General features: G+C 61.7%; 12 protein-coding genes across 29 annotated transcripts in view; 9 read left to right on the top strand and 3 right to left on the bottom strand.

Moving 5' to 3' along the window:
* The first annotated feature begins 449 nt into the window (after window positions 1-449).
* SPATC1 (spermatogenesis and centriole associated 1) lies at window positions 450-21,098 on the top strand. The gene is made up of 5 exons (XM_082720515.1): window positions 450-1,495; window positions 12,317-12,901; window positions 13,007-13,546; window positions 13,677-13,816; window positions 19,729-21,098. The coding sequence occupies exons 1-5, from the start codon at window positions 1,285-1,287 to the stop codon at window positions 20,056-20,058; spliced, it is 1,806 nt and encodes a 601-aa protein (XP_082576641.1). The 5' UTR covers window positions 450-1,284; the 3' UTR covers window positions 20,059-21,098.
* Window positions 21,099-21,258: 160 nt separating this feature from the next.
* LOC309859618 (sphingomyelin phosphodiesterase 5-like) lies at window positions 21,259-24,768 on the top strand. Of its 3 annotated transcripts, XM_082720539.1 has the most exons (7): window positions 21,270-23,108; window positions 23,190-23,262; window positions 23,493-23,633; window positions 23,706-23,795; window positions 23,889-23,952; window positions 24,036-24,171; window positions 24,243-24,768. In XM_082720539.1, exons 1-7 carry the CDS (start codon window positions 22,281-22,283, stop codon window positions 24,333-24,335), a joined length of 1,425 nt encoding a protein of 474 aa, XP_082576665.1. In that variant the 5' UTR covers window positions 21,270-22,280; the 3' UTR covers window positions 24,336-24,768. The 3 variants fall into 3 exon arrangements, with proteins under 3 accessions (XP_082576664.1, XP_082576666.1, XP_082576665.1); XM_082720538.1 differs by having other exon boundaries at window positions 21,259-23,108; window positions 23,493-23,795; XM_082720540.1 differs by lacking the exon at window positions 23,706-23,795 and having other exon boundaries at window positions 21,260-23,108.
* Window positions 24,389-37,214, bottom strand: OPLAH (5-oxoprolinase, ATP-hydrolysing). Of its 7 annotated transcripts, none has more exons than XM_082720444.1 (27): window positions 36,930-37,210; window positions 33,224-33,447; window positions 32,958-33,149; window positions 32,307-32,406; window positions 32,106-32,229; window positions 31,836-32,031; window positions 31,582-31,747; window positions 31,360-31,498; window positions 31,215-31,282; window positions 30,813-31,078; window positions 30,577-30,689; window positions 30,321-30,491; window positions 30,012-30,149; window positions 29,780-29,918; window positions 29,546-29,658; window positions 29,155-29,306; window positions 28,456-28,616; window positions 28,275-28,376; window positions 28,025-28,199; window positions 26,300-26,484; window positions 26,050-26,196; window positions 25,826-25,960; window positions 25,547-25,696; window positions 25,306-25,463; window positions 25,074-25,234; window positions 24,851-24,948; window positions 24,389-24,599 (listed from the first exon to the last, which is right to left on the bottom strand). In XM_082720444.1, exons 1-27 carry the CDS (start codon window positions 37,171-37,173, stop codon window positions 24,453-24,455), a joined length of 4,164 nt encoding a protein of 1,387 aa, XP_082576570.1. In that variant the 5' UTR covers window positions 37,174-37,210; the 3' UTR covers window positions 24,389-24,452. The 7 variants fall into 7 exon arrangements, with proteins under 7 accessions (XP_082576570.1, XP_082576575.1, XP_082576576.1 ...); XM_082720449.1 differs by lacking the exon at window positions 36,930-37,210 and adding an exon at window positions 33,941-34,025; XM_082720450.1 differs by lacking the exon at window positions 36,930-37,210 and adding an exon at window positions 33,645-33,843.
* Window positions 37,215-49,164: 11,950 nt separating this feature from the next.
* On the top strand, window positions 49,165-51,391 carry EXOSC4 (exosome component 4). Of its 2 annotated transcripts, none has more exons than XM_082720577.1 (3): window positions 49,165-49,765; window positions 50,658-50,864; window positions 50,977-51,391. In XM_082720577.1, exons 1-3 carry the CDS (start codon window positions 49,595-49,597, stop codon window positions 51,334-51,336), a joined length of 738 nt encoding a protein of 245 aa, XP_082576703.1. In that variant the 5' UTR covers window positions 49,165-49,594; the 3' UTR covers window positions 51,337-51,391. The 2 variants fall into 2 exon arrangements, with proteins under 2 accessions (XP_082576703.1, XP_082576704.1); XM_082720578.1 differs by lacking the exon at window positions 49,165-49,765 and adding an exon at window positions 49,838-50,549.
* Window positions 51,392-52,255: 864 nt separating this feature from the next.
* GPAA1 (glycosylphosphatidylinositol anchor attachment 1) lies at window positions 52,256-55,708 on the top strand. The gene is made up of 12 exons (XM_082720498.1): window positions 52,256-52,423; window positions 52,709-52,888; window positions 52,973-53,084; window positions 53,266-53,413; window positions 53,494-53,595; window positions 53,680-53,876; window positions 53,966-54,162; window positions 54,257-54,410; window positions 54,567-54,662; window positions 54,801-54,991; window positions 55,070-55,240; window positions 55,375-55,708. The coding sequence occupies exons 1-12, from the start codon at window positions 52,350-52,352 to the stop codon at window positions 55,616-55,618; spliced, it is 1,866 nt and encodes a 621-aa protein (XP_082576624.1). The 5' UTR covers window positions 52,256-52,349; the 3' UTR covers window positions 55,619-55,708.
* A 5,077-nt stretch (window positions 55,709-60,785) lies between these two features.
* CYC1 (cytochrome c1) lies at window positions 60,786-63,575 on the top strand. The gene is made up of 7 exons (XM_082720551.1): window positions 60,786-61,259; window positions 61,882-62,078; window positions 62,164-62,290; window positions 62,373-62,530; window positions 62,617-62,777; window positions 63,091-63,191; window positions 63,277-63,575. Exons 1-7 carry the CDS (start codon window positions 60,801-60,803, stop codon window positions 63,379-63,381), a joined length of 1,308 nt encoding a protein of 435 aa, XP_082576677.1. The 5' UTR covers window positions 60,786-60,800; the 3' UTR covers window positions 63,382-63,575.
* An 864-nt stretch (window positions 63,576-64,439) lies between these two features.
* On the bottom strand, window positions 64,440-69,348 carry SHARPIN (SHANK associated RH domain interactor). Its single transcript, XM_082720537.1, is given in 10 exon segments — window positions 64,440-64,603; window positions 64,681-64,809; window positions 64,900-65,018; window positions 65,098-65,251; window positions 65,321-65,411; window positions 65,488-65,629; window positions 65,702-65,833; window positions 68,341-68,515; window positions 68,777-68,964; window positions 68,967-69,348. Coding segments are annotated over 10 exon segments (1,587 nt in total). The 5' UTR covers window positions 69,334-69,348; the 3' UTR covers window positions 64,440-64,513.
* Window positions 69,349-69,389: 41 nt separating this feature from the next.
* On the top strand, window positions 69,390-72,616 carry MAF1 (MAF1 homolog, negative regulator of RNA polymerase III). Its single transcript, XM_082720576.1, has 8 exons — window positions 69,390-69,845; window positions 70,580-70,705; window positions 70,806-70,934; window positions 71,012-71,177; window positions 71,324-71,445; window positions 71,526-71,645; window positions 71,812-71,952; window positions 72,063-72,616. Exons 2-8 carry the CDS (start codon window positions 70,623-70,625, stop codon window positions 72,082-72,084), a joined length of 783 nt encoding a protein of 260 aa, XP_082576702.1. The 5' UTR covers window positions 69,390-69,845; window positions 70,580-70,622; the 3' UTR covers window positions 72,085-72,616.
* Window positions 72,617-72,651: 35 nt separating this feature from the next.
* Window positions 72,652-83,015, top strand: WDR97 (WD repeat domain 97). Its single transcript, XM_082720612.1, has 24 exons — window positions 72,652-72,869; window positions 73,067-73,194; window positions 73,371-73,999; window positions 74,130-74,251; window positions 74,421-75,111; window positions 75,195-75,337; window positions 75,437-75,673; window positions 75,749-75,839; window positions 76,026-76,158; window positions 76,256-76,377; window positions 76,656-76,716; window positions 76,879-77,028; window positions 77,125-77,382; window positions 77,464-77,589; window positions 77,674-77,757; window positions 79,537-79,665; window positions 79,763-79,945; window positions 80,049-80,249; window positions 80,324-80,521; window positions 80,604-80,725; window positions 80,801-80,963; window positions 81,261-81,799; window positions 81,891-81,952; window positions 82,063-83,015. The coding sequence occupies exons 1-24, from the start codon at window positions 72,740-72,742 to the stop codon at window positions 82,263-82,265; spliced, it is 4,905 nt and encodes a 1,634-aa protein (XP_082576738.1). The 5' UTR covers window positions 72,652-72,739; the 3' UTR covers window positions 82,266-83,015.
* A 7,318-nt stretch (window positions 83,016-90,333) lies between these two features.
* Window positions 90,334-93,390, top strand: HGH1 (HGH1 homolog). The gene is given in 7 exon segments (XM_082713846.1): window positions 90,334-91,149; window positions 91,222-91,322; window positions 91,433-91,531; window positions 91,721-91,812; window positions 91,892-92,014; window positions 92,098-92,256; window positions 92,258-93,390. Coding segments are annotated over 7 exon segments (1,524 nt in total). The 5' UTR covers window positions 90,334-90,367; the 3' UTR covers window positions 92,426-93,390.
* LOC309854567 (testis-specific serine/threonine-protein kinase 5-like) lies at window positions 92,992-99,502 on the bottom strand (the record flags this gene model as incomplete). Of its 6 annotated transcripts, none has more annotated exons than XM_082713857.1 (10): window positions 92,992-93,827; window positions 93,905-94,039; window positions 94,638-94,753; window positions 94,829-95,027; window positions 95,493-95,548; window positions 95,644-95,846; window positions 96,012-96,119; window positions 96,453-96,560; window positions 98,618-98,653; window positions 99,053-99,502. In XM_082713857.1, 10 exons carry the CDS (start codon window positions 99,089-99,091, stop codon window positions 93,586-93,588), a joined length of 1,242 nt encoding a protein of 413 aa, XP_082569983.1. In that variant the 3' UTR covers window positions 92,992-93,585. The 6 variants fall into 6 exon arrangements, with proteins under 6 accessions (XP_082569983.1, XP_082569986.1, XP_082569987.1 ...); XM_082713860.1 differs by having other exon boundaries at window positions 96,453-96,564; window positions 99,053-99,102; XM_082713861.1 differs by lacking the exon at window positions 93,905-94,039.
* A 243-nt stretch (window positions 99,503-99,745) lies between these two features.
* Window positions 99,746-121,896, top strand: part of MROH1 (maestro heat like repeat family member 1) — a 60,747-nt gene continuing 38,596 nt past the window's right edge. For 3 of the 4 annotated variants that reach the window (XM_082720440.1, XM_082720443.1, XM_082720442.1), the window contains exons 1-6: window positions 99,753-99,920; window positions 115,235-115,304; window positions 115,734-115,879; window positions 120,022-120,153; window positions 120,477-120,639; window positions 120,800-120,898. In XM_082720440.1, coding sequence (XP_082576566.1) covers window positions 115,283-115,304; window positions 115,734-115,879; window positions 120,022-120,153; window positions 120,477-120,639; window positions 120,800-120,898 — 562 coding nt within the window. In that variant the 5' untranslated portion in view covers window positions 99,753-99,920; window positions 115,235-115,282. Of the gene's footprint in view, window positions 99,921-115,234; window positions 115,305-115,733; window positions 115,880-120,021; window positions 120,154-120,476; window positions 120,640-120,799; window positions 120,899-121,896 lie in introns of all 4 variants that reach the window. The other variant, XM_082720441.1, reaches the window with a different exon arrangement.

The raw sequence follows: 121,896 nt of genomic DNA, 5'->3' as shown, positions 1-121,896 counted from the left end.
TGCGCACCCGCCCACACTGCTCAGTTCGACCGGCCCGGACGCACGAACCCCAGGGAGCCCAACTGGGAGGCCACGCTGGGTGTTCCAGGCGACCAGAAGGCCATGGGAGGCGTGTTTTCCCACGCGGGACGAGGGCCTGTAAACAGCAGAGAGGGGTGAAGGGCTGCGGGCCGGCCCCCAGGGCCCAGGTGACTCTGCCAGGATTAGGGTCTAGGGCCTCGGTGGAGGGTGGGGGCGGCCCCATTGTGAGGTCCCAGCGGAATGCTGCAGACCCGTCCGCACCGCACCTGTCAGGAGCGCACCCTTGACCTCGACCTGGGTCTCACTGTCCTCTCTGAGCCCAGGGGTGACGCCTGGGACTCTGCCTCACTGGACTGCCAAGGTCAGGCTTGCCGAGATCTGCACGTAGACCGCTCTTCACGAGGGGCGTGGCGCAGACACACAGGTCCGAGTTCTCAGACCCTGACAGTCTGACGAGGGGCACGTCGTGGGTGCTCTAAGGCCCACAGTCTGGAAAATTCAGGAAGTCAGAGAACAGGGGTGGGGGTGCAGAGGGCTGCCACGGGGTACTTGGACTAGGGGAGCCTGAGTCACCAGAACTGGCAAATCTAAGCTATAGGGAGCCATGCTGGGACAAGGGAGCCCCTGGACCAGCAGTTAAAGGCTTTGAGCACTAGGGTTGGAAGAAAGTCTGGCCACTGTCCAGGTATCCAAGGTAGAATGTCCCCAGGAGAAGGCTGACAGGCTTAACCCAGGCATGCCCGACCTCCCAAGAAAGGGCCTCTTGGCCAGGAAGGTGGGCGATGAGCTTTCTTTCTAGATTTCTGCACTGGTCACCTATCCTGCCATGCACTTGGGCCTGCTGCTGGCTGCTGGGGCGGTGCCCAACCCCCAGGCTCACAGCAGCCCTGGCAGCTCCGGGCACAGTGGGCAGGGGGAGTGCCGTGGGGATGGCATGGCCGCAGGGGAGGCTGGAGACAGAGGTGAGCTTGCTGGGCTGCAGGAAGCTGGACAGAGCAGGCGCCGGCAGGGCGAAGGTGGCCCGACAGAGAAAGGGTCCGTGCATTCCAGCTAGGGAGGGCCAGGGCACAGCCCGGAGGCATGGAGAGCAGGGGCTAGGAGGAGGCACAGCCTCTGACCTCACAATACCCAGAGCCCACTGGGCCCGCCTTGTAACTTGCAAAGTCCGGCGGCCTCCTCCAACCCGGGCACGGCCCGGGGCCCTGGGCAGCCTCCAGGCGCGGCGCCCTCCCTCGGGCGCCACCTGTCCCGCCGCCCCGGGGCATGTCTCTACTCACCAATTATGAGGGGCTTCGGCACCAGATCGAGAGGCTGGTGAGGGAGAACCAGGAGCTCAAGAAGCTGGTGCAGCTCATTCGGGAGAACCACGAGCTCAAGACGGCCATCAAGACCCAAGCAGGCGGCCTGGCCATCAGCGGGTTCAGCTCGGGGCTCGGCGAGGCAGCGACCAGCCCCCCTCAACGCCGGGGAAACTGTAAGACGGCGAGGGGGCGGGCGGGGTCTCGGGAAGCCCCGGAGAGAGGGCACAGACAGTGGCACGGGGCTGGGACAGCGGGCCCTAGAAGGGGAGGGAGGGCACGCACGCAGGGCCACGGGATGGAAGTGCCACCCACCCCAGTGGTCCGTGGTCAGAGCCCCGCCACTCCTCGCCCCTCCGCCGGACTTCCAAGCAGCCCCAAAGACTGTGAGTGTCCCAGCTCTGGAATCCAAATGTGCTACCCGAGCGGGCCCACTACGCCACCCCGGTCGACCTCCCTCGACCTCCACCCTCCCCCGCAGCACCCCCATTCCTCTGTGCCCGGGGGTGGCCCGGAGGCAAATGACAGCCCAAGTCCAGGGGCCAGGGTCAGAGTCCAGGACAGGAGCTGAGGTCTGGGAGCCATGAGTATGTGACTGAGCCCTGGGACCGCAGAACCTCTCCCGGCAGGGGGCGAGGGTGACAGGGAAGAGGCAGAGGAGCCACGGGGTGTGGGTGGGGACCGAGCCAGGACGGCTCCCAGGGAACGCGGAGCGGCTGGGGGCTGTGATAGGAACAGGGGCTGCAGGAAGGGCGGAAGCCGGGGCTGAAGATAACAGAGGGACACTCTGGCAGTGGCCACCGCCCAGGGTGCGGCCGTAGGGGTCGGCGGCTGACAGCGCATCAGCGAAGGGGACACAGGATGCTGAACCGGTGACAGAGCCCTGCAGCTGTGACACCACATGCTCCCCTCCCTGCAGCAACCCCCCTGTGCCCTCTGTTCCTGTCCCTGGCCCCTGTGGCCCCCGGCACGCCTGGAACCACCCTTGTTCCCTGAGAGGAGGCCTCGGCTTTTCTCTGCCCACGAGGCCTCTGGAGCCCAGTGGTGGACCCCGACACTCAGTGGTAGTGGTTCTAGCAAGGTCACGGGCGGCTTTCCAAGTGCCGCATCCTCTACACCTCTGCACGGACTTCGGGACTGACAATCCCCCTCCTTCTGCGTCCTGAGAGCGCCAGCGTTGACCCCGCATCCCCTCAAGGCCCAGCGCTCCCAGGCTGGCCCAGGCCTGCCCTCCCCCCCGCTGCCCGCCCGCCACTCTCGCCCGCCACACCAGAGGTGCAGCTCCCTTCACGCCCCGGCCACCCTGCACTCAGCTCAGTCCCAACCACAGTGTTTCTGACCAAGACCTGGCCTCTCCAATGGGATGCTAGACCCCGTCGGGTATGCGCTCCTGCCCCGACAGTCCAGCTTCTGGCTCGGAGCCCCTTCCCCTTCCCCTCGAAGCCTCGGACCCCTTCCCGTCGGCTTCCCTGCAATGATAGCACCGCAGGCAAAGTAAAGACCAGGGGAGGAGCAAAATATAAGAAACCCCAAAGTTTAAGAAAAAAGTAAGCCTAGAGCTTGATTCTTTTTTTTTTTTAAGATTTTATTTATTTATTTGACAGACAGAGATCACAAGCAGGCAGAGAGGCAGGCAGAGAGAGAGGAGGAAGCAGGCTCCCCACTGCGCAGAGAGCCCGACGCGGAGCTCGATCCCAGGACCCCGGGATCACAGCCCCAGCAGAAAGCAGAGGCCTTTACCCACGGAGCCCCCCAGGCACCCCTAGAGCTTGATTCTTAAAAGAACCCTTGGACCACCTCCTGAAGGTCCTGGCTTAGGGGGTTAGGAGGGCGAGCCCCATGCGACAGGAGGGCCCTCCAGGACTAGTGGCAGCTCACGCAAAGGGCAGGGCCAGGGGCCTGCGCAAATGTGAAACCAGAGCATGGTTAAAGCCCAGGCTGCGCGAGTGTGCGTGTGTGCCCGTGAGTGTGCGTGTGTGCTTGTGAGTGTGTCTACCTGCAAGTGAGTGTGTGTGCCCATGAGAGTGTGTGTGTCTGTACCACGAGTGGGCGTGAGCGTGCGTGCCCGCGTGTGAGTGTGAGTGTGTGTGCCCCGTATGAGGGTCTGTGTGGTCGCGCCTGTGCGCGCGGGGCTGGCAGGGCCGTGAAGGTGATCGCGTAGCAGGGTCAGCAGAGGTCAGATGAGTAAGGACAGTGGGGACCAGGCTCCTGGACGCAGCAGTGCCCTGCAGCTCCTGGCAGAGTGGCTGCGTCTGTGCTTCGGCCACGGTGGGAAAGGGACCCGAAGAGCTCTTGCCGGAGGGTGAGGCAGGGAGCCGGGGAGCTCTTGCCGTCATCCGGGTGTGAGGCGGGGGGGACAAGGAGCGGCAAGAAATCAACTTGAGTCATTCAAGAAAACAAAGAGCTTGGACATGAAGGATGAAGAGGGGGTTCCAGCAGAGGTGGTCACGTCACGGGGGCTGGGACCCCCTGAGATGCAGGTCTCCATCCGCTTGCCTGGCCAGGGAGCGCCCCGCCGTGGCCTCATGGGAATTTCATTCTGCCTGCTCCCCTGCCCACTCCTTGTGACTTGCCTTCCTCCTGGAATGGGGTTCTTTTTTTTTTTTAATATTTTTAAAATTTATTTATTTGACAGAGATCACAAGTAGGCAGAGAGGCAGGCAGAGAGAGAGGAGAAAGCAGTCTCCCTGCCGAGCAGAGAGCCCGATGCAGGGCTCGATCCCAGGACCCTGAGACCACAACCTGAGCCAAAGGCAGAGGCTTTAATCCACTGAGCCACCCAGGTGCCCCATGGAATGGGGTTCTTGATCTGCGCTTGTGAACGCAACCCCCAGTTCCTCTTCCTGGGATCCCCTGTGCTCTGTGTCCTCCAAAACCCAGGGGTTCCTAGCTCTGCCCTCCCCCACCCCCCGCAGAAGGTCCGCAGAAGCAAACACAGCCTGGGCTGGTGGGTACCCCTGAGCAGCACGGGACCGCCCGGCTGGGAACGCGTGAGACACCTTCAGGAGCAACCACAAATCTGACTCTCTGGGAGATGGCAGGGCCAGAGGGAGACGGTTCAAGAGAACTGATCGCTGAAGCCCCAGCAGGGGTGAGGCCAGCTGGAAGGGGCAGCAGAGCCGGCCCAGGAGAGATGCATGGAGCGGAAACCTCAACGTGCAACGTCTCGGAGGCACAGCTTCGAGGGGACAGAGCATCAGCAGAGTAACAGGTGGGGGGAGGTCAGGCAAGACACGTGCTAAAGACATGGGGGGCCTCTGAGGACCCGGTGGGAATGAGCCTGCTTAGACTTGAACCCCAGTACAGACACAAGAGGCCCACACCGTGCGGGCAAGAGCGAGGCGGCCGGAGGGAATGGGAGCAGAGGGGCCTGGCCGCGGGCAGGCAGTGGCTGGACAAGTTTCGCAGCCAAGCTGAGAGAGAGAGAGAGAGAGAGAGACAAGGCAGAGACGCAGAGACGGGAGTTTGTTACCCGGAGGCGGGAAGAAGCCAGAACAGCACAGGAAGGTGCCGAAGAGAATGGGGCACTTCCCAGAGGGGAGGAGGACAGCTCATCCCCTGCCCTGGACGGGACGAGGGCAGGAGGCCGAGAAAGCTCCAGAACCATGGCTTCGATTTTCCTTGTAAAAATGGCATTGTCTGCAAGCCAAGATGAGGAAGGTCTGAAATAGAGTGAGCACGACGGAAGAACTGAGGGGGAGCCTGGTCCCTCTGTCTGGCTGCGTAGGGAGCTCCGGGGCTGGGGGCATCTGTGGATCCTAAAGGCAGCGGCCCCAACCTGCCCCAGGAGCACTTGCTGGGGACAGGGGCGGGGGAAACCGAGCTGCTGATGGGGAGAGAAGCAGCATTCCGGCATGCCGGTGTGCACAGCTTGGCATGTCGTTCTGAGCAGGGCAGCGTGGGTCATCGGAGCAGGGGGTCAGACACTGCAGCTGTGGGCTCGGGATCGCAGGCAACAGACAGAGGCTGAGCGGTTCAGGCCTTGGCCCCAGTGAAGAGCCAGGACGGGTTGAGGATGGCCTCCTGCTCCCACCCTCCCCCCTGGGGTGAGCCGGCCTGGATGGGAAGTCGGGGCAGAGGGAATGAGGCCCCGCCACTGCTAAGGAGACTAGAACAGGGGCGGCTCCTGCCCCACTGGTCGGGCGCGGATCCACACAGACGTTTTAAGGCCCAGACAGGCCATAGGGCCGGGAAAGGCTGTGGGGCGGGGCTGGGGGCCGGGGAAGGGCTCTCTTGCTCTTCCTACCTGGACCCTCCCCCCACTCCCCGTCCACCTATGGCCGCCCCCGCCCCCACGGCCTGCTGCCCCGCCGTCCTCTCTCGGGGATGCAGGCTGCTGGAAGCTTCCGGAGGCAGGGAGCGGCCTAGTTCGGGTGTCCAGAAGGGCCCCGCCAAACCAGGGGCTGCCTTCCCTCTCAGGGCCTTCTCCCACCGCCCGCCACCCCTCACCCCAGGACCCCTCCGTCCTCCCTAAGAGCCCAGCCAGCCCCCCGAAACCCTGCTCACACTCCCTCAGGACCAGGGTCCCCAGGAGCGGACGCTCAGCATCCCAGACCGTCCTCCCAGGACCTCTCGCCCCTCGGGACCCGCCAGCCTGTCATCAGGGCCTGTCATCAGCCCCCTCGCTCTTTCCCCCTTCCCGCCGCCTCAGCCCCCTTGGAACCGTCCGAGCACCGTGTTAGGGCCCCTGCGCTCGCCGGCCGCCCGTCTGCGGGCCCAGCCGCCCTCTCCGTTCTCCCGCGTCGAAAGTCTCAGCCCCGGCTCCGGCCCCGCCCCCTCGCCAGCCCCGCCCCCGCCGCGGACTCCGGCACGCTGGGGGCGGGGTCCGAGGCTGGAGGGCCGGGGGCGGTGGGCGGGGCGGGGCGGGGCCCGTGGAGGAGGGCTGCGGCGGCGGGCGGGGCCGGAGGCAGAGGGCGGGGTCGGAGGCGGGGTCGGCGGGCCGGGGGCGGGGCCGAGGGGGAGGACAGCGGCGGTGGGCGGGGTCGGAGGCCCGAGGGTTGACAGTGGGCGGGAGGCAGGTGTGCCGCGACCTTCCGCCCCTCCCCCGCCGCCACCCAGTCCGCCCGCCCCGAACCCGCGACCCCAGTGGGGCGGCGGCGCGGAGCTCGGGCTTCCGCTGGGAGGAGCGGGTGGGGGGCGTCAGACGGCGTCTAACTTGGATCGTCCCAGGTAACACACTTCCTGGACCCTACATAAGTCTTACGTGTGAAACAGATGAAACGCGGTGAATCTAAACCTCTCCTTAGGGTTCTAACAGCGCACCCAAACCTGGGACGGGTTCGCCCCACAAATCTAAATCTATTAAATACAATTTGCGAAGGGGTGCAGGGGGCTGGTGGGTGGCCCAGGGGTGGAGCACGTGACTGGTCTGGAGGTTGTGAGCTTACGCTGCCTGTTGGATGTAGAGATTAAAAACAAAATCTTAAAAAAAAAAAAAATCCCTCAGGACCTGGGTGGCTCAGTTGGTTGGACGTCTGCCTCCGGCTCGGGTCATGATCCCCCAGTCCCCCAGTCCTGGGACGGAGCCGCATCGAGCTCTCTGCTCCAGGAAGCCTGCCCCTCCCGCTCCTGCTCTCCCGCTCTCTCAAATAAATAAAATCTTTAAAAAAAAAAAAAATCCATCAGGAGCCTCTGAGTGGCTCAGTCAGTCACCCTCAGACTCTTGGTTTCTGCTAAGGTGTGGTCTCTGGTGGTGGGATCTGCGTGGCGCTCTGCTCAGGGACCAGTGCCCTGGAGAGTCTTTCCCTAGGCCCCTCCCTGCATGGGTGCGTGGTCCGCTCTCTGTGGATTTTTAAAAATCAACCAATTAAATAGAAATTATAAGAAGAGTAAACATCACAGGTACATTTTGCCTTAGAGTACAAAGATGTGGGACGGAAACATCTAGTGGTTTTTTTTTTTTTTTTTAAGATTCTATTTATTTATTTGACAGACAGAGATCACAAGTAGGCAGAGAGGCAGACGGGGGGAGCGGGGGGCTGAGCAGAGAGCCCGATGTGGGGTTCGCTCCCAGGACTCTGGGATCATGACCAGAGCTGAAGGTAGAGCCTTTAACCCACTGAGCCACCCAGGCACCCCAAATGTCTAGTTTTTATTTAGAGGCCAGTACTTGGCATACGGTGTCCTGTTAGGCTCAGGTGCACAGCGCACGTATTCCACACTTCCACACAACCCCTGTGCTCCTCACAACAGGTGCACCCCTTAACCCCCATCCCCTCCTGAGCCCATTCCCCACCCACCTGCCCTGTGTCACCAGCAGGGGGTTCTCTACCCTTAATAGTCTGCTTGTTGGTTTGCCTTTCTCTTTCTTTTTGCCTTTGCTCATTTGTTTTGTTTCTTAATTTCACCCATGAGTGAAATCAGATGGTGTTTGAGATGGAAATCTCTCAAACAGCAGCCAGTTGCGGACCCCTGGCTCACATCATGGCTTCAGTGTTACTGGTGCTCCCCAAACTCATCAGATATTTCTGCCAGGTGGCTCCTGGGATTCTCATTGGTGACCCCGATGGGTTGCAAACCCTATGAAGCCCGTGTCTGTGGCTGCAGCCACAACAGTCGTGGCCCTGAGCAGCGGACATCCGCTCCTCCGTGATCTGTGGATGCATTTAATCGGCCTCTGAACCATGAATGTTTTTCTTGCAAATCTAAATGCCTGTGACCCCAATGAATCATTTTTAAAATAACAACTTTATTGGGATGTAATTCACATACCATGCAATTCACCCATTTAAAGTGTGCGATTCAATAGTTGTTCATATACCCATGGGTTTGTACAAAGATCACCAAGATCTTAGAACATTTCCATTGTCCCAGAAGGAAACCCTTCAGCTATGATACTCCTACCACCTAACCCTCCACAACTCTCAGCAGCCATTCGTCTACTTTCTGTCTTTACAGATTTGCCTATTTCTTACACAGGAAATCATATATATGTGGCTTTTGGGTCTGGTTTCCTCCACCCTGCACAGTTCAAGGTTGCCCATGCTATAGAGTGAGTCAGGATTTCCAGTTCGTATTCGTTGTTTGCTGTTGTTTCATGGATGAATAATATTTCATTAATGGATAGGCCACATTTTGTTTATTCATTCAGCAGCCGAAGGACTCTAGGGTGGTTTCCTCTTTTGGGTCATTATGAGTAACACTGCTATAAACATCCATATAGGAGTTTTGGGGTGGATTTATGTTTCCATTTCTCATGGGGGTGTATCTAAGAGTAGAATTGCTGTGTCATATGGTGACTATATGTGTAACTGTTTGAGGAACTGTCAGGTTGTTTCTCAAGGTCGTTCTCTCTTGTTCATTCCCACCAGCAATGTGCAAGTGTTCCAATTTCTCCATATCCTTACCCATACTTGTTATCTGATTTTTTTGTAGCTATCCCAGTGAGTGTGAAGTGGTTCTGATTTGCCTTTCCCTGATGCATAATAAGGCTGAGCATCTTTTCTCTGTTAATTGGCCATTTGTATATCATCTTTGAGAATGCCTGTTCATGTCCTTTGCCCATTTTTAAGTTGGGAAACTAATTTTTTTATTATTGAGTTGTAAGAGTTCTTGAAGGATTCTGTTTAGATGTCTCGTACCTACTGTGTGACTCGTGAACGCCTTCTCCCATTCCATGGGTTGCCTTTTTACTTCCTTGATGGTGTCCTTTGAGACACAGAAGCTTTTACATTTGATGTAAAATGTATTTCATTTGTTGCTCACAGTTTTGGGGCCACATCTAAGAATACATGGCCAAATCCAGGGTCATGAAAATTTTCCCCAATGTTTTCTTCTAAGAATTTTACAGTTTTAGTTCTTACATGTAGGCCTTTGATCCATTCAACTTTTGTGTATGTTGTGAGGCAAGTGTCCAACTTCATTCTTTTACACATGGATTCCAGTAGTCCCCTCACCATTTTTTGAAAAGATTATTCTTTCCTTCATTGAATTCTCTTGGCCCCCTTGTTGAAAATCAGACCACAGATACATGGGTTTATTTCTGGGCTCCCTATATTATTCCATAGACCTATATGTTGCTCACTATGCCAGGGCCACATAATCTCGATTGCTGTAGCTTTGCAGTAAATTCTGAAATCTGAAACTGAGTCCTTGAACTTCCTCCTTCCTTCCTTCCTTCCTTCCTTGCTCTCTTCTCTCTCTGTCTCTTTTTTTTCTTAGGTAGTATAAGGGGAGAAGTGCAGGGTGACTAAGTGGCACCTGTAACAATGACTTCTTGCTTTTAAAATGTGCCTTTGGCCATTCTGGGTCCCTTGCAATTTGTTGTGAATTTGGGGATCGACTTGTCAGTCCCTACAAAGAAGTCAGTCTGGATTCTGACAGATTGCACTGACTCTGCCGGTGAACTTGGGGAGTATTATTGTCCATGGGATTCTCTCCCATTTACTTAGATCTTTAATTCCTTTCAAAAATGTTTGCAGTTTTCTTGGGGAACCTGGTTGGATCAGTTGATTAAGCATCTGCCTTCTGCTCGGGTCATGGTCTCTGGGTACTGGGATGGAGCGCTATGTCCAGGTCCCTGCTCCGCTGGGTGGCCGCCTCTCCCCATGCCCTCCACTCATCTTGTGCTGTCTCTCTCTCAAATAAAAAAAATCTTAAAAAAAAATTAAGTTTCAAGACATCTTGCCACACATTCTATAGGGTGTCTCACGGACATAGATTTAAGCAAGAAGCTTGGAGACTTCCGAAGGAATGTAAGGATGTTTCTGGGAGTCTTAAGGAGGGTAGATTTAGCCATGTGTGCTAAGGACCACTGGAATGTCTGTTTTGGGAGGGGGAAATCAATAATAAAGATTTATGTAGTCAACATCACTCATCTTCAGGGAAATACAAATCAGAACCACACTGAGATACCGCCTCACACCAGTCAGAAGGGCTAAAGTCAACAACACAGTAAACAACAGGTGTTGGCGAGGATGCAGGGAAAGGGGAGCCCCCTACACTGTTGGTGGGAACGCGAGCTGGTGCGGCCGCTCTGGAAAACAGCATGGAGGGTCCTCAGAAAGTTTAAAATAGAGCTACCCCACAACCCAGCAATCGCACTACTGGGTATTTATCCAAAGAATACAAAAACACACATTCGAAGAAATGCATGTCCCCCAGGCTTGTAACAGCATTATCTACGATGGCAAAGATATGGAAGCAGCCCACGTGTCCGTGGACAGGTAAACGGATGAAGATGTCTCTCTCTCTCTCTCTCTCTCTCACACACACACACACAGTGGAATATTACTCAGGCATAAAAAAACGACATCTTGCCATTTGCAACAATGTGATGGAACTGTAGAGAGTATTATGCTGAGCAAAATAAGTCAGAGAAAGACAAATACCATATGATTTCACTCATTTGTGGAATTTAAGAAACAAACAAGCAAATGGAAAAAGAAGGAAAGAAAGAAAGAGAAAGGCAAACCGAAAGGAAACACAATCCGAACTTGAGAACACACTGGGGGTCGCCGGGGCGGGGGACAGTTGGTGGGGATTAGGGCATGCACCTGTCCTGACGAGCTCCAGGTGATGCCTACAAGTGTCGAATCACTACAGCGAGCCCTGAAACTCATCATGCGGTCCGTGTTAAGGACGCTGGAATTAACATTTAAAACTTAATAAAAAAGATTTGTGTAGTAGAATTATTTGTCATGGGGAAAATTGGAATCAATTTGATTGCTCAAGGGTTGGAAGAGACTCAAGAAAGAGAGGCGCCTGCGGGACCCCGGGCCACCACCCTGAGCGAGGGTCTCAGAGAGAAGGGTTGTGCTGGAGGCAGTCCAGGAGGAAGACAGGGAGGACAGGAGGACAGGGAGGTACGAGGTTCTGCAGCTAAGAAGGGAGTTTACTTTTTTTTTTTTTTTTTTACGATTTTACTCATTTATTCGACAGAGAGAGACAGCACAAGCAGGCAGAGAGACAGGCAGAGAGAGGGGGAAGCAGGCTCCGCACTGAGCAGAGAGCCTGATGTGGGGCTCGATCCCAGGACCCAGAGATCCTGACCCGAGCCGAAGGCAGATGCTTACTCACTGAGCCACCCAGACGCCCCGGATTTTACATTTTTAATGGTTAAAACAAAATCAAAAGAATGCTATTGCCGGACATGCCAAAAGTCCACGAAATTCAGACATCAGTATCTTTGAATCGAGTTTTGTTGCCACAGATCCACGTTTGTCTCCGCATTGTCTGCAGCCTCTTTGCCAGTCCCTGGCCCAGCCGAGTGTCAGCACAGAGACCGAGGGGCCGGCAAAACCCGGAATATTTACCACCAGCCCTTGATAGGAAAGGTTCTCGACCCCTGATCTAGAAAGTCTTCAAGGCAACACGGAGCTCTGTACTGCGACCACCCGCTGGGGAGGGGAAGACCGCGTTTCTAATCGTGGCTCCGTTCCCTGTTCTCTACCCTGAGCTAATGGCTCTTGGTAGCAGTTTTCAGTTAAAACCTTCCCTGTGCCCTCCCCCGAGCTTCTGCGCCCCCAGGGGCCTTCTCCCCCACAACAGAGGTCATTCAAGGGCACTGACCTCAGGACCCCAAGGAAACGGCCTCTCTGGGCTCTCCGCCTACACAGGGACTGAAGCGTAAGGGCCCCAAAGGCCCAGCACCCGGGAGGTGAGGCCGTCCCCACAGCAGCAGTGGACAGGAGGCCGGGACCCACTGCTCCCTGCCGGGGATGGACGGGGCAGCAGGGCAGCCCCGGGGGACCAGCCACCAGGAGACCGCGGGCAGCTGGGGAAGGGCCCTCTGGCTTGGTGGCAGGTGGGTGTTCAGAGAAGTGGGCCCGGAGGAGCAAGACTCCTTCATAAGATGTGGACAAAGGGCCGGACCCACATGGGGGATCTGCCGAGGCGCCCCACAGACCGCCCCCAAAGGGAAAGGACCATCCTCTGGGCCGCCTGGGAGAAGAGGCTCAGTTGGTCTGCTCCGCAGAGGGAGACAGCACCTGGGCCCAGGCCCCTTCCTCGAAGAGCCCGCCTGGGGTGGGTCTCAGTGTTTTCTCTGTGTCCCCCAGGTGTGTTCCTGCCCCCGTCCCCGGCAGCAGCAAACGAGCCTCTCCTGGATGAAGTGGGGATCATGACTCTGGCACCCCTGGCCGACATGCTAAACAGCCCGCAGCCCGGCGCCACGGCTCGCCCAGCCGCCAACCCCCTGACCGGCCCCCTCAGCCCCCTGCTGCCTGGCCCGGGCTCTCTGCCACAGAGCAGCACGCTCACCAGCCTCCTAACCGGCCCCATGGCGGTGTCCCCGGGGGGCACGCTGACCAGCTCCCTGGGCCTGCCCTCAACTGGCCCCCTGACTCCGAGCAGCCACCTGACCGGCCCCATGGCGGTGTCCCCGGGGGGCCCGCTGACCAGCTCCCTGGGCCTGCCCTCAACTGGCCCCCTGACTCCGAGCAGTGCCCTGATGGCCCCAATGACAGGCGCAGTGGCCGTCTCTCTGAGCAGCCCCCTCCTCACCTCCGCAGCCGCCCCTCTAGGTGTCTCTCAGAACCTTCTGGCCAACCCCATGGGCAATCTGGTGCTGTCAGATCCGCTCCGGGGGTACCCTTCCGGACCCCATCCCTCGGCTGGAGCAGGGCCTGTCACCACCCCGAAAGGTAACTGGCTCGGGGAGGGACCACAGCTCCCCTCCCCACGGCCAGGCCAGTCCTTGGTCCTGCTCTGATCCTCCTTCTCTCCTTTCTGCCCCACCACGTCACTAGTCCCAATCTCCACTGAGCATCCCCAGCCGACCCAGGACCTGGAGCCCTTCAGCATGACGTTTGTGGGTTCACCCATCCAGGCCTCCACCCCTATCGGGACCAGGGGCACACCTGACCCCATGACCACCTTCTCGTACAGCAGCTCAGAAGCCCAGCCCCAGCCCAGTGCCCCTCAGGGACAAGCGGCTCCTGCATCTGTCCCCACTACCCCAACCGCCTCTCCGACTGCCGCAGTCCTTGTCCCTACCCCTACTCCCGCCCCCCAACCCACCACCAACTACACTCCCTCGAGCACCACCCACATTGTCCAGTGCCCCCCTCAGTCTCCCACCCGGGGACACCACCCTCCCGCCCAGCCCTTGCCCACACCCCACTCCCCTCCACGAAATCCCCACTCCCCGCCCCGAACCTCGTCCTCCCCGGCCACAGTCAGCGACGCCCGGGGTCCACGTGGCATGGAGACATCTCGGAAAAGCATCCTAGAGCTGGAACGGAAGATGGCCCATCGAAAGGCCAGCAAGTTCCCGGACAGCCCCCGAGGTCAGTGACACAAGTTCAGCATGAGGGGGGTGGTCTCCCCTGATGCCTGATGCCCTTATAGACCTCCCTGGCACTAGCCTGGGCTGCTGACCATGGCCACTGACCAGTCCTTCTCCCCTTGCTGTCCCAGAGTCAAAGCAGCTAGCCTGGGAGAGGCTGGTGGGGGAGATCGCCTTCCAGCTGGACCGCAGAATCCTGTCCAGCATCTTCCCGGAGCGCGTGCGGCTCTACGGCTTCACTGTCTCCAACATTCCAGAGAAGATCATCCAGGTGTGTGGCTCCCACCTCCCACTCAGAGGACCTGCCCCCTCACCTGTCAGGGATGGGGTGCATGCTGGCCTTGGAGGAGCTGCTGGGGGGCCCTAGACTCTAACCTGGGCAAGACATCAGAATCCCAGGCCCCCCTGGAATGGAGGAAGCCTGGCATTCAGTCCGAGTGGCCTGAGGCTGTCCAGGGCATCTGGTGTCAGGAACCTGTGGCCTTGGCCTCGTGGCCTCCCCAGAGGATAGGGCAGAGGACGGTCCTGACCACGGTTGGGACAGCCCTCTCCTCCTTCGCCCCTGCGATGGCCTCCAGATGGCCAGCCCTCACACCCAGGGGCTCTCCCCAGACTAGCCGAACTGACGCTTTCCCCGCCCCACTGGTAGCCTCAAGGGTCGCTATGGTGGCAGAGGGGAGGCAGGTCCCGCAACCTGTGGGCAGCTGGGGGCCTCAGGCCATGCTCATTCCAGTATATTCTTAGCGTGCCGTCACTGAGGCCGTTCCTTCCATGGAGGGACACGAACCACAACGCTTTCCAAAGGTGCTTGGGCACGTCTGCCTTGCCACCCCGCGCGGGCGCTTGCCAAGGCAGTGGGACAGGAAGTAGTCATGGGATGCTGTGCTTGGCTGGATGCCCAGAAGTGCGTCCCAGAAGGAGGGACAGTGCGCCCCTCCCCTGCTAGCGCGCCAGCTCTGGGTGGGACCCCGGGCCAGGATGGGAAGGAGGGCCATTCCGGCTTTCTTTGGAGCCGCCTTCTCTCCGGCGTCTTTATCTCTAGACTACAGACCTGGCGTGTAGCCCGTGGGAACAGTGGCCCCCCGGCTGCTGGTGCGCGGTCCCCGCTGGCTGTGAGGGAGCCTGTTTGTATTCAGGTTTGAGCTTCCCTCTTCCTTGACTCAGCGTGTCCTGGGGTTGGCTTTTTCGTTTTCACGTGGTCAGAACTATCTCCTTCCCTCGGCAATGACCGGGGCTGCGGGGGGCCACACACTTGGCACCCAGGCTCCTGAGAGCGGCCCCACCGGAGCCCACCTGCAAAGAGGCTGTGGGCGCTGGGCAGATGCCGCCTGGCTCGGGGCCGGGCAGACGCCGCCTGGCTCGCCCTCCGAAGAGCCCACAGCAGGCTGAACGCGTCTGGTTCCACCTGAGGAGCCTAGAGATCTGCCTGATCTCACGGCCACCCATCCCGCCTGCTAGGCTGGCCCACTGCGGGCTCCTACCAGCACCCAGTTCCACTTTGCCCGGATTTCTGTTTCCCTTCCTCCGAACATCTTGTGTTTCTGCACGTTGGACCCGGCGTTGGTTGTTGCTAGAATCCCTCGATTCTATCCAGACCCACGAAACCTGCTGTCCTGGAAACCTGCTGTCCCACTAAACCCGAGCTCCAGTCCTGGCTCGCTGGCTTTGTGGACACTGTGTAGTTGGCCGCCGACAAGCTCTAACAGAGCCTCATCACTGAACGGGGACTTGTGGACTATTTCCTCTGACCCTGGCCATCTGCTTTAAGGTTCAGTGGCCTATGCCATCTTTTAAGCTCAACTAAAAGTTGTCCCAATGCCCAGACCTGTCACCTCTTCTGCCCAGCTGCAAAGGCCTTCTGCTGGGGGCGTGGCTCTCAGCCTTCCTTTCGGGTCCCAGTCCTAGCAGACCAGGAGCCCAGCCGCACCCGTGGGAGGGTACCTCGTGGCGTACCCCCCCACCCAGGGCCCGGGGCCCCTGGTGCTCTCTGGGGCCCCATTCGCTGGCCTGCACACATGGTTTTGGTTTTTGCGCAATGGTTTGTTTCCAGGTGCCAAACCGTTGGTCTGGTTCTCACGGCCTGTGTATCATGTTGGCCCTTCTGTGCACAGTCATATCGTGCACTACTTAAAGGAAGCTGCCGATGGGACAACCTCATCATACTTCCCACTAGGTAGGAACACACGCTTCCTGTCTGCGTGATGCGTGCTGTGCGGCCAGACTTCTCACCTTCTCAAGTCCCAGGTCTTGGTTGCAGGGAACAGAAGCCACACGAGCTGATGTAACCAGGGGCTTTGCTGTCAGTGTTTAGGTGAGAACCCGAAACTGGGCACAGATGTTGGTACCGGGTCCCAGCTGCCGCCTCTCCCCAAACCCGAGCGCACCTCGCCCCTGGGCCTCCGCTTCACCACTGCCCCACCCCCCGGGGGCAGAAGCACAAGCGCTTTGGAAAGAGGCACCGCGAAGCCCGACGACGCCCTCAGCACCTGCCACGTCATGTGGGCAAGTTCTCCCTCGTCCTCATTTACGGAGAGCTCCGGGCGGGCCCTCCGAGCCTTGAAGAAATTGGTTTCTTTCTAAGAATGTATTTTCTCTTTCATTGAAAAGATCGCATGAGTTTTCCCTCCCGGTTCCCGCATCTCGAGGTGCGGGGAAGGCATCCCGGTGGTGAACGCACGTCCCGGGACGGCGTTCGCGGCGGCTCAGGACACGCCCGGGCGCCGGGACGCAAACGCAGCGAATTCCCCGCCGGACCCTGCGGTCCAAGTCCCGGCAGGTCGGGGTCGGGGCCTCCCGGACTCGGCCGGGGGCGGGGCCCGCAGCCGCAGCCTCACCCGGTTGGCTCGAGGGTAATGACGTCAGGCCTGGCGGCGCGAGCGCGGTCCCCCAGCCACCCGGCGCTTCCCCCTTCCAGGGAAAGGCACAGTCCCGCCCCTTTGCCCCGTCTGGTCTTGCTGACCGTCCCTCCTGAGCCTTAGGAGTCCGTCGGTCCGTCCGTGCGTCCGCGTGGCCTGCGTCTCTCTCGGGCTGAGCGCTCACGCGGTCCCACTTCACGGCTCTCGCTGGTAAATACCCTCGGGGCGGAGAAGCGCCCTCCAGTCCGGCAGATACGCCAGTTTGCCACCAGCGGAGCGTCGGGAGCCAAAGCCGGGCGGACCCTGGCGGAGGGAGAGGGCGCGGAGGTTTGCGCGCGGCCGCGGAGAGGCGGGCCCCCCCCCCCGCAGCGTCGCCCCCCCCCGCCCGCCTCCCGCGGCCTCGCCCCAGGTGGGCGGCTGTGCAGGTAGGTGCGCGTAGTCGCCAGCTGCGGCGCTGCCCTCCCGAACGGCGTCCGTCGGTGCGCGCCTCCCGTCTCCATCATCCGACGGCCCTTCCGCCGCCTCGGTAGTGCGGCTGTCTGAGCGCTTGCCCTCTGCTCCGAGGACGACGGCTGAACCACACGACTCCGTTACACTTGCTGCCACCTCCCTGTCCCTGAGCACGTGGCCAGTGTCGGAATGGAGGACTGGGTGGTGCGCCCCGGGGCTCCGTCCCTCCGAGGTGCGTGCGTGTTTGGTCACACCTGTTCCCTCCTCCACCGCTGATCCAACACCAGGTCCCCCGCTGATCCTCCTCTAAGGATGATCCCCATGGACACATCTGCACCTACACTTCACTACCCCGGGCCAACCTGCGGCACCTTCCTGCCCCACAGCTGCCCTTCCCCTCCATCTAGTCACTCCCACTATGGGGCCTTCAGCGCCTACCAAGTTCATGCCAAGCAGACCGTCTCTGCCCTCGGGGAGCTCACCGGCGCCTGGGAGGCCTTCGATAAGTAACAAAAGACATTTATGCTAGAGGTTGGGGGGGGGGGTGATTCACGCTGTGAGGGTGTGAGAGCGCCGGGCTGGGTTGGCTTGGCTGTGTGCCCCCCTCCCCCGCACTCCCCCGTACTCTGGCTCCTACATCCTGGGAGAGCCTCTCTCTCCTCTATTCCTTTGAAACACAATTCTGCTCAACGCGAGAGCCCACTGATGTGTCCTGCGGAACTGGGGGCCCCTTGCGGTGGGGCAGAGCAGCCCAGATGCTGTGCTCATCACCCCTAGAGACATTTCCTTTCATCTTCAAAATAGCTGCCAGGCAGTCTGGTTTCCCTCATGTCATAGCAGGGAAACGGAGGCTCAGCCCCAGTACGGTGACAGAAGCAGCCACTGAAACTGGCTCTCCCGCGTGGGCCCCTTGCTCCGTGCCCCGCCTCCCGGCACCGTCCATGCTGTGCTCACTGTTCCTTGTCCCGGAGGTTCCTTTGCCCCGGTTGTCCTCATCCTTCAGTCACCAGCCCTGCCGTCCCCTCCTCGCAGCGCATCCCTCCCCAGGCTCCCCAAGGCAGCCTCTTCCTGCTCGGTCTTTTCATCACTATAAACCCAGAGGGCTTTGCTTGCACGGGAATCCCATCACCAGCGGCAGTGCCCCACGCAGGGGACGGCTGAGAATATCTGTGAGATGGATGGACAGAACCCTCACCCTCTCTTGTGCTTCTGTCCATCTCCTTATACGGTCAGCATGATCTTTTAGAACCACAATGCCAATGGACCAGAAATCTCTGACCCATTAGGACAGAGCCTTCAGCCACACTCTGCTCAGCCCTGCCTGCTTCTCAGTGCCCGGAAGGTGTGGCAGGGACCCATGCCCACGGCTCCCTGGCTTCCGTGGGGTGCCTTCCTGCTCTTCTCACTCACTCCTCTCCCCTGTCCCCCCGCCGTCAAGGGGCCACCTCTTTGGGGCAGCTCTGGCCTTGTCTGTGTGAATGCACCCGCACTCCTCCCCTCTGTCCCGTGCTCTGGCGGGGTGGGTGCGGTGGGCCCCCTGCCAACTTCAGCTCCGGTCTGGAGCTCCAAGCCCCCAGTGCAGCACCCAGGGAGCGCTCAGCCACAGCCCCAGGGTGAGTAGAAGATGGGTCCTGACATCCCCAGGGGGCCGAGGCTTAAAGCTGTGCGCCCCCCCACCCCGCTCTGGGGCATTCAGCATGAAGAGTCACGTGCTCGCTCAGTTTGGCCGAGCTCTTGCCGTCACCGACACGGGGCACGGGAACAGGCAAAGGGAGGAGAAGGCTTAGCAGCCTAGAGGAGCCTCGAGTCCAGGAGCCAGGCTGGTTCTGCTGCTAAGTGTGCACCCAAAGTCCAAGCACGGGGCTCTGGGTGCGTCTGCTAGAGGTCAGGGGTTGCTTTAGCTGAGCCCAGCCGCCGTCCGAGTGCTCTGTTCACATGACCAGAGGGGAGGGCAGAGGATTTTCCTGGAGGGGGTGAGGACCCAGCTGGCACTCAGGACCCAGCCTGGTGTGCATCCAGGGAAAGGCTGGAAGGTGGGGCAGCGGCCAGTGCGGGGGGGCTCAGGCAGGGAGAGACCCCCTCCAGCTACTTCAGACCTGTCATTCCCGGGGTCTGGGCACGGCCACGCCTGTGATAGCTACATCATTTGCAAGACTCGGTGCAAATGAAAACAGGGCTCCTTGTTCAAAAATTATAAAGAACTTCAAGATGGCCACAGCAGAGCACTGGCTGGGTGTGGGTCCTCCTGAGCAGGGGCCCCGAGTCAGTGTGCACGTCACGTGCCCAAGAGGCCATGGCGGGAGTGGAGAGGAGGCGCTGACTTCCCGCTTCCTGGTGAGCTGCTGCGGGACAGGACGCAGTCACGGCCTGGTTGGGGGGCACAGGGGCCCCTCCTTGCTGCCAGTGCCCAGGAGGGGTCGCAGAGGGGCAGCAGGCCCCCTGGTGCCGACAAGGAGGGTGCTTGGCTCGGGGCCTGGGCGGTCAGTTCCGCATGAGGGCAGGACAGGGCCTCACTGAAGGAGGGGTACAGGTGCTGGGTGCTGGGGAGGCAGCGCGGGGCGACAGAGAAGCGACCTGGAGAGGCTGGGGAGGTCTCAGGGCAGGGAGCCAGCGGGGTGCCTGGGAAAGGCCCCCAGGGGTGTGGGCCAGCCGGGACCCCTTCTCTTTCCTACACCTCCAGGCTCCCAGCTGAGCTCTCGGTGGGCTGCTCATAGCCTCAGCTCCAGAGTCCCTGCTGGTGGGGGGAGCAGGCCACGGGGAGGGAGTCTGGGGAACTCTCCCCTGCAGCTCAAGACCCTCCAGAGCCTCTCCCCGGACCTCCAGGCCCCCTTCCCCCAGCAGCCCCCGCACCCACACCTGATGGCCGCTGTCCCCTCAGGCCTCCTTGAACCCCAGCGACCACAAGCTGGACGAGGAGCTGTGCCAGACCCTCACACAGCGGTACGTGGGCATCATGAACCGGCTCCAGAGCCTGGGCTACAACGGGCGGGTGCACCCGGCGCTGACGGAGCAGCTGGTGAACGCGTACGGCATCCTGCGCGAGAGGCCGGAGCTGGCGGCCTCGGAGGGCGGCTCCTACAGCATGGACTTCCTGCAGCGCGTGCTGGTGGAGACCGTGCACCCCAGCATGCTCAGCGACGCGCTGCTGCTGCTCTCCTGCCTCAGCCAGCTGGCGCACGACGACGGCAAGCCCATGTTCATCTGGTGACACGGGCCCGCACCCACCCGGGTTCACTACGCCCCGCACCCTCGTGCAAAGCCATTAAAGCTTCCCACGGACGCTAGAACTCGGGGGCTGCCGCTCCTCGGGGGTGGCTGGTCAGCACCTCACTCCCCGGCACCCCTTCGATCCTGCCTGCTCTGGGGCTCCATGCCCAGCCCGGGGGCTCTTGCGTGGCAGCTGTTAGACTAAGGGGGGGCGTGTTCAAAGGTCCCAAGGCTTCCCTCACCTGGCAGGGGAGGGGGAGGATGGGGGGGGGACTTGGAGGGGAAGAGCAGGAAGCGCTGGGCCAGGAGCACTGTGCTGCGCGGGGTACTGAAGCCTGGTGCAGAGTCAAAGGCAGAAGCGGGGAGGAGACAGGACGTGGGTGTGGGAATCCTGCCCTCTGCACTAGCTGGAGGAGGGGAGTGGGAGAGGCGGCAGGGAGAGCTTTGGACCTTCCTTGAGGGCAAGAGGGTGTTAGATGGCGGGGAGGGAACCAGGAGAAAGTAGCCCAACCCCGAGCCCCGGGTCAGCCCAGGGAGATGTGGCCAGTTCCGCAGGCCCAGGGAGAGGAGGCTGGCTCCACAGGGCTCGTGGGGGGGTGGTGCTGAGCAGGAGAGGGCGGCGTGGAGCATGGGCAGAATGGGAAAGGGGGCGGGGGGGCTGCAAGACAGGACAGCTGTGGACAGATGGGGAAGGGCCTGTGGGCAGTGCTGGAGACCAAGCAGTGCAGACAGGCTGCTGGTCCTTGCCAGGGTGTGTGTGAGAGATGCGGAAAGGGCGGTGGGGTGGGGAGAGGGGGGCAGCCTGCAGAGCAGCCTCTGGCCCAGAAGAGGAACTTGAGAGGACGGGCCTGAGGAAGGGGAGGGCCTGGGCTGTGAAGGGAGGACGAGGGTGGGCTGAAGCGGTGGGAACGCGGACCCCGGCAGAGGTGGCTCCTGCGGCATCCATGTGTGCCCGCCAGAGGACTCCAAGGGGCCAAGGGACTCAGCGAGGAATGCAGGAAGAAGAGAGTCATGGAGTGCACCCAGGAGCCCCCTGCCTCTCTGCCCTCCTCTCTGAATCCAGCCAGACCCCCAGGACAGGCAGGGAAGGACTGTGCATATAGGGATGTGGAGATCTATAGATAGAAATCTCGCTCTGTCTGCCGAGAAGGCCCAGCATCGCGACACACCAGTAACAGGGAACACAGCCAGCACCAGATTTTGGTTTCTAAAGGCAATCAGGTTTTCCTGGAGAACTGGGAGTGGGGGAGGCAGGAAGCCCTGCACCTCGCCGCCTGTAGGCTTAATGGCAGCCCCGACTCAAACTACAGGGCAATTTAGGAGCAAACCGGGGAGATGAGGGGGGTGGGTCACAGCTCAGATCAGAAAGTGGGTCCCAGGCACCCGCTCTAGGAGCGCGAGGCAGCAGGTCCCGGGAGCCAACCGAGCAGGTGCGAGAGGCTCTCCGGATGGGAGCTGTTTTCCCTGTGGCTCACGTGCCCCGGGGGGAAGCGGCCGCACAAAGCCCAACCAACGGTCCCTTACCCCGAGATTGGAAGCTCCTTGGGGTGGGGTCACAGAGCCGTCACCACGGGGTCAGGCCTCTGGGGGAAGCTCTTGGGACGCTCAGCGGGAGCCTCGGAGTCCGTCCCCACTCTGGGGTGGGTCTTTGAACTCAGCGGCTGGACGTTGCAACAGAGGCAGACGGGTGGGGGTGGGGCGGACCCTGCAGTCTGGGCGGCCCGAGGGCCCTCGCAATTCCGCGCGGACTTGCCGGGAGAAGGGAGGGAGCTGAACGCAGCACGCCCCGCGCTCCCTTCGCCAGCCCGCCTGCGCCGGCGAGGACGGCGCTCCGCTGGGTGCAGGCTGCTCCCCAGCCCCCGTTCCGGAGCCGCAGCGCTGGGGGTTCTCCCGGCGGCCTTCAGGGGAGGGCGGGGCCGGACGGGCAGGATCGGAGGCGTGGCTGCGAAACCGGGGTCTCTTTCGCTTTCCCTTTTGTTCCCTCCAACCGCCGCCGACACTCCGCGCCGGCGAGGAGCGCGCGGCTTCCCGGGCGCTCCGGTTTCCGCCCGCGCCCGCACCGCCCGGGAGCACAGCACCTTCCCGGCTCCGCGCAGAGGCTGCGCCACGTAGCCTTGACCCGCGACTCCCCTGCAGCTCCCGCGGACGCACCAACGAATCGATTCGCACGCTGGAGGCGACGGAGTCGCGGGGTCGTCCCGAGGCCAAGAAGTCCCGCGCGCCATGCAGTCCCCTCCCGACTGGCCCCCGACGCCCGGCACCCTGCGGCCCTCTCCCTTCCCGCACCCTGCCCTGCACGCCCTGCACCGCCTGGCCCGAGCCCTGCTCTTTCCGGCTTACTGGGCGCTGGACCAGCTGCTGGGCTGCGGGGCGCCGCTGGCGCGCGCGAACCGCCGTCGCGCGCTGAGAGCGGCCGCGGGCGCCGTGGGGGCGCTGCTGCTGCTGCTCCTGGCCGGCCTGCCCCTCGCCCTGCCCGGCCTGCTGCTCTGGCTGCCCCTGCAAGCTTGGCGCCGCCCCTTCTGCTACCGGCCCCCTCCGGAGTGCTGGACGCCCCCGGCGCCCTGGCGCCCCTCCTCTGAGCCCGCGCGCTGCTTCGGCTTCCTCAGCGCGAACCTGTGCCTGCTGCCCGACGGCCTAGCGCGCTTCAACAACTTGCGGCACAGCCAGCGGCGCGCCGAGGCCATGGGCGCCGTGCTGCTCGCCGGCCTGCGGCCCTCGCGCTATGGGACTACGGGCTGCAGTCCGCCAGGGCCGGGGACGCCCGGTGGGTCGCTGATAGCCGCGGTGCCGGCGGGGCTGGACTTCGTGTGCCTGCAGGAGGTGTTCGACCTGCGCGCGGCGCAGCGCCTCGTCCGCCGCCTAGCGCCCTATCTGGGCCCGGTGTTGTACGACGTGGGCTCCTTCGGCCTGCAGCCCGGACCGCACCTCAAGCTGCTCGGCAGCGGGCTGCTGCTGGCCTCGCGTTATCCGCTGCTGCGCGCCGCCTTCCGATGCTTCCCCCACGCACGGCGCGAGGACGCGCTGGCCTCCAAAGGACTGCTTTCCGCACAGGTATAAGCCCACCGGCCGCGGGGAGAGGGCTGGGCGTGGGGTCGAACAGGCGACGTTGTTGGGCGGTCCACGGTGTTGCAGGCGCAGGTGGGCATCCTGGACGGGCGCCGCATCGTGGGCTTCCTGCACTGCACGCACTTGCATGCGCCGAGTGGTGAGCCCCGCGGACGGGTCAGCACGTGGGCCGGCGGTCTCCCCTCTCTCATCCTGGCGGCGGCGGGTCCCAGCCCTCGTCTTTGTCTCCGCTCCCCCCACCGTTTGTCCACGGCCCGAAGCACCGCGAGCCGGGTGGTGGAGTGCCCTGCTGGGCTCGCAGGTCGGGGCCGGGCGGAGGCCAGGGTGGGGTGCGCATCCAGACTCAGCCTTCCTCCCCTACCCCCGCAGGGGACGCGCCCTTGCGCTGCAAACAGCTGACGCTTCTGCTGGACTGGATCCAACAGTTTGAAGCCCAGAGCCGCCAGGGGGGCGATGCCGTGGCCTTCAGCGTGCTTCTGGGTGACCTAAACTTCGACAACTGTTCTTTAGGTGAGGGGGAAGCCGCAGGGGGCGGGATCAGCGCCTGGCCCCACCCACCGAGCGCTGGCCTCGCCCCCGCAGACCACGCAAAGGAGCAGGAGCACGAGCTCTTCAGCCACTTCCGGGACCCTTGCCGGCTGGGCACTCGCCGGGAGCAGCCCTGGGCCCTGGGTACGGCGCCCGGGGGGGGGGGGGGAGCGGTCCTAGGGAGGGCTCTGGGGCCTCGCCCCCCCCCCCATGACCACCCTCTCCGCCCCGCCCCAGGCACGATGCTGAACACCTCCACCCTGCGCCACTCGGTGGCCTGCTCTTCCGAGATGCTGCGGAGGTGAGTGCACACCTGGGGTCCGGCACCGCCCAGCACGGAGGGGAGCCCTGGCCTCTGGCCGTGGTGACACCGCCCGTCCTCAGGGCCCTGGAGCAGGAGGAGGGGCGCCACCGCTACCTGGCAGGCCCTCCAGGCGAGGGCCCCCGGACTAAGCCTTGGCGGGGCCGGCGCGTGGACTATGTCATGTACCGGGGAGTGGCCGGAGGCCCGCTGAGCCCAGTAAGTGGCAGAATTCAGGGCGCTGGGCCGCCGGAGCTGGGGCGACCCCTCAACCCGACTCCTGCCCCCAGGAGGTGGAGCACGTGACCTTCAGCACCGCCCTGGCGGGGCTCACTGACCACCTGGCCGTGGGACTTCGGCTCCGAGTGTCTGTGCCCTCCTGACGCACGCACGCAGGCGCTGGCCCGGGTGGAAAGACGGACACGGAGGCAGAGCGTGAGCCTGGCCAGTTGCCGCGGGGACGGGGCGCCTTAAGAGCTGTTTATTGTGGGGGCCGTGCCTCACACTGCCTCCTGGGCCCTGCGGTACTCGTAGACGCTGCCGCGCTCGGGGAAGGCTGGGGGCTGCTGGGGCGACCCTGGCGGCGGGGCGGGGTCATCCGGGTCCCCGTAGCCCCCACCGCCCGGTGTGTGCAGGCAGAACACGTCCTGTGGAACAGGGGGACAGGCTCAGTGCGGGCATGCCCTCCCCGCCAGACTGCCTCCCGCTGCGGCCCCAGCCAGCCACCCCTCCCTCCACGGCGGCCCGCCTGGACCACGGAGGCCCAGCACGCGCCCTCTGCCCTTCAGAAACCAAATTAAATTCAGTTTCCGGTCATCTTTGCAACTCTGCTCACTCTGCGGAAGGCGGATCAATGGGGGGCTAGCGGGAGAAAGAAAGGATGGGGCGCAGTCCTTACCCCGGGGTACACGGGCACCGACGTCTTCCCCCCCAGATTCACGGTCCGGCCGTCCTTGCGGATAAGCAGGTTTAGGCCACGCGCGCCAGGCTCGCCGCCTGCCAGAAGAGGCGAGGTGAGGGCAACCCACGGGGCCAGGAGGGGAGGGACAGGGGAGGTTGGTGGGGAGACAGGAGGACACCCGGCGGCAGGGGCCCGGGGGGCAGGGGCTCGGGCCGCTCACCGTGCAGGCCGTAGGGCCGGAAGGCTCGGCGCTCGGTCAGCACGGACAGCAGCGCCTCCTCGCGGAAGAGCAGCTCGCGGATGACGCCATCGCCGCCCCGGAAGCGGCCGCGACCCCCAGACCCCAGCCTCAGCTCGAAGCGGCGCAGGATGACTGGGTACCTGCCGGGGGCGGGGACTTAGTGCGGCCGGCCCCGCCCCCGCCCCGCCCCGCCCCCTCCGCCGCAGCGCACCTGCTCTCCAGGATCTCCGGGTCGGTGATGCGCGTGTTGGTCATGTGGCTGTGCACGCCGCTGCGCCCGTGCCAGCCGGGGCCCGCGCCCGCGCCGCCGGCCACTGTCTCGTAGTAGCCCATGTGGGCATTCCCCAGGGTCACATTGTTCATGCAGCCCTGGCAGGGGCAGGTGGCATTTGCACTGGGCTAGAGGGGCACCGCCCGCAACATGCCCGAGCGCGCCCACCCACCCGCCGCACCTGCGAGGCGGCACAGGCCCCGAAGGCCCGCAGGATGACGTCCACCACGCGCTGGGACGTGAGCACGTTGCCGCCCACCACGGCCGCTTCGGGGGACGGGTCCAGGATGGAGCCTCTAGGAATCACCACGCGCACCGGCGCCAGGCAGCCCTGAGGGGAGGGGCCAGCTCTCAGGGCGCTCGGGGAATATCCCCGCGCCTACCCCCAGCACTCCGAGATCAGCCCTCTGTGGGGTCGCCTACGCCCCCAGGACGGTTCAGGGCGACAGCACACGCGCACCTGGTTAAGCGGGATGTCGCGGCCCACCAAACAGCGCAGACAGTAGATGAGCGCCGACAGCGTGATGGCCCGCGGGGCGTTGAGGTTGCCGAACACCTCCGGCCCGGTGCCGCTGAAGTCGAACACGGCGCTGCCCTGCCCGCGGGGGTAGTGGAGGGGTCAGCCGCAGCCTGGCGGCCAAGCCTCCCAAACCCTCCTCCGACGGCCCGCCGCCGCCGCCTGACCTGACTCAGGTTGATCTGCACGCGCAGGCGGATGGGGGAGCCGTCGTCCATGTGGTCCTCTGCAGACACCTCCAGGGGCAGGCCCCGGGCCTGCCGGGAGGTTCCGAAGGCTCGCAGCATGTCCCGCACGGCCAGCTCTGCGTTTGCCTGGCAGACAGAATGTTCTGTGGGCAGTCATACATCTTCTAGGTGGTGCCGGCGCCCCCACCTCCCCACCCAGCTGCCCCCTGCCCAGGCGCGCTGGGCCCACCTGAATATGGCCCATGTAGGCCTGCACCACGTCCAGCCCGTACTGCCCAATGAGCTCCCCCACCAGCTGGATGCCTTTCTGGTTGGCTGCCACCTGCGCTCGCAGGTCGGACAGGTTGTCGTGCAGGTTCCGAGTTCCGCTGCAGCCGGGAATCTTGCCTGGAGCCCGCAGGGCCTCAGTCACCGCTAGACAGAGGAGGTCACCACTGAGACCCCCGAGCCCCCGGGGCTCCCTGGTGCCCCGCTCCACACCAGCCTCACCTCCACTGGGCACTGTGCGGGGCACCCCATGTTGGCCCTTCACGGGCTCTCCCCCAGCCCCCTCCCATCTGCTCAACCTTCTCCTTCCCACACTCCAACCCCCCAAGGTACCCCAGACGGGGACAGGCAGCTTTGCCTGTGACCTCATAGGAGCTGGAGGCTCGGGGGCTGGCAGGGGCTCTTCCCTCAGCAAACCCTGCCTCCGTCTTTAATTCTCCCTGCCCCAGGTCCCCGCCACCTGCCACCCCCCACCACCTGCCACACACCCCCTTCCCTTTCTGGCCTTCCCTCCCCTCTTCCAGGACCCTCCCCCAACCACACTGCCCCACGGGGTGTGGCTCTCTCCACCACTGTGAAGGGGTCTCTCTGTGCCTCGTGTCCCCCCAAACAAATCTGGGAGCCCCAGAGACCTCTCCCTAGTCTGAGGTACAGTACTCCCTTGGGCCCTGGCCACTGCGTCCTCTGTCATGCACCTGCTCATGTCCCCCCCATGATTCTTGCCCCTTGCCCTCTGCTCCCCACACCCCAACCAAGAGGGTGGCCAGGCCTGGGTCACTCTGTGTGTGTGACAGCGGCCTGCAGCTCTGTTGCTCTACCCTCCACCCTGCCCACAGCACGTGCCCTCACTCTGGGATGCCCCCCTAGGCTCCCAGGCCCCTGCTGCCTTCACCAGCTGTGTTTGCCACTGCCCCTGTGTCCTGGGCCACACTGCAAACCCTGCCCTGATTTCCATGTAGCTGCCCTGTGCCCGCCTGTTGTCGAAGCCTCCCTCCAACCCCTAGTTGTCCAAACTTGACTCCTCGCCCCGTCCACCAATCCCCCCCAATGCCAACCTTGATCTCGGAGACAGTTGTCCCTACCGTGATGCCTGCTGCCCACGTCAAGGGTCAGCACCACCCAGGGCAACCGTGGCTGCCCCTCACTAACTTCAGCTTGGCCTCTGGGCCACCCTCTAACACCCACCCATTCGGCACGCAGGCTGGGGGCTCTCGTGGTGTGCAGGCAGACCAGTGCAGGCCCGCTGAAGCCCTTCACAGCCACCCCTCCACCCAGTGTCTCAGACCCAAGCCCAGGAAAGTTCTCTAAGAGCCCGCAGTCCTTGGGCCCTGTCCTCACCGCTCTCTGCAGCCCCCAGACCCGGTGCAAACGCAGCACAGACTAACCACCGTGGGCCACGGCCTACTTTGTAACAGGTTTCTCTCCCTCCTTTGGCCAGCTCCCCACCCCCAACATCACTGAGGCCTTCCTGGGCCCAGGCAGAATGTGCCTCAGAGCCTCTGGTCATCTCTGAGAGATGGTCTGCAACCACTGTGGGGTCGTGACCCACCCCCCAGGCTCAAGGCAGGCCTGGGCCACTAGGCAGTGTCGCAGTATCCCCCCTGGCCTGGCTGTAAGGAGCAGCCCCGTGTCCGGCTCACCAACTCCTGCCCTGTCCTCGCCATCACCCCACCCCTACCCCACTCACCCTCCTCCTGGAAGACACCCCCCTGGACGAGCTTGAACGACAGAAAGACAGCGCCCTCCTGCTGCAGTGTGGTGGAGTGGGGTGGCATGGAGCCCGGCGTGATGCCCCCGATGTCGGCGTGATGCCCGCGGCTAGCCACGTAGAACACGGGCCGAGTCTGACCTGGCCAAAACACCTGGCGGCACAGAGCGAGCGTCAGCTGCTCGGCCAGCCTCACCCCCGGGGCCGCCCCAGCGGAGGAGGTCCTCACCGGCGTGATGACGGTCAGGTCCGGCAGGTGGCTGCCCCCGGCGCTGGGGTGGTTGCTCAACAGCACGTCGCCAGGGTGAAGGTCAGCCCCCAGCTGCTGGATCTGAGGCCAGGAGACAGCCCAGGGTTGGAAGGGGTAGGGGTTGGGGGGGCCAGGGAAAGCAGGGGGGGACCCGCCAAACCTGGAACTGCACAGTCTCCTGCATGGCACCCAGGTGCACGGGGATGTGGGGGGCGTTGGACACCAGCCCCCCATCCGGCCCGAAGAGGGCGCAGGAGAAGTCCAGGCGCTCCTTGATGTTGGTGGAGATGGCTGTTCGCTGCAGGATGCGGCCCATCTGCTCTGGGGGCACAGAGTGACGGGCAGCCGCTGGCCCCACCCCCAGTGCAGCCGGCCGACGCGCACAACAGCAAGACGTCGACCTGCCGCCTTCCAGGGGCGCCCAGGGTGGCAGTGGCTCATGTGCACCCAGAGAGGCCACAGCCGGGCCACCATGCCCATGTGAGGGCCATCCCCTTCCTCTCCATCCTGCCTGGAGCCTCACCGAGAACCTGAGACCCCACCCGTCCCCCTCCCGCGTGCCCAGCACAGTAGGAAACCGGTGCCCAGGCACAGGACTCAGGGCCTCGAGCAGCCCCAGCCCGATCCCGCAAGGACAGGTTCACTAGGCTGAGCCCACCTCCTGTCCACGGACCCCATGGCTGCCGGTGGGACCTAGGTACTCACCCGTGCCGGGGGGGCTGGCCATCCCAGCGCTGGGCCACACCGCCCACCTTCCCCTGGGTCACACCCCACCTCTCTCCACACACCCCCGAGGGCCATACCACCTGCTCCCCTCTGCCCTGGACACACTCTCCCACAGACGGGGGCAGCCACTGACCAGCAATGCTCATGAAGCGGTGTGAGAAGATGGACAGGTGGATGGGGTCAAGCTGGGCCCCCACTGTGCTTGGGGCCTCAGCCCCCACAGAGATGCGGATGTCCCCCGTCTCGGTCACCTCTGCCTGACAGCCCGGTTCCACCAGGATCGTGCTGAGGGTAGGGGCACAAGAGGCTGGAGGTGCCACGCCAGCGCAGAGCCCCCTTCCCAAGTTGACACCACACATCCCCAGGCTGGGCCCACGCCCACCCTAATGGGACCCTAGAGTCCCCCATAGTCTGTAGTCTCGGGCCCGAGAACCCTCCACCAGGACCCCGAGCTCCCTCGGGCTCTGGCAGCTGTGCCCCAGCCCTCGCGGCCATGGCCCCACCCTCACCAGGCATCAGCCCACCTGTTGCTGTCGATGATGAGGCAGGGCCCCTGAAGCTTGTGCCCGAAGCCCAGCTCTCCCAGCAGGTACACGGGGGTTTCCTGGTACCCCCCCTCAAAGTAGCACTGGGTCATCTGAGGAGGGGGTGCTGAGTGCGCTTCTGGGGTCCGGCTCCCTGCTGGGCCTCCCCGCCCGCCCACGCCCGGCCCCACGTCCCTGTGGGTGTGGGAGGTGAGCAGATGCAGAGCCACCCACCTTGTCCACCCGGGGCGGCCCAGTCTGAGCTTTGGCCACATCCTCAAGGCGAAGGCCACTTCGGCCTGTGCCCCTCACGCGCACGTCGTCCACCACCACGGGCCGCTCAGGGATGACGAATCCAAACTCCCTCATGTACCTGCATGTCCCCAGCCCCGAGGGAACTCTCAGAGCAGGGCGGCCAGGCTGGTGGGCCTCCCACCAGCACCCCCAGGGACGCGCGGTTGCCAACCTCTCCACAAAGGCGGCCCCAAAGTCGCCAGCCCTGGGCGAGCGGGCTGTGGCCGGGTGCTGGTGTGCAGACACCATCAGGGCGCAGTCGGTGCCCTGGTAGCGCAGGTGCAGGAAGCTCTCCGTGCTGATCTGGGACCTGGGGCAGGGGCCAGAGGGGCGCTCACACACGGCCGCCTAACGGGACTCCTGTCCTGCCTTCCCCAGCCCTCCTTGACCACTGCCTCCATGGGCCCAGCACCATCTGGGAAATCGGGTGGTCAATCCACCTGGGGGGGCGGTGCCCCCCAGCCCGCCCCTCGCTCCCCACCTGGGAAAGCCCTGGGCCCGCAGAGCGTCCACGCACTGCTCCTCCAGGCAGCTCAGCCTCTGGTCCAGCTGCATAAAGGTCTCAGGCGCATAAGGCAAGGAGCAAGGCTCCTGGGCCTCGTGCACCACGTCCGCCAGGGCCAGTCCCAGCGCCGACAGCAGCCCGCTGTGCCTGTGGGACAGGGACCTCGGCAGTGTGAGACACCTCCTGATGCCAGCGCCCCAGCCTAGGACACGGGTGCCACTCCCACACGTACCTGTGAATGTGCACAGTGTCCATGCCCAGGGCCCGGGCAATGGCACAAGCGTGCTGCCCACCAGCTCCCCCAAAGCAGGCCAGAACATGGGCTGAGGGGTCATGGCCTCGTGCCTGGGAAACCAGAAGGGGGTTGGTGGCAGACCCTAACCCTGTCTGGCCGCCCAGCCCTCCCCCCCGCTTGCATTGCCTGAGTGGGAGGCACGGGAGGGGGGCGCGGGCATGGAGGGAGCATACCTGCGTGAGTGCGCGGATCGGCCGACACATGGCCTCATTGGCCACACGCACGAACCCCATGGCCACCTCTTCCAGGCTCAGGGGAGAGGCTGGGCAAGGCCCGTTGGTCAGGAAGCTGTTGACCTCGGTAGCCACAGCCTCCAAGGCCTTTCTGGAGGCCTCAGGGGACAGCGGCTGGTCCTCTCCAGGCCCAAAAATGCAGGGGAAGGAGGCAGGCAGTAGGCGACCCAGAACCAGATTGGCATCCGTCACTGTCACGGGCCCCCCTGGGAGGTGTGCAAGGGGTGGGGGTTGGGGGGTGGAGACGGGGCCCAGGACTGGGCAGCGGGGGCTGGGATGAAGGGTTGGGGCGGGCCTGGGCAGCAGGGGCAGGGCCCTGGCCGGGCAGACAGCAGCTCCTACCTTTGCGGTAGCAGGCGGGGCCGGGATGGGCTCCTGCAGACTCAGGCCCCACCACAAAGAGGCCGGACCTGGGACAGGGTGGGCTGCACTCAGAGGTGCCCTGGGAGGAAGGGCTGGGGGGCCCAGCCCAGGGGCAGGGGCTGACCTGAAAAAGAGGCGGGAGCCCCCTCCCGCCGCCACTGTGTTGATGTCCAGCTGGGGGGCCTGGACGGTGACACCCGCTGTGCTGGCCTCAAAGACATGCTCGAACTCTCCAGCGTAACGGCTCACATCAGTGGACGTGCCTGTTCGGGGGAGGGACACGAGGAGTGACTCACAGACGCAGACACCCCCGCACTGCCTGCCCCCACCCCCGCAGCCTTCCTACCTCCCATGTCAAAGCCAATGACAGGCTGGCCGCCTTCCACCCGGTAGGTGGTGGCCGAGTAGCCAACCACGCCCCCCGCGGGTCCAGACAGCACAGCGCGGGAGCCGCTGAAGGAATCCGTGGGTGCCAGACCGCCGTCCGAGCGCATGAACAGAACCCGCACGTCCTGGGGTGAGCGGGTGGCCAGTGAGGGGGACGGGGCCGGCTCAGGCTGGGGGTGGCTGGGAGGAGGTGGGGCGGGGTGAGGGGCTCACCTTGAGCTGGCCCTGGAAGCCGCGGCGGAAACCCTGTACGTAGCGCTGGATGGTGGGTGTCAGGTAGGCATCGGCACAGGCCGTGTGCCCCCGCGGCACGATGCGCACCATGGGCATGGCCTCCGAGGACAGGGACACGTGCGTGAAACCCAGCTCCTGGGCCAGTGCGCCCACCTGCTGCTCGTGCTGAGCCCACCTGCAACAGGAGCCAGCAGTCCTTGCCTCCGCCCGCACCTCCCGCCCGCCCCAGCCCCCGCAGCCCGCACTCACGTGTAGGAGTGCATGAGCACCACCGCCAGGCTGCGGATGCCTCGAGCCAGGAGCCCCTCCAGCTTCCCGCGCAGACCCCCGAGGTCCACGGGCTGTTGCACCTCCAGCAGGTCCCCTGTGCGGCCTGCCGGGAAGCCTGTTACCACCCTGTTGGAGGCCCCGGAGGCAACCCCGCACCCTAAGCAGGGAGGCCCCCCGCACCTTTGACAGGTGTCCCGGCGCCGGGCTCCCCGCGGTACAGCACCACGCGCTCCTCCACCTCCAGCACCTCCTCGTACAGCACCTCAGGCATGGGCACGGCCTGGGGACAGGCAGAGACTCAGAGGATGCCCAGGCCTGAGGGTCCTCGCTGGGGCCCTGCGTGGGTGGGGCCCTGCGTGGGTGGGACAGTGCAGGCCAGGGGATGTGTCCCAACAGACCTGTCAACAGGCCCAGGAGACACGGTCAGACAGGGCGGCCCCAGCAAGGCCCACCCAGGGGCCGGCTCCCCACTCCCAGGCACCTGAGTATAGCCAAGGGCCCACCCCCACAGGGGCAGCTCCCTCCACCAACCGCGAAGGGGAGGGTCGGGAGGGTGGGCTCCTACCCCTCACCCTGTAAGGTCTGTCTTGTGTCGCTCCACACCCGAGTCCAGGACAGGGCATGGTGGCAGACAAGAACAGCACTACCTGTGAGCACTCCGAGGGCTTGGGGGACACAGTGCCTGCCACGAGTGCTGGAACCTCCCCTCTGCCTATCAGTTGATGGCCTTGGGCCAGCACTGACCAAGGACATCCCTCCCCAAGGGACCATGGCATCCCCGAGAAACATGAGCTGCTGGGCCCAGCCACCAGCTGGAGCGGGTGAGCTCACCAGATCAAAGAGGTCCTCTCGGGCCTGGGTGCCCACGTGCAGCAGGTCTCGGAAGCCACGTGTGACCAGCAGGGCCACCCGCTCCCCGCGCCGCTCCAGCAAGGCGTTGGTGGCCACTGTGGTGCCCATGCGGATGCTGGCAATGCGACTGGTGTCCAGCGGCCGGTCCCGGGGCAGCGACATGCCCCCCTCCTGGGAACCCCATGGTCGGTGTCAGGCCTCTGGGCCCCAGGTCCCACCACACCCCGCCTTCCTGCCCTGGCCACCTGCTCCAGGATGCGGCGGATGCCTTCAGTCGGTGCGTCTGCATAGTTGGCGGGATCTTCTGAGAGCAGCTTCAAGACCCTCACGTGCCCCCCGGGGCACTGGGCAAAGACATCTGTGAAGGTGCCTCCCCGGTCGATGGCGAAGTGGAAACGCCCCTCGGGGCTGCCCATGGCGATGGGGCTGGAGTCCAGCAGCGACTCTTCAGCCGGTAGTCCGGGAAGAACTGGACGGAGACCGCCGATCAGGCCACAGGCCCGCGGGGCATCGGCGGGCTGGCAGCCTTGGGTAGAGATGGGATGGGGAGGGGCAGGCGGGGCGGAGGGGGGGGTTCCAGGTCCCGAAGGAGCCCTGGGCAGAGCGGGAGCTGCAGACCCAGCTCAGAGGGCAGGGTGGGTCCGGCGGCCTAGTGGCCTGCATTACCCGGCTCCCAGCGCGCCCGGAGCAGGTCTTTCGGAGGGGGACGCGCCACGGAAGCCCACGGGCCGGGGGGCCTGGGCTCTTTTGGCACGAAGAGGCACGGGGGCCGGGGGCGGGCGGGGGAAGCCCCACTCGCAGCTGCGCGACCTTCGGGCCCGGGCCCTGGGGGACGCGGGGCGGGGCCCGCGCAGACGGCGGGGCGGGCCGGGGCGGGGCCGAGAGGCGCGGAGCGGCGGGGGTCGCGCGGCCGGGGCAGGGCTGCGAGGAGAGGGGCCCGGGCGCGCGGGTGCGGAGCCCACCTGGCGGGTCGGCTCCGAGCGGTCGGCGGTCTGCGGGCCCCGCGCTCCCGCCCCGCCCCGTCCCGTCCCCTGCCCGGAAGCGGAGCCCGCCCCCCGCACGACCGGTCCGGGCGCGCACGGCCCTCCGGGTTGCGTAAGGCTCGGCTCGCCGGGAACCGCCTCCCTCCTCCGCCGGGAGCCACCCGGGGACACGGCGGGGCGCGGGGCGGAGCGGGGCCAGGCGCGGCGCGGTGCTGGCGCGTCCCCGGCCTCCGGGCACCTCCGTCCCGCCGGCCGTCAGGCCCCAAGCCGGCCCAGAGGTCGCCGAGCCTAGGAGCCCCGGGGCCCACTCCGGGAGCCCCGGGGCAGGGAGAGCAGAACGCGCGGCGAAGAAATGCCAGCCTGAGCTGCGCTGGCACGAGGCGGCTCCGCCGCGGGAATGGGGCCAGGGCGCCGGCGGGAAGGAGCGCGGGTGGGGGGGCGCGCCCTGCAGAACCCCTTGCTCCCCGCGTGCTTGCGGATGCTGCGGGCAAGGGCCCCCCTATCAACACCCCTGCTGCCCGTCCAAGGCTAACCCCGCCGCAGCCGAGGCTGGAGCAGCAGGACCCCCACAACATACGGGCTGATGTCCCAGAAGCTGCGGGGAGTGTCCTGAGGAGGCAGACGGCTCTCCCACGCTGGCTGTTCCCCAATGGCAGAGAGGTGCCCAGCTTGGAGTGGGCTCAAACTGGGCAGGGACTGGAGCAGGCCTTTCCCACTCCCTAGAGGGAGCAATGTGTGTGTGCGGTGGAGGGGGTGGGGGGGTGTCCCAGGCAGAGGGGACAGCAGGTGGAGAGGGCTTCACCTCATGTGCCAGGCCGGGTAGCCAGGCCAGCAGGTCCCCCCCAACACGCTCCCCTGTCCCCTAGGAAACTTGCCAGCCCTGCTTGGTCCCTGCAGGTGGGCGGGAGGTGGGCCGGGTGGGGACCACAGGCTTTGGGGTGCACCCCAGGCTGCAGCAGAGAGCTCCCATCTGCCTGCAGGCCTTTGGCAGCCTCAGCGTCCCCTTCCATGTGGTGGGGGAGGGAGGAGACATGGTTTTGAAAGAACTGGACCCTAGATTCAGTGACTCAGAGCAGTGCCCAGGTCTGCTCACACCTTCTGCTGGTGGCCCATGGCCTCCTCCACCAGCCCAGGCTCCAGAGGGTGTCTCCCCACATCCAGCCCTGCCTGGGCCAAGCGTGGAGGACTTGAGCTCCCACACCTCCCCCGTCCCTCTCGCCCAGCTGGGGCCCCCCATAATCAGTACAGCCACCACGCAGGAGCTCTACCTCTGCTTGCTCTGAGCAAACCACAAGGTGGTGGTCAGCAGCTCCCTTTCAGTCAGAACCCCCGCCTGCGGCCCCACCATATCTCCTTCGTCCCCGTACAGCAGCTGCCCGGCGGACAGCCCATGCACTCGTCCACATGACTGGGTGATCATCCCACCAAATCCCCCACACGGCCTCTCCGACTGGGCCCTCAGCTGAGAATCTATCCGGAGACTTCCACCACCTGGGGATCCACACTCGCCAAGCCTTCTCAGTGCCGCCCAGCCACGCCCCCTCCCCTCACACACACCGCACCATCTTCCCCTTGTGGCTGGTGATCGTCCTCGTCAGCGCACACCTGCTGAAGTCCCCACCCACGCCCTTCCAGCAGCGCCCAGCGGCTCCGTCCCTGGGCTGCGCCTCCCCGGCGGGGTCTATCCTCCGCCCCACTCGTGTCCTGGCTCTCTTGACCTCACCTCCACTGAGATCATAGCTGGTAAGACCAAAGAAGGTCCCAGCCGTCCCAGGGCCCGGTCCCGCTCTGACCACCCCGTGCGTCCCCCCGTCCCCCAGCTGTGTGTGTGGGAAGCACCTACCGTGATGGGCTCCTGACTTGCTCCCCGACTTCCTCCTGCCAGCCTCCTTCAGCACACTTCTTGATGCGAGTGTTCCGAGGAGGGCCCCTCTGCTATGCCCTGAATGGCGTCCCCTCAAAATGCGTATGTTGGAGCCTACCTACCCCACACCATGATGGGGTTTGGAGGTGGGATCTATGCGAGGTGATGAAGTCATGAGAGTGGGGCCCCAGGGTGGGATTAGCGCCCCTGTAAGAAGAAACGGCTTGCTCTCTCCAGAAGCTGCAGACGCGCTAGACAGCGGCCAGCTCTAAGCCAACCGCAGAGCCCCACCGAGAGCCCCGCCAGCACCCTGAGTTCGGACTCCCAGGCTGCAGGACTGTGGGAAGCAAGCTGCTGCAGTGACCCTGCCTGCAGCGTTTGGACAGAGCAGCCCCGAGTGTAAGTCCCAGCTCCGGTCACACTGTCTCCCCTGTTGTCGCCTCAGGTCCCTCAGCAGCAGGGATGGAAGCCGGTGCCAGGACTGGCATGCCCCCTCCCCGTATCTCCCTGTGGATCTGCACAGCCAGAGGCTTCCCTGCAGCATGGTGCCTGTCCCCATGAGACTGGGGTCCCCTGAGCCTGCCCGCACCAGGGACAGTGCCCTACTTGCAGAGCTGAGGCTAAAGCCTGGGAGCTGCCCTCACCCACCTCCTCACCTCAGCCTTCAGGCCCCTGCCCTAGCCAAGCCTGTCCCTTCTCAGCAGGAGAACGACCCTCACCCACCCCATCCCATCAGGCCGGGAGCCCCAGAGGCCCAGATCCTGTCGTCAGCTTCCTTCCGACCTGCAGGGCCTTCCTGGTCCTCGCCTGCCCTCCCCTTCACCAGCGCTGGCTCAGCACGACGCCTCAACACACCCAGCTTGCTGCCACCTCAGGGCCTTTGCACAGACTAACTCTCAGCTCAACCCCAGCCTTGTGGCTCCTTCACTTGGGTCCAGCCCTGCTCCAACGCCACTTTCTCGCGGCTGCACTTCCTTCGTATTGGCCCCCCAGCACCTTCCATTCCCGACAGGCTGCTGCCCTTGGAAGCAGGGCTTACCCCACTTTCCAGGCTCTTGGCACAAGTTGACGGAGTGAAGCTCCACAGGCCCTGGCGCTTCTCACCTCTTTCGGCATCCTTGAACTTGATGGTTCTCCTCCGGGACGGCCGGGGGCTAGCAGCCACCTCAGCTAGGATCCCTGAGCTGCAGAAGCCCAGGCTGCTGCCCCGGTTCCGAAGCACCAGCTTCAGCTCCTGGTTTTCCTGGATGAGCTGCACCAGCCGCCGCAGCTCCTCGTTCTCCTGCGCCAGCCGCTGGATCTCCTGCCGCAGGCCCTCGTAGCTGCTCAGGAGGGACATGCCCGGCATCAGGGGCGGCAGCTGCCAGCAGCTGGCGGGCTGGCCGGGGACAGTGGACCGGACCCCGTCATTGTGAGGTCAGTGGCCTCCCTGCCCCCGTGCCTCGGCCGCATTCCGGGGCCTGGCAGTTCCGATCGCCTTGAGTGGGGCACACCTGACCGCTGACCTCTGACCTCTGGCCCCTGACAGCCCAATGACTCGGGCCTAGAGTCCCTCTAGGAAGCCCCTTCTGCAGGGGAAAAGCTGCTTTTTTTCTTTAATTTAATTTAGCTTCAGTTAACATATAGCGTATTCTCCATTTCAGACGTGGAGCTCAGTGAGCCATCAGTGTCCTACAACACCCGCCGCCCACCCGCCCACGCCCCCTTCATGCCCATCCCCAGCCACCCCGTGCCCAGCCCTCCCCTCCAGCAGCTCTGTTTGTTTCCTGTGGTTAAGAGTCTCTCATGGCTTGTGTCCCTCTCTGGCTTCATCTTACTTTATTTTTCCTTCCCTTCCTTGTTTCTCGAATTCCTCCTATCAGAGAGCTCATGTGAACCTGCCTTTCTCCGACCGACTGACTTCGCTCGGCGCGATCCTCTCCAGTTCCATCCACGTCGTCGCCAATGGCAGGATTTCATTTCTTTTTTCTTTCTTTTTTTTTTTTTAAGATTTTATTTATGTGAGAGAGACAGCGAGAGAAAGCATGAGGGGAGAAGGTCAGAGGGAGAAGCAGACCCCCCGTGGAGCCGGGAGCCCGAGGGGGGACTCGATCCCGGGACTGCGGAATCATGACCTGAGCCGAAAGCAGTGGCCCAACCAACTGAGCCACCCAGGCGCCCAAGATTTCCTTTTTTTTTTTTTTTAATTTTATTTATTTATTTGACAGAGACCACAAGCAGGCAGAGAGGCAGGCAGAGAGAGGGAGAAGCAGGCTCCCTGCTGAGCAGAGAGCCCGATGTGGGGCTCGATCCCAGGACCCTGAGATCATGACCTGAGCCGAAGGCAGAGGCTTTAACCCACTGAGCCACCCAGGCGTCCCCCAAGATTTCCTTTTTGATGGCTGCATAGTATTTATATATATATGAATATGTATTGTTAATATTATATAATTATATATATTATTAATCTTAAATATTATTAAATTAAATCAGATACTATTAAATATATAATACTAAAATATTACATATATTAGAGAGAGAGAGAGTGAGACACCACATCTTCTTTATCCATTCATCTGTTGATGGACATCCCGGTTCTTTCCAGTTGGGCTATTGTGGACGTTGCTGCTGTAAACATTCGGGTGCACGTGCCCCTTCGGATCACTGCATTCGTATCTTTACGGTAAATATCCAGTAGTAGGACTGCTGGGCTGTAGAGTAGCTCAATTTTCAACTTTCTGAGGACCCTCCATGCTGTTTTGCAGAGCGGCCGCACCAGCTCGCGTTCCCCCCAGCCGTGCAGGAGGCTCCCCTTCCTCCGCATCCTCGCCAGCATCTGTCGTTTCCTGAGTGGTTGATTTTAGCCGTTCTGGCTGCTGTGAGGTGGGATCTCACTGTGGCTTGGATCTGTATGTCCCTGATATCGAGTGATGTGGAGCACGTTTTCATGCGTCTCTTGGCCATCTGGAGAAGTGTCTTCGTTGGAGAAGTGTCTGTTCACCGGAAGCTCCTTTACCCCAGCCTGGCGCGGACGTGGTGCAGGAAGAGGGAGTCGAGGATCCGGGCAACCCCACTGCCGCCAGCGGCAGCATCTCCACCTGCCGGTGCCTGTCGCGGGGCTGGGTGGCCAGGCATGGTCCACAAGGCGGTGGCAGCCAGCACGACCTCGGGAGGGGCTGGGAGAGTGAGCGTTCCCGCTGCCTAAAGGAGGGGGCTCTTTGGCCTAGCGGCAGCAGGAGCCACACAATGAAGACCGGGGAGGTCAGAATCCAGGGACGGGGGTGAGTCAGCAAGTGCATCAGGCCGGGGCTGAGCCTGGGGCAGGGGGTGGGGGGCAGCGCACATGGAGGCCAGGGGCCCCTGGGGAGACAGTGGAGACAATGTCGTGGGAGAGGGCGGGGCGCGCAGCAGGGAGCCCCCGGGAAAGGGCTGAAGACAGCAGATTCCGGGTGGCATGGGAGCCCGCGTAAGGGGAGCAGTGAGGTTCACAGGTTCGAGGCCATGAAGGACTCCCTTCCCTCACCCGGGAGCTTCTAATGGGGTGGCTCTGCGCTTTGCCTGTCCTTCCCTTAGTTACAAGGAGTATTTATCTCACATCGTCATTTCCTTTCTGCGGGTCTGCTCGGGGCGGTTTCCACTTGTTAACAGGCAGGTTCTGGGAACAGCGAACTCCGGGGAGGGGGGTGGGGGCTTCACAGTGCCGGCCGTGGAGGGGCCGCCTCTGACAGCCGTGTTCCAGGAGATAGGGCGGCGACTGCCCTAAAGCTCGATGGACATGATGATGGTTCTAAGAGTCGGACTAGGAGCTCCCCGGGCCTCAGGGTTATGGAGTAGGGCGTTTCTGCCAAGACTAGAGACCTTAGCTCAAAGGAATGACAGGCTCAGGGCAGTGAACCTCCAGCCCAGCCCCTCTCAGAGCGGCAATGTGGCAGGCAGAATTCAAAGGCCCCCAAGGATGCCTGCACTCCTGGACATACCCTGTGTCATCCAAGAAGAGAAGGGGCTTTACAGCCACAATAAAGTTATTTATACGTAATTACAGGAGGCATAAAGGGAGATTATGTGGGGTGAGACCTACTGAATCAGGTGGGCCCTTGGAAGAAGAGGTTCCTTCCTAGAGGAAGAGATCACAGCGTGAAAGACGTTCCGTGCAAGGGAGACTGTTTGCCGCAGAAGGGCCACGAGTCAAGGGATGTGGCTGCTCTGTGGGAGCATATCATAAAAAACAGAGAAAACCTCCAAAGTCACAAGATAAAAATGACTTCTTGCACGTGAGGAAACCCAGTAAGATCAACACCTAACTTCTTGACAGAAACAATGGAGGCAGCAAACAATGACATGACACTTCCAGTCCTTCTTTCAATGACTTGAGCAAGAATCCTAAATTCTGGAAAGTGACCTCTGGGAAATTAAGGTAAAATAAAGGCAGTCCATGACAAAGATGGAGAATTTCCTGCTAGAAGACCTGCCTTACAAAAAAATATTTTAAAAAGTTCTTCACAAGACGGAGGCATGGAAGGTCCAGAACTCGCCTCCTTCCAAGGACGCAACAAATTCACATCTACATGTGGAGGGGCCTCCTCGGAAACAGCCCTCAGAAGTGGACGAACAGAGCCTCCGCAACGCAGGACAAAAAGAGACCTGGGTACCACCTGGGTGGCTCAGTCGGTTGAGCATCTACCTTCGGCTCAGGTCATGATCCCGGGGTCCTGGGATCGAGCCCCACGTGGGGCTCTCTGCTCCGCGAGGGGTCTGTTTCTCCCTCTCTCTGCCTCTCCCCCTGCTTGTGTGCAAAGGAAACCATCACAGAAAGGAAAAGGCAATGTCCTGAACAGGAGAGGATATTTACAAGTCCCCCATCTGATATGGGGTCGATATTCGGAATACACAAAAACTCATGCAACTCAACAACAACAACAAACCCACCAAGCAACCTGATGAAAAAACGGGCAGAGGATCTAAGCAGACACTTTTCCCAAGACATGCGGACGACCAACAGACACATGAAAGGACATTTGACATCAGCCGATTGTCAGGGAAACGCAAAGCAAAGCCACAGGGAGACATCACCTCCCGCCTGTTAGATCAGCACGTGTGGGAAACACGGGGAAAGAGCCGGCGTGGGCGGCCGCGTGGGCGAAGGGAACCCTCGTGCGCTGCTGGCGGGGTGCTAACCGGTGCGGCTGCTGCGGAAAACAGCACGGAGTTTCTCAGAAAAGGAAGAACAGAAATGCCCTATGACTCAGGCAGTCCACTCCTGCGTATTTCGGAGAAAACAGAATCCCGGATTCCACCCGCTGTCTGCACCCGGGGTGGGGTGGGGGGTCCGAGCAGCATCATCGACACCGTGAGACACGGCCCGCGCCCGTCACGGAGGAGCGGACAGAGGGGGCGGCTCACACCCACACACTGTCTCGCTCACTCGCACACCCACACACTCACTGGCTCACTGACACTCTCGCACACTCGCTCGCACACACCCCGTAGAGCATCACTCAGCCAGAAACTAGAATGAGAGGCCGCTGTCTGTCACCACACGGATGGCCCTTGAGGGAGTGGCCGCGCGGAGCCAGAGGAGGAGGAAGGAACGTGGGATCTCGGCACATGCGGGAACAAGCTCAGGGAGACGAACCCGCCGGAGCCAGCCGCGGCCCGCGTGGGGCGGGGTTGGGGGGCGCAGCGAGTGGCTGCGGCGGTGGCCTCCCGGTGGGGACCCCGCTGCGGCGAGGGCGAGTGTGAGACTGGGGTCGCAGGCTCACTCAGGAGGTTGTCGACCAATTTTACCTCCATTTCAGCCAAAGGAAAAGTCCTTAGGTGAGCAGCGGTCCCCTCTGACCGTCGCTGAGGTCCAGGTCCCCGGTGCGGCCGGCAGGGCCCTGGGCGACGCCCCGCTGCGGCTTAGGGAAGCCACTCACCGGGCAGCACCGCGGACGCCACCCGGAGCCCAGCACGTGCTGTCCTCTTGATGGACCGGCGCCTCGAGGCCAAGCCGGGGACCCCGCGTGGACACACGGGCGCTGAGCCTCCCAGCCCCCGCGGCAGCAGGCGCGCCCGCCTTGCCAGAGGACGCGTGGCCGCTGACCCGGCAGCCACACGGAGACTCGCCCGGGGCCTCCCGCAGGAAAGGAGGCATCACCCCTCGGCGTGGGAACTGGCGCTGTCCCTTATTGTGACCAGAAGAATGTGGCTGAAGTGACAGCACGCCTCCATCCAGCCTTGACCTTGAGGGCCAGGACTTCCGGGACAGCTCGGTGACCCTGACTCTGGACTTGGACCAAAGGGCGCGCAGCGTGTGTGGGAGGCGGTCTGCTGTCTGGGCCGGGCCTGCGGCAGGACCTGGCACTGGTACCAGAACCTCCCCGCTCCCAGCCCGGTTCCCAGTCCTGGAGGCTGCACCCCGAGGGCCCGTGGCCAGCCGCTGGGCGGAGGGGCCTGCCGGGCAGGACGAGCCAGGCCCGCCAGGCCCCGGCACCCGCCGGCAGAGCCGGGGCCGCTGCTCCCCGAGGAGCCGCCTCCCCCGCACGCTGGCCCCGGGAGGAGGCGGCCTGGACGTTGGCGCTGATGGTGGTATGTCGGGGACGTGGAGATCATCTCGGCGACAGAGGACAGAAAGGGTCTCAGCGCAGGCTGAAGGCTTGAACCGCAAGCACCGCGCTATGGGGGCCGAAGCTTGGGCGAGTCTCAGGGATTAAAATCGAGGTGTTCACAGGCGCGTTCCTTCCAGAGGTTCCGGGGAAGAATTCTCGGGGCGCCGCACTCCTCTGCTTGTCGGCCTCTGTCCCCACCGTCACTCGCCTTCTCTTCTCTAACCGAACCCCCGTCCGCTTCCATCTCGCAAAGACGATCGCGATGACGTCGAGGGCCAAGACAGTCTACCCGTCTCCACTGAACCATATCCACAAGCTTCCTTTTGCCCTAGAAAGTACCGTTCACAGCTTTCAGGCCTGGGCTCTGGGTCTCTGGAGGGGATTCCTGTTGTGCCCCAATAATGGGTCCGTGATCAAAGGAGCGAGACTGATACAAAGCGAAGGTCAAGCAAAGCTTTATTTCACGCCAAGCGTCAGGAATCTAACCGAACGTTCGGGGCCACACCTCTTCCAAGAGAGGGCGACCCCTCTCTGTTTCACAGACTGGCTTCGAAGGGCAAAGGCCATGCGGTCGGGCCTGGCCACGCACAGGTGACCAATGAGATTGTAACACACACAGGAAAGTCCACAGTGATGCAGGTGACCAGTGGAGTTACAATTTACCCTAGTAGACATTTGACCCAGCCTATCACACCTTGGCTGGGATTGGCGCCAAAAGGGCTCCCAAAGGGCGGGGCCCATACTCCTTGGTAACCAGGGAGACAGTACGCATCCCCCACTGATCCGCTGTCTCCACCGGGCCTGACCCACCCTTGTATCTGGGCTTTGTTACCTGGAGCTGGTTTCTGGGACTTGTTTTTAAGTGAATCCCCTGTGGGAAGGGGAGCAGGGACAGTTTAACTTTAATGAAATCCTTTTGCTAAATAGGTCCTTACAATTCCTCAGCCCACCACACCGCGGGACACGAGGCCTTCTCCAGCCACACAAGAACGGTCAGCAGCGATGCTGCCTCCCTGGCCGGGGGAGCCTAAGCCCCAGCTGTGCTGACCCAGACTGGGCTCCTAGGAAGCCAGGCTTCCATCAAAGATGGGGTGGGGTGGGGGTCAGTAAAGCTCACAAAGCAGCTCTACAGGGTTCCCCCGTGAGCAGCGCTGGCCACTGGGCAGCACAGTACTGGCTGAGCCTCATCTGGAGGGCCCAGCAGAGGAGTCCCAGGGGCCTGCACCGCTGAGCTCGTGATGTGGGACTCACCGTCGTCCCAAGTCCCCCATCAGCCTAATGGAAAAGTGACCGTCTGCGGAGGGCCCTGCACATTCCCAGCTGGTTACTGGCCCCCTGGTGGGGGGGCCACCATTGGGATATGTCTGTGCTATCTTCAGGGGTCAGGTCTCTGGGGACAGGCTCACTGGGACGTCAAGAGGCTCACCCCTCATTCACACAGCCCCTTCCCGGGGGCAGGGGGGCTTGGTAGAGCGTTGATAAGGCCGCATTTTGTAAAACCTGCAATAGTAAAATAATCACCATCAGTTCAAGCTCCCTTCCCATGGCGACGGCCCCTGTGCTGCATGAGCGAGAGGGGCTGCTTGGAAAGGGGCCTGGGCTGCGTTTGCGGGGGGGTTAGTGGGAAGAGCCACTTCCTGGAGTCCCTGAGCTGTTGCCTCCAGGGACACACCTACGCTGTGCGCCGGGGCACCTTGGGCAGCTGAGTTGGCCAATGGGTGTCATCAGTTCAAACCATGTCTAAGGTTGTTTAGTCACAAACAAGAAAACCACGAAGGCCCTGAAACCTCAGGGCTCACATGTACACGAAACTTGACAGAGGGCTCCTCAAATTTAATGATCCTAAAAACTGACACCCTATTACCCACAGGAGCTGTTCCCTGAAAATAACTTTTCTAAGCTATAGTAAAAAGAAGCTTTAATCAAACATGTTAGAAAAGAGACTTCTCTCTGTATGTACACATCACACACTGTTGTCATTTTACTTGTAGTCATCCACACCCACTGTGGGGATCAAACTCACAGGCCTGAGATCAAGAGTCACGTTCTCCACCAGCGGAGCCCGCTGGTGGTCACCCTAACAGGCCATCAGAGCGTGCATCCAAAGAGCATAGGAAAGCGTGTTAGAGAAATATTTCAGAAGGGAAATTCATGACATTATGTGGGTTCCCTGTGTTTTGTGATGTTTGTGATGCTGCTCAACTCTGAACAATTTATGCTACGTGTTACGGTTTCTTTTCTCACTCTGTTCGCTTGATTTCGGACACATGACTTCACCTTCTGTTTTGGGAAACAGCACTCTGCAGGAAGGAGGCACACAGCAGGGCTAAGAGCGCTCTCCTTTGTGAGATGCGCTCGCTCCCGTTAGCAGGTGCGCTCGCTCCCATTAGCCGGTCCCTGGGGGCTTCCGTCTGGGGACGGTTCCGCCATTCCTGAGGAGTGGCTCACTGAGCCTGCTCTGTGCAAACCAGTACGAGGGCTTGTCCCGCGCTCCGGCCTTCCTCCCAGCCCTCTGGCGTCGGGGTACGTGCTAGATGGAGGGCGCCTCCCTGCCCAGCCTCAGTATGGAGTCTCCCACGCACTGTCACCCCTGGATCCTGGGGGGTTTAATGTGTTGTGTGGAGAAGGTTCTGGAAGCTGTGCTTGGTTCCCTAACTTTGCCACATGAACCTTACTCCTTTGCTGATTTGGATCACTGTCCTTTCTCTGTAATAAATCTCAGGCTCGGGGCGCCTGGGTGGCTCAGTGGGTTAAGCCGCTGCCTTCGGCTCAGGTCATGATCTCAGGGTCCTGGGATCGAGTCCCGCATCGGGCTCTCTGCTCAGCGGGGAGCTTGCTTCCCTTCCTCTCTCTCTGCCTGCCTCTCTGCCTACTTGTGATCTCTCTCTGTCAAATAAATCAATAAAATCTTAAAAAAAAAAAAAATCTCAGGCTCGAGTTCAACACCTCTGAGCAAGTTGCCGAGTCCGGAGCGGTCCTAGGGTCCCAAACGTAGTCCCCAGATCTGCGTACATGTGAGCCGCAGCCCTGGATCTACCCAGGGGTACAGCACAGGGTCAGAGAATCGACGGGGCAGGAGTGGCCCACTGAAGTGCTCGTGCTGCCGGGTTGGAGGTCTTAGTTCCCGGGGGGCAGAGGGACACTCCCACCAAGGGACACAAGAAAGGTTCCACTGGCCTGGGGGGAGCAGCCACCACCCGGCCACTTTGGGCCCTGGGCTCCTTAGGCCCCGGACCAGTATCACGGATTGTCCTGGGCAACTAGTGTCACTGCTATGCAGGAGAGTGTGGGACACCTGCGGGACTCCCACCCGCACCAGTGGACAGCCACCGCGGCACTGACCCGATTAGAAGGGGGACAACACAGGCTCAGCCTGCTGAGGGGAAAAGCCCCAGCCCCCCCCCCCCGCCCCCAATAACCAGCCAGAGATCCGAGGGTGGGTGGATGGCAGGGGGTGAGTCCCGAGGACACCGGCCATCCCGGCCTCAGACGGGGGCAGGTGCAGGGGCGTGGCTGGCTCCCCGCCCTCACGCTGCATTCAGCTCGGAGACCCCCTCGAAGGGGACACTGTGCTGGCAGGACTGGGCTCTTGCCTGCTACAGTGTGTCGGTCCTACCTGCTCTTATGTCCTGATGTTGGTTTTGCCTCTCTTGAGGGTCAAGGTCGGTGTTCCCCTCCCTGGAGCCCGAGCAGAACTTTGTGACCACCTCCTCCCACAGAGGCTGCTGGGAATAACACTATACGATTTCCGAGGCTTGGTCTTAAAACACCGAATGTGCCTACCTTGTTGTCTTCTGAGGTCAGCTGGAGGTCACCTTCCAGGAAGCACTGGCTGCGCGGACAGGCCATGCCCCGGCGCCGTCTCCGGTCCGGATCAATAGCCGGCATCAGTCACCGACGACATGGAAGAGGAAGCCCTCAGGACCAGAGCTGTCGCCATCTGCCGTGCGCACCAGCAGGAAAGATGCTGAGCGCAAACCACCTCGATGGGCCTAGACAAGCCCCAGCACTGCAAGACTTAATGACATGATTATGCTTTGTTACTCGATGTGGCTGAGGTTACCCAGCATGAGACACACAAGCCCCGCTAGACCCGTCCTAGAAGCAGCAAGCACGTCTTCATTTCGAAGGGGAACAAGGCCCATTTTATTTCTTTATTTCTTTTACTTATTTTAAAGATTTTATTTATTTATTTGTCAGAGGGAGAGAGAGAGAGCACACAAGCAGGGGGAGCAGCAGGCACAGCAGGCAAGGGAGAAGCAGACTCCTCACTGAGCAGGGAGCCCGATGCAGGACTTGATCCCAGGACCCCGGTGATCATGATCCGAGCCGAAGGCAGGTACCCCCCCAGAATAGAAATTATTAAATTTCTACTATCTAGAACCCATTGACAAGTCCTTGGAACAGGCAGAGCGACTTTCCTCTAGGGGCTCGGATGCCTCGATGCTGACACTTTGCTAAAGGCAAGAGGCAATCCTAGCCCAACCCCCAGGATCCCGTAAGTCTACTTCAACATATACAAATTTGGGGTGCCTGGGTGGCTCAGTGGGTAAGAATCTATCTTCGGCTCAGGTCATGGTCTCAGGGTCCTGGGATCGAGACCCACAGGGAGCCCCACATTGGGCTCCCTGCTCAGTGGGGAGCCTGCTTCCCCCTCTCTCTCTGCCTGCCTCTCTGCCTGCTTGTGATCTCTCTCTGTGTCAAATAAATACATAAATAAATAAAATCTTCTTTAAAAATACTGATGCATAGTTTGTATTGTACACGTGCAAGCTCATATTCTTTTTATTTTTTTAAGGATTTTATTTATTCATTTGGCGGAGAGAGAGTGCACAAACAGAGAGGAGAAGCAGAGGAAGAAGCAGACTACGTGCTGAGATCCCTTGGCAGGACTCACTCCCAGAACCCCAAGATCATGACTTGAGCCAAAGGCAGAAGCTTCACCATCTAAGCTGCTCAGGCGCCCCTCATATTCTCTTTAGATAGTAGGAAAGACGTTAGGGTTGGAAGGACCTGGCCAAGAAAGAATTCTTTTTTTTTTTTTTTAATTTATTTATTTGACAGAGAGAAAAAGTAGGCAGAGACGCAGGCAGAGAGAGGAGGAAGCAGGCCTCCTGCTGAGCAGAGAGCCCGATGCCAGGACTCTGGGATTATGACCTGAGTGGAAGGCAGAGGCTTTAATCCACTGAGCCACCCAGGCGCCCCAAGAAAGAATTCTTGAAATGTCTTTGGTGCAAAAAGGTGGTTTTATTAAAGCACCAGGGTGGGACTGGGGGCAGGTACAGCTGCACTGGGTCCTGGGGAGGGGCCCACTATATATTTCCAAGTTGGGAGGGGTTAGGGAGAGTGCGGGCCTCCCAGGTATTTTGGGAACAAGGTTTCCAGGACCCTGAGGGGACAGCTCCTGTTAGAAGGTCATGCACTACTGTTCCATGAAAACTCAGTCCTGAGACCTTTCGGATGTATCTCAGTGCATGTATGCTTGCGGCGATGATGTCCACCACGTATCTTGGGGTTTAGAGATAAAGGAAGTTTCCAGAGGAATTTTTATGTTTTTTTTTTTAAAGACTTTTTATTTATTTGACAGACAGATCACAGGTAGGCAAGAGAGGCAGGCAGAGAGAGAGGAGGAAGCAGGCTCCTGCTGAGCAGAGAGCCCGATGCCGGGCTCCATCCTGATGAAGTTCTAGAACCTAGGAGAGGTTCGGTGGGCTGAGTTCAGAGCCGATGACCAAGAAAGAATTCTTGAGACATCTTTGGTGCAAAGTGGTGTTTATTAAAGCATAGGGATAGGACCCGTGGGCAGGAAGAGCTGCTGCTGCCCCGGGTTGTTGAGGGTAGGCAGGTTACACACCTTGTGGTTGGGGGAAGGTGAGGGGAAGGGAGGTTTCAGCAGAGTTTTCATATGTTAAAGAGGGCCTACAAGGTGCAGGGGTGGGGGGCTTGCCCTTGTGGCTTGATCAATGTCGTCTTTAGGTCAGCCATTAACATCAAGATAGTTGGGAGATCCTTGGTGGGTGTTATGATCCTGCTGTCACTTACATTCCCTTCTACCTCAGCCTCCTCCAGTTTCGTTTATGGTGGGGAGGGAGACATTAGGGCTTCAGGAACCCAGAGTTATTTGCCTCTGGAACTTTGTGCTATTGATAAGGGAACCTCCCTGTTTGTAGATCTCAGGACATCTGCAGAGCAACCGAGATTCCTGTCCTGCAGGATTGTGATCCCTGCAAGTCAACTATTTATCGTTTTATGGCAGTCAGGGGCGCCTGAGGAAGGCCACACAGATTACGGAGGGGAGCGGGTGGAGAGGGGGTGCGAGGCGCCAGCTTCTGCTCTGTCCTCAGCCAGCCTCCTGCTCCCTCATCAATCCCAGGACCCCAAGATCATGACCCCAGTGGAAGGCAGAGGCTTAACCCACTGAGCCCCCCAGGCGCCCCATCGTCAGTACTTTTAACGGAGCAACGTAAACACTGAAGTGTAAGGACAAAACACACGCAGCCTCAGCTTGGGAGAATGAATGCACTGATGGCTGCAGAAGAACGAGAAACCATCAGAGACGGGACGCGGCTTCCTCCGAGCTGCGACCGCCCACCGGACCCACCAGGAGCCTCCAGGCAGGCCCAGCCGCAGAGAGAAGGCGGCAGCCCGAGTCCGCCGGTCGCAGGTGCAGGCGCGGGGCGGGGCGGAGCGGGCGCAGGCGCAGGCGTGGGGGGGGGGGGGCGGGGCGGGCACGACCGGCGCAGGCGCAGGCGCAGGGGCTCGGTGGGGGCGGGGCCAGCGGGGCGCAGGCGCGTGGGGTAGAAGCCGGGGAGGGCCCGGGCAGTACGAGAGCTGCCCCCACGACGAACCCGAGGGGGCGCGACGGGGGCAGTTCTTTCCCGAGCCAATCTCCACCTCTGGCCGCCGTGGGCCAGCTCCCCAAAACGGCCGCAGGCACCGTCTTCCTCCCCTGGCTCAGCACCGCCGAAGATTCTCGGGGCCGGAAGGGAGGGAAGCGGCGCCGCGGGGGAGCGTCCTTTCCCAGGACCAGAGGTGGGCGGCGTGGGGCCGCCGGGCGCCCTGGGGGAACCCTAGTTCTCCGGGGCCGAAAGTGGGCGCCGGACCGCCGGAAACCGCGGGCGCCGGGTGGCCGGAAGTGCGGGTCAGAGCCGCCGGGAACTGCAGTCCGGCGGGAGACGGAAGCGCGGCCCGCGGCCCGGCGCCATGGCGGGCCTAGAGCTGCTGTCGGACCAGGGCTACCGCGTGGACGGACGCCGCGCCGGCGAGCTGCGCAAGATCCAGGCGCGGATGGGCGTGTTCGCGCAGGCCGACGGCTCGGCCTACATCGAGCAAGGCAACACCAAGGCGCTTGCGGTGGTCTACGGGCCGCACGAGGCGAGTGGGGCGCGCGAGCCGGGCGGTGCCGGGGCCTCGGGGGGCCGGGCCGAGCCTCGGGGGGCCCGGCCGCGCGCTTCTGTTCGCCCAGCCCCTGCTCGGGGCCGCCGCGGCGCACTCGGAGTCGAAGCCGGAGCCCCCGCAGCGTGCGGCGGCGCGTCCCCCCCGGCGCACGACCCTGGCCGTTCCGCTGGCGCCGGGCGCGCCCTCCGCTCCCCTCCGCTCCCCTCCGGGCCGGCGCCGTCCTCGGGCTGCACCTGACTTGCGTGGCGAGCGGCTCCGCGGCCACCCCGCGCTTCCCTGCCTCTCCCTGCCCAGTCACCTCGGGCGTCCGTTCCGGGAGCTCCTCGCTGGACGCCTCCGTGGGCCGTCAGCGCCCTGAGGACGGGGCCGGGATGAACCTCCCGGCTCTACCGCCGCGTCTGCATTGCCGGAGAAGGGAGGAGCGAGGCGGGTTTGCGGGGCGGAGGGCTGCTCGCGGGGAGGCGCGGAAGGACTCCCGGTGGGACCCGGTCGTCTCAGGGAAGCAGCAGCTCGCCGCTCGGTCGGTCAGGGACACTGTTGAGGGTTTTATGTCGCCCGTGGGGGGAAGCTTGGGAGGCAGCGGAGCAGACGGCGTCGGACCTGGGATTTGCGAACCTAGCAGCTGTCGCTACCAGTGGAGAACGGCTGGGAGGGCGTGAGGCAGGGAAGAAACGGGGAGGCCTGGCTAAGAGAAATGCTGTCCAGGCGCGGTGGTGGCTTAGAGACTGGCCACGCAGCCCTCCCGCAGGCTGCTTTGCAGGTAAAGTAGGAGGGTGGGAGGGAAGCTGAGGCCTGGGTCTGAGCCGGAGGAAGGTGTAGTGGGAGCTGGGGAGCAATGAGCCCGGCTTACGTGCCCTTCCTCCCCCAGATCCGGGGCTCCCGAGCACGAGCCCTGCCAGACAGGGCCCTGGTGAACTGTCAGTATAGTTCCGCGACCTTCAGCACAGGTGAACGCAAGCGGCGACCCCATGGGGACCGTAAGTCCTGTGAGATGGGCCTGCAGCTGCGTCAGACCTTCGAGGCGGCCATCCTCACACAGCTGCACCCACGCTCCCAGATTGATATTTACGTGCAGGTGAGCAAGCAGCAGCCGTCAGCCCCGGGAGGGAGAGGGGGGCCCGGGCGGGGAGGGTTTGGGAGCCAGGGGTCAGGAGCCTAATGGACGGATGCCACGGGGGCTACTGCAGGTGCTGCAAGCAGATGGCGGGACCTACGCAGCTTGTGTGAACGCAGCCACGCTGGCAGTGCTGGACGCTGGAGTACCCATGCGGGACTTTGTGTGCGCCTGCTCCGCTGGCTTTGTGGACAGCACGGCCCTGGCGGACCTCAGCCACGTGGAAGAGGCCGCTGGCGGTCCCCAGCTGGCCCTGGCCTTGCTGCCGGCCTCAGGCCAGATTGCGCTGCTTGAAATGGATGCCAGGCTCCACGAGGACCACCTAGAGTCGGTGCTGGAGGCCGCTGCCCGGGCTGCCCGGGACGTGCACACACTGCTGGACCGCGTGGTTCGACAGCATGTCCGTGAGGCCTCTGTTTTGTTAGGGGACTGAACATCTGCACCCCCGCCCCCCGTTCCAGAATAAAACCCACACACAGTGTGCTGAACTTTGATCTCCCACGGGCTTCCACACCCTCAGAGCCTGGCCTGGTGCTTGCAACCGGCGGGTGACTCGGGACCGTCCCTGTCCCCCACACATGAAGGACCTACTGCTTGCAGTGTCAAGAGTCACAGCCCAAAGAAGGGGGGGGGGCGTGTCCCAGGTCGGACAGAGCAGTTGTGCCAGGAAGGGCTCAAGGCCGCTGAGCAGTGAGGTGCAGCCTGGCATAATGAGCCCAGCCATCAGACAGGATCGGGTGTCTGTCCCGCCAGCACATCTGGGGCCCGCCATGGCGATGTGGGGGCCATGTCTCACATCTTCCAGACTGTGGCTTGGACCGAATGGCCCCTTCCACCCTAAGAGCCCTTTGGGCCTACATAGCCCCAGACTCCAACAAAAGTACAACAGATCCAAGTTCTCACCTGGGGGAAGGAGGCGGGTCTTCTCTCCACACCTGGGCCAGCCCCTGCAGCCCTCCCCGCACACCTCCCGACCTGCTCCCAGCTTTTGCTCCACATACCCCAGCTCCTTTGAAACCCGTTTTGACCAAGAGTACCATCTGCACTTTGCTGCCTGTGGTCATCTGATCCTGATGACCTCGGTGCTGCGTCCGCACGGGGATGTCCCTTGTGCACTCGCTGCCGTTAATGACCAACATCCAGAGGAAAGAGTCTGCCGACGCCCCGGTCTCAGCCCCCTCGCCCCGGGGCGCTCGACCTGGCTCTGCCCCGCCAGCCCGGGCGGCCGCCGGTCGCCGCGCGCGTCCTGAAGGCGCGCCCTCCCGGGGACCCTGCGGCGGGGGCGGGCGGGGAAGCGCACCGCCTCTGCTCGGAGCATGCGCGGCGGCGCGAGGGCCGTCGGGACCGGAAGGGCGGGCGCGGAGCGGCGGCCGGACGGGAGCGCGGCCCCGGGCCCGCGGCTGGAGCTGGCGGCCGAGCGCGGCCCCGGAGCCGCCCCTCCCCGCCATGGGCCTCCTGTCGGACCCGGTGCGCCGCCGCGCCCTCGCCCGCCTCGTGCTGCGTCTCAACGCGCCGCTCTGGTGAGCGCGGGGCCCGGGGCGGGATCCGCGGGGCCCGGGGCTCGGGGGGCCGGCGCCCCCGTACCCCCGCGGGCTGCTGGCGCCCGCGTCTCGGAGCCCACGGGGCTCGCTCCGGGCGTCGGGCCCGCGGCTCAGCTCCCCCGTCCGACGTCCGGAGCGCCTGGACCCCGGGGCCGGGTCCCTCCGACACGCCCCCTCCGTCCGCGGTGCAGCGCGGGGAGGCCCGGGGCCGGAGCGCGCGGACCCGCTAACGCTCCGGGGCGCCGTCGCCCCCTCTCCCCGCAGCGTGCTGAGCTACGTGGCGGGCGTCGCCTGGTTCCTGGCGCTGGCTTTCCCGCCGCTGACCCAGCGCACGTACATGTCGGAGAACGCCATGGGCTCCACCATGGTGGAGGAGCAGTTCGCGGGCGGGGACCGTGCCCGGGGCTTGGCCCGAGACTTCGCGGCGCACCGCAGGAAGTCGGGGTGAGCCGCACAGCCGCGGGCGTGGGGAGGTGGTGGTGGCCAAGGCCAGGGAGCTCTGCCTAGCGGCTCTCCTTGTGTCCCTAGGGCTCTGCCAGTGGCGTGGCTGGAGCGGACGATGCGGTCAGTGGGGCTGGAAGTGTACACGCAGAGCTTCTCGCGGAGGCTGCCCTTTCCTGATGAGACCCATGAGCGCTACGTATTGTGGGGGAGAGGAGTGCCTGGGACCAAAACGCGCCTGGGGAGGGTGGCTTGGGGCCGGGAAGCCCGGCGGTGGCATGTCCCGGGCCCGGGAAATCCCTGGTGGGCAGTCTAGGGCGACGAGGGAGGGCAGCCCTCCGGGGTAGGGTGATGCTAAGTCTTTCCCATGCCGTGTCCAGATGGTGTCTGGTACCAACGTGTACGGCATCCTGCGGGCCCCGCGCGCTGCCAGCACCGAGTCCCTGGTGCTCACCGTCCCCTGTGGCCCGGACTCTACCAACAGCCAGGCAGTGGGGCTGCTGCTGGCACTTGCTGCCCACTTTCGGGGTGAGGCTTGGGGGCTGCTGCGGGCAGGGGACGGTTTGGCCCCTGTCTCAGGCCCTGCTGACCTAGTTTCTGGTGTCCAGGGCAGATTTACTGGGCCAAAGACATCATCTTCCTGGTGACAGAACAAGACCTTCTGGGTACAGAGGCTTGGCTGGAGGCCTACCACGACGTCAACGTCACCGGTGGGTCGCCTTGCCCCGGTCCCTCTCTCCGAACCGCTGTCCTCGGCGGCCCCCCATAGGCAGCTCCTTGCCCTGCTCCCACAGGCATGCAGTCATCCCCTCTGCAGGGCCGGGCGGGGGCCATCCAGGCAGCCGTGGCTCTGGAGCTGAGCAGTGATGTGGTCACTAGCCTCGATGTGGCTGTGGAGGGGCTCAACGGGCAGCTGCCCAACCTCGATCTACTCAACCTCTTCCAGACTTTCTGTCAGAAAGGGGGGCTGCTGTGTACGCTGCAGGGCAAGGTAAGGGGGGCTGCCTTCCAGGGAGGCCTGGGCTTCCCACGGGCTTCTCTCTGGGGGGCTTTTCTCACCCTGCCCCCAAATCCTCTAAGCTGCAGCCCCAGGACTGGACATCCGTCGACGGGCCGCTGCAGGGTCTGCAGACCTTGCTGCTTATGGTTCTGCAGCAGGCCTCCGGCCGCCCCCACGGCCCTCATGGCCTCTTCCTGCGCTACCGTGTGGAGGCCCTGACCATCCGTGGCATTAACAGCTTCCGACAATATAAGTATGACTTGGTGGCCGTGGGCAAGTAAGTAGCTATTGGCCCCGCTTCCATGCTTGGGGTCGGGGAGGGGGTGGTCTGGGGGGGCCTGACTGACCATGACGCTGCCCCATCCTGGCAGGGCCCTGGAGGGCGTGTTCCGCAAGCTCAACCACCTCCTGGAGCGCCTGCACCAGTCATTCTTCTTCTACCTGCTCCCGGCGCTGTCCCGCTTCGTGTCCATCGGCCTCTACATGCCTGCTGCCGGCTTTCTGCTCTTGGTCCTTGGTCTCAAAATATCCTCTGAACCCCCGTCTGCGTGTGGCCAGCCCAGGTCCTCTCCACTCTAGGCTGGGGAGAATCCTCCGTCCTTGGGGGAGTGGGAGTGAGCCCTGGGTCTGCTGCTGGGTATGTTCCATCACACCTGTCGTCAGGATCCTTGACTAGACCACGCTCTGGAGCTGTGGATGCAATTGCATGAGGCCGGAGTGGGCCCCGAGGAGCCTAGGGGGGCCTCTGGACCTAGCCCTCCCGTCCTGCCAGCACAGGTGATGGTCCCCCCACTCTTGCTCTTGGGGCGGGATTCCAGGCGAACGTCACTTCGGCAGCTCAGTCTCGATGGTGGGGAGGACCCCTGGGGCTCCCTTGGCCCCACAGCCCACCTCCCGTTGTCTGTGCCGTTGTAGAGCGTCGGGCTGGCCTCGCTGGTGGCGCCCTTGCTGATCTCACAGGCCATGGGTCTGGCCCTCTACATCCTGCCGGTGCTGAGCCAACACGTGGCTACCCAGCACTTCCCCGTAGCCGAGGCCGAGGCCGTGGTGCTGACTCTGCTGGCCATCTACGCGGCAGGCCTAGCCCTTCCGCATAGCACCCAGCGGTGAGGAGCTGGGCTGGGGGAGGGGGGCGGGGGCACCCTGGCCACACAGGCCAGGCATCTGAGCCCCTTGTCCTGCAGGGTGGTGAGTGCACAGGCCCCAGACAGAGGCTGGATGGCACTGAAGCTGGTGGCCCTCATCTACCTGGCACTGCAGTTGGCCTGCATCACCCTCACCAACTTCTCGCTGGGCTTCCTGCTGGCCGCCACCATGGTGCCTGCTGCCGCGCTCACCACGCCCTGCGGGCCCCGGTACGTGCCTGCCTGCCCCTCCCCAAGCCCAGGGCCTGCGCTGCTTCCCACCACCGTGCCCTCAACGGGATGCCCATGCCCCCCCTACCACCCGCCCCGCCCTGAGCCCCACCTGGTGCTGCTTCTCCCCCCAGGCCCCTCTACGCTGCCCTGCTGGTGCTCACGAGCCCAGCAGCCACGCTCCTGGGCAGCTTGTTCCTGTGGCGGGAGCTGCAGGAGGCCCCACTGTCCCTGGCCGAGGGCTGGCAGCTCTTCCTGGCGGCGCTGGCCCAGGGCGTGCTGGAGCACCACACCTACGGTGCCCTGCTCTTCCCCCTGTTGGCTCTGGGCCTCTACCCCTGCTGGCTGCTCTTCTGGAACGTGCTCTTCTGGAAGTGACATGCGGCTCACAGCCCTGCAGCGTCAGGACTGGGGTGGCGAACCCCTGTGTTGTCTCCTTGGGAAATAAACAGTTCTGTTTCAGCTGCCCTTTGGTGCTGCTGGCCAAGTGTCTACTGTCCGTGTGGGGCCCCCCAGCCCCTGGGCGAGAAGCTCTTCAGGAAGGCTTGGCCTTCCCAGATACTTCTCGGAGGGCCCTGCTGCCGGCAGGAGTGAGGGCGCGAGCCCCATAAGCCTCAGAGGAGAGCCTTGGGTGGACACTGGGCTCGGGACCTGGAAACGGCCTGTGCTGACCCTGCCTGGCCCCCGCCCCACGAGTGCCACGGTAGGAGGAAATGATGGGGGCAGGGCTTGGGGCCTGAGGCGCTCTGGGTGCCCAGAGTCCACACTGCTCCGTCTGCAGTGCTGGAGTGGAAGGGGCAAAGGGGCTGGAGCTGGAGCCCTGCAGAGGCCTGTGGTGTGGGCGGGGCACCTCCCGGGGCCAGAACCTCTGTGTGGGTCTGGAAGGGGCACCTGCTTCCTTGGAGCTGAACCAGACCAGGCCAGACGCCCCTAAGAACCAGGGCCCTGGAGCAGTGGGCAGGCCACGGGACCCCGGAAAGGAGTTGGAAGGTTGGTGTCTGTCCTGGAGGGAAGAAAAAAGCAAAACAGATTCATTAGCCATGCCAGGGCCGCATCCGCTCCCGGCCTCTGCCGGCACCTGATGGGGTGGGCAGAAGGCAGAGGGGCCCCACCTGCAGAGCGGGCTCGGGATCAGTGTCCTTCAGTGCCACACCCGGAACAGTGGGGCCTGGGAAGGCCTGTGGGGAAGGTCTAGCCCCCAGGGCGTGCTGGTTGTCTGCTGATGGGCGCCTCTGTGTCCAGCATGGTGAGGGGAGGCGCTGGAGAACCCACGGGCGCGAGCAGCTGGTCGCTGTCCCATAATCCCGCGGGGCCTGTCGGTCCTTTACTGTTGAACGGGCTGTTCTGCTCCTGAGGCTTGAGAGAGCAGTTGCGCCCGCACCCCCTGGCCACCTCCCCGGCTGGCTTCTGTTGAGTGCCCTCTCGCAGGTCAGGCACCGCTACTCCGTGGCCTCGCGTTCTTCTGGTCGCACAGACCTCTCCGCTCTGTCTTGGTCTCTGCCGTCTCTTCCTCTGTCTCTACGGGCCGGTGCCCAAAACAAAATCCTTTCTGGGCCTTTCAGCCAGGCTTTGGCCTCAATCGGCCATTTTTTTTACTGCACTTAGTCACTTAAAGTACAAATCTTGAAAACACATTAAATCATGGAACATACAAGTGGGGTCATCTCCGTTGTGCTCTGAACCTACCTGTGCACACAGAAGATTTGAAACCATGGGAACAACAAAGTTGATTTGTCAGGGCAGCTTAATTGTTTTTTTAAGATTTCGTTTATTTGACAGAGATCACAAGTAAACAGAGCAGCAGGCAGAGAGGGGGAAGCAGGCTCCCCGCTGAGCAGGGAGAACGATGGGCTCCATCCCAGGTCCCTGAGATCATGACCTGAGCCGAAGGCAGAGGCTTTAACCCACTGAGCCACCCAGGTGCTCCAGGGAAGCAGAATTTCTGTTCTGATTTTCAGTAATGTCATTTGTATGATCCTCTTTTTTTAAGATTTTATTTTTATGGGGCGCCTGGGTGGCTCAGTGGGTTAAGTGCCCAACTCGATCTCAGCTCAGGTCTTGATCTCAGGAGGTTGTGAGTTCGAGCCCTGCGTGGGGCTCCATGCTGCACATGGAATCTGCTTCAAAGAGAAAAACAAGGAACTGTCAGGCTGTGAAAATGTAGGTCAGACATACAAGGACAGAATCTCAGGTCATAAATGCTTTTATTTTGATGGTGCGGCAGGGTCTGCGACTGTGTCTAGTTCTGTCCTCCATAGTCATAGACCCCAATTTGGATTCTTGTGCCTGGAGGCATGGCCTTGTGACTATGCTTTGGCCGGTAGGATAAGAACAGAAGCTTCCAGGTGAGCACCAGGCAAAGGCCTCACCCAGAGACGCCGGCCCTCTGAGCCGGATCCGTTCTCCTGCCCTTGCGAATGTGGAAGTGATGGCTGGAGCCTGTCTGGGGCAGGAGGCCCAGCCGGGGTCGGGAATGCAGGGAAAGGAGCAGGCACTTCCCGGCCGCCCAGAGGCAGCACAACCCCGGTGTGCGGAGCTCCCTGCCGTGGAAGGGGGAGCAAACTTCTGCCTCACGTAGCACTGTTCCTCGGGGATGCTTTCCTCTAGTTCCAACACGGGAGGGGCTGTCGCCGACCCAGCTCACAAGAGGTCACGCCCAGAACAGAAGCAGCGTGGGGGGCGGGGAAGCTGTCCCACTCCCTGCCGCTTCTCCAGCTCAGAGCCAGACACCCGCGAGAATACTCATCTGCACGTGTTGAATGAGAGGAAGAAAGCAGAGGGAGAGCCTCTGGAGGTCCCCAGGAAGCTGCAGAGGGGCAGACGGGACAGCTCCCACAGGGGCCTGGAGGGCCTAACGGCTTAGGGTGTGGCGGGAGCACAGGAAAGTGAGGGTAGCCCCCCCCACACACCGCCAGCCAGGCCACCCTTCACCCACCTCCCAATGCCCAGCTTGTGCCCAATGCACAAGCGGGCCCACTATGGACACCCTACTTGGCCTTAGGGTGCTTCTAGCAACTCACCTGCGTGTCCCAGGTTTCCTGAGCTTTTGCGAATCGTTTGCCTGGTCGCCCCTCCCCACCTGAAGTTCCGGTGTGGGCAGCTCAGGGCAAGAATGCGCCTGCAGGCCCCAGCTGCCTTCACGCCCACACTCAGGCCCTGTCACCCGCCCAGGCCCCTCTTCTGAGGCCCCAGTGTGTCCCCTGTGCCTCCTGGGTGCTGTGATGGTCATCTCTAAGTCCCAGTCTCCCAACCTGAACACGTCTCCCCGAGCAGGTGCACACAACCCTGGGCCGCCGCGCATCTGTCCTCCTCGGGGGCCCGTCACTCTCGGGACAGAACCCGAGTCCTCACCTTGGTGGTCAGGGGCTGTGCTGTTCCCGAGCACACTTTCTGGGCCCCGGGAGCAGCCCATGCCTGCGCCACGCCCCCTCCCAGCCGCAGACACCGTCAGCTTCGTTCCAACTCCAGACTCGGACCTGAACAGGAATGGGGTTGCGTGTCTGTGGTCTCTTGTCCGGCTCCTCACCCAGGGCTACGCCTTCAGGGTTCGTCCGTGTCGTACCGTGTCACAACTTCCCCCGTGGCTGAGGAACACGCCACGTTCTGTTCATCTGCCTGACAGCTCATGGACTGGACGTTTCGGTGGTTTCCTCTTTGCTGGTCATTGTGGGAGACGCGCCGACCACCGTTCGGGGACAAGAATTATGACCCGAGCCCAAGGTAGTGGCTTAACCCCGAGCCACCCAGGCGCCCTTGAATCCCTTCTGGGGGTGCCCTGAGAGCACTTGTCCTGAGGCTGCGAAGGCACGCACACGAGTTGTGTCTTCGCACGGTGTCGGCTTTAGGCTTTATTCGGTCCTGAGGCGAGGGTAACGTAAAGCGGGTGTAGGATTCCAGACTCAGCGACATTTCACCGTGGGACTGACTTGGCTTCTTACACGGCACAGCACAGACAAGATACCAAGGGGGCAGGGAGTTCACCAACCGAACCCCAAGTCCATCTGCAGGCGGAGGCTGAGAGGGGGCCGGGGTCTTGCCCTGGTCCACTCTTGGCACTTGCTGCTTCTGTTCAAGCAGGGGCGCATCTCAGCCCTGTTTGGAGACCAGCCGGGCGAGGCTTGGGCAGCAGCTGCCTTTCTGAAGCGGTCAGGCTGAGGGGGTCTAGAGGTGTCTGTCTGGAGAGTCTGATGTTTGCTGCTAAACCCTCCCTTTTCAAACGGATCTAAAGGGTCTGGGGCCTGCAGATGCCCTCGGCTACCGCGGGTTACCAGTGCTGGACGCGGCAGGATCTCGTGGCTGTGGTACCTTCAACGGCTTGGGCATTGCCAGACACAGGTTCCTGCTTGAGTGAAAGACTTCGTCTTGCTCTCTACAGTGTTCTATAATTTTGTTGTTGCTGAAAACTAGACATTTTAGGGGCGTCTAAGTGGCTCAGGTCATGATCCCCGGGGTCGTGGGATCCAGCCTGCAAGGGGCTCCTTGCTCAGTAGGGAGCCTGTTTCCCCCTGCTGTGCTCTTTCTGACAAAATCTTTAAAAACAAGGAAAACTAGACTTTCTAAATCTTTAAAAAAATATTTATTTGTCAGAGCGCGCGCACAAGCAGGGGGAAGGGCAGGGCCAGGGGCCGAAGCCGGTTCCGCTCCGAGCAGGGAGCCCGGCGCGGGGCTCGGTCCCAGGACCCCGCAGCAGGAGCCAAGCCGAAGGCCCACGCGTCGCTGGCTGGGCCCGGGGGCGCCCAAACTAGACATTTTAAGTCCTAGGATGTGGCGACGCTGGGAATCGGACTCCAAGGACGCGGCAGCGGCCGGTCGGGGCTGTCTGCGCCGGGACGGGAGAACCGGCTCCGCCTGGCCTGCAGCATCGGCCCTGCGGAGCCCCGGGTCCCCCTTCGCTCGGCCCTCGGGTCGGCTCGCGGCCGGCGGACGTGCTCGGACAGCAGCAAGCGCTAAGCTCCCGGCAGCTCTGCGCCCCGCGGAGGCCGCCCGCGAGCCCTGGGCCGGGCGGGCCGCACGCCTGCCGGGCGCTTCCCCTCGCGGAGCGCCGAGCCCGCCGGTCCCCCCGACGGAAGCCCCGGGGGCGTCTTCGGGTCGCGCGCTTTCGTCTCGGGGCCCTTTCCTGCTCCGGCGCGGCCCCGCGGGGGTGCTGCTCCCCGACCTCCGCGCTCCGCGGCCGCCGGCGGCTCGGAACCCACCAGGCCGCCCGCCGACCTCGGCCAACGGCCCCAGGGCACAGGCTCGTCTGGGCCGGGGCCGGCGCAGGGGGCTCCGCGGGGGGCGTTCAGGGCCGCAGACCCGCTCCGCAGCGGCTCCGGCGGGGACGCGGCTCCGCCCCTCGGGGCCAGCGGCGGCCCCAGCCCGGAGAAGGGGCGACGCCTCCGGGACCGCTGTCCGCCCGCAGGCCTCGGGCGGGTCTCCAGACCCGTCGCGGCGAGCGTCCTGCTGGCACGTGCGGGGCCGCGAGGCCCCGGCCCTGCGCTCCCACCGACGGCCGGCGCCGGGCTTCCGAGGGCCCGGTTTGCCCCGACGGCTCCCGGCGATCACGTAAACCCTCGCCGGGCGGATGAGGGCGAGCGGTGTCCGCGCCTGGGCGGGGCCCCCGGCGCGCCGGCCCTGCTCGCCCCCACTCGGGGCCCGGACCCTGACCCGGGCGGCAGACAATGCTGCGCGGAAGCGCGCGACCGGCGGGAGGCGACCGGACCGGGAAGCCGCGGGAGCCGCCGCCGCCGCCCCCTGCTCGGGCCCCGCCCACTTCCGGTCTCGCGAGGAGCGCGGCTCGGCGGAACCCCGCCCCGACGGCCAGGCCCCGGCCCCGCCCCCAGGCTCTCGCGACATCCGGGCTCCGGGACCGCCGCGGGGCCTGACGGGAGCAGCCGTCGCGCCGGACAGGGCCAAGATGGCGGCGGCGGCTTCGCTTCGTGGGGCGGTGCTGGGCCCGCGGGGCGCGCGGCTGCCGGGCGCGCGGGCCCGGGGTCTGCTGTGCGGCGCGCGGCCCGGCCAGCTCCCGCTGCGGACGCCCCAGGTGAGCTCTGGGCGCGACCCTGTCCGCCGTGAGGCCCCGCAGCCCTTGAAGGTCACGGCGGGGAGGCTCTGGGCGCGGGCCGGGCAGCGAGGGAGCGGCCTCGACCTCCCGGCGCTTCTGTCCCGGCCGCATCCCCGCCGCCTGCCGTCCCGAGGACCCCGGGAGCAGGACCAGGCGCCCAGCCCTCCGAGCAGCAGAGGCGCCCTGCGCGGAGCGTGGGGGGCGGCGGGGCGGCTCGCTGCGGGCTGGGGGCTGGGGGCTTCTCCCGGAGGGCGCGCCCGGGCCCGCTCCTGCGCCGGCCTTCCAGCTTGGGCCTGCGTCCTGAAGTGACCTCAGCCTGACCTCGGACGGCTGCCTTGTGACCTTGGCCTGCCCCGGCACCCTTGCTCGCACCCACCTCGTCCCCAGCCCTGGAGCCCAGCCGCAGCCTTACACCTCCTCCCCGGGTCCGAATCGCGGTCGCGGAGCCAGCGCGGCGGGGTGGGGGCGGGGGCCGGGGGCCGCGGTGCCCCGCAGGAGTGGCGGGCGCTGCGTGGATGAGCGGGAGAGGTGGGCGCCGAGAGGCAGATCCCCAGGCAGGGCCGGGTGGTGGTCTGGCAGGCGCTGAGCGGGGCTCTTGCAGGCAGTGCCCTTGTCGTCGAAGGCCGGTCTGTCCCGGGGCCGGAAAGTGATGCTGTCAGCGTTGGGCATGCTGGCGGCAGGGGGTGCGGGGCTGGCTGTGGCCCTGCACTCTGCCGTGAGTGCCAGTGACCTGGAGCTGCACCCCCCCAGCTACCCGTGGTCCCACCGTGGCCTCCTCTCTTCCCTGGACCACACCAGGTGTGCTGCTGGCCGGCTGCGGCCGTTTCTGGGGGGGCCGGGCGGGGTGGAATCCTTGGCGCCCGTAACGCTCCTTCTCCTGCAGCATCCGCAGGGGCTTCCAGGTGTACAAGCAGGTGTGCTCCTCCTGCCACAGCATGGACTACGTGGCCTACCGCCACCTGGTGGGCGTTTGCTACACGGAGGAAGAAGCGAAGGCGCTGGCGGAGGAGGTGCGGGGCCCAGGGATGAGGATCGGGGCTTGGGGTTCCCGCCGTGCTGGACAGCAGGGTTGTGATGGGCTCTTCGTGGCAGGTGGAGGTTCAGGATGGCCCCAACGAGGATGGGGAGATGTTCATGCGGCCCGGGAAGCTGTCTGACTACTTCCCCAAACCATACCCCAACCCGGAGGCTGCTCGAGCAGCCAACAACGGGGCACTGCCCCCTGACCTCAGCTACATCACGCGGGCTAGGTACGTGGACTTGCTGCAGAAGGGTGTGGGGAGGGGGACAGAGGGCATCTAGTGCCCGGGCTCAGGAGGCGCGGATCTGCTTCTAGGCACGGTGGCGAGGACTACGTCTTCTCCCTGCTAACGGGCTACTGTGAGCCACCCACCGGGGTGTCGCTGCGAGAGGGCCTCTACTTCAACCCCTACTTTCCTGGCCAGGCCATCGGCATGGCTCCTCCCATCTACGACGAGGTCCTGGAGTTTGATGACGGTGAGAAGCCCCCCTGCCTCGGGATCGGCACGCTGGGTCCTCCTCTTCCCGCTGCCAGGGATGCTTCCCGTGTGGGCCGTGCACTCTCCTTGGCTCGGGCACTGTGTGTGGGGGTGTCTGGGCCAGCTTGTGGGCAGCCTCCACAGTTGCAATTAGCCCAGACCCCTGTGTGCTGGGGGCGAGGGGTTCCGGTTCCTTATGAAGCCTTGGTGAGGACCCCGTCTCTGCCCTGTGGGGTGGGGGGTGCTCCAGGGCTACCGCAGGTTGGGTAGGGACCCCCAGGGGCAGCCCTTACCACTTGTCCTTGGCCCAGGCACCCCAGCCACCATGTCCCAGGTGGCCAAGGACGTGTGTACCTTCCTGCGCTGGGCATCTGAGCCAGAGCACGACCATCGCAAACGCATGGGGCTCAAGGTAAAAAGGTTGGCCATGGGAGAGGGGCTGGGAACTGGGCAGGGTTCCTTTCTGCTTCCTCCGGCTGAGCCTGCCTCGTCCCCAGATGTTGATGATGATGGGCTTGCTGTTTCCCCTGATCTACGCCATGAAGCGGCATAAGTGGTCAGTCCTGAAGAGCCGGAAGCTGGCATATCGGCCGCCCAAGTGACCCTGCCCCGTGTCTGCTCACTGTCTGGTCTGGATAGGCCCTCCAGCCCAGGAGCCACTCTGGACCTGTTCAGGCCTCAGCTGGCCCTCTTGAAAAGCCCCAATTTCTTGGGTAAAAGAGGGGAGGAGCCAGGAGACCAGGTTCCGGCTCCAAAATCTTGTCTCCATGATGGAAATAAATTAAGTTTCTCAACACACAGGTTTGAGCTGCTGTGATGGGAGCAGAGTTTTCACGGGATTCTGGGACTGCGATCCTTGCTGTCAAGCTCCCGGGGATACTCTGGGGGGTGTGGCCAGCATTGCCACGCACAGAGCGTGGGACAGGAAGCAGCTGTTAGGGAAAGCTGAGTACTCGCTGAGCTGAAGAGGGCCTGGCTCGGCCACACGAGGCCTAGGGGTCTGGTGGGGTAACCGGCCCTGCGCCAGTATGCTTGGCTTTCCTCCTGAGGGCAGCGAGGAGCCCTTGGCAGCAGTTCACCGGGGGAGGGACCTGGGCTCGAGGAGGAGCTGCTGGGGAAGGGAGACAGCCTCTAGCCATGCTGAGAGCAAAGTGGGCGGAGGCCGCCCAGAACGTGCTTCTGGTCTCTCAGCCCGGCAGCTGGGACAGCACCTCCTGGCAAGCCGCAGGGTGCCACAGGGCCCTGCCTTGGGGCTCCTAGCTTCTGAGCCTGCCTTGACCCCAGGAGGATGTAAGGAGCACCTGGCTGGAACAGCCCATGAGTGGCAGCCAGTGTCTGGGAAGCGGGGGAGCCGGGTGGAAGGAACCAGAGCACATGCTTGAAGGTTTCTGGGTGGACAGGAGGTCCGGTGAGCGTGGCACTGGTGGGAACTTGGCGTACCCTGGGGTCTGGGAAGAGCTCAGACCCATGCTTCTGGCATCCCTGGGGTTTGGAGTCCCCAGGACTGGCGAGTTGGCACCGGGACCTGGCCAGGTCACCTCAACCAGCTGAGGAGGGCCAGGCCCCACCCCTGGCAGCTTTTATCCCAGGGGCTGTGCCCCGCCCCTGCCCCCCACCCTCCCAGCAGCCCAGTCTGCAGAAAGGCGCAGAGATGTGGCACTTGGCTGGCTCAGAAGTGTCTTTAATGACTCCAGACTGCCCCTCCCCAGCCCTAGCGCTGTCCTAGTTGAGCAGTCAGCAAAGGTCCCCTGCGAGTTTCAGGAGGGGGTCCAGGGGCCTCGGGCCTGGAGGGACTGCGACATCCTCTCTCTCTGGGACCTGGGGCTGAGTGAAAAAGAGGTCATTCTGCGTGTTCTGCCGTTCTGCCGCCCTGCCCCCTTGCCCTCCGCTGCCTCTGGTACCTTTGGCGGCTGCTGGGCAGAGGCTGCAGAAACGGGGTCCCCAGTGCAGGGCTTCTGGGTGCTGCACATCTCACAGCCAGGTCGGCCGGGGGCGTTGATGAACGTGCAGGAAGGGCAGGACCAGCTGGGCTGGGAAGGGGGTGGGGGCAGAGGTGCTGCGCCTCCTTCCTTCCAGGGCCCGGAGAGTCCCAGGCCCACCCTGCCCAGCCCCTTACCCACCTGAAGGGGGCTGGGGAGGCTGGAGCTGGCAGGCTGCGCAGCCCTGGGCACCCCCAGTGATGGAGAAAACAGGCGACTTAGTTCCCCATCCAACTTCTGGGGGCCCTGAGGGCTGCGTCCTGCAGTAGACGAGGTGGGGCTCAGGGCTGTGTCCGGTTGCACCTCGCCTTCCTCATCCCGTCTGTGTCAAGGACTCACCTGGGGCTTCTCGAGGGGCTGAAAGCAGGTAGAGGAAAGCAGGATCCCCATCCCGCCGGACCCCATAGGAGGCAAGGCTGCGCTCAGGCACACACAGGCACCGCCCGATGACCCAGCGCTGCACGGCCGGTGGGAAGCCAAACTCGGAGAACACCTGGGGCCAGAGCATCAAGTCACTGAAGGTCCCCTACCCCCAGCCGGGTTCTCCGGACCCCATGCTTACCTGCTCTTGGAGGGTCGCAATGGTGCAGTGGGGGTGAACTTGCAGCGAGACGTGGGCAGAGGATGCAGCATCCTCAACCGTGACCTGCAGCCTGGGCCAGAACACGGGTCAGGGGGAAGGATGGGGGTCCTGGAAGGGCTGGGGGGGCGGAATGAAGCGGCCCTCACCTGACAGGGCCGGCAGGGAAGCAGGCCTCCTGGAGCTGGACACTGAGGGCCACGTGATGCTGGGCCAGGATGGCCGCAGCCTGGGCTGCCCCCTGCTCATCCCCAGCCTCGATGGCCCGGGCCAGGTGCCGCACCAGCTCTTCTGCGGAGAGAGAGAAGGCCATCACAGCTGAGCAGACCGCTGCTTCCAACCCCCTCCGCCACCTGCCTTTACCTTTCTGCACAGCGTCTCCTGGGCTCCAGCAAACATCCACCTTGGGTTGTGGGGCCTGGAGCGTGGGCGCCTCAGGGGGACTGGGCAGGGAAACGGGGCACATTTCTGGGCCCAGGGCTTGGGACGGGCTGCCTAGGAGGGAAGATGTGGGGAGGGCTGGGGTCTCCTGAGATCCAGCCCCCAAGCTGAGTTCCTACACAGGCCTCTGCTCTCTGACCTCAGGTTTCTAGGACATTTGCTACCTCCTTGCTCACCTCAGCCCCCGCCAGGGCTCTTGCGCATACGTTAAGTCAGACTCCACCTTGGTCCTCACTGACCCCTAAAAGGTCCCTGCCAACCCCTCACAGCTGAAGCTGCACTCGGCTTTTCCTTGGGCTCTGGCATGCTTCTGGGCTGTTCCGTCTCGCCCCACCTAGGCCTGTCCACCAAAGAGGCCCTGTCAGGCCGCCAGGGATGCTCCCTTAGCCTCCCAGCAGAACCAAAGCAGATCCTCAGAAGGCGCCTGCCCCTTCCCACTCACCAGGAGCCCTGCAGGTGCGAACATCCCCTCTTGGTGTCCTCAGGGTCATCCACCCTCTCTCCTGGCTCGACCATCAGCACAGCCTGGGGGCCTCCACTGCCTGCTCAGGGCGCCCTTACAGAGCTGGCCGTGCTGCTGTCTCCCCTCCTCCCTTCCACCTGAGGCCCAGCCCACCCCTTGCTGATGCAGCTCCGAGGATGGCTTCAGGCCCTCACTGTTGAGCCATGGGCCCCATGAGAGAAACAGGGCTCCTGCGCCCCCAGGCTGAGGCCCAGCCCAGCCTCGGAGTCCCAGAGGTCACACATACACTCTTGCCTGGAGGCTATCATACCTGCTGCTTCCCGGCCACATGGGTGCGAAGATCACACTAGGATCTTCCAGTTTTACTCGTGTCACCTCAATGAAGCCCTCCCGGCCACCCTATTTAGAATGGCAAACCCCATGGGGCGCCTGGGGGGCTCAGTGGGTTAAAGCCTCAGCCTTCAGCTCAGGTCATGATCCCAGGGTCCTGGGATTGAGCCCCGCATCGGGCTCTGCTCAGCGGGGAGCTGTGTGTGTCTGTCTCTCTCTGCTGCTTCTCTGCCTACTGTGTGATCTGTCAAATAAATAAATAAAATCTTAAAAAAAAAAAAACTGCAAACCCCACCCTTCCAGCACTCCCATCTCCTCCAACATCTGATGCAATTTTACTTATTCTTTCCCCCCAACTTACACATATATATGTGTGTATATGTATATTTCTTGGGGAAGGGGAGAGGGACAAAGGGAGAGAGCAAGCATCTCAAGCTGACTCCACACTGACCGCTTAACCAGCTGAGCCACCCAGGCACCCGCCAACCTAAGTATTTTTTAACTGAAGGGCCCCTGGCTGGCTCAGTTGGTGGGGCATGTGACTCTTGACTTGGGGTCGTGAGTTCAACCCCCATGTTGGGTACAGGGGTTACTTAAATAAATTAGGGGCTCCTGGGGGGCTCCGTTAAGCGTCTGCCTTCTGCCCAGGTCATTATTCCACGGTCCTGGGATCGAGCCCCACATCGGGCTCCCCGCTCAGCAGGAGTCTGCTGCTCCCTCTCCCTCCACCACTGCTTGTGCACTCTAATAAAACGTTCAAATAATGATTAAAAAGGAAATAAACCTCTGCACCTTATGAATGTGTTTGGACCGATACACTGGGTTCCATCAGTTCTAAGCCTACAACACACTGGTTCCGCAATGCTACGCTCAGGGCAAGCGTACGCTTACGTATTTTACATGCCCGCCTCCCCTCTAGAAATGCAAGCTCCGAGAGCGCAGGGTCTGAAGTGTGAGTCACACGAACTCTCCAAGGCCTGAAGCACTTAGTACAGAGCAGGTGCTGAGTCCCCAGCAGGTCAAGGGATGGACAGTCTTCCTCCCTCCGCAAGTGCTGTGCCGTCTGGGCCTCTCTTAGGCCACACTGTATGGTTTTCTTCTTAGCCCTCGGGCAGCGCTTCTGATACGTTGATGGCCCTTTCCTCTGCTTGCCGCACTGCCCTCCTGTTGGATTCTCTCGCTCCTCCCTCCTAGGGACCAGGGTTGACCTCTTCAGAGCCCCACCCCCAGCCCAGATCCTCGCAGCTAGCTCCTCTCCCCTCCGCACCCTTGCACACAGGCCCTGTCTGGGAGCTCCCCAGTAATTCTCCCTCCAGCTCTGTGTCTCAACCATGAACTCCTCCACTCAAGTGGCCGTAAGATCCGCCCAATTCCATCTGCTAAGCATCGCTGGTGTCACTCTTCTCTCCAGCCCTATCTGCGCCGCCCGTACAGAAACACAGGTCTCAACCTCGAATCTGAGCCCGTCACAATCCCACTGAGTACACATCCCACTGCTCCAAATGCCGTCAGTCTGACCCACACCGCAGGGCCTCCCTGCTCTGCCCCTCACGTGTCTGGTACTCCAGGCTCCAGCTTTCCGGCTTGGGTGCCTTTTCTCCACTCTCTCCCTCCGGGGAGCCTTCTCAGGACCCACCAGCGGGTAAAGTGGGCCCCGCTTTCGCACCGCTTCCCCCATCCAGGCCTGGGGGCCTGGGGCTACTCCTGTTCTCTCCCAGCACTCACGGCCCCTGCCCAGGTGAAATGAATTCCACTCCAGAGCACTAACCATTCTGTCCCTCCATGGTGGCGCCTCGGACTAGCGCTGCCCAGCGCTGAGCCTCCTGGGGGTTGAGGAAGTGCAGGCTGAGGGTCCCAGGCCCGCCCGGTGGAGGCTGCAGCTCATGCTGGCTGGGGCCTCGGACCGTGTAGCAAACGGACTCCAAGGGCCACTCCAGACTGACCTGAGGAAGGGCGGAGTCCAGGCTCAGGGTCTGCCGCCAGCACCCACTGCGCGATGACCCAAGGAGCCCGCGGTCACGTCTGCAGGCCACTGCCCCGGACCTACGCCCCTCGGCGCGCCGCCCTCGGAACCCTCACGGGACGCCGCTAGAGACGGGCAGCACGGCCCCGGCCCCCGTTCTCCAGACGAGGAGCCGGCCACAAGCGCAAGCCAAATGCTCGGGGAACCGGCCCCGGCTCGCGGCCCCGCCGCCCCCACTCACCGCCCCGGGCCCCGCGCCCAGCAGCTCCAGCCGGAAACGCCCGGGCCGCTCGGGGTCCGCGCTCAGCTGCAGCTTCCGCAGCTGGGCCTGGGCGTCCGGCCCCGCGCCCAGGGGCCTCACCGCGGCGCGCACAGCCAGGAGCACGGCGGCCGGGTCCGGGTCCGAGGGCGGCGCCATCTCCGGTCCGCCCCCGCCCGGCCCCCCGAGCCCGCTTCCGTGGGATCGGGCGGCTGAGCGCCTCCGCCGGCCGGAAACTGAGGCCGCGAGCCTGGGGTTCCGGCCGCCGCCAAAGCATCGGAGCCCGCGTCGGAGCCTCCTGCCGTCCCCACGATGGACACGCCTAGAGGCTCGGCGGGCCGGGACTGCACAGCCCGACAGTCCGGTCCCCCCGGCCGCGCCGGGCGGGAGCTGAACGCCGTTCCCGGCTCCTTCCGGCCCGCCCTCCGCCGCCCTCTGGGCCGCCCGACCCGCCCACCCCGCGTGAGTCCGCCAGCCACTCCGGGGAACGCGGGCTGACAACAGGGGCGGGACGAGCGAGGGCCGCAACCAATGGGCATCAGGGAAGGAGGCGGGTCCTCACGGCTTGAAAGAATGACGGACAGGCACCTCAGCCAGTAGAAGTGGAGGCTAGGAGTGACTGGCGGGAGGCGCCCCCAACGGTTATCCGAGCTCTCGATCCCGGCGGCTGGAGCGGGCCATTCAGGGGCGGGGGCGGGGCCTTGCGGACGCTTGTTGTTGTCCGGCCGGGGGAGGCAGAGGTCGCTCGCTCGCTCCTTTGCGCTTTCGGGCCTTGTGTGGCGGTCGGCGGGCAGGTCGGTCGCGGGAGTCGGTCGCCGTGCAGGGGCGAGGCTATGTCGCGGTGGCAGCCCGGCAGGGCCGGCAGGGCCGGGAGTAACGGGACGTCGCCGCAGAGCCTCTTCCCCCGGATACAGTGCGGCTCGAACGGAGGCCGCGGCGCCGCCCTCCGGTCCTGAGGAGCTCGCGCTGCCCGGAGCCCCACCGCCTTCTTTCCCGCGACGACGTCCACCGGCCCGCCCCGACCCGGCCGCACCGAGCGCTGCGCAAGCAGGTAGGTGTCCGCCCTGTGCCTGGCGCCGAGCGGGGGCCTCTGGAACTCCAGCCCCCGGCGGACTTCGCGCTGGCGCGCGTGCGCGTCCCAGGCGCACGGCCCCCTGGGATTTGTAGTTCCCCGCGGCTGGCTTGGGGTTTTCCTTCGCCCCGGCGGAGGCGGGTGAGGCCAGGCTGACGCTGGAGCGCCGTAGCTGCCGGCCGACAGGCCCCTCGGGGGTCGTGGTGCCTGCCTCTGTTCCTTGGTGTCCGAAGAACTAGGCGCCCTTGCGGAGAGGAGCAGGGAGGCTTTGGGGTTCCCTCTCCACCTCGCTAGAGGTCCCGTAGCACAGGGAAGAGCGCTGCGTCCAGGTGACCGCTGGCCCCCAGCCCCCGGTGTGCTGGGTCGCGACCCGGTGCAGGTCCTGGCCGTAACTGAGGCGCTTAGCCCGAGGTCCTGCTGGAGCCCCGTGCCTTCCTGGGAGTCCAGGGACATGAGCTAGCGAGCCCTGCCGTGAGCAGGAGCCCTGGTTCGCCCCCCGGTATCGGGGCGGGGAGAAGCGGGTTGGCTGAGCTGGAGCCTGGGCCGGTCACTCTCGGGTAACAGGATCCAGTTTCTCTCTCCTGCCAGTGCTGAGGGCTCAGGAGCGAGCGCAGGAGGGACCCAGCGTGTCACTAACGGCCCACTTACCCGCTAGGGAGGCCCGACGCTCGGCCCCAGGGCCAAGATACTCAGGGACTGTCTCCCATCCTCAGGCAGCACTAGACCCTCCGACCGCAGGACCCCTTCCCCAAGGACATGAAGCTGTTGGAGAACTCGAGCTTCGAGGCCATCAACTCACAGCTGACGGTGGAGACTGGAGATGCCCACATCATCGGCAGGTGAGGCCTGGGCTCCGTGGGGCCTCAGAGGTCAGGACATCCTGGCCCAGGCTCGAACCTGCGGGGTGGCATGCTCCATGGTCCCCCTCGCCCTTTGTAGGATCGAGAGCTACTCGTGTAAAATGGCAGGAGACGACAAGCACATGTTTAAGCAGTTCTGCCAGGAGGGCCAGCCCCACGTGCTAGAGGCGCTGTCCCCTCCCCAGACCTCGGGCCTCAGCCCCAGCAGGTGAGCCGGGGCAGAGTCTGCCCACTGTGGGCTGTGGGGGGTGGGCCCGTGCCGGGCTGATGCATTTCTCCATGCAGACTGAGCAAGAGCCAAGGTGGTGAGGACGAGGGCCCGCTAAGCGACACGTGCAGCCGCAAGACCCTCTTCTACCTGATCGCCACGCTCAACGAGTCCTTCCGTCCTGACTATGACTTCAGCACCGCCCGGAGCCATGAGTTCAGCAGGGAACCCAGCCTCAGCTGGGTGAGGGTCAGGCTAGGGGTAGGGGCTCGCAGCCCCCCCCCCCAGCTCTGCTTACTGTGCTTCCTACCTGCAGGGGCCCCTGGGCTCGGCCCGGGGTGTGCCCTCTGTCCCGCACCCTGAGTCAGTCCCGACTGTGACCGTCCTAGGTGGTTAACGCGGTGAACTGCAGTCTGTTCTCGGCCGTGCGGGAGGACTTCAAGGCCCTGAAGCCGCAGCTGTGGGACGCGGTGGATGAGGAGATCTGCCTGGCCGAGTGTGACATCTACAGGTGGGCTGGCGTCCCTGCAGGCGGGCCCTGGGTGTGCGCCCCCCGGGCCTTCACACCACCTCTTGCCCCACACTCCCCAGCTACAACCCAGACTTGGACTCAGACCCCTTTGGGGAGGACGGCAGCCTCTGGTCCTTCAACTACTTCTTCTACAACAAGCGGCTGAAGAGGATTGTCTTCTTCAGCTGCCGCTCCATCAGGTGGGCCCCCGTCCGCCGCCTCCCCGGGCTCCCATCTGGCCCGCGCACCGCTTCCGCAGCCGTGCCCACCCCACTCCTGACTTTCTCCTTCCCGGACACTCTCCCTGGGCTCGGCAGCGGGGCCAGGGGCAGGCGGTCCTAAGACCAGTCCCCGCACCTCCCCCAGCGGATCCACCTACACGCCCTCGGAGGCAGGCAACGAGCTGGACATGGAGCTGGGAGAGGAGGCGGAGGAGGAGGAGGAGGAGGGCGGCGGCGGAGGCGGTGAGGGCGGGCCCGAGGAGACGAGCGCCCTGGAGGAGGACAGGTGTGTGGCGGCTGCGGAAGCCAGGGCTGGCCAGGACAGAGTGGGCACGCCTCTGCCTCACCCCCTGGGTGTTGGCTCCTCTGAGGTCCTTGTGTGCCACCTCCTGCCAGGGTCCCGGTGATCTGTATGTGAGGATGAGGAGCAGAGGTCCAGCTTCATTCAGCTTCAACCAGTGCCGGGAACTGCCCACTCGAGGGCCCCCAGGGCCTCCCCAGCTGGTGGTCAGCCCCTGGCTCTGCCACGGCTCCGGCTCCGCCCCAGGCCACGCCCACCCAGCCCTTTGGCTCCGCCCACAGATGTTTACCCCGCCCCCGCCCCTCCCACCACAGGCTCCAGCTGCCCGAATTGTGGTTGGCCTGGACAGCGCAGGGCCTGGTGGGAAGAGCCGCTGCCCTGCCCCCGGGACCTGACACAGGCAGGGACAGCTGGACTACAGAGTTTATTTTTGTATTTTGTGCTGGATCAGGCATAGGCCTGCACACTCCAGCCCAAGGGCCTGAGATCCAGTCAGCAGGCCCCTGCGGTCACCGCCCTGGGCTTGGCCAGCCCCTGGTGCCCACCGGTACCCACCCTCCGTTCCCCCGCCACCTTGCCCGTTGGGCAGCGTGCACTGAGTGTCACTTTGCTGCAGCTGTTTGTTTCCAATAAAAATTTCTGTGACTTAGTGGGGACCTAACCTCTGTGCTATGTTGGGGGTGGGGTCTGCGTCGAAGGTGGGGTCGGGGCGTCTGGTAGCCTAGCAACGGTCTTAGGGGCAGTTGAGCCGCCCGGACCTGCTGCGGCTGGAATGGAGCCTGAGGTGTCAGAGGTGGGCAACCCCTATTCAGCAGAAGGCGACAGCCTGCTGCTGGACCCGGACCTTTCTGATGCCGACACCTACGATATTCCGGATCCAGGGCTGCTCAAGGAAAAGAATGGTGAGGTGGCCTTGCCCGGCCCCCCTCCTGCCCACCCCCACGCCCGCAGGACAGCAGGCCTGCCTCGCTGGGGCGGGAGTTCTGTCTGCCACGGTGCCACACTACCCAGGCTGTCCCTGGTCCCTGCGCTGGCTGCAGCCTCCAGAGTCAGGGCTGCTGGAGCACAGGGTGACCGCGCTTCCACTGCTAACCCGCAGAGCTGATTGCGGAGCCCATCCCACGGCTTTTCACCAGCAGCTCATGGTGGCGGAACCAGACTCCACGTGCTCGTGCCCGCCAGCTGTGGCTGCTTCTCCGTGGGGGCCTCCATGACTTCGTGGAAAAGGTGGGGCTTGCCTGTGGGCCCTTCCTGGAGGCCTCTTTCCTGGACCATCTCTTCACCCAGATGTCCCTAGTACGCCCTCAGCCCAGATCCCTCGGCTCCCAGAGGCAGGCGCCCCACGCTCCAGCCACCCGCCCCTACCTGTCCACTGACCCTAAGCCTGCCGTCCTGGCCCGCAGGAGAAGAGAAGTGAGCTGTGTGTGGCGCGTTTGACCCACGGGCTGGAGCTGCTGCGCCATCTGAGAGTGGCACCTGGGCCGTGCTCAGTGGCACAGGACCCCGCGGGCGGACGCTTCGTGGTGCTGGACGGTGCAGGCCACCTGCACGTGCACAGGGAGGACGGCTGGGCTGACAAGAAGCTACGGGCCCCGGCCATGCTCACGGGACTGGTGGCAATGCAGGGCCCACGGGACACCACGAGCCGTTTTGTGGGTTGGGGCCCCGAGGGGCTGGCCATCCTAAGGCCTGACCTCAGCCTGCTGTGGCTGAGTGAGCCAGGGGTGGCCAGGGGGCCGGGCCACGAGCCCATCTGCGGTCTGCCAGTACCCAGCCTGGGGCTGCTGCTAGTGGCAGAGGCAGGTAGCAACCTGGTGCTCTGGGAGTTCCGTTCGGGGGGTCGCCGCCTGGTGCCGCGTGGGTCACCTCTGCAGCTGCCACCAAGTCCTGCAGGGACACTCACCCGTTTGGTTCTGGGACCCCCACATTCCCACCAAGTCCCATGCTGCTTCGCGGCCTACGGCTCAGCCGTGCTCACCTTTGATCTGCACACCTGGGCTCTCGTAGATGTGCGCCAGGACCTGCACAAAACGTGAGGGGCACCTAGGGACCGGGAGAAAGGGTGGGTGGCAGTCCCGGAGGGCAAGCAGGTCATGGCAGGGGCACAGCAGCTCCCACGCCAGGAGGTGCTGAGCGGGTCAGGGCCTCCTCTTCCCCTTCAGCACTATCTGGGATGTGGCCTACTGCCCAGAGGTGGGAGCAGTGGTGACAGCCTCTCAAGACAGCACAGTGAAGGTGTGGGAGGCGGACTGGCAGATCCGGATGGTGTTCATGGGCCACACAGGTGAGCCGTGCCGCCGGGGCCTTGAGGCTCGTTGTCTCTCCGTGCTGTGCCCGGCCGGCGGGAGGAGCTCGGGGCTGTCCGGAAGCTCTGCCAGCACCAGCCAAGTGTTCCCGCGCTGGTCGTATCCCGGGCTGACCATGCGCCCAAGTGACCCGTGCCCCTCCTACAGGCCCAGTGACCGCTCTGGCAGTGCTCCCGAACACATCCCGGGTGCTTTCGGCCTCGCGGGATGGGACGCTGCGCACATGGGACCTGCAGACGGCGGCACAGGTGGACGAGGTGGCGCTGGGCCGGGGCGCCGCGTGTGGGCTCGTGACCCGCCTGCTGGCGCCCGCTAGCCCCGGCTGGCCGGTGCTCTCCCTGAGCACCGGCGGCGTGGACCTGTGGCGCCTCCGCGAGCTCTACTCGCCGTTGGCGCAGCTGTCCGCGCCCGTGCTTCACCTGCAGCTGGTGCCCGCGCTTCCCGCGTCCGCGCACCCGCTCCTGCCGGCGCGCCTCGTGTGCGCCTGCGCCGACGGCTCGGTCTACCTGGTGGCGGCGGCGACCGGGCGCACAGTGAGCGCGCTGCTGCTGGAGCCCGACGACCGCGCGGCCTCCGTGCTCTACTGCCTCCCGCGCGAGGCGCTGTGGCTGCTGACGCGCGCCGGCCACCTGGTGTGCGCGGACGCGGCGCGCTGCCCCATGCGCGTGCTGCGGCGCGTGTGCCCGCCCGCCGCCCCCGCGCGCAGGCCCTGCTGCCTGCACCTCTACAGCCACCTCACGGACCCCGGCGGCGCGCGGGCCAGCTGGCAGGCCGTGTGCCGGCGTGCGGGGGAGCCGGGCCGCCGCGACGCGCCGCGGGCCTGGAAGGACAAGAACCGGTGGGTGCCCGGGCGCGCGCGCCGGGGCGGGGCGGGGCGGGGCGGGGCGGCGGCGCCCGCGCCGACGGGGATGTCCTGCGCAGGTACCTACCCGTGCTGGGGCACACGGATGGCACCCTGTCCGTCCTGGAGTGGCACAGCTCGAAGACCGTCTTCCAGACCGAGGCGCACAGCCCGGGCCCCGTCACCGCCATCGCGTCTACCTGGAACAGCGTCGTGTCCTCAGGTCCAGATCTCCCCTCCCCCTCATAGCCGGCCTGGGGGTCCCCGCCCCGCCCCGCCCCGCAAAGGCCCAGCCCCGGCTCCCGCCCCCCCACCCCCGCAGGCGGAGATCTGACCGTGAAGATGTGGCGCGTCTACCCCTACGCGGAGGAGAGCCTGAGCCTGCTGCGCACCTTCTCCTGCTGCCACCCCGCCGTGGGGCTCTGCGCGCTCGGCCAGCGCATCACGGTGGCCTTTGAGGACCCCGACAGCGCCACCTACGGCTTGGTGCAGTTTGGCCTGGGCGACAGTCCCCGCTCTGATCACCGGCCCCAGGATGACCCTACGGACCACATCACCGGTGAGTGGGCAGGGCAGGAGTAAAGCCCGAGGGGCTGCGGGGCCCTGGTCCCTCACCCGAGCCCTGGTCCCTCAGGCCTGTGCTGCTGTCCCTCGCTCCGGCTGTACGCCTGCTCCAGCCTGGACCGCTCCGTGCGCATCTGGACGGCGGAGAACCGCCTGCTGCGGTGGGCTGGGGCTGGGAGGTGGAAGGGGGGGAGGGCTTGGGAGCCTGTGGGTGGCCAGCCGGGCTCCTCCCTCTCCCCCAACCAGAGCCTGGAGGCTGGACAAGGAACAGGGCCTTGCCCCTGCCAGGATTTCAGCTTCTGACTTTGCGGAGCGGGGCTGGACCCTGGCCCTCGACACCCCTCCAGGCTCCTGCAGCTGAATGGCCCCCCTCAGGGCCTGACCTTCAGCAGTGATAGTGGGGACCTGGTGTTGGCTCTGGGCTCCCAGCTCTGCCTGGTGTCTCACAGGCTTTACCTGCCCACATCATACCTGGTTAAGGTACACGGCGAGCACGGGATGGGCAGGGTGGGGCCGCCGGGGGCAGACAAGCCCCTGCCCCCCAGGCCTGCGCTCTAGGTTCCTTTCTCCTGCTCAGAGCCTGTGCCAGAAGGTCCCTGATGTGGTGCCTGACCCTCCACTGCCACTGACCAGCCAGGAGTTGCTGACCTCCACCCAGCTGCAGAGGCTCACCAACCTCCAGGGGATGCCCGGTCTTAGGTCTGCTGGCGGCCCAGCTGAGCTGTCCTGCAGGCCCCCGCCCACCTCCCCTGAGTCAGGGCCTGGCTGTGTGACCCCAGCACAATGCTGCAGAGCGCTGGGGCCACTTAGCCCCCATCCCCTGCCCCCCCCCCCCCCCCCCGTGAGCCAAACCCAGCCCTGACAGCTGTCCTCCTGCCAGAGGCCTGGCCGGCCCCAGCCCCAGCCCCAGCCCCGGCATCCCCCGACCCACCTGGTGAAGACACCCAGTGTTGCACCTGTGCCCATCCTGTCTGCAGCCCAGACTCATCTTCCGTCCATCGCCAGACAGCGACACCTCCGCGGCCAGTGTTGGAGGAGGTGGGACAGAGACTGCCCCTCACCATCCCAACCGTGCACCTGGCCACGGCCCAGGCCACTCCCATTCAGTCCTTGGGGGACACCCCGGGGTCCCTGGGGTTGTCTGGGAAGCAGATGGCAAGACCAAAGGAGGAGTGAGCTGACCCCCAGCCCCTCCCGCAGGACTTGGAAGCCCTCGCTGCCCGGGACCGAGACCTGCAGCAGCTGAGGCTGGGCCTGGGGGTCCCCGCAGCCCCCCACCCACCCTCCTGGCAACAGCGGCAGGAGGCCTTTGACAACTACTTGCGCCTGATCTATGGCCGCAGTTTGCTGGTGGGCGTGGGGCCTCCCTTGGGCTCAGCCTGGACTCCAGCCCCTCCCTTCACCCAGGGGCTCTGACACGGCCCATCTCCCCTGCGTCCCTCCCAGGACGTGCCTTCTGGAAGAGAGTTCCGGCAGTGGAGCACCACGACCCTCACTGTGGAGAGAGAGACCTGGGACGTGTGCACTGTACGCAGAGTGGCCAGCGGTCTTTGGCAGCCGGGGTTCTGCGCTGAAGGCCCGATGGCGCCCACAGCCCTCGCCCGACAGGAGCCGGGAGCCATGGGCCGGCACTTTGCCCATCGTCGCCGAGTCCCCTTACCTACCCCAGCCACACGCCGGAGCATGCACAGCAGGGCATCCCAGGTAAGGCCTCCCGTCCCTCCCACCTCTGCCCTGACCCTATGACCCTGCTGCCACCCCGTGACGACATCTCTGTCGCCCCAGCTGCTGGCCCGCTCCTCGCTGAGCAGTAACCTGGGCCTCAGTCTGGACCTGCAGCTACAGTGGGAACGACTCCGAGGGAAGAAGCCTGTAGTCCCCGACTCCCCACCCCTCCACCTACAGCACAGGGTAAGGGGTCTGAGCTCCCCAAGAGCGGGGCTGCAGGGGCACTGAGGGTCCGTGCTTGGCTCTGAGCCCTCCTCCTGTTCCCAGGTCCCCCTCTTGAAGAAGAGGCGGCCCAACGAGCCTCTTTTCAATCTCCGAGGCTTTTTTCCTGCCACCATTCGGCCCTACAAGGTGAGAGCCCCTTGCTCTTCCCAGACGTACCTCCATCCGGGGGTGACCTTCTGAGGCACCCCATCTTCCCTCCGCTGCAGATCTTGTGCTTGGATCTGACCTGAGAGCCGTGCCCACCCACAGCCCTCCACTCACCTCCTGGCCGGCCCAGTTTGGGCGCTGCTCTTCTCTGGGGACCGGCTGCCGGAGGGCTGGAGATTCCCAGAAAAGGCGCCAGGCCAAGCCAGAGCCTCTGCCAGTCGAGTGTGACCGCACACCTCCCTGGTTAGAGTGCCGGGCGGGGCCTGGACGGACTTCATCTGGAAGACCGGAGTCTTCTCCCTTTAGAGGAGTGAAGTCAGTGGGAGCTGGTCCCGTGCCGTCCACCACCTTCCCAACCTCTCCCACCCCAGACGCCCAGACAGGCCTCTCTCCAAGCACATTCTGGCACTGCCAGCTGCCATGGCAGGTGCCGATGCTTCCCGTAGCTGAAACCATCTACCCAAACCCTCAACATCCCCCTCCAAGTTCCTACCACCAACCCCCATGCTTCCTTTTTTTTTTTTCCCAAAGATTTTATTTATTTTTTTGACAGAGATGACAAGCAGGCAGAGAGGCAGGCAGAGAGAGAGGAGGAAGCAGGCTCCCCGTGGAGCAGAGAGCCCGATGCGGGGCTCGATCCCAGGACCCTGAGATCATGACCTGAGCCAGAGGCAGAGGCTTAACCCACGGAGTCACCCAGACGTCCCCCCCAATGCTTCTTTTAGACATCCCTGTTCCAGGGCTGAGGTCCCAGTCTTGTGTGGAGTGGGGAGGGGTGTCAGGGTTCCCCAGAGGCCAGCAGTTGCCCAGACTTCCTCCTCAGTCGTCACAGTTGAAGGCTCACTGACTGTCCTTCCACCGGATTGCTAAAGGGTCTTTTTGCCCATGTGCGTGTCTTGGGTGTCGACTGAAGAAAGAGGCAGGACTGAGGTAAAGCAAAAGCACTTACCTTGGGTCTTAGAATTGCAACTTGGGGAGCACAGATTCGGGAGCAACGCTGATCAAGTCCTGCCGAGGAGCAGAGCCAGGGGCCAGCCTGAGCGACCAGGAGGAGCCCTAGGAAACTCACACAAGTTCTGGGGGATACAATCACGTTGTGCCGTACTGGTTTTGTGAGTGCTGTGCTTCGGTTGTGGGAAAAGAGCTTTTGCGGGGCACCCACTTTTCTTTAGGATTTTGCTTTTAAGCAATCTGAACACCCAGTGTAGGGCTCGAATCCACAACCCTGAGACCACAGGCCACGCGCCCCACCCACGGAGCCCAGCAGGGGCCCTGCCCAGGGTTCGCTTCTTTTCATCAAGAATGCAGGGGCTGGGGCGCCTGGGGGGCTCAGTGGGTTAAAGCCTCTGCCTTTGGCTCAGGTCATGATCTCAGGGTCCTGGGATTGAGCCCCGCGTCGGGCTCTCTGCTCAGCGGGGAGCTTGCTTCCCTCTCTCTGCCTGCCTCTCTGCCTGCTTGTGATCTCTGTCTGTCAAATAAATAAATAAAGTCTTAAAAAAAAAAAAAAAAGAATGCAGGGGCCGCATCCTATGTTCAGTCTTGGCCCAGTTCCTTATAATTCCTCTTTCAAAAACAGGATGAAGTCTTAGTTCCGAGCATTCTCTAATGCTCGGTGGTTTCACGCAAGTTGGCACAGACGGGGTGTGCCCCCGGCAGGTGGAGCGGGGCACGAGCTCAGAGTGCTTGCCAGGCAGCCTCCACCACCCCTGGGGTGGGGCGGCCTTCAGGTTCTCAGCCCCCTGCCCTGTGCTGCCCCAGGACTTGCGGCGGCCCATCGGCTTCCCCGGCAGCGTGCCCAACTCGGTTGTGCTGTGCCAGCTGTGGCTTCAGCAGGAGGTCAGCAGCCCCGGCGCCCTCGCCCAGCTCACCAGCCACCGCAGGCCCAAGGCAAGCGGGGCTGGGGGGTCCTGCCCTGGGCTCTGCAGCAAAGGGCCTGAGGCCCCGCCCCGCAGCGAGCCAGCGGCCACCTGTTCTCTCTTTGCAGCCAGGAAGGCACCAGGACGACCTATGGCAGCTGTGGCGCATCAGGCAGCCGGGTGCCAAGGGGCAGCAGGACCTGACCCAGTGGCTGGGGGAAGAGGAGCAGGAGGGGCGCTCCCTGGACTGGCTCTCAGACTCCCTGAGTCCACACGGGGAGCTCTCTGAGTCCGAGGAGACGGAGGCTCAGGTAGGTGCCTGGCTGGGGACTGGGCTGCAGAGGGCCCTGGAGGGCGGCGCGTTGCGGTTGGAGAGTAGGGGCCTGCAGCCGCTGCCGCCCCCGCCCCCCGCAGAGCTCGGAGTACTTGACCCCGACGAAGCGCACGCACTCTGGCACCCGCACCGCGGCGGGGCCCGAGACAGGCCTTCACCAGCCTTTGCACTCCTACGGGCGCGCGCTCCGGGAAGAGCGCTCCGGGTATCTGCCCAGGCTCCTGCATTTCTTCATCGGCCAGAACTGGTTCAAAGAGCTCTTCCCCGTCTTCACCTTGGAGGTTCGGGGGTCTGGGGCACCGGGGAAGCCCGGGCGGGCGGGAGGGGGCAGGGCCTCAGCTCGCGGCACCCGCAGGCCTACCCGGAGGTGGGCACGGCGGAGGGCCTGGCCTCAATGTTCATGGACGGGCTGTTCGAGGCCTCTTGGACGGACCGCGTGCACGTCCTGAGGGCGCTGCTGAGGCTGCTGCCCGACCTGAGCAGAGACCTCCATAACCGGCTGCAGGGCCTCCTGGTGGGCCTGCTCAACCTGGACCAGCCCCCCAGTCTCGAGGTGCGCCCCAGCCCCAGCCCCGCCCCGCCCCACCGGCCTGCCCCGCCCTCCCGACCCGACGCACTCTGCCGGGTGCGCGCAGGACCCGACGCAGAAGGAGTTCGTGATGCTGGCGCTGCAGCTGCTGCTGGCCTGCTCCCTGGAGTCGCGCGAGGTGGTGCTGGAGCTTCTGTCGTACTTCCTCTACTCGCCAGCCTCCTGCCGGTGAGTCCCGCTTCCCGCTCCAGCTCCCCGCGCGCGGGGGAAGGCCTCCGAGTCAGCGGCTCGCACCTGTCCCAGGCCCGAGCTCAGGAAGCTGCTGGACGGGCTAGGCCTTCAGGACCCGCAGGGCTTCCTGTTCAAGGAGATGATGACCTGGGTGCGGGGCCCGGACGTCGACTCCAAGGCTGCCCTGCGCAAGCACTGCTGCCACAAGCTGGAGGAGATGATCCGAAGGCTGCAGGTGCTGACGGGCAGGGGTGGGGCTACTGGCCCCGCTCCCCCCCCCCCCGCCCCCACCCGCCTCCACCTGCTTTCCCCAGGTCTTTGAGGGGGAGGGGCAGGGGATCCAGGTGAGGCTGGCCAGCTCTCTGCCTTGCTCTGTGTCTGTGCCTCATGGGTCCTCTCCTGTCCCCAACCCCCCATTTCTGGGGCTCTTCCTGTTCCCCCCCCAGGAAGGAGTCTGCTGCCAGGTCTCCAGCTTGAGGCCTCTGCCTTGGGCTGGGGGTGGGGCATCAGCAACCAGTTCTTTCCCCCACAGATGCAACGCTTGCAGCCTTCCATGGCCAATTTGTCAGAGATGCTGCCGAAGGTGTCCCAGACTGCGGTGTTTCTGCCTCCTCCCAAGGAGGCCCTGGCACGGATCTCGGGGCTCGCTGGGTCAGCTCCCGTCTCGCGGACAGCCCCGGTCCGTTCCTGGGTGTCCTCTCTGGTGGTCTCGCCCCGGGAGCTGGACTCAGTGGTCGTCCAGTCCCGAGCCAAGCTGATGCCTTCGCCAAGGCGCCTGGGGCGGACCAAACGCGGGCTCTCAGAGGCGCTGTCCCACTTCTGGCCCCCCGAGATCTGTGCATGCACCTCAGCACCCGACGTGCTGCCGGAAGAGCTGCCACCACTGGAGCAGACAGACTGGTCCCGGTCACAGATGCTGGACCTGGGGACCATCGACGCGCTCAACTTCTTCTGCAAGCAGCTGCAGGCACGGGCTCAGCAGGGTCTCCCGCAGGAGCAGCTCGAGAGGCTGCGCCCGAGCCCGTGCCCCCTGGAGTACAACACAGTACTGCCTCAGCCCCGGGAATGCTGGTGAGGGGGCCCCCAGGCTGCGACAGGGCCTGCGAGGTTGGGGGGCCGCTGAGGGACCGGCGGGGCCAAACCTCCCTCCTTACCCGTCCAGGCACTATCCCATCCTCCGGCTTCAGGAGGCCAAGGTCCAGAAGTCTCCAGTGAGACTGAGGGGTGAGTGGGGACAGGGGTAGGATTGGACCCCAACGTCTCCCTCCACCCTAGCCGGGGTCCCAGTGGCCATCGGCCCCATCCGGAGACCTCACTGTCCTGCTGGCTTGCAGGCTGGAAGCGGTCCCGGTTCTGGGTGAGCCGTACTGTCAGCGGCTCCATCCGGATGCTGAAGCTGCCCCTGCCGAGGGCAGAAGTCCAGCCTTTCCCCCCAGACTGGCCCAGGCCCGCCCGGCCACTGCCCCCGCTGCTCCTCCAGCCGGCCTTGCAGCGCTACTTCCTGCCGGAAGCTACGGACCCCGACAGCTACAGCTGACCAGGCTGCAGGCCCAGGCTCTTCCCTCCCGCACGGAGCCAAGATGTGGCCCTCCAGCCAGTTGCTCTCCCCTGGAAATAAAGTCCAGAGGTTGTGGCCAGAGAAAGGGGTGCCGCTCTCATCTTTGGGGGCCACATGTGTGAGCAGGGTGGTCTCGATGGTGTGACGAAGCTGTGGGCGGCAGGCCAGGAGCTGGGGCTGTGGTGGAGTCTGGCGTAGCCAGCCCCCAGTGGGGCAGCATTCCCGGTGGGGTGGGAGCCCGGAGCATGTGGCCACGTCCCGGCTGGGTCTCGCTCCCGGCATAGGGACTCAGCCTATGTTTATCAGTAAGTCGCTGGGGTCAGGAGGGGAGTGGGGACTCACCGGCCAGTGAGTGGCCAGGCATGAAGGAAATGGGAGGGTCTAGTTGGCCACACGTGGGTGTGCATGGAGGGGTAGGGGGCCTGCAGTCCTTCACTGCAGATTTCAAACTAGGTCTGTTGGTGCTTTGCTACCCTTGGGCTGGAAGGGAGCAGTGATGGGTCCCATGTGCTTTAGTTAAGAAGCAATGAAGGAGGGACGCCCGGGGGCTCGGTCTTTGAGCGTCTGCCTTTGGCTCAGGTCATGGTCCCAAGGTCCTGGGATCAGGCCCTGTGTTGGGCTCCCTGCTGGGTGGGAAGCCTGCTTCTCCCTCTCCCACTCCCCCTGCTTGTGTTCCCTCTTGTTGTGTCTCTTTCTGTTAAAGTCTTTAAAAAAAATAGAAGCAATAAAGGGGCAGCATCGTTTGGACCCTCCTACCTCAAAATTGCCACGAAACCAAACTTGTACGCAAAGTGCAGGGCCTCGGGGCCTCGGCTTCCTTCTGAGCTTCCAGACCTCCCTGGGCACTGGTCCCACAGCTCGTGGGACACACGGCCCATATGTGCACTTGCTACAAGGTCTGCCTTTGCTTTGTTTTTTAAAGATTTTTCTATTTACTAGAGAGAGAGCACAAGTGGGAGGGGCAGAGGGAGAGAGAGAGAATCTGAAGCGGACTCTGGCCCAAGCCCAGAGCCCAGCGTGGGGCTCGATCTCATGACGCTTCGACCACAATGCGAGCAGAGACGGGTGCCTGACTGACCAGTGCCCCTGGGTCTGCCTTTGTGAAGGGCTGTCTTAGGTTTCACACCTAAGCAAAGCAAACAGGGGTTTCTTCCCTCTGGCTGTTTTCAGCCTCCGACTTTAGAAGTTTTTTTCTCCATGGCGTTCTGTATAGACTTTGTCCCCCATGCCTTCTGCACAACTACCAGACTGTGCCGGGACTTTTGTGAGGGGGCTGCCGAGAGAGGGGCCCTGTCCTAGGCCGAGTAGGGCACCAACTGCAAGGTCTGGAGAACTGAAGAGGTGACATTTGTACAAAAGGATCCACATCTGCTAAAACAAGGACTGTGGGGCCCATAGTGTCTGCTTCTATGGGTATTTCCTTTAAATTACAAAAGCAATAAATTCCTTTAAAAATACCAGCGTGAGAAGCACCTGTCTGGCTCAGTGGTGAAGTGTGCAAATCTTGATCTCAAGGTCATGAGTTCAAGCCCCATGTTGGGTAGAGCTTAAACTAACAGAAGTAAATTAGGAATAGATAACAATGTATTAAAAAATACCAATGTGAGGGGCACCACGGGGGCTCAGTGGGTTAAAGCCTCTACCTTCGGCTCAGGTCATGATCTCAGGGTCTGGGATTGAGCCCCGCATCGGGCTCTCTGCTCAGCAGGGAGCCTGCTCCCCCCCCCCCATCTCTCTGCCTGCCTCTCTGCCTACTTGTGATCTCTGTCAAAAAAAAAAAATCTTTTTTAAAAATACCAACATGAGGGACGCCTGGGTGGCTCAGTTGGTTAAGCAGCTGCCTTCGGCTCAGGTCATGATCCCAGCGTCCTGGGATCGAGTCCCACATCGGGCTCCTTGCTCCGCAGGGAGCCTGCTTCTCCCTCTGACTCTTCCTTCCACTCTGTCTGCCTGTGCTTGCTCTCACTCACTCTCTCTGACAAATAAATAAAATTAAAAAAAAAAAATAAATAAAAATACCAACATGAGAAAGTGGGGCAAATTTAAACAAGTCAAAAAACCCCACTCACTTGGGACACCTGGGCGGCTCAGTCATTATGCTGCGCAGGTGTCCCCAGAGCTCCTTCTCACATCACTTACAAAAGTAACGTTCAGAGGATTCAAAGGTCGCAGTGTAGAAACCAAAACCATAAATATATCAGAAGGTAATTTAGAAAAACATTCACTTAGAATACTCAGAAGGGAAAGATAGACATATTTGTAGATTAAAAAAAAAATTATGTGAAGGGGCGCCTGGGTAGCTCCGTCAGTTAAGCGTCTGCCTCCATTCGGGTCATGGTCCCAGGGTCCTGGGATCGAGTCCCTGCATTGGGCTCTCTGCTCAGCGGGGAGCCTGCTTCCCCTTCTGCTCCCCACCCCTGCTTGTGTGTGTGCGTGTGTGGGTGCACGCCTGTGCACGTACTCTCTCAAATCTTTTTTAAAAATTATGGCAAAAGAGATGATAAAACTAGGGGCAAACCTCAAAGTGAATTGTGTATTTAAATGTAAAACTAGGAAAAATGTAGAAGGAAATAGAAAAGCTCTTCTGGACTAGTGAGTGATGAAGCATTCCCAGGACGCCAGAGACCGCGCGCATGAAAGAAATCAGAAAGTTGGGCTTCATCCAATTTTAAAACTTCTGCTCTGTGAAAGGCCCTTTTAGCAGGACCGAAAGACAAGCCATGAATAGGAAAAAATGCCTACAAGTGGCCCATCCACAAAGAACATCTGTAGAAACCGAACCATCCCCCCAGAAAATGGGAAAAGCAGCAGACATTTCACCAAAGAGGGGGCGCTCCAGTCACTAGCCAATTAATGAGAAACGCAAACTAAGCCTAAATTTTAAAAAACACTGACATCACCAAATGCTGGTGGGGATTCAGAGCCACTGGGTCTCCACACGTGGCCTGCAGGAATGGAGCACGGTCCAGACGCTCTGCAAAACCATTCGGCAATTTCTCGAAAACTGAACATACCCGTTGGGACAACTCAGCACTGACCCCAGGGAATGAAGATCTGTGCCCGTACACACACCTGCACGACAGTGTTCTCCCGCCTCACCCTGGAAATGACGCAAAGGTCCTTCAACAGGCAAGTAGCTGCTCGCGGGGATGTGCACACGGGGGGCACTTGGGAGCGACAAGAATGAAGTGGCCGACAGGCGCGACAGCCTCCTGAGGTCATCTCCCGTGTGATTCCATTTCTGTCACACTTGTGATGTGACAGAGTCGCAGGGAGGAAGGGGGGTGGTTGCCGGCGGGAAAGGTTGGAGGTTGGGGGCGCATAGAGGCTCTTTGGGCCGTGCCCCTGCTCCCCATCCTGACAGCGGCTTCGGTTCCGGGAGCCTCCCCAGGGCATAAAGCGGCGTAAAACCACACACACTCCTTGGTCTGGAGCCTTGCGAGGAGCATCCCGCCGAGGCTGCCGGAGAAGCGGGGTCTGTTTAGGAAGTAGATTAGAGGTCACCGGAGGGAGGCGAGCGGGGCAGGGCGTGCTCACAGGTGACGGGTTCGGAAGCAGCCGGTGGTGGTGGTTGCACAGCACCGGGAGCGTGACTGATGCTGCCTCCCGTACACTCCCACCTGGCTTAGCGCTTGGCCGGCTCCGGCCGTGGAGCATACCACTCTGGATCTTGGGATCACGAGTTCAAGCCCCATCTTGGGCGTGGAGCCTACATTAAAAAATGGTTTAGGGATGGGGCGCCTGGGTGGCTCAGTGGGTTAAAGCCTCTGCCTTCGGCTCAGGTCATGATCCCGGAGTCCTGGGATCGAGCCCCGCATCGGGCTCTCTGCTTGCCGGGGAGCCTGCCTCCTCCTCTCTCTCTGCCTGCCTCTCTGCCTACTTGTGATCTCTCTCTGTGTCAAATAAATAAATAAAATCTTTTTTTAAAAAAATGGTTTAGGGAAGCCTCGGTGGCTCATTCGGTTAAGTGTCTGCCTTCAGCTCAGATCATGATCCTGGGGTCCTGGGATTGAGTCCCCCATCAGGCTCCCTGCTCAGTAGGGAATCTGCTGCTCCCTCTGCTTATGCGTGCTGACAAATGAATAAACAAAATCTTAAAAAAATAAAAATAGGTTGGGACGCCTGGGTGGCTCAGTTGGTTAAGTAGCTGCCTTCGGCTCAGGTCATGATCCCAGCGTCCTGGGATCGAGTCCCACATCGGGCTCCTTGCCACACAGGGAGCCTGCCTCTCCCTCTGACTCTGCTGCCACTCTGCCTGTGTGCTCGCTCGCTCTCTCTCTCTCTCTCTGACAAATTAAAAAAAAAAAAATTAAAAAATAAAATAAATAAATAATAAAATAAAATAAAAATAGGGACTCCTGGATGGCTCAGTGGGTTAAAGCCTCTGCCCTCGGCTCAGGTCATGATCTCAGGGTCCTGGGATTGAGCCTCACATCGGGCTCTTGCTCAGCAGGGAGTCTGCTTCCTCCTCTCTCTCTGCCTGCCTTTCTACTTGTGATCTCTGTCTGTCAAATAAATAAATAAAATCTTAAAATTTTTTTTTAATTTATTTGGCAGAGGGAGAAGCAGGCTCCCCGCTGAGCAGAGAGCCTGATGTGGGAGTCGATTCATGACCTGAGCCAAAGGCAGACGCTTCACTGACTGAGCCACCCAGGTGCCCCTCAATAAAGTTCTTTTAAAAAATACCACAGGAGGGGCTCCTGGGTGGTTCAGCCAGTTGAGCACCCTACTCTTGGTTTTGGCTGGGGTCATAATCTCTCGGTGGTTTGACTGAGCCCGGTGTCCACGTCCAGCATGGAGTCTCCTTCAGACTCTCTCGTCCTCTCCTCCCTGCCCCACTGTCTGTACTGCCTTCGGCTCGGTCATGCTCCCAAGGTCCTGGAATCGGGCCCCACAGCAGGCTCCCTGCTTGGCGGGGAGTCCGTTTCTTCCCCTCCCACTCCTCCTTCTTGTGTTTCCTCTCTTGCTGTGTCTCTCACTGTCAAATAAAATATTTTTTAAAAAATTTTACAGCACCTGAGTGGCTCAGTTGGTTAAGTGACGGCCTTCGGCTCAGGTCATGATCCTGGAGTCCCAGGTCCGAGTCCCACATCGGGCTCCCTGCTTGGCAGGGAGTCTGCTTCTCCCACTGATACCTCTCATGTTCTCTCTCTCTCTCTCTCTCAAATAAATACATAAATAAATAATCTTGAAAAAAACTTTATAAAATTTATTTTGCCCAATAAATAAAATCTTTCAAAAGAAAATTAAAATAGGGGCATCTGGTGGCTCAGATGGCTAAGTGTCTGCCTTTGGCTCAGGTCATGATCCTGGGGTCCCAGGATCGAACCCCTCGTCAGGCTCCCTGCTCATTGGGGAGTCTGCTTCTCTCTCTCCCTCTGCCTCTCCCCTTGCTCCTTTCTCTCTATCTCTGTCTCTCAAATGAGTAAATAAAATCTTTAAAAAATAAAATAATACATAGGACCATCCTTGAAGGTTCTTCCAATGGCCAAATTTTGGATCACAATAATGAGAGTAAAATATTCTATTTCTTTGAATAAAATAAGACTCCGTGAGGGGCAGCTGACCGGCGAATGACTCTTGATATCGGGGTCATGAGTTCAGCCCCACACTGGGTGTGGAGATTATTTCAATAAATTAACTTTAAAAATAGAAATGAGAATCCATGAGTCTTCACTGACATACACAAGTGAACAAAAAGAGGTAAAGAGAAAGCTTTCTCCTCTACGACAGACAAAACACTAGTGAGTGAAAGGTGCATGAGGAATGCACTATTTACGTATTCTCAATGTACTGCCCCATAAAACATTTACTAAAGACAAAGAGAAAAAAGTAATCCAACAGTGAAGACTCCTGGGCAATTCCCTTTAAGTAATCAAAATAAACATCTCCAGTGTGGGGACAAACTGCCCAACAAAAAGCCCTCAGCCTCGTCTCCATAGTCTTTTTTTTTTTTTTTTAAAGATTTATTTGAGAGAGAGCAGGAGCAGGGGGAAGACAGAGGCAGAGGGAGAACCAGGCCCCCACTGACCAGGCAGCCAAGGGTCTCCGCCCCAGAACACTGAGATCATGACCAGAGTTGAAGGCAGATGCTTCACGGACTGAGCAGCCCAGGCTCCCCGCTCCTTGGTGTTCCTGCCAACCTGAATCTAACCATGAGGCAACCAGACAAGTACAAGTTGAGCAACATGTTACAAAGGAGATGGTCAGTGTCCTGCAAGCATCAAGGGCATGAAAGTCAAAGACTGAAGTGTAGCTCTCAGTTGAAGGAGACTGAAAACTTTGCTAAAAGGTCATTATTGGGATAACTGGGGTAACTTGGGGTAACTGGATAACTGGGTCAGAGGTATGTGGAAGCTCTTGTTGAGACGTTTTCAACTCTTATGGGCAGCAACTGCGTATCTGAGCATGTGATTTCCTTGGAGAGGTGGGCATTTCCTCGGACTTGTCTATCGTCTTCCTCAGTTTCGGGCAAGGGGCTTTCACACAAGGTTCGGCTGGCAGTGAGCCTATGAAGTGCTGGTCGGTCTCACTTGGGGGCAAATCCCGACTCCTGGACCTTATTACCCACTGACTTCAGGGGCGTGCTGTTCCCTCTCAATGGCTCTGCCAGCCACCATTGTCCCTACAGGCTTTGTTCTAGCCCTTAAGAGTGAAACAAAAATAATATCAATCTACTAAGGGGCTTATAACCTATGCAGAAGTACATAGCATGACCCACGAGGGGAGGAATAGGTAAAGGAAAAATCTTATATTAGAAAAGGTCTCAAATCAATGATCTCAGCCTTTACCTTAAACTAGAAAAAGAACAGCACATGAAACCCACAATAAACAGGAGAAATAGTAAGGTCGATGTGGACATTTATTAAATCAGAAAAGAAAACAGAGAAATAGAGGAGTCCAACACGATTCTTTACTGAGATCAACACAATGGACCAATCGGCAGGAGTGAGAAGTCCCACACCGTCAGCGTCCGGGAGCTCAGCGTCCGGGAGGTCAGTCCCACACCGTCAGCGTCCGGGAGGTCAGCGTCCGGGAGGTCAGTCCCACACCGTCAGCGTCCGGGAGGTCAGCGTCCGGGAGGTCAGTCCCACACCGTCAGCGTCCGGGAGCTCAGCGTCCGGGAGGTCAGTCCCACACCGTCAGCGTCCGGGAGGTCAGTCCCACACCGTCAGCGTCCGGGAGCTCAGCGTCCGGGAGCTCAGCGTCCGGGAGCTCAGCGTCCGGGAGGTCAGCGTCCGGGAGGTCAGCGTCCGGGAGGTCAGTCCCACACCGTCAGCGTCCGGGAGGTCAGTCCCACACCGTCAGCGTCCGGGAGCTCAGCGTCCGGGAGCTCAGCGTCCGGGAGCTCAGCGTCCGGGAGGTCAGCGTCCGGGAGGTCAGCGTCCGGGAGCTCAGGCGGCACCACTACAGACGCTACCGACGTTAAGGGAAGATCACGAACTACCTCACGCCAACGAGTTTGACACTTGAGATTAAATGAACCAATTCCTTGAAAAACACAAACTACCAAAAGTCACTCAAGACGAAAGCGGCCCCTGAATAGGATTTGTGGTCGAAACAGCTTTCCAGCAAGAACAAGTCGGGCGCGGACGGCTTCGCTGGGTGGCGGACCCGCCCGTCCGCGAGGAAAGGCCGGGCTCACGAGGTCCTCCGAACACGGACGAAGGGGGAACGCTTCCCCGTCCTCCTGAGAAAACCAGGGCGCGATGTGAAGACTGCAGACCGGGACGCAGAAACTCTCCACAACGTTAGCGAACCCCGAGCCACAGCTACTAAAATGCGAGCGTCCCCGCGACCGGACGGCGGCCGCTCCGGAAACACCGGCTGCTCTAACCTTACAAAGTCCATGGAAGTCATTTATGACGTCACTCTTCCAGCGACGGGAGCTCCCTCCCCCAGGGTCTGGCCGGCCCGGGGACCGGGGTCACCCCGGGGATTCCCGGCTTCCGTCCGCGCGCCGGCCCCGCGCCGGCCCCGCGCCGGCCCCGCGCCGGCCCCGCGCCGGCCCCGCCCCGCCCCGGCCCCGCCCCGGCCCCGCCCCGGCCCCGCCCCCGCTGTGGCTGGGCTCCGGGACCACAATGCCCAGGGCCTCGGCGTGGCCCCGCCTCCGCACGCCGACCCCGCCCCGCGCGCACAGTCGACAGCCTCTGATTGGCGGCAGCGGCTTCCGCTCCCCTGATGGGCGGGTTCTCGGCGCCGACGGCGGCGTGGGGGATCCCGAGGCCCCGGCAGGCATGGGGGAGGCCCGGACTCGCCCCGGAGCGTCGGCTGATGGGCTAGCTCCCGCAGGGTCGCCGATGCCGGAGGCCGGCGTGGAGGCGGAGGTGGCGAAGCTGCTGCCCTTCCTGGCGCCCGCTGCGCGGGCGGACCTGCAGGCGGAGGCGGTGCGGCACGTGCTGGCGCTGACCGGCTCCGGGCCCGGTCGGGCGCTGCTGGCCGGCCAGGCGGCGCTGCTGCGGGCGCTGGTCGAGCTGGCGGCGGCCGCGGCCCCGGCCCCGGCCCGCGACGCCGCTCGTGCGCTCGTCAACCTGGCTGCCGAGCCCGGCCTACACGGTCCGCTCCTGGAGGCCGAGCCCGCGCTGCCTGCCCGCCTGCTGGGCCGCGCGTTGGACCCAGAGTGGCCCTGGGCCGAGGAGGCGGCCGCCGTGCTGGCCAACCTCAGCCGCGAGCCGGCGCCGTGTGACGCGCTGATGGCCGCGCTGGCGGCTGAGGAGCCGGGAGGGCCAGGCCTGGAGCGGCTGGTGCACGCGCTGTGCACGCCCGACTACAACCCCCGGGCGCCCCTGCATTACCTGGGGCCGGTGCTCTCCAACCTCAGCCAGCGTCCCGCGGCGCGGGCGTTCCTGCTGGACCGCGAGAGGTGAAGCCCGGGGCGCCCGCGGGGAGGGGGTGCGAGTGAACCGGGCCGGCACTGAGTGGTCCCTCCCCCCAGGTGCGTGGTCCAGCGGCTGCTGCCCCTTGCCCAATTCCCAGACTCCTCGGTGCGCAGGGGCGGGGTGGTGGGGACTCTCCGAAACTGCTGCTTCGAGCATCGTGAGTGGTGATGGGGGTGGAGGGGTTGCGGTTGGGGGGTGGGCTGGGGCAAAGAGACCACTTTGGACCCCCCCCCCCCAGACTGGCTCCCATTTCTGTCTTCCCCTCAGGACACCACGAGTGGTTGCTTGGGCCCCAGGTGGACATTCTCCCCTTCTTGCTGCTGCCCTTGGCTGGGCCTGAGGACTTCTGTGAGGAGGAGATGGAGCGTAAGTGGCTTTGGTGGAGCCTCAGGGGTGGCTGGGCAGTGGGGGGAGGGCCCTAGGGGTTAGGTAGGCCACAGATCAGGACCCTTCCTGAAACCTGCCAGCGGGAAGATGCTGAGCACAGACGGGACTGACAAAGGCAGGGTCCAGCTGCGCAGTGCAGGCAGCAGCAATCCCCACACCCACCTCTAGGGCTGCCAGTGGACCTGCAGTACCTGCCCCCAGACAAACAGCGGGAGCCCGATGCTGACATCCGCAAGATGCTGGTGGAGGCCGTCATGCTGGTGAGCAGGGGTCCTGTGCCAGTGCCACCCCCCAGTATCCCCATGCCTCAACCTCTGTGTGTCCTCTGCCCTGTTGCAGCTGACAGCCACGGCTGCTGGACGCCAGCAGGTGAGGCGCCAGGGAGCCTACCTGATCCTGCGTGAGCTACACAGCTGGGAGCCGGAGCCTGACGTGCAGGGGGCTTGTGAGAAACTCATTCAGGTGGGCGCAGCATGTGTGGAGAACAGGCATGGATGTCGGGGGGGGGGGGCGGGCAGCTGCTTACCTCCCTCCCCTGCCGGCAGGTGCTCATTGGGGATGAGCCAGAGCCGGGCATGCAAAACCTGCTGGAGGTACAGGTGCCTGAGGATGTGGAGAGGCGGCTGCAGCAGCTGGACCACCAGGAGCGGGAGCAGCACACCCGGGGGCAGCCAGAGGAGCCGGCCCCGGATCCACAAGCAGAGGGGGCTACACCCACCTGAGGCCCTGGCTCCCCACCCCCAGCTTCAGGCCCACCTTGGCCAGCCCATCCGTCCAGGCCTTCCAGACCAGGTCTTCCTGCAGCCACCTGCAGGCCTCCGGGTCTCCTTGCTCAGAGCGCTGTTCCCTGCTGAAAGGCGTAGCTACACTTAACGCTCAGGGTGGGCCATCTGGGACGAATGTGCGGTAAACGTGGGGGGGTCAGGGCGCTTCATGCCCCGTTGCTTCCTGCAACACAGGTTGTTCAGACCAGCGCTGGTCAGACTGAGCTAGTCAGGCTCTGTGACTCTCAGGCACTTCAGGAGACAGCATCCCGGGCTGGGCACAAACCAGTACAAGCCTGAGCAACCCCTGAGGGCACTACAGAGGGCGGGGCATCCAGGTGTAAGCAGGGCCTTTTGCTGCCAGTCCCACCCGGCACCTTCCATTCTGGGTCCTTAGCTAGCCCTGCCTGAGATCCAGCCTCCGAGGACTGACATCTTGTGACTGTCACCAGCCGCAGTCTGTCCTGGGATCTCCTAAGGCTGCAGCCCCTGGTTTGTCGTTGGAGCACTTGCTGGGTGCTGTCTGCCTCCTGTCCACCATCCTGCTCCGCCTGTGCTCCGAGACTGCCCTCAGCCCCAGCCCAGAACTGCTGTGACCAGCTATGCCGGCATTAACTACGCTCTAGCCGTGGCCAGTTTCCTTGACTTGCACGGCCCCTTGCCTCCCCGGTGCACCTTTAGCCTCGCTCCTTGCCCAGCCTTTTTCCTCAGCACCCTCTGTCTCCTTGGAGCCCCACTGGGTCCAAGAAACTTGTTTTCCCCCAGCTCTTTGTGTGGGCTTCTGTGTTCTGCAGCTGCCAAGCCTGGTAGGCTGTCCACATGGCCCTCCCCGTGCCCTGCTCCCTTCCTGTCACCGTCTCTGGGGTAGGACTCCTCTGCACTCTGGCACAGGAGTGCAGCCTGACGCCCTGAGTGTTCCAGCACCCTCTCTCCACGTGCCCGCAGTCCTGTCACTGCCTCCAGAGCTGGAGGTCCACTTCGGTTCCTCCCATCAAGCCTGGGTGCATCACAGAAACCAGGAGTCTCTTTCCTCCTGTATTTTTCTCCTCCTCCCTATTAAAGCTGTGATGTGGAGGCGTGTGGACTCGTGCACTCGTGTTCTCCCCGGCTGGGGAGCGTGGCCGGCTGCCCCTTCCTGCACTGACACACCAGCGTCTCCTCCATAAAATAAATGCTTTATCTGGCCTCGCCTGGGCCTACCCATCCTGGGGTGCCCAGGCAGTGCTCAGGCGTGGTCCTGATGGCAAACGTGGAGCTCAGGGATAGTGGCTACCCGGAGGCCCCCACCCCCAGGCTGGCTACCATCATGCTCCGGAGCTCCCGCTGGGCAGATCCTGCACCTCTTCTTGGGACTCCCTCTGGGGGCTCAGGCGTCAGGCCAGAAGCATTCCTCCGGTGAGTCCCCCCCTGCTGGGGGCGCCGGAGCTGCAGGAGTGACCTTGGACGCTCTGAGTCTCCGCCAGGCTCCGTGGGATGCAGGGTTGCGGGCAGCTGTGACTTGGCTGGCTTCACTGCAACCGACAGCCAAGGGGAATCTAGGGGCGCTGAGTGGCAGAGCCCCCGCCTACCCCGCTGGGGCCCCGCCCACCTGGCGACCAGCGGAGCATGGTGCAGAAGAGCGCATGCCTGGCGGGCAGCATCCAGCAGTGGGCGGCCACCTGTTGCAGGTCCAGGCGTGCGCGGGGCCTTAGCTGTAGCAGGCCCCGGATCAGGTCCTGGCACTCTGTGGGCAAGGGCTCGCAGCTGTGGCCTCCCGCTGCCCACTCTCTTGCCCGTGCCCATGGCTGTCAGCAGTGCTGGACAGTTTGGAAGACATATCCCGTGCAGTCACCCGAACGCGCGCAGAGTCCGTGCTTCTCCAATCAGGAGATGGAGGCACCGAGAGGGAAGGAGGTGTGCCCTGGGCCGGTGCAGAGCTCAGAGCCCCGGGACGGTTGCTTTCCAGACGAGGAGACTGAGTCTGTGCCACCCCCAGCCCCGCAGCCCTCTCACCTCTGTGCTGCCGTCCACTTACCGCCCAGATTGGGGGTGGGAAGCCAGCTCAGCCCCCATGCCCCCGCCACTCCCCTCACTAGGCATAATGACCCGTCTCCGGACCCAGTCTCCCCCTAGGATTTTATCTGAGAGAGCATGAGCAGAAGGAGGGGCAGTGGGAGAAGCAGGCCCCCCACTGAGCAGGGAGCCCAATGCAGGACTCAATCCCAGGACCCCAGGATCATGACCTGAGCCAAAGGCAGACACCACAGCAAGGGAGCCCCCAGGCGCCCCTGGACCCAGAAGTCTCTTGCCAGGACTTGGGAGGGACCCGTGCTCTGGCTCACCTGGGGACACGCCCGGCCTGAAGGCAGGGCCTCGGCGCATGAGGTGCAGCACGCGGCGTGGCCGATGCTCCCTGAAGGGCAGCTTCCCGGACACCATGGCATAGAGGATGATACCCCTGGGGACACAGGCGGCTCAGGGCCTGCCCCCCTCCCGCCCTTCCACGGTCCTGCCTGTGCCGGGGGCCACTCACAGGCTCCACAGGTCGGCCGGCTCCCCGTGGTACTTCTTACTCATGAGGATCTCGGGGGCCGCGTAAGCCACAGAGCCGCAGAAGGTGCTCAGCAGCGAGTCCTTGAGGCCCGAGCGGTTGGCGAAGCCAAAGTCTGCGGGGGCGCGTGGGGCGGGGGGGCGGGCAGGAGGGGAAGGGACGTTGGGCTCGGGAGAGGGGGCTGTGGGGCAGACGCAGAGTGGGTGCGTGTCTGAAGCACAGGTGGGGGCCAGCGTGGGGCTGGGCCTCCTGGGAGGGTCAAAGGTCAAGGTAGGTGGGGGTCAAGTCTGAAGCGGGCGGGGCGCCTGGCCGGCTCAGTCAGCTCAGCAGCCCACTCTTGGTTTCCGCTCGGGTCACGATCTCAGGGTCCTGGGATGGAGCCCAGGGTCTGCATCCGGCTTCACGCTCAGCCTGGAGCCTGCTTCAGGATTCGCCCTCTCCCTCTGGCCCTCCTCTCTCTCTCTCAAATATATAAACGGGTCTTTCAAGCCACAAAAATTGAAAAAAGCCTGAAGCAGTCGAGGGTAGAGGCTGGAGTCCTGGCTGGGACAGAGGCTGAGCAGGGCGGGCCTCCCGGAGAAGCTGAAGGCTGGGGCTGTGAGTCAGGGTGGGTTAGGGCAGGGGTGGGGCTGGGCCACAGGCTCACCGGTCAGCTTTAGGAGGCCCTGGTCGCCCAGCAGGATGTTCTCACACTTGAGATCCCTGCGTAGGGAAGGGGAAGCAGGGCTGGTCCTGGGCTCGTTGGGCCTCTCCATGCGGGGGGTCAGGGGAGACAGGTGGTGAGGGCAGCCCCTCACCTGTGCACGATGCCAGAGCTGTGGCAGTGGGCCACGGCACTGACCAGCTGCCAGAACAGCCCACGGGCCTCCTCCTCTTCCAGCCCTGGGCGGCAGCGGTGGCCCGACATGGCGTTGATGTGCTCCAGCAAGTCCCCGCGGGCTGCCAACTCCAGCACCAAGTAGGAGCGCTGGCTGTTGTGGTAGGTCTCATAGAGCTGCACCTGCCAGAACCCGTCCCCAGCCTGCCATCACCCAAGGAGGGCTTGTCCAGGGCACTGGAGCAGGGGCTCAGGGTGGGGCTGGGCCCCAAGCATCAGGGTCCCTGGTGGGAAAGGGGGTGCTCCTGGGCAGGGTGGGCACGGGCCGTGTCGGGGGTCTCTGCCTACCACGTTCAGGTGCTTGTAGGTAGCGTTGAGGGATGATATCTCACGGGGCAGGAACTTCTGGGAGAACTCCACAGGGGCCTTAGCCGTGGAGATGATCTTGATAGCCACCTGCAGAGGTGGAGGGTGGCCCTTGTGTGTAGGCCACAGCCCCGGAACGGACACGGGAACAGGCCCCATGTCCTTGGCGCACACTGCTAAGCTTGACTGGGGCGAGGCTGGGAAGCAGAATCCCTGGGGGTCTAGAGAGACCTTCCCCTTCCCTCCTGGTTCTGATATGCTCCAGGGGTTCTGGAGCTGGGACCAGCTTGCAGGTCCTTGGGAGGACACCGGAGCAGGAGGGAGCTGGCACAGCAGGGAGGTGCCTCAGTGGGGCCTGGGGCATGGGGCCCGCTGGGGCTGGCCTGCCGTCTGTACCCATGGGAGGAGATGGGCCTGCCTCACCATGGCATGGTGCTTGCCTCGCAGGTCGGAGGCCAGCTTGGGGTTGTGCCGCATGCGCTCATGTGTGGCGTAGGCCAGGTAGACTTTGGAGAAGGCCCCAGAGCCAATCTTCCTGGAAGACAGCAGGTAGCCATTGTCCCTGCATTCGCGTACCTGCTCCATGAAGTTTTGTTGGTCCAGCTTTCGCTGGGCACTGCCCTTCATGGAGGGCGGGGTGCCACGGGAGGAGGCGAGGCCTTGGGTGGGAGGAGCAGGGGGCAGGGCAGAGGCCTGAACGGGATTAGAAGGGTAGGGCAACAGGGCCGGAGGAGGCTGCTGGGCCCTGGGGCTCTCAAGGCTGCACCCCTGTTTCTGAAGTCTTTCTGGGACTGGGGCAGAGGCAGGGGAGTGACCAGGGCTGAGAGCTCGGAGTGGGAAGCGAAGGCAGCCGTGGACTAGTGTGGGTCAAGGCAGGCTCTGGGAAAGCAGGGGCAGATTCCAGAACGGAGGTTCTAGAGCTGCTCTTGCATTGTGCCCTCAAAGAGGGGTGTTCTGTCCCCCAGGGCCTGCCTTCTCTGAGAATGTCTTGCTGGAACTATCCTCATCCTGCATGGGGCCCGCTCCTTGTGGGGTGAGAATCCCCAAGGCAGTGTGAGGCCTTATGTGGCTAGTCACAAAAGACCCGTCAAGAAGTGTGTGGGGAGGGTGGGCGAGGGCAGGCAGGGATTCTAAGCAGACAGAGAAGGGGAAGGAAACCCAGCGTGCGCTGGCGCGTGCCCCTCTTCCTTTGCGAGTGTAGTGTGGAGGCCGCCAGGTCCGCTGACCCTGGCCTTGCCCCCAGAGCTCTCCTCAGACTGACGGCCCATCTCCAAGGCAAGCAAGGGTCTCCAGTCTGGGCTCTAGGAGAGGAAAGCCAACACGACCCCTGACTTCTGGCCTGCAGAGCCTTCTGGGGGCGCTGTTGCCACAGGGAGTAGCAGACAACGTTAATGAGTATCTACTGTGTGGCAGGGGCCGAGTGGCCACACCCCCTCAGTCCCTGCCTCCCGGCTACGGACCACATCTGACACAGCCGTCCCGTAGTAAGGCATTCTCATCCAGGATCGCAAACCACAGCCAAGTTCTACGGGTGAGAATTTGGCCCATCGAGGTGCACAGATGTGGTCTCTCCGCTCCAAGCTAGCCGGCTTGGTGGCTGCTGGGCTGCTGTCATGCAGGTGTCCTGGGAGGGCCTGGCTCTTGGTGGAGAATTGTGACTGTCTGTGGCCCTGGCTTGTCCCTGTGGGGATCTGCAGTGGTCATGGTGTGCCTGTGGCCGTGAAGGCCTGGGAATGGTCCGGTAGGACAGATACGTTCTCCTAGTCCTGCTGGGTGAGAGGGGGGTGAGCTGCTTTAGAGCAAGGTTTGTGTCATGTGTTCCCTCGCTCACCCACGTCCTTGCTAGTCAAACTGCCTGGGATTTAGAAAATATGGACAGACTTTCTGCGTTGCTGATGTGCAGGTTGGGTTAGAGAAAGCTCTGGATTTCAAGCAGAGGGGTTATTACTCTGGTGTTAGGGGGCTGGCGCAGTGAAAGGGAAGATGGTGGGCGTCCGGCCAGAGGTGTGTGTGCCTCCGCACTGCTGCTGGGGAGCCTGGGAACCGTGTTGGCTGTCACCTTCCTAGCTCCCACCAGTGCCAGAACAGAACAGGAAGCCACTGAGAATCGTGTGGAGACACGCAGGACCCAGAACGGTGACCAGCTCTGCGCACCCTCCCTTTGCAGAGTCTTTCATGACCTCCTCCTTCACTGCCATTATTAGATGCATTGAGCCCCATCATGTGCGGGGCTTGGTGCCGAACACTTGGAAGCAAATCACACACATGGGCCCTTCTCTCCTAGAGCTCACAGACAGGAGACGGGCATCAATAGTGTAATGAAATGACAGCTGTGATGTTTGGTGGAGCAGTTTGTGCCCTTGGGGAGTGAAGTCTGGCTAAGGCTGGGGACCGGACAGAGCCAGCAGGGCTGCTGAGCACTGGCCCTGTCGGAAGGCAGGGCTTGGGGCAGGAAAGTGAATCCTTCAGATGGGACCTTTGAAAAGGCCTGCCTCCTGCCCTAGCAACTTCTGCATGCTGTGTGAGGGGCCTGGGGGGTGGTTGGGGCTCTTCCCAAGGGACCAGGCCCCATCTGCAGAGCATCTCACCGTCAGCCTTCTGTCCCTGTCTTCTGGGCTCCATCCCTGCAACAGAAAAAGGGCTGAACCCCTTCCCTCTTGGGGATGGGAATGTCCCTCCCCTGCACTGTGCAGCTTCCACCCTGCCCCAGTGTGTGCCCAGGGCCGCACGCTGCACCCTCAAGCCATCAGCCACAGCTCGCTGCAAGCTGAAGATGCGGGCTAGGCCTGGACGTGAGGCTGCCGACCACTTCCTTCTCAGAGGGCCCTTCTCGCTTCCTGAGCTGCGGCGATGCCCGCCTTTTTCTCCGTCTGCAAACGTGCCCAGATGACTTCAGCCTGCGAGGCTGTGCCCGAGCCGTGCCTGGTGCAGATCGCAGCCCCCCGCCCGCCGCTTCCCTCGGAGTCCGATCCTCGTCCCCCGTCCCCCCGCGGCGCCACTTGGCAGCGCTTCGCGTGTCTTACTGTTGCCTGTTCCGCGCCCTCTGCAGCGCCCCGGCTCATCCCGACCCCCGGTCGGCCCACGGAACTCGTCTCTGCTCGCTCGGGGGTCGGCGGCCGCAGGGTCTCCGGGGGTTGGCCGGGAGCGCCGCGTGTGCGTTCCGGCGTGAGCGGTAGCGGAGCGGGAGAGGGCCCGCGTGCGTCCAGGTCGGGCCCACGGGCGTGGGTCCCTGGACAGGCGCGTGTTTGCGAGGGGCCTGGCTCTGAGCGCAGTGGCGCGCCGAGCCCGCGAGGCCGATGCGCTCCTGCGTGCGGCGCGGGGTCCGCGCCCGCTTCCGCGCCAGGTCAGTGTCGGAGCGGACACGAGCAGAGAGGCGGAGAGCGCCGGGCGCCGCGCGGGAAAGCGGGACGTGCACGCCCCGCGCCTGCGCACTGACCGGCCGCGTTCCTTACGGCCGGCGGGGAGGCCGTGCTCGCGCGCAACGGTCGGGAGTCGAGGTATGCAGACGGCCGGGGGGCGGGGCCGAGCGTGAGGCGGAGTTTGCGCACTCCCGCTCGCAGGGGCCCCGGGGGCGGGGTGGAGAGAGGGAAAGCGGGAGAGGGACGCGTCTCCGGCCAATGAGCGCGGAGATGGCCTGGGGGCGGGGCCGGGCTGCCGCGCGCCGAGCCGCGGTTGGCGGAGGGTGGCGGGGGCGGGCTCGGCGTGCGACCCCGCCCACCACTCGGGGCCCGGCAGGCTGGGAGGGCGGCGCCCGGGCCGGGGCGGCATCTCCTCAGGTAGAGCGGCGCCCGGGGACCGGCGTGCCTCGGGGGAGCCGCGGCCGGAGAGTCCGGGGTCCGCGCCGTCGGCCGGGGCCTCGTGGGAAGCCGCGTCGGGAGGCGCCTCCCCAAGGTCAGCGGGCGAGCGCGAGGAGGGTCCTGGGCGTCGCGGGGCCGAGCCCGCCCCTCGGCCGGGGCCCAGGTGCGCCCGGCGCGGCCCGGAAGAGGCCCAGGAGCCGGCCGCGCCCCTTCGGGCCCACGCCGGCGCGGGCTGCGGGGGCCTGGGGCGCGCCCCGGGCACGGCGGACTGTCCTCCAGGGGAAGCGGAGCCTGAACTCGGAGACGCCGCTGCCCGTTCGCTCGCGGGCGCCGGGGGAGGCGGTCCGGCGCAGGGACGGGTGCGTCCGGACGCCGCGGGACCGCTGGGCGCAGCGGCGGGGCGCGAACCGGCAGGGCAGGGCGAGGGCCAGGTGGTGCTGGGCCAGGCCGGCCCGCGGGCCCCGGCTCGGAGGCCCGGGTGTCGCGGCCGCCGGCTTCCTGCAGCGCCAGCACAGCGGCCGTGCGGCGCCAGGGCCGGAGGACAGGGCTCCGTTCGCGGCCGCGCGCGTGCAGCCCTTCCGCTGTGCCAGCCCGGTGGAGGGGGCGCGGGGCCGGCCGGCTCGAGAGCCGTGAAGTGGGTCGGAGGGGTGGGGTGGGGGCGGCGGGTCTGGTGGGGGAACCGGAGGACTGGCCTTGCCTGGCCGGCTGGGGCGGGGAGCGGGTGGGGTTGGGGCTGGGGCTGGGGTGGAGGCCGGCGCTGCGGGCACAGTCTTGGAGGCCGGGACCACTTCTGGAAGGGATGGGGGGGGGCGTGGAGAGGCGGGTCAGGTGTGGGGAGGGAGACGCAGGAGCAGGACGGGTGATGCTGGTTCCTGGCCCGACCCTGCGTGCGCGGGGATGCAGGAAAGAGGCAGGTGTGTTGGGGCCGGGAGAGGTCGGGTGAGGCTGGGGCTGTTGGGTTTGAGGGGTCCGGATGGAGAGACCCAGCGGGCACTGGGCCCCGGGAGACCCATGTGGGAGTGGTCAGTTGCGGGACCCTCCAGCAGTGGCTTGATGGTGGCGCGGCTGCATCTCACGCCTGTAGTTCTGGCGCTGGAGGGGTCTGGGGATGCTGCTGTCAGCAGGGTCTTGACTTCCAGGCCTCAGGCTCTTGTGGTTCAAGTGAGCAGGTGTCTCTGGTCTCTCTGTGGTGTCGGAGTGGAATGACCTGAGTTGAGCTCCCTGGGTTACCTTGAAACCAATATTCAGGCTGCCTTGCTGGGACCTGCGACTCGCTGTTTCTCACTGCCCAGGGCTGGTTGCCGCCTCCTCAGGGACAGCCGTAGATCAGAGGTGGAAACTGGGGGGCTCATGCCTGCCTGCGCTCCCCGCTAGTGCCATGTGCAGACACGGTGTCTGCACTGAGGCCAGGGTCCGCTGAGCCCAGGTAAGCAGTCCGGTGGCGGCGAGCGTGTGACCAGCCGCTGCAGACCTCGTGAGCCTCTTCCGTGGGCTGAATCATTCCATCTCCTGGAGGTAGGTCCCAGAGAGCCCCTGTGGCTCTTCTGGGCGCCTGGCCAGTGCTCAGGGCATACTGGCCCCGGAGTTACGAGAACTGGGATTTCTTCACTGAGCTGGAGGGCCACGTGGCTCTGGGGGTTTCCGTGTGAACCCAGTGACGCAGCTTGGGACGGCTTGGATTGAGAAATAGTGTTCCTGAGGGACGGTGAGCAATGGACTGTTGAACTGCCTTCCCCAGATCCTCAGCCCAGATTCTTGTGGGTGACTCTGGAAGTGGATTCTTCTCTGGCTCTGGTGCCGGAAGAGAGGGTCCTGGGGCCTGCTGCAGGGCTGGGTCATTCCCGTGACCCCACACAGTGGCCTGACCCTCAGACAGGCGCGTGGCTTCCTCTGGGCAGTGGTGTCCGTGGCCTCCTCGCCTCCCATGTCTCCTCCTGACCCACCTTGGGCTTGGAGCAGCTGGCCCAGCACCTCTGTTAGCCTCTGCCATGTCGCGTGGCAGCCCTGATACACGTGGGTGTCCTTCAAGCCAAGGGCTTGGACTCCACGGGCTCAGACGGCGCCTGGTCGGCTTCCTAGGTGTGGTGGAGCGCCTGTCCAGGTGAATGAGGAGGAAGCTGCTGCTTCCCTCGGCTCTGATGTGTAGGATGCAGGGAGGGAGGCCCCCCTCGACCGCGCCTTTGACCTGTGCTGGTCTGCGCCACAGCACGGGCGGGGAGTGGAGCCTGGGGGAGCGGGTCCTGGGCGGTCTTGCTGTGCCAGTAACAGCCACTAACTTGCTGGGCTCTGTGTGCTAGACCAGACGGAGCCTCTGAGGTTCTGGCCGGGCAGTCCGTGCTCGGCACACGCTTCCTGCAAGATGCAGGGCGCCTTCGGGGCCCAGACTCTTCCTTGTCCCTGCACCCTCTTCCCCCACGGGGCCTTTATCCTGGTTTGCCTCCAGCGACCTGCTCACGTTGGCTTGTCTCCACAGAGAGCAGTCTGTGCTGTCTCCGCGTGTCCCGCGTCACACACAGGTCACCTGGCCTGCGGCCGTGGTGCTGACGGGACCTCTCCCGCTGGCCTTGTTTGGCCACGCGCTTCACTTTTCCACCGGGCGGTCGAGCTCTAGACTCTGCAAGCTCCGCTCCCTGCCACGCTCCCGTGCTTGTGCTCGCGTGAGGGTTTCAAAACGGGGGTGATCCCGTCACGGGTGTGACTGTTTGGGCCGGTGGCAGGTGCCCCACAGGCTCTGCTGGCCCTCACCCCCAGGACGACCGCCGCTGCCCGCCGGGGTGCCAGGCTCCCGCCGTGCAACCTCGTGTGTGTGTGACAAGTGATTTGTGCTGTTTTGTTGCTTATTGACCTTCTGCTCTGGTGGTCGGACCAGGTGTGTGAGCACGTATGGTTGTGCACAGAGGTGTAACTGTGCACACGGTTGTCAAATTTTGACTCAGAAACTTGACTTTTTTTTTTTTTAAGATTTTATTTATTTATTTATTTGAGAGAGAGACAGTGAGAGAGAGCATGAGCGAGGAGAAGGTCAGAGAGTGAAGCAGACTCCCCATGGAGCTGGGAGCCTGATGTGGGACTCGATCCCGGGACTCCGGGATCATGACCTGAGCCGAAGGCAGTCGTCCAACCAACTGAGCCACCCAGGCGTCCCTTGACTTTTTTTTTGATAGTTAAACTGAACAGTGTTTGTTAATGTGTCTGGGTTTTTGTGTCTGGCGAAGCACGTCCTTTCCTAATTTAAGACTATAGAAGGTTTACGTGTGCTTCCTACTTGGACTTTAACATTTCATCTTTCTTTTTTTTTCTTTTTAAAGATTTTATTTATTTATTTGACAGACAGAGATCACAAGTAGGCAGAGAGGCAGGCAGAGAGAGAGGGAGAAGCAGACTCCCCACTGAGCAGGGAGCCTGATGCAGGGCTCGATCCCAGGACCCTGGGATCATGACCTGAGCTGAAGGCACAGGCTTTAACCTACGGAGCTATTCAGGCGCCCCACATTTCATCTTTCCATTTAACTCTTATGTGCATCTGTGCAACGTGTTGGGATAAGGAGAGGTGTGGAGAGGCTAGTGTTTTCCCTGAGTGTTTAATTTGCTGTTTCAACACTATTGATTAATCGGCCTGTATGATTTAAAACTTCGTCTTTCTTGCTTAATGTTTTCTTCCTTATTGGTGTTCATTTCTGGAAATTTTATATAGTTCCATTGATTTAATACACTTTAACATAATATAGGACAAATCCTCCTCTTCATATACTTTTTAAAAATTTAACTGGATGTTCTTTTTTTTTTTTAATTGGCTATTCTTATACATTAATTCTTCTATATGAATTTTGGACCATTTTATCAAATACCCTCCAATATCCTGTCTCATATATTTGTAGTTTCAGGAAAATTGAGCTCTATATTATTGAATCATATGGGAGGATTTTGATTCTATTCCTTCCATGAACAGTTTTTGGTTTGTTTTTTTTTTTTTAAAGATTTTATTTATTTATTTGACAGAGAGAAATCACAAGTAGATGGAGAGGCAGGCAGAGAGAGAGAGAGAGGGAAGCAGGCTCCCTGCCGAGCAGAGAGCCTGACGCGGGACTCGATCCCAGGACCCTGAGATCATGACCCGAGCCGAAGGCAGTGACTCAACCCACTGAGCCACCCAGGTGCCCAGTTTTTGGTTTTTTTAAAGATTTATTTATTTTAGAGAGAATGAGCAAGTTAGTGGGGTTGGAGGAGGGGCAGAGGGTGAGAATCTTACAGCGGACTCCCCACTGAGCTTGGAGCTTGATTCCAGAACCCACGAGACCATGACGTAAGCCAAAACCAAAGTTGGCACTCAACTGACTGAGCCACCCAAAACTGGGCAAAGACCCCATCAAAAAGGAGAATTTCAGACCAATACCTTGATGGATACGGCTGCCAAGATTCTCAACAAGATCCTAGCTAGGATCCAACAGTACATTAAAAGGGTTATCTGTCATGACCAAGTGGGATTTGTCCCTGTGGGCAAGGGTGGTTTAATATTGCAAATCAATCAATGTGATAGAACTCATAAATAAAGACAAGAACTGCATGGTCCTCTCAATTGATGCAGAAAAAACATTCGACAAAGTACAGCATCCATTCCTGACTAAAACTCTTCAGAGTATAGGGATAGAGGGAAGATTCCTCAACTTCATAACATCCATCTATAAAAAACCCACAGCGAATATCATTCTCAATGGGGAAAACATGAGAGCCTTTCCACTGAGATCAGGAACACGACAAGGGTGCCTACTCTTGCCAGTGTTGTTGCTCATAGTACTAGAAGTCCTGGCAACAGCAGTCAGACAACAGAGAGAAATATAAGGTACTCAAATTGGCAAAGAAGAAGTCAAATGCTCTCTCTTTGCAGATGACATGATAATCTATGTGGAAAACTCATAAGACTCCACGCCCAAACTACTAGAACTCATACTGCCATTCAGTAATATGGCAGGATACGAAGTCAATGTACAGAAATCAGCTTCTTTCTTATACACTAACAATGAAACTGTAGAAAGAGAAATTAGAGAATTGATTCCCTTTACAGTAGCACCAAGAATGACAAAATACTTTGGAATAAACCTAACCAAAGAGGTAAAGGATCTGTACTCGGGGAACTACAGAACACTCATGAAAGAAATTGAAGAAGACACAAGAAGATGGAAGACCATTCCATGCTCATGGATTGGAAGAATAAACATTGTTAAGATGTCTATGCTGCCCAGAGCTATCTACACTTTCAATGCCATCCCAATCAAAATACCAATGGCATTTTTCAAAATGTTGGAACAAACAATCCTAAAATTTGTATGGAACCGTCAAAGACACTGAATCACCAAGGAAATGTTAAAAAAGAAAAACAAAATTGGTCGCATCATGTTGCCTGATTTCAAGCTATATTACAAAGCTGTGATCACCAAGACGGCAAGGTACTGGCACAAAAACAGACACATAGACCAGTGGAACAGAGTAGAGAACCCAGATATGGACCCTCAATTCTATGGTCAAATAATCTTTGACAAAGTAGGAAAAAATAGCCAATGGAAGAAAGTCAATCTCTTCAATAAACGGTTCTGGGAAAATTGGACAGCTATATGCAGAAGAATGAAACTTGACCATTCTCTTACACCAGACACAAAGGTTAACTAAATGGTTGGGAGATCTCAACGTGAGGCAGGAATCCTAGAGGAGAACCTAGGCAGTAACCTCCTTGACATTGGCCACAGCAACTTCTTTCAGGACATATCTCCAAAGGCAAAGGAAACAAAAGCAAAAAAGGAGTTTTGGGACTTCATCAAGATAAAAACCTTCTATACAGCAAAGGAAACAGTCAACAAAACAAAAAGACAACCTACAGAATTGGAGAAGATATTCACAAATGACACTACCGACAAAGGGCTGATAGCCAAGATCTATAAAGAGCTCCTCAAACTCAACACCTAAAAAACAGATAATCACGTCAGAAAATGGGCAGAAGACATGAACAGACACTTCCCCAAAGAAGACATACAAATGGCTAACAGACACATGAAAAAGTATTTATCGTCATTAACCATCAGGAAAATTCAAATCAAAACCACATTGAGGTACCACCTTACACCAGTTAAAATGGGGTGGGAAATGGGTGAGCCGGGTGGTGGGCATTAAGGAGGGCACGGACTTTGGGGAGCACTGGGTGTTATATGCAAACAATGAATCATCAGCAAAAACTCTTGAAGGTACTGTATGGTGATTAACATAACACAATAAAAAAAATAATAAAAAATTTAAAATAAGGGCACCTGGGTGGCTCAGTGGGTTAAGCCTCTGCCTTTGGCTCAGGTCAATGATCCCAGGGTTCTGGGATCGAGCCCCACATTGGGCTCTCTGCTCAGCAGGGAGCCTGCTTCCTCCTCTCTCTCTGCCTGCCTCTCTGCCTACTTGTGATCTCTGTCTGTCAAATGAATAAATAAAATAATTAAAAAAAAATTTTTTTTTTTTCAAAGATTTTATTTGTTTATTTGAAAGACGGAGGTCACAAGTAGGCAGAGAGTCAGGCAGAGAGAGAGAGAGAGGGAAGCAGGCTTCCCGCGGAGCAGGGAGCCCGATGCGGGGCTCGATCCCAGGACCCCGAGATCATGACCCGAGCCAAAGGCAGCAGCCCAAACCACTGAGCCACCCAGGCGCCCCAAAAAAATTTTTTTAAAGTAAGATTTATTTTAAAGTGAGCGAGCAAGTGAGTGGGGGGAGGGGCAGAGGGTGAGACTCTTACACCATCTCCCTACTCAGCTTGGAGCTTGATCCCAGGACCCATGAGATTATGATCTGACCCAAAACCAAAGTTGGACGCTCAACTGACCGAGCTACCCAGGTGCCCCTGAACAGGTTTTATTTATTTATTTATTTATTTGACAGAGATCACAAGTAGGCAGAGAGGCAGGCAGAGAGAGAGAGGGGGAAGCAGGCTCCCTGCCGAGCAGAAAGCCCCATGCGGGGCTCCATCCCAGGACTCTGGGATCATGACCCAAGCTGAAGGCAGAGGCTTTAACCCACTGAGCCACCCAGGCGCCCCCTGAACAGGTTTTTAAAAAATGCTGTGCACACTGAGGATGAAAATCAAAACGTTTTCCCTTGCTCTTGGTGCACTGGAAATGGCAGGGAGACTGGAGCCTACAACTGGTTATATTTCGCACTGACCCCATATACATCACGTGAACAAAGGGTTGTAGGAATATCGGCTCACTTGCTGGAAGGTTGGGCATGTCCTGGGTGAGGTGTGGGAACGGGAATGGGCTGTTGAGTGAGTGGGAGTCCCCAGTCAGAGAGCCTGGACACGGCATGCTTGCAGAGGATGGCATGTGCGAGGTGCTGAGAGTCCAACCCAGGCCTGTGGTTTCCGGGTGGCCAGGACACCTAGAAGGTAAAGGGCTGAGAGAGAAGCGTTAAGGGCTTCAGGTGTAGGCTGACCCGGCCCGCGTGGGAGGTGTTGGGTGCTTCGAGCGGCGGGAGGATGGGTAAGCAGCGGTGTGGCATCGTGCTAGGATCAGTGTTAGCAAAAATCCTCACGCTGAGCATGGAGGAGGCAGGGAAGGGGGAGTGGCCGAGGCGGGTTGGCCAAGTGAGCGGGTCCTCAGGAATAGGACCCCTGCAGGGGAGTAGGGCATCTGCTGGCTTGTGTGAGGGCAGAAGTAGCAAGAGGAGAGCACTGGGGAGGGGTACTGATGCATTTTACCGTGTGCCTTGTTACCGAGCGGTGTGCCTTGGTGCCATTAATTTCATTCCCTGAGCAGTATATCCAAAGAGAGGAAGTTTTTTGGGGGGCCTGGGTGGCTCAGTCGGTTAAGCCTCCCTCCAGCTCTTGGTTTTGGCCCAGGGTCTTGGGATTGAGCTGAAAATCTGCTTCTCTTCTCGCTCTTCGTCTGTCCCTCCCCTGGCATGTGCTCTCTCTCTGTCTCTAAAATAAAAGAATAAGCATATTTAAAAAAATATTTTATTTTTTTATTTGACAGAGAGACAGTGAGAGAACACAAGCAGGGAAGTGGGACAGGGAGAAACAGACTCCCTCCGAGCGGGAGCCCGATGCGGCGCTCTATCCCGGGACCTTGGAATCATGACCTGAGCCAAAGGCAGATGCTTAACAGCTGAGCCACCCAGGTCCACCCCCACTTTTTTTTTCTTTTAAGAGAGATAGAAATAGAGCACACACAGGTAGGGGAGAGAGAAGCAGGCTCCTCGCTGAGCTGGGAGCCTGATGCAGGGCTTAACCCCAGGACCCGGGGATCGTGACCTGAGCCTAAGGCAGACACTTACTGACTAAGCCACCCAGGTGCCTAATAAATACAAAATTTATTTTTAAAAAAACAGCAGAAGTTTTTTGATGAATTTCAGTTTATCAAGTCTATTCTTTTTCCCCAGAGCACTTTTGCTTTTGGTATTGGTCCTAGAGATTTTCTTCTGCTTTTTACCCCCCCACCCCAAAATTTTCTGGACGGGCTGCGTGTCGGTGCTCGGTGCTGTTTGTCGGAAAGACTGTCTCTTCCCCACTGCATAGACGTCGTACCTCTGTGGAAAATCAGCTGGCCGCGTGAGTCGTGAAGTCCAGTAGTAGAAATCCTCCAGTCTGGTTTGGTTTGGTTTCAGAATTGTTCTGGCTGCTCTAAGGCCTTGCACTTCCGTACAAGTTGTAGGGCTAGTCCCCCAGTTTCTACAAGAAGCCTGTGGGATTCTGAGTGGGATGCATTTAATCTGTAGATCCATTCAGGAAGAATCGGTACCTTCGCACACTGTCTCTCCACTTATTTACGTTTTCCTTAATGTCTCCCAGCGGCGTGGGGCTCCTGGGTGGCCCAGTTGGTTAAGCCTCTGACTCTTGGTTTCCTCTCTGGTTGGGATCTCAGGGGCCCGAGGTGCGGCCCAGCCCTGGGCTCCACGCTCAGCGCAGACTTTACTTGTCCCTTGCCCTCTGCCCTCACCCCAGCCATGTGTGCGAGCTCTTTCTCTCAAGTAAACATATAAACCTTAAGTGTGTGTGTGTCCACCTCAGCAGTGTTTGATAGCGTTACTGTCTAATACATCTCTTGTCAAATTTATTTTCTAATATTTCATATTTTGGCAGGGTGGGGGAAAATATTTCATATTACTTGACTCAGCAAATGGCACGAGTTCCAATTTTTGATTGTTTATTGTTAGCAAATAGAAATACAGTTGATTTTTAAAAATTTTTTAAAGATTGATTATTTATTTATTTGACAGATTGAAATCACAAGTAGGCAGAGAGGCAGGCAGAGGGAGAGGAGGAAGCAGACTCTCTGTTGAGCAGAGAGCCCGATGCGGGACTCAATCCCAGTACCCCGGGATCATGACCTGAGCCGAAGGCAGAGGCTTTAACCCACTGAGCCACCCAGGTGCCCCATCTTCTTTCTTTTCTTTTTTTAAGATTTTATTTATCTGTCAGAGAGAGAGAGAGCACACACAGGCAGGCAGAGAGGCAGGCAGAGGGAGAAGCAGGCTCCCTGTGGAGCAAGGAGCCCAGTGTCGGACTCGATCCCAGGACACAGGGACCATGACCTGAGCCAAAGGCAGCCACCCAACCAACTGAGCCATGCAGGCGTCTCTTAAGATTTTATTTCTCTGAGAGAGAGTAGAGGGAGACGCAGAGGGAGAGGGACAGGCAGACTCCCTGCTGAGTACTCCCTGCCTGATGGAGGGCTCAGTCCCATGACCTGAGCTGAAATCAAGAGTCAGACACTCAACTGAGCTACCCACACGCACCTGAGCATCTAGTTTCTGAAGGTAGAAGATCACATGGTTCTTCTTTTCTAATATAGACATTAGTGCTATAAATGTCCCACAAATGTGGGTATATTTTTTCATTTTCATTCACTTCAACTGTCTTGTAATTTTACTTTTGATTTCTTTTTTGCTTCATGTATTATTTTGAGGCACATTAAGTACTTTTTAAAATACTAATGGGGGGGCCCCTGGGTGGCTCAGTTGTTAAGCATCATCTGCCTTTGGCTTAGGTTGTGATCCCAGGGTCCTGGGATTGAGCCTGGGATGGAACCCCGCATCAGGCTCCCTGCTCAGTGGGGAGCCTGCTTCTCCCTCTCCTATTCCCCCTGCTTGTGTTCCCTCTCTCGGTCTCTCTCTCTCTCTGTGTCAAATGAATGAATGAATGAATGACTTGGGGATATTTCAGATAGCCTTCTCTTATTGATTTTTAATTTAATTCCATTGCAGCCAGAGAACATACTCTGTATGACTTGAACTCTTTTAAATTGACTGAGATTTGTTTTCCTGCCCAGAATATAGTCAGTTTTGATAAATATTCCATGTACTTTCAGAAAAAAACATATTCTACTGTTAATGAAAAGATGGTTGTGTAAATACTATGTAGGTCAAGTTGGTTGACGGTATTGTTCAGGACTTCTCTACACTTAATGATTATTTTTACAGTTGTTTCGCTAATTATGGAGAAATCAGTTGTTTTGCTAATTATGGAGAATCTCCACTACAATTTGTTTAAAATATTTTATTTATTTATTTATTCGTCAGAGAGAGAGAGAGGGAGAACACAAGCAGGCAGAGCAGCAGACAGAGAGGAGCAGGTCCCCACTGAGCAAGGAGCTGGACGTGGGACTCAATCCCAGGATCCTGGGATCATGACCCAAGCTGAAGGCAGCAGCTTAACCAACTGAGCTACCCAGGCGTCCCTCCACTACAGTTTGTATTTGTCTATTTTTTCTTACATGTTCATTAGTTTAGGCTTTGTGTATTTCGAAGTTCTCCTATTAGGCACATAAATGTTTAGGATCGTTATGTCTCCGATCTATTTTGTCTAATATTGACATAGTCACTCCAGCTTTCTTATAACTTGCATCAGCCTTGTCTTTTACCATCCTTTTTCTTTAACCTTTTTATATTAACATATGCAGTCTTTCTTGTGGATTTTTTTAGTATATGAGACAGACACAGTCATAATAACTATCTAAATGTTGTTTACTGATTTTTCTGCCTCATTTCTGGTTCAATTTGTATTTATTGATTCATTCCCATTGTGGGTTGTATTTTTTTTGCTTCTTTGCATGCCTGGTAATTTTTGATTGGATGCCAGACATTGTTATTTTACCTTGTTGGTGCTGGATTTTTTTTTTTTTAAGATTTATTTATTTATTTGATAGACGGATCACAAGCAGGCAGAGAGACAGGCAGAGAGAGAGGAGGAAGCAGGCTCCCCGCTGAGCAGAGAGCCCGATTTGGGGCTCGATCTCAGGACCCTGAGACCATGACCTGAGCCGAAGGCAGAGGCTTTAATTCCCTGAGCCACCCAGGCGCCCCAGTGCTGGATATTTTTGTGTTCCTATTCTTCTTCTTTTTTTAGATTTTATTTATTTATTTGAGCGAGAGAAAGAGATAGTGATAGGCAGCACCAGCGAGAGGGAAAAGCAGACTCTCCACTAAGCAGGGACCCAGACGTGGGGCTCCGTTTCAGAACCCTGGTATTAGGACCTGAGCTGAAGGCAGACGCCCAACTAAGCCCTCCCACCCCCAGCGCCCCTGTTTATTATTCTTGAACTTTGTGCTGGGATGTAGCTGAGTGACTTAGGAACAATTTGATCTTTTCAGGTCTTATTTTTGGCTTTGTTAGGTGAGACCAGAACGGCACTTAGTTTACAGCTCGTTTTACTTTGTACTGAGGCAAGATTGTTTTGAGCGTTCTTCCCAACACTCTGTGACTTGTGGTGTTTTCCGTCTGGCCGCTGAGAGCAGCCACGTGCTTGGCCTGTTGGGAGTTCTGGGGATTGTTTCTGCTAATCCTTCCAGGTAGGTTTTCCCTGGCTTTTGGTAATTTCTTCTTAAACATGGTGCTTGTATTAGTTTTCCTCTGCTGCTGTAACAAATTACCATAAACTTCATAGCTTAAATGACATATATTTAGTACACTAAGGTTCTTGAGGTCAGAAGTCTGATGTGGCTCTCACCAGGCTAAAATCCAGGGGTCAGTCGGGCTGTGCTCTTTTCTGGGTTCTCTGGGGGAAAATCTGCTTCCTGCTCTCAGCTTGTTGGCAGAATTCGGTTCATTGTGGTTGTAGGAACAGAGTTCCTGTTTGATCACTGCCTGTGGACTGAGGGACATATCTGACTTTTAGTGGCCGCCCACGTTATGTGGTCCGGAGCCGCCTTCCTGTCTTTAAAGCCAGCTGTGGTGCGTTGGGTCCTTTCCGCACTTGGAATTTCTCCTGCGCTTTCCATGTGGTCCCTTGACCCTGCTGGGAAGGCTTCTCTGTGTTCGCGGCTTACGCAGTTGGGCTGGTCTCACCCACGTAATCCCTCCAACTACAGGGTTTGTACCCTTAACCCTATCTGCTGAGTTCCTTTTGGCACAGTCGGTAACATAGCCACAGGTTCTGGGGGTGAGGACATGGTCGTCTTTGGGGACATTATTCTGCCACCCAGCATTGACCAGTAAGTCAGCTGAGTGACCAAGGTCTCTGGAGTTCTCGCTGGTACCAGAGTCTGCAAACCGGACCTGGTCTCCCAAGATACTCCCAGTGTGTCTCAACTCAGGTGTATTGCTGAGTCCTCCTGATTCCTGGATGCACCCCCGGACAGTGAGCTGGAGTGCTCAAGGGCTCCTGGCCTTCATGTCCTGATGTCCGTCACCAAGGTGACTGAGAACTACTGTTCCTCTTGCGTTGTTTGGGTCAGGAGAGCAAATTGGTGCGTTCCTCCCATCTGGGCTAGGAGCTCACGTCTCATGCTTGTTTCCTTATTTTTAATTCTGTTTGAGTTGGGTGCAGTTGGCCTTTTGCACTTCTCTGAAGAGCGCTCCAAACCTGCTGATCCCAAGTTGGTTTACCCTGGTTCCTTCCCGGGTGGTGGAGGGAGGTGGCCATGGCCTCCACAGGGTGAAGCCACTGCTCCAGAGACTGCAGCTTGCCCCCGTGGCTTTAGGCCACAGGCCTAGCACTCGGGGTCTAGGTTCTGTCCGGCGGTGCGCAGCCGCCTCTGGCAAGTATCTCTGGGCTCTTGGGGCACTTGCTGCCGGCGAACCTCACACCCCGCCCAACAGCCGTGACGTTTCCAGCCCTTGATGCTTGGGGTTTGCGGTTTTTGCCTTCTTGCTCTGCCACAAATGAAATGTGTGTTTCTATGTCTTGTTTCCCTTGTTACTTTTAGATGCTTTCCAGGCAGAAAGGGGAAACACCTTGCTGATGCCAGCGTCTTTAAGCTAGTCTTCTCCATCTGCTTTCTAGCTGCTTGTGATTCCTGGAGATGCCTGATTTGCTAATTTTATCTTGTTTTCTAGTGCTCTTGTGGATTTACTTTTTTAAAACTTGCATCCTTGGGACATCTGCTGGCTCATTCAGTAGAGCCTGTGACTTTTTTTTTTTAAAGATTTTTCATTTTAATTATTTGACAGAGAGAGAGAGAGAAAGCGCATACAAGTAGGAAGAGTGGCAAACGGAGAGGGAGAAGCAGACTCCCAGCTGAGCAGTGAGCCCGATGCGGGACTCAATCCGAGGACCCTGGGATCATGACCTGAGCCGAAAGGCAGACGCTTGACCCACTGAGCCGCCTGGGCACCAGCAGCAGCTCTGGATCTTGGGTTGTGAGCTTGAGCCCCAGGCTGGGTGTAGAGAGATTAGTTAAAAAGAAAATCTTAAAAATATATAATAAAAGAAAAACTTGCATCTTCTCTGTCATTTCTTTGAGGTTTTGTTGGGAGGGACGTACACTTGAGGTCATCTCCCTTCCTGCGCCGGAGTCCTCGGGCACGCTCGCTCTGCCACCACGCTCCCTGTGGTTTCTCACGTTGCTTCTTCCCTTTTGTGTCTCTAGCGGGACGCGCGTCGCTCGTTAGGGGCAGTCACGGCAGCCCCTCTGTCATCTCCGTCCTTTCGCGTCTGAGAGGTCACCCGGGGCCCAGCGTGCAAGAGATCGGTAAAGGGATGGCGGCGTAGCCGGCAAATAGCAGACGTTGCGTTAGAAAGCCGCCAGCGACGGTGCTGAGGGCCGACGGCCCCTCTGACCTTAAGGGCCCTGGAGAGTGCAACGTAGGCCTCACCCTGTGACCCTGTGGGGAAGGGGCAGAGGCCCTTGCACACTCAGGGACTTGGTCCCATGAAGCCTGCAGTGCTTGACAACTGCACCTCTTTTTTTGTAAGATTTATTTTATTTTATTACTATTTTAAAAATAATAATAATAAAATAATAAAAATAAATAATATTTATAAATATAATAAGTATAAATATAAAGAAAAATAATATAAATAAATAAAAATATAAAATAAATAATATTTATTTATTTGACAGAGAGACACAGTGAGAGAGGGAACACAGGCAGGGGGAGTAGCAGAGGGGGAAGCAGACTACCCCCCCATCTGAGCAGAGAGCTTGATGCGGGGCTCGATCCCAGGATCCTGGGACCATGACCCGAGTCCAAGGCAAACGCTTAAGGCCTGAGCCCCCCAGGCTCCTCAAGATTTATTTCATTCAGAGAGAAAGTGGGCGAGGGAGAGGCAGAGGGAGAGTGAGGGGAGCCTCAGGAAGACCTGCACGGAGCCTGGAGCCCGACTCGGGGCTCGGTATCACCACCCTGAGACCGTGACCCACACCGAAACCAAGAGTCGGTCACTCAGGTGCTCCGATAGCTGCACCTCTTCATGCCATGGGCCGTTTGGACGGTCGGTGTCTGCTGGCAGGGAACCTGCTAGATCCCCGTGCTGCCCACCCAGCCTGTCCGAGCCGCGACGAGGCTCGTTCTGTGCCCTGCTGGGATTCTTGGCTCGGTGGGTCCTGAGCCTGCGGTGATCAAGGCTGTCGGTCTTGGCCCTCGGCGCAGGTTTCTCTGCCCACACAGACTGCTCCTGACGTCTGCCTTAGGTGTGCCCCTCTCCTCTACACAGCTCAGGGAGATGCCGTAGGTGGAAGCAGTGCCGCCTTTGCCCAGGTCACCGCGTGGGGCTGACGTCACCCTGGTGGGGCTGCCGGCGTGGGGGGGGGCAGAGGACAGCTGGCAGCTGTTGAGGGACGCCGCCTCCTGTCCTCCGTGAGTGGTTCTGCCCCGCTGTGGCAGCTAGCTCCCACGGGAAAAGGCACTGGGATCGTGGGGTTTTTCGATGAGTGGGTTTTTTTTTTTTTTTTTTTAATTTTTTAGGGAGAGTGCATGTGAGTGGGGGAGGAAGGGGGGCCGGGGGCCGAGGGAGAGTCTCAAGCAGACTCCCCGCCGAGAGGGCCCGACCTAGGGCTGCATCCCGAGAGCCCGGGATCATGACCTGAGACGAAATGGAGAGTTGGAGGCGAACAGGCTGAGCCCCGCGCCGGCGCCGAGGTCATGTCTCACACAGACGCGCCACCGCCGAGAGGCGCAGGCGGCGTCTGACCTAGCCGCTGGGTTTTTGCTTCCTCGAGGTTTGGGAAGAAGCTGTCCGCGCATGCCGTGGGTGAGGCGGAGGCGAGATGACCGAGTCCTATGTGAAGAGTGAGTGTGGGGGCCCCGCGGGCAGGACGCAGGAGCACCTGGCACCGGGCGGCGTCTCTGGGAGCCACGAGGGGCCTGGGCTGCTCCCAGGCGGGGCAGCTTCACACCTGGCCCCGAGCCCGTAGCGCCCGCGTTTATAGCAGCCGCGGTCCAGCGGGAGCAGGAGTCGTGGGGCAGTCAGGGCCTGGGGAGTCAGGTCAGGCTGCGGCTGGCCAGAGCGCCCTCGGAGCGGACAGCCCGTGGGTGCCAAGCAGACCCCGGTGGCCCAGGGGGTGGGAGGCGGCGCCCCGGGGGTGGAGGGTGGTGGCAGGCAAGGCGGCAGGAATGCGCAGGGGAGCGAGGGGGCTGGCGTCCTGCGGTGGGAGGCCAAGGCGGTGGCTGGCCGGGCGGGCTGGGCCTGAGCGTGCACGCTGGGCTTTGTCGTTGCAGAGCTGGCCGCCATCCTGCTGGACGCCATCACCGACAAGGACCCTCTGGTGCAGGAGCAGGTGTGTGGTGCCCTGTGCGCCCTGGGAGAGGCTGCGCCGGAGGAGGCGCTCGGCGCCTGTGAGGAGTACCTGCGGCAGCATGAGAAGGTAGTCCCTGCCCAGCGGGGCCGGGCGCGGGGGCGGCGCCTGTAGGTGGCGGTGGGTCCGTGGCTGTGCCGTCAGTTGCTGTGGGCGGAAAGCCGCATTCCCTTGAGGTGGGACATGTCCAGGACAGATGAGACCCCTTGTCTTGTGGCCAGCGCCTTGGCCTGTGTGGGGCCACCGGCTGGGGGCGGTGCCACGTCCAGCGGTCACACACAGGGGGTGTGTTGCTGTCCCCGGTCAGTCACTGGCCAGAGACTGAACCGCTCTCCCTGCCAGGGTCTGTGCTGTCCCCCAGGGAGAGAAGGCCCCTTGTCATTAGCTGCAGCGCGACGAGTGTTCTGCGGTGGGGGTGGAAGTCGGGGCTGCCCCAGGAGACGGGGCCTTTCCCTCACCCTCCTGCTGCCTGCTGGCGGGGCAGGGGCCGGGCAGGGGCGGCAGACCCCTGGGGACCTGTGTGCTGCCTGTGCCCCGGGGGGACCCTGTCGGTGCTGCCGGAGCGCCTCCGAGACAGCGCTCCTCCTGGCCTCACTGCTGTCTGCTGGGTCTCGGCCCCGTGACGCTGTGACGCTGCTGGATCCCTGTGCACCGTCTCTCTTCTGTCCCAGCGTGTGGTCTGGGCCCTTCCCGGCAGCCTCCAAAGACTGTTTCTCTTTGTGTGATTTGACCCCCAGATGTGGAAAAAGGGATCTCTCTGCACTGGGAGGTCATTCTCTCTCGTGTCTCGGGTGCCATCTCCTGGGGGAGCAGCTCCGTCCCCCGAGCGGCCACTGAGCCAGTTGTTCCTGGGTGTCTGTGTTGGTGTAGGACGCTAGGACTACCCGTGGGCGCCGGGGTTAGAGGTGCACCGTTCTTGGTGCGAGAGCGTGCTCCCACGCTTGGGCACCATGCACCCCTCGTGGCTCTCCCGTGGCTCTGTGGAGCTTCATGTTGACGTGCTGGGTGCCAGTGCCCTTCTCAGTGGCGCAGAAGGGGCCGGCCGTGATGTGCTGGATCAGCGTCCGATGGGACCGCAGACCGGGGCCGCCCCGGCCGCTTGAGGGGCTGGCCCGGGAGCGCTTACTGGGGGCTACAGGAGCCCTTGTGAGTTTTAGTGACTCGTCGCAAAACTTACGTGGGCCTCATGCTTGTCGTTCTCTAGCTCACTTATGATTTTATCCCACTCCTAGCCTTTCCGTTTCTTTAAACAACTTCAAAATAAAAATCTTCGCCCACATTTGCATATTTGCGGTAAACGTGCGCTCAGTGGGAAGCTCTGTCCCGCGGAAACGTGCTCCTCTCCGGGCGCCTCTGTCCCCCGAAGGCCACTCCAGGGTCGGCCGCTCCTGTGCTGCATCCCAGCGGGGCTTCCTGGGGCCTCTCCCCGGAGGGAGCGCGGGCAGGGTGCGCACGGGGCGCTCAGGCAGGGCTGGGGAGCGACTGCGGGAACCAAGGCAAAAATCGCCATCCAGGTCTGTCCCGCGCTTACTCTGACAAGAGCAGACTTGGGCTTGTCGCAGCTGCGGAGGCCGGGAGTCGCAGGACACCGTGCTGGCAGCTCCCGTGTGTGGCGGGGCCCACTTCTTGGTGTACAGACCGCTGTCTCCTCGTCGTGTCCTCGCACGGCAGAGGGGAGTCGGGGCTTCCTGCGGTCTCTTTAGCACGCAGTGATCCCCCGTGGGGTCCACCCTTGTGACCTACTCAGCACCCGAAGACCCTGCTCCCACGGCCATCCTCCGGGGCTCGGTTCCCTCACAGCCGTTCCAGGGGCCCGTCTCTAGCAGTAGAGAAGCCCAACTTGCCAGTGTGACTGACGCTTTTCTTCTCTTTGTTCTGCTTTTTCGGGCTGGTTTCAACGTCATGTGCTCCCATCTGGCTTCCTCTAGAATCTCATCCTAACGTAAGGGACTCATAACCGGCCACTTGTCAGCTCACTGCAGGTCTCCACACGGAGGCTGCGTGGGGCCGCAGCAAGCAAGCCCGGGTGTGGGTGTGGGTCCCGACCCACCGGGCCACTGGGCTCGAACCGTGTGAACCCACCTCCCCCATGAGAAGTGGAATGGATTCTCTGGTCACGCAAGGGACTTGAGAGCCCAATGTCAGAACACAAAGCCGCAGCGGCCACTGCTGCAGCCGGAGGGGGTTGCCCGCGGTGCTGTTAGTCCGCCGCGACAGTCCGAGTCTGCTGGAGGGAGCAGCTTTGGGGTCAGGGCCTTAGATGGCTGTGGGGCTCATCCTGTGCCTGGGACCACCCGTAACCAGGGTCCAGCCTACACATGGCCTGGGTAGCCAGGTCAATCTCTTTAGCAGGTGTGGTCCATTGGGGGGAAGAGACAGAACAATGGGTCCTCTGGTGACCCGCCACATGGCTATAGAGCCCAAAGTCTCACACACGCCCCCCTGGGCCCGGATCGGCAGCAGGCAAGCCCAGTGCGCCGTCCCCGTCTGTCCGTCTGTCCAGCTCAGTTCCTGCTGCGCTCAGATGACAGAGGGGCTGTGGTTTTATCCCTGTGCGCGCAGGCCTGCGGAGGCCTGACGGACAACCTGTGTGGGAAGCGGACAAGCCGCGCTCCGGTATGACCGGCGCTCTGCCTGTTGGACTTCCCAGAGCAATGGAAAATGGGGGGGGGGGCACATCTTCTTTAAAAATGAGCCGCTGTTGTCGTCTCTGTCAAAATCCCAGTGATGTTTTTTTGCGGAAATAGGAAAAGCCGCCATAAAATTCCTCTGGAATCTCAGGGGACCCAGGATAGCCCGAACAGTGTTAAAAAAGAACAAAGCCGGGAGCTCACGCTTCTTGGCCTCAGAACCTGCTGCAGAGCCCCTGGAGTCAGACAGGGCGGTGGGGACGGGGGTAGAGACAGACTCGTAGATGAGCGGAATAGCACTGAGAGCCCAGGAGAAAAGCCTCACGTGTGTGGTCGGAGGCAAGGGAAGAAAACCGAAAACTAGAGCTTTCCCCCGGAAAACTAGGGCAGATCATGTGATCTGTTTGTATATCTAGAGATTTTATGATGTGTTGGCTTTTTTCAGGAGCAAAAGTCACGTCCATTCCTGGGGCCCACCCTGGGAGGGAGCTTGTGCTCCGGACTGAGCAACGGCCCTGGCGGCCGTATGCCCCTGCTTCCCTAGGCTCCTCCAGCCTGAGTCGTCTCTCTACCTTGCCACTTTGTCTCTGGTCCCACCAGCTCAGTCCTGTCCCAGCGCGGGCCCGGGTACCACCCACTGCAGAGTGCCCCCACCCGCCACCGGGATGCTCCGTTCCTGGGGGTGGGCGAGTCCTCAGGAAAGGCCAGTGGGGGTCTTCCCCTGCCCCCAGCCAGTGTCTTGTCCTCGCCTCCAGACTGAGCGCCTGGGGGCTCCTGGCTGGATGGAGTCTTCCACATGGCTGGGCTGGGCTCCTCTCCGCGGCCTTGTCATCACAGTAGGGTGTCTGGGCTTCCTTGCCTGGCCCTCCCCCTGGCCCCCACCTGCAGCTTCGCAGTCGGGGCGAGGATGAGCGCCCGGTGGCGTCGCCGCTGCGAGGTGCAGACGTGGACGGTGTCTGGGCCAGTGGCTGGGCTTGTGCAGGGCCCGCCCGGAGCAAGGAGAAGCCCCAGTGGTGGCTGGGGACGGCCCCAGGGGCGCAGGGGCCAGGCCGCGCCATCATCTCCCGTGTTAGTCTTGGGACCCTTGGGTGTGTTTGCCAGTTTGGGGAGGACTGTGACAGACGAGGCTCCCTGGGGTGGGAAGGGCCCCAGAGTGAGGAGGGGCCCTCGGGTGGAAGGGCAGCCAGGGGTCTGTGCCAGGCGCTCCCGGGGAGCCCGGAGGATGCCTGGTGACAGAGACCCCTGCCGCGATGGGGTGTCACGGGGCAGTGCAGCCTCTGGCCGGGAGATCCTGGCCGCAGCGGGGAGGGCTGTCGCCACCCCTCGCGAGTCTCGCACAGAACTCTCCTGGCACTGCTGACAGTCAGGGGCCCCGAGTCCCTCTCACGGCCCTTGCTGAGTGAGGCACTAAGGCGCTGGGCACACGGGGCGCCGTCGGGCGAGCTCCTTTCCGCCCTGCTGGGGCGGCCGCAGGTGCTTTTGTCCCGAGGAGCCCTCCAAAGAGAGCAGGAGGCGTCAGCAGGGTGCCTGGGTGCTGGGCTCGCCTTCCAGGACCTTCCTCCATGGTCTCTCTCTGCTCAGCTGGCACACCCTTACCGGACAATGATCCTGAGGGCCGTGGAGGTGCTTGTGAGCAGCCACATCAGTGAGCTGGACAAGGCTGAGGCCAGGGCTGTCACCCTCCTGGCTTCCAGCGAGATGACCAGGGCGAAGGTATGGCTGCACCTGTGTGGCTTGGGGCGGGAAGCTGCTTCCCTAGAACTCCCTACCAGGTGCATCAGGAATGCGGTCACCCATGACTAGGGGTGGCGATCGAAGCAGAGAGCAAAATTCCTAAACTCTCCGGGCAGCTGTGGGGGCAGGGGGGCCTGCATCCCAGTTTTGGGGGGTGCTGCTGGGCTCCACACAGGGCCTGGCTCCCAGTGCCGGCTCCTTGCGGTGGGAGTGGCAGGTGCTTGGTGGCCTCTCCTGGGTGGGGGAGGGGGTCGCGTGTCCTTCGTGAGCTCAGGGCGTCAGTGCACATTTGGGGGGGGCAGGAGTTGGTCTGTGACTGGCAGCGGGCCGCCAGCGACGTCCTGGTGGCCGTCGGAAAGCGCTTCGTCAGCACGGTGATGGAGGAGCTGCTGAGCAAGTTCCAGCCCGGGGCCCTGCCCCACTGCTCCGTCGTGCAGACCCTTGCCAACCTCGCGGCCTCCAACGGTAGGTGCCGCTTGGCCTGCCTCCACCTGCATCCGGAGCCTGTCGGGAGGGCCTCTGCACCACCTGGCCCAGCCCCTCTGCCTCTCTGGGGGGGCACGGGGAGGCCAGGCCGGGGGAGGCGGGGGTGACGGGTAGCCCCTCACGCACCCCCCTTTTGCAGTGTTCGGCATGGTGCCCTTCCTGACGTCCATCCTGAGTACCATGCTACCCATGCTGGGCATGGCCAAGCACGACGCAATGAGGGTGGCCTTCTGCTGCGGTAAGTTGGGGTCTCTGAAGGCGGGCGAGGCCTCCGGGGAGGGGACTGGGAGTAGCCTGCCCTCCACCCCCAGCCTTTGTGGAGGGTCATGAGTCCTCTGGGCTCCAGGAGGAGGTTCAGGGCACCGGTAGGTGCCCGCAGGCGTGTGGGTAGAGCTCGGCCTCAGCCTCTGGCTGCTGGTGGGGACCGCTCTACCTCACTGGTAGGTCCCTGAGGCCCAGACCCTTGTGGGGGCGCGGGAAGAACCCTCCCCAGAGCCGCAGGGGCTTCCCGCTTTTCTCCATGTTCAGTGCTGGGCGCCTCGGAGAGCGGTCTTCACTGCGCTCCCACCGCCTCTGCTGCCCTCCCCGTGGCTGGGCGGGGGCTGGGCGTCCCTCCACAGCCGCAGCACCGCCGTTCCCAGCTCTGGCACCGAGGGGAGGGCCGGGAGCGCCGGCTCAGCCCAGACTGTCGGAACAGGACTCTGGTTAGGAGGGTCCCGGACATGGTAGGTGACGGGATAGGGTCAGGGGCCGCCCGGAGCTCAGCTGAGGGGTTGCTGGCTCTTTGCCAGCCGGCCTTGTCCTGCTGTTGCCACTTGGTGCCCTGCAGGTGGGCTGGAGCCTGGGAAAGCTGCCGGCCTGTGCGTACCTGGGGGCTTTCGAAGCAAGGGACTGGAGCTTTGGGACCTTGCCCACCCTGCTCACAGTGGCTTTGGGTCCCAGGTCCTGGGATGGGGCTCCAGCTTCTGCCGCCTCCTTACGGCCCCTTGTTCATGTGTCACTTGTCCCTGCCGTGGTCTCCTTCCTGCCTTCTCGGCTCCTCCTGCTGCACATGATGCCAGACTCCCGGGTTGGGCATGGAAACTCTCCTTGACGCGGTTCTGGCTGAAAAGACAGCTTGAGACAGGATCCCAGGGCAGCTGAGCCGGGATCTCCCTCTGAGCAGGGCCGCGGGGCGGGACACAGAAGGGACAGGCCGTGTGGGGTGTGGGGGCTTGAGCCCCGGGTGTATACTTA

This window comes from Mustela nivalis, assembly GCF_964662115.1.
Source record: "Mustela nivalis genome assembly, chromosome: 2".
In the NCBI taxonomy this organism is placed as follows: domain Eukaryota; kingdom Metazoa; phylum Chordata; class Mammalia; order Carnivora; family Mustelidae; genus Mustela; species Mustela nivalis.
This window is presented reverse-complemented; position numbering and strand designations above follow the sequence as displayed.

Bases quoted from the DNA above. Each gene is read 5' to 3' on its own strand.
- SPATC1 (XM_082720515.1), top strand. From the start codon at position 1,285: ATGTCTCTACTCACCAATTATGAGGGGCTTCGGCACCAGATCGAGAGG. The intron at 1,496-12,316 runs GTAAGACGGCGA...TGTGTCCCCCAG, and splicing joins CCCTCAACGCCGGGGAAACT to GTGTGTTCCTGCCCCCGTCC. The intron at 13,817-19,728 runs GTGTGTGGCTCC...CTGTCCCCTCAG, and splicing joins TTCCAGAGAAGATCATCCAG to GCCTCCTTGAACCCCAGCGA.
- LOC309859618 (XM_082720538.1), top strand. From the start codon at position 22,281: ATGCAGTCCCCTCCCGACTGGCCCCCGACGCCCGGCACCCTGCGGCCC. The intron at 23,109-23,189 runs GTATAAGCCCAC...ACGGTGTTGCAG, and splicing joins AAGGACTGCTTTCCGCACAG to GCGCAGGTGGGCATCCTGGA. The intron at 23,953-24,035 runs GTGAGTGCACAC...GCCCGTCCTCAG, and splicing joins TCTTCCGAGATGCTGCGGAG to GGCCCTGGAGCAGGAGGAGG.
- OPLAH (XM_082720445.1), bottom strand. From the start codon at position 37,173: ATGCCGGGCATGTCCCTCCTGAGCAGCTACGAGGGCCTGCGGCAGGAG. The intron at 33,448-36,929 runs GTGAGAAGCGCC...GTCTCCGTCCAG, and splicing joins GTTCAAGGATGCCGAAAGAG to TTCTTCCCGGACTACCGGCT. The intron at 33,150-33,223 runs GTGGCCAGGGCA...TGGGGTTCCCAG, and splicing joins TCCGCCGCATCCTGGAGCAG to GAGGGGGGCATGTCGCTGCC.
- EXOSC4 (XM_082720577.1), top strand. From the start codon at position 49,595: ATGGCGGGCCTAGAGCTGCTGTCGGACCAGGGCTACCGCGTGGACGGA. The intron at 49,766-50,657 runs GCGAGTGGGGCG...TTCCTCCCCCAG, and splicing joins TGGTCTACGGGCCGCACGAG to ATCCGGGGCTCCCGAGCACG. The intron at 50,865-50,976 runs GTGAGCAAGCAG...GGGCTACTGCAG, and splicing joins AGATTGATATTTACGTGCAG to GTGCTGCAAGCAGATGGCGG.
- GPAA1 (XM_082720498.1), top strand. From the start codon at position 52,350: ATGGGCCTCCTGTCGGACCCGGTGCGCCGCCGCGCCCTCGCCCGCCTC. The intron at 53,085-53,265 runs GTATTGTGGGGG...TGCCGTGTCCAG, and splicing joins ATGAGACCCATGAGCGCTAC to ATGGTGTCTGGTACCAACGT. The intron at 54,663-54,800 runs GTGATGGTCCCC...GTGCCGTTGTAG, and splicing joins CTCCCGTCCTGCCAGCACAG to AGCGTCGGGCTGGCCTCGCT.
- CYC1 (XM_082720551.1), top strand. From the start codon at position 60,801: ATGAGGGCGAGCGGTGTCCGCGCCTGGGCGGGGCCCCCGGCGCGCCGG. The intron at 61,260-61,881 runs GTGAGCTCTGGG...GGGCTCTTGCAG, and splicing joins TCCCGCTGCGGACGCCCCAG to GCAGTGCCCTTGTCGTCGAA. The intron at 62,531-62,616 runs GTACGTGGACTT...ATCTGCTTCTAG, and splicing joins AGCTACATCACGCGGGCTAG to GCACGGTGGCGAGGACTACG.
- MAF1 (XM_082720576.1), top strand. From the start codon at position 70,623: ATGAAGCTGTTGGAGAACTCGAGCTTCGAGGCCATCAACTCACAGCTG. The intron at 70,706-70,805 runs GTGAGGCCTGGG...CGCCCTTTGTAG, and splicing joins GATGCCCACATCATCGGCAG to GATCGAGAGCTACTCGTGTA. The intron at 71,953-72,062 runs GTGTGTGGCGGC...ACCTCCTGCCAG, and splicing joins AGCGCCCTGGAGGAGGACAG to GGTCCCGGTGATCTGTATGT.
- WDR97 (XM_082720612.1), top strand. From the start codon at position 72,740: ATGGAGCCTGAGGTGTCAGAGGTGGGCAACCCCTATTCAGCAGAAGGC. The intron at 72,870-73,066 runs GTGAGGTGGCCT...GCTAACCCGCAG, and splicing joins GCTGCTCAAGGAAAAGAATG to AGCTGATTGCGGAGCCCATC. The intron at 77,029-77,124 runs GTGGGCGTGGGG...CGTCCCTCCCAG, and splicing joins TCTATGGCCGCAGTTTGCTG to GACGTGCCTTCTGGAAGAGA.